The sequence below is a fragment of the Aquarana catesbeiana genome, linkage group LG12 (assembly GCF_042186555.1).
Source record: "Aquarana catesbeiana isolate 2022-GZ linkage group LG12, ASM4218655v1, whole genome shotgun sequence".
NCBI classification, from domain to species: domain Eukaryota; kingdom Metazoa; phylum Chordata; class Amphibia; order Anura; family Ranidae; genus Aquarana; species Aquarana catesbeiana.
The window spans coordinates 20,760,718-20,885,112 of NC_133335.1; the positions used below are offsets into that span (position 1 = coordinate 20,760,718).

Here is a 124,395-nt window from a genome sequence, read left to right on the forward strand (position 1 = left end):
ATACTGCTGAAGTAACATATACAATGAGGCTAGCCTGAAATTTTATATGCACCACATCCCAAATAACCGAAGACCGAAAAACACAAGAATACTTTTAAAGGGACTTTTTAGGTGCTACAGTGATCACCACAAATATCTTTCATAGCGCCATTCATTTTATTAATACAAAGTTATATTAAAGCGGACCTTCACCCTAATCATCATGTCGTGTTGCCCCTTGCCTCTTCCACGCTCCCTCTCTCACAACTAGGCATTATTATTATTTGTTAACTAATGTCATGCATTTGTGCTGCAAAGCCACACCCCTGACAACGTCATTGTGAGACAAAACGTGTTGGGTGGAGTCTGGCTTGACATCATCAAGTGTATCAGTCCCTGATAGGAGGACTGGGTCTTTGATTAAATTGGGCTGCAGCTGCATATAATATGCTGGTTCCTTGACGATTTAATTTGAGTCTTCTTCCTTCTTCCTTCTTCCTTCTTTCTTCTTCTTTCTTCTTTCTTTTTATAAAGCAGCATTTCTTGCCTAGGAGCATGCACAGATGGCTACCAGGGAAGTCCCAAAATTTTCCTCATCTTTGCACATACATGAAAAATCACCTGTGCATGTGTTGAAGGGCTGTGCCGGGACTCAAAGGCCAGGCACAGCCCTTTGGTGCATCTGCACATGAGCCATAATGAATGACGGCGTCAGAGGAGGGGGGGGGGGTGGAGCCATTACAGAGCGGAACCGAAGTTTCGCTTTGAGGAGGTTACATCCACGTGACCGATCAATAAAATGTTACGTAGTCACTACAACATTCTGTTCTCTGCTCCAACCTAAATCCAAAACAAAAGGTATGTCACCATCACCAGCACACAGAGGATCTCCAAAAAACGCTTTATTTGACGATCACATCATCACAGCTAAAAGAGCAAAGATATGGGGGCCAAGCAGGACACCTTCACGTGATTGTCAAATTAATCACTGGACCCTTTTTTCAGAGGTCCTTGGTATGCTGGTGAAATATCTTTTTTTTTTTTTTTTCTTTTTTTGTTTTGAGTGTTTCCAGTTTCCAGCTGATGGTCGCTACAGCACACACTTACCTGACAACCATTTGCCGGAATGTGTGCGAAGGGAATAGTTGTCTGACCCACCCCATTACCAGGTTACATGAACACACACATATACACGTTCCCCGTTTTATCCCTCATTTTGGTCTGATCTATATAGATGTATATAAAATGCACTTTTTATCTATCAAAAACTGTTTTCCAGCGCTAAACCTTCCATCTGATTTCTAAATTGCTGCATTTGTAAATTCCAAAAGCCAATATAAAGGAATAGTAGTGGTAAAAAAAAGCACTTGTGGGTTTAACCGATCGTGTTTTTTTTGTATAATTCTCCTTTAAGGGGGTGTGGCAGGGTGTGTGTCCTATGCCTGTATACTTTTGCTGATAGGTGTTCCTCATTCCCATCTCAAAAAGTTGGGAGGTATGTGTAATAGTGTTAAGTAGTTTGTGTTATCCATGTAAACTGATACATTCTGCTGGAGAGTTTGTGCCGTGAAAAACACGTGCTGCCTGGATTACCATTACCATGGGGTATAGGAAATTCCTCAAAATTCCTCACCTGAGGAATTTTGAGGAACTTCCTATACCCCACCTTAACAGAAACCTTGCAGGGAAACCTGTTATGAGTTAGTTACATGTGGTGTATATCTTGTCATACATTCATTTTAAAATATCTTTTGTATATTTTTTTTGAATACTGTTATAGAATAAAAATTTGTATCAGTACCAAGACAGTCCATTCAATTCCTTTGGGTGTTCATGTGTATTGGTCAGATTCGGCAACTGCCCTCACATGTCCACCTACCCTATCTTTATATGTCAGCTTGGATGATGGTACTTTTATACTGCATACTATCGAATACTATGTGAGGCCATACTCAACATTTAATTAGGGGAACTTCTAGGAGGAAAGTGTTACAACATTGAAATAAGATTATGATAAATATGAATTAGGACAATGAAAGGAGAAGTACAGCCAAAGCTCGATTGGTTGTACTTCTGTGGATCACAGGAGTGCAGTTCGTTCTGCACACCTGTGACCCAATTTCAGCTGACAGCGGGCTGAAGTCACAGGGCCAGTCCAGGCTCCGGCAAGATTGCGACAATGAAGTCAGGATCCGCCCACATACCTGTACCGGCCCCCAGCTCAGCCTCTCAGCAAGCCGCTGGCAGACGCTCCTGCCCCCTCCACAGCCCAGCGCTTCAGTGAGGGGGAGCAGGACAGGGAGCCCTGAGAACAGAGCGATTGGCAGTGTTTGATCGTTCGCTTCTGAGTGTTAGAGCTGTCGGGGGGACAGATGCAGCATTGGACCAATGCTTCATCCACCTAGGTAAGTATGATTCTGCAAAAAAAAAAAGTCCATACTTCTTTTTTAAAATTTATGGTAGGCTGTAGGGGCATTCTTATGCATGAGTTCATGTAAACTGGTTTTAGGTTGGAGCACATACCGAATGTTTTATTGTCTATGTAACATTTTATTGATTGGTCATGTGGATGTGACCTCCTTAAAAGCGACTAAAACTCTGCGTATTTTTTTTTATTAAAAGGACACCCAAGGCAGACCTACCTGTCAAACAGAGCCCTCTAGCTTTCACATGCTGGTCCTGGGTGCTTTCATCTTCGTCTGGTCCCCCTTACGGGTTCTGTCGGTTTGTTCGCTTGAATGGCCGGGCCGTGATGGCGTTACTCCTGTGCATGTGCACGGGAGTCGCATCATCACGGCACAGAGCGTCTGGCATAAATGTACAATGGGCCACGCATGCACGGCTCAGTGTATACTACAGCTGAGAGGCAGGGGGAAGCAGTTATGACAGAAGAGACCGATAGGGTTGCTTCTGTTAAAAAAAACCCACCTGTTTACAATTTTTTAAATTGAGAGTTTAAAACCACTTTAATAGAAGATTGCATCAATAAAACCAATGCTTTTATGCAAGAGATCTGTGGTCATTGTAGCACCTGAAAATTCCCATAAAAAAGTTTCTCATGCGTTTTCTATCCTGATGAAGTAGCTCATGGAGGGGGGGTCACTTTGGCGTTTTCCCCTAGGGCAGGGGTGTCAAACTCCATTTCATTGTGGGCCGCATCAGCAGTATGGTTGCCCTCAAAGGGCCAGTTGTATCTGGGGTGCACAACATACAGAGTTCAGGGGCATGCTATGTACAGAGTGCGGTTCCGGTGGTGCTGTATGCATAGAGTGCAAAGCTCAGGGGTGTGCTATGTACAGAGTGCAGGGTTCAGGAGTGTGTTACGTACAAAGTGCAGAGCTCAGGGGTGCGCTATGTAGAGAATGCAGGGCTTAGGGGTGCTCTACATATAGAGTGCAGGGTTCAGGAATGCAAAACTTACAGAGTGCAAAGCTCAGGGGTGTGCTATGTACAGAATGCAGCGTTCAGGAGTGTGTTACGTACAAAGTGCAGGGTTCAGGAGTGTGCTACGTACAAAGTGCAGGGTTCAGGAGTGTGCTACGTACAAAGTGCAGGGTTCTGGAGTGTGTTATGTACAGAGTGCAGGGTTCAGGAGTGTGTTATGTACAGAGTGCAGGGTTCAGGAGTGTGTTACGTACAAAGTGCAGGGTTCAGGAGTGTGTTACGTACAAAGTGCAGGGTTCAGGAGTGTGTTATGTACAGAGTGCAGGGTTCAGGAGTGTGTTACGTACAAAGTGCCTGGTTCAGGAGTGTGTTACGTACAGAGTGCATGGTTCAGGAGCGTGTAATGTACAAAGTGCAGGGTTCAGGAGTGTGTTATGTACAGAGTGCAGGGTTTAGGGGTGTGCTATGTACAGAGTTCAACCCCCCCCAATGCTTCAATACATCTCTACTCCTACGTTGCCCGACTTCCTATTACCTCCCTGTATAGGTGGCTTTGCCTTGCAGGGATATCGTTCTCTCTGAAGATCTGTCCCCGCCATGCCCCACCATGAGTGCATGCAGGGATCTGTTAATTCTGGGAGCCACTGAGAACAAAGGCTTCTGTGTTTTACAAGTGACAGTAGGGAGCGGGATCAGAGGATGAGAGTCGGAGGTGACAGATTAGAATTCTGCCACGTTCCGGCTGCAAAACTGGGTGAGAGGGCCACATGACAAGGCCTGGTGTGCCAATTTCAGTCCACGGGCCTTGCGTTTGATATATGTGCCCTAGGGTGTTAAAGGGCCATGTCCTGGTACTGGTTCAGACAACACATGTACAGGATTTTAGTGACAAGTGGTGGGCCCCATGACTTCTTGCCAATAATGTTGCACATACTCTTCAATCAGGTTACGGGTTGTAGACTGTCTGTATCCCAGTGGGGTTGCCACCCAGAACAAAATGTGCGCTTGCTTCTAATACATCTATTGAAATCTACAGAAGAACACCCAGTTCTGGGGTTTGTTGGTCTCCAGGGGGGTATCCTTTGATGTGCGCCGGCTTAGTGTTTATCATAAAGAATTTCATTACTGGAAATGGTGTCAGCCAAAAAATCAAGATGCAGTAGTGTACTAACTAAATAGCAATCTGATAAAGATTTATGCTCTCTAGAACCAAAAACCTAAGGCCTCGTTCACATCATCCAAGTGGCCGTGGTGTAGAAAGTATCTTTATGATAAACTAGAGGTTTGTGAATAGCTGTGGAGGGGAAGTCTGTGCAAAGTAATGGCAGGCTGACAGTAGCTGTCCGCTGGTGTAATTGGAAGTAATTGTGGAGGGAGAGATTACCTGCAGTTAGGGACAGATGGCCATCGCTCGACACAAGCTACTTGCATCCATCGGTAATCATCGCAGGTAATTGCTTCCTGGGCTCTCAGTCAGATTTTTGCAAGATACTTGCCATATCACTGCCAATTCAGCCGTGTGAATGAGGCCTTACTGGATGGCATTTAGTTAGCTAAAGTACCATCACAGGTAACATAAACAGTTGTCTTATTTTTTTTATTTAAAGCGGGGTTCCACCCAAATTTTGAACAATATCTGTATGTATTCTCTTCCTTGCCTAGATGCTGACATGCTTTAGCAGCTGCCAGTGATATCCACAAGAGAATCCGGCAGGCTGGTTGTACCCAAGTTGATCGGTCGATCAACTTGGTACATTCAGCCTGCCCATTAACGGTTTGAATCTCGGAGTTCTCCTCACTGAGCTCGGCAGAGTGTAGATTCAGCTCCCCGCACCCCTGCTTTCTGAAGCTCGGACAAGCTGTATAACTTCTGAACTTTCAAGGGCAGTAGAGATAAGAGGGCTGCAGCTAAACGGGTACAAACTTATTTGGAGGATTTGTTTGATCACCTGAGGCCAGTCCCTTCACTTGGTAAATGTACAGGTTTACAACCACTTTAAAATAACGTTTTCACCTTCCTTTTTTTTTTTCCACTGCTGCTGATCTTCTCTGGCATTTTTCAGCCACTCCTTGCACTCCTTTCAGCCATTGGCTGTACATTATATCATTATATCTCTGTGAACCATGCCTGCACACTGAGCTTTGCTTGTAGTGTTCACCAAGGGCCTCATGTGACAGGGTGAAAAAGCAGGAGCACAATCAGGACTCAGTTGTTACCTTATGACAGGAAGTGCCTAATCATGGCAGGTTCACCGGGTATTCTTTTAATAAAAGCTACAGAGTTTGAAAGATTGAGATTATGTGAGATGATTCTGTGAGAATTTAGTGATTGGGTTTATAACTTCTTTTATTCATAGCAATCCTGTACAGGTGTACGAGCTGTGTGTGCATCACAATGCTTTGTTGCTTGGATATTAAATTATGGGTATACAAAGCTATATCTCATATGCTGGGTCTTCTGTGGCCATAGTTAAAGCTATAGTCAAAATGTAAAATCCAATATATACATTTCCAAATTATTTTTTTTATTATTATTTGTAACCTACTCCTATTAATCTGAATAATCTTGAAGTTTCTAACCTTTGTGAAGATTTCCCACACTTCTTTGATCTCTGTGACACGTATTTACCATGCCCTGTGAGTAGGCACTGCTGTGTCACACATTTCAAAGAGCCTGTGTTTCATCAGATTTGGCAACCCTTCAGAATGTGTAACGGAAGTGACGTTCCGTCGCCGCCATCTTGCTACACCGCGCACTTCTCCATAGTAAGGATACACTGAGAGGGGGAAAAGCGGACATCTTGTTACACCCACCGGAGTTTTGCATTTTACACTTATGTTTAACAGTAAAGTGAGTTTATATAGTGAAATACAGCACTTAGAACTCCGTATGAATGTTTAGATGTTGAATTTTTAAAGCAGCAAACTTCTGTCAGATTAGCAAACCTGTGAGATCTGGAGGCTCGCCGCTGCTTTTGAAGTGGTTGTAAACCCATTACAACCACTTTAACCTACAGGTAAGCCTAGATTAAGGCTTATCTGTAGGTGCAAGAAATATCTCCCAGACCTACACGGTTTAGGAGATATTTGCAGGAATAGCAGCAGACAGCGTAGACCTCGGGCGCAGGCGCACTGAGCGTGCCGTTTCTAACGGCGCTCATTCCGTTAGTGGCGACACCAGAGTGCGGGAGTGACGTCATCACTGCTCCGGCCAGTCACAGCACCGGAGCAGTGATACCCGGAAGGCACGCCGAGCCAACGTGTCAGCGATGGAGGAGGTAAACGAGGGTTGCTTCCGGGGCTTCGATCTCAGGTAAGTAATTCATAATGAGCTAGTATGCTATGCATACTAGCTCATTATGCCTTTGTCCTTCAGTGTTTTTTTCTTTTTTTTAAAGAGAGGGTTTACTTCCTCTTTAAAATTCAACATCTAACCAGTCAGACTGAGTTCTAAGTAATGTATTTCACCGTATAAACTCACGTTACTGTTAAAAATAAGTATAAAAATGCAAAACTCTGGTGGGTGTAACAAGATATCCGCTTTCCCCCTTCTCAGTGTATCCTTACTATGGAGGAGTGCGGGGTGTAGCAAGATGGCGACAGAAAGTCACTTCCGTTACACATTTGACGGCTCGCCTAATCTGACGAAACACCTGTCTTCTGAACCACAGAGGTGCTGAAAGGAGGAGTCAGTACAGAAATCGCAACTTGTAGGGTGCAAGGTACCATGGGATATGTGGTCCTTAGAACTTGATGGCCAACAGGCAGACATAACTCACAACAGGAAAAAATATTTTTCACGTAAGCTTGTTTTGGGTTGTTTAAATCAACTATTGTTTATATTGCTGTTATAATGCTGATGTTATAAAATGAAAGTGTGCTGTATGCTGTGAGCTAAGATTTTCTTTTAGTCCTTGTTATGTAGAATTCATAGATTAGTCTAGTTTAGTTTCTACACTTAGATAGTTGTGTGTCAGCAGTCCAGAAGCACAGCATCTACTATGGCTTAAGCGCTTTATAGATTCTGAACTGAACGTTGGTTCTTCCTATAACATGTTCAGCAGTTTTCTGTTGGATAAACATTTTCTCAAGTCTATTGTTTTTTGTAAGATAATCATGGAATACAATGGGGGTTGATTTACTAAAAGTGGAGAGTGCAAAATCTGGTGTAGCTGTGCATGGTAGCCAATCAGCTTCTAATTCCAGCTTGTTCAATTAAAGTGATTGTAAAAGCAGAAAGTATTTTATCTTAATGCATTTTGTTCATTAACCACTTTCCGCCCAACACCGTCATATGACGTCCTGGACTTAGAGAGGGGATATCTGAATGATGGGTACATCTGCAGGCATCATTCAGATATCATCTTTTTTAGCTGACTATTCCCTGCACTGTAAAAACAATCATAGTGGCAATTCAGCCACTTGATCGTTTTTACAGGCAATGGGAGGGGATCCCCCCGCCCTCCGGTGCTTCTACCGGCTCGCCAGTGCGATTGGCAAGCCGGAAAAGAAATCCGCTGGCGGTGGAGGTTTACCATAGAGAATACCGGTGACCAGATGGTCCCTGGCAGTCTCTATGATCTTCGGAGGCCCGGGTGCAATGGTATGACTGGCAGTCCGGACTGGCAGTTGTACTCTTGAAAGGCCAAGATCCTTTTTTTTTTTTTTTTTTTTTTTTGATCTCTGGCTTTCCAGCCTAGAGGAGATATGTGGGGTCTTATAGACCCCACATGTCTCCATAAAGAGGACTTGTCATGCCCTGTTCCTATTACAAGGGATGTTTACATTACATTGTAATAGGATTAAAAGTGATAACAAATTTTTAAAGAGACAGTGTAAAAAAAAAATATTTTTTTTTAAAATGTTTATTCTTAAAGCGCCCCTATCCCGCGTGCTTGCACACAAAAGCGAATGCATACGTACGTTGCGCCCACATATGTAAACGGCGTTCAAACCACACATGTGAGGTATTGCCGTAAACGTTAGAGTGAGAGCAATAATTCGATCCCAAGACCTCCTCTGTAACTCTAAACATGTAACCTGTGAAAAATTTTTACGGGCCACCTATGGAGATTTTTAAGTACCGAAGTTTGACGCCATTCAACGAGTGTGCACAATTTTAAAGTGTGACATGTTAGGTATCTATTTACTCGGCATACCATCATCTTTCATATTATACAATACTAGTTGGGCTAACTACTGTTTTTTTGTTTTTTTTTGTTTTTTTTTTTAAATTCATGAAAATTAAAAAAAAAAAAAAAAAAAAAAAAGCGTTTGAAAAATTGCTCCGCAAATACAGCATGACATAAAAAGTTGCAGCGATTGACATTTTATTGTTTGTTATTTTAAACAATAAAAAAAATATGAGACTTTAGTATCCCTTTTAAGGCTCCATTCACACTTGCGCGACTTGTCATGCGACACATAAAGTTGCAGCCCATGTATTTCAATGGAAAGCCCTTCAAGTATAGGTAACTTAAAGTCGAGGTAACTTAAAGTCGCAGCGACTTAAAGATTCCTGCACTACTTTGTTGTGACTTGAGTGCCACAGACTACTATGTAAACCCTCAAATGTTGCATGAGAGTCACATCTTAATGTTATTAGTGTGACAGTTGTGCTACAGTCAAAGCCAAAGTCTCATCCCAAGTTGCAGATGAAATTGCACAACTTTGGAGCTGCACATGTGAATGCAGCCTTAAGCTTTGACAAAAAAGCCTGGAAACTGATTGGTTTCTATGCAGAGCTGCGGAAGATTTTGCACGCTCCAGTTTTAGTAAATTAATGTGTGTGTGTGTGGACTGATAACCTTTCCTCTGCTAGGTAACATGGTTTACATATTGTGGAGTATGTGTATTTTGTCCAAAGTTCATCTTTTTAGTAGAGAGATAATTATATTTTTTTTTTTGTGTTTAGAAAAAAGAAATTTGTTACAAAATGGTATACCACCTAGTATGGTCCTTTTAATCTGGCAAACAGTCTGCTATGAAGGACTGCCAGTAAGGATGCCATTCATAATTTTGACCCTTTGTAGGTTGCATCTTCTGCCTACCTATGCCATGGCTGGTATTTATTTTAGCTGCACTTTATGGGTCTCTACTCCTGGCACTAATACCCTCTGATTTGTCCTTCGTCTGAATGAGACCCTGTCCTCTCCAATATGACCACCAGAGCCTGCAGTAGTGGACGCTTCCATTCCATGGTGTCATTTATCTTTCTCTCTCTGGTGTCCAGTACTAACTGGTAGGTTGAGCAAATTCTCACACACAAGAATATTCTCACTTTTGTGTTGGCTATAATAAAAGATTGAATACATTCACAGGAAAAATTCAGACAAGGCACAAAAAAAAACCAGTACAATGGCATGTTATGTTCATTTCTATGTTTAGTGTGAGCTCTAGATGCCTGATGATGTACTGATCACCTTTGTTGAATTTAGATAGGGCTGCTTTTGGCTGTTGGTCTGCATTATCCCCTCTGCCAACCAGATCACAGTGATCCCTGCCTCCATGCTCAGTGGTCTATGGAGAGTTCTGAGTTAATGCATGGTTTGCATTCGCACTGAAGGAGACCATACTGGACCACAAGTGAACCATGCCTGGGACCACCTCTTCCAAGCGGTCCCTGGCACAGTACATGTAATGGTGATCTCGCACTATGCAAATGAACCTGATGTGTACTATGACAGTGTACTTCTTTTAATCACTCAGCCTGTGCAGGCTCAAATCTGTTTGTTGACATCATCCTATAATCTGTAAAGTGTCACTAGAGGTGGATGGACCCCATTGCAAAATAGGGAGCAGTGTCTATGATAGGTTAGTTATTCTTTACAAGCCAGCTTGATCAGACCCCACACCACCCTACTAGAGGATTTCATAGGCGTGCACACAGGGTGTGCCGGATGTGCCTGGGCACACCCTAATCACCCCATGCACATTAGCATTATCACTCTGTGTGCCAGCAGGAAGATAGGAAAGCACTCCCTCTTACCGGCTCTGCCATAAGAGTCTTTCACTGTGCCGGCAGGGAGATTAATGTGCCGGGGTCAAATATATGTAGACACACGTGTGTTTTTGAGCTTTAGGGTACACGCCCCCATGCAAAACGCTATGCACACCTATGATATCAATGCTGCACCAGCCTTGTACTGAGCAGCTGCAAGAGGTACTACTTTTCATAGCATGTTGTAGTTCTTTCCTATTACGGTCACTTTTCCTTTTAGAAAAGAATAGAAACTACAGTATTGTTGGTAAACAAAAGGAAATGTCAAATGAATAACAATCAGTATCATGTATTGCAGCTTTTAGATGTCTGTGAGTTTTTTTAAAAAATGTTTTACACACATGTTCTTCTGGACAAGCATGGGATCCTGGCCAAGATATGGATAGCAGCTCACTGGCATAAGAAATTGACCAAGAGTAATATATTTGAATGCAACCTTGAAATGGCCATCAAAAATATCCTGTCTGCAAAGGTACGTCCCCAGATACTTTTAATTTTTTTTTCGTTTTGGTGTTGTATGGCTGTGGAAATTAGCTGGGAATAGAATGTTAATGTCTTAAATATCTGTCTCGTAGACGGTGATGTCCTTGAGAATATCAGGACATTTACTTCTTGGAGTAGTGCGAGTATTCAACCGGAAGACAAAATATCTGCTGGCCGACTGCAATGAATCTCTGCTCAAAATGAAGCTAGCCTTCCGTCCAGGTATCTATAAAATGGGGTAGTTGTAAAGAACTTGATTTATATAAAACAGGTAAAGACTAACAACACCCTACAGGTCTGCAAGTCATTCGTAAATTGAATAATATGTTGCCTTTTTTTTCTATCCTGAGGAAAGCGGTAGTAAACTGCAACTAAAAAAAAAAGAAAAAATTGGGCCCCTGCAGGTAATGTCATATTGTGGTAGTATGCATCACATACTAGCACGTTATGACAGACTTGCCTTAAAAGGAAGCCCTCCAGCGGCACACTGTCACGGCTGCGCTAAAAATTCTCTCGAAGGACGGCATGCCGTCCATTGAAAGTGCAGTGCGCATGTGCCGGTGACGTCACCGGCTGTTACTAAAGAACATATCTTCTAAACAGTGTGCGTTTAGGAGATATTTACTGTACCTACAGGTAAGCCTTATTATAGGGCGCCTCCACAGGGAGATATTTTTACTATATTCAGCTCCTTTCCCTTCTTATGAAGCAATAGCAAAATTTACAGTGGACAGTTTTCATCCTGAAATGGCAGAAAACAAAGAAATAAAGGTTATACCACGATGCATAATATGTTGGTGATGTGTAATAAAGAGTAATATTATCCCCAAGACACATTTTTTCTTTCCACCTACCCACAACACCTTACCACAACTCTGAAAGTCTATACGAATTTCATAATAATTCATGGCCAGTTCTGCGTGTTTGTGCATTCTGGCCCCATTAAAATGTCGTCCCCCCCCCCCAGCATTCAACAATGGTTTTCACAGAATCAATGACATTAAACTGATGGAAGACTCCACAAGTTCCATAAAAGGTTCTGACTCAAAATGTCATACAACATGGTTTTACTGGATAAAATAAATCTCCACAGACTAGTATAACAACTTTCTTTAACCGCACTAAACTTTGGAGCCTCCCGTGCCAACTGTTCCCTGGATCACTACTCCTTACCTCCTTCCTTCCCTCCCTCTACCCACCTCATCCCGCTTTTTTTTTTTTTTTCAACCCCCACTAGCCCCACACCACTCCCTCCTTTCATCTCCATTAACCACTCCTGAAGAAAACACAGCAGCTCCCTCGAAACCATAACCGCCAATTGCCCCTGCTGTTGGTTCCCACCCTCCTAAAACTTTTTTATACTATGATAAAGAGTATCAAAGTTTTGGACATTTTAGTTGTTGTCTTCTATTATGTACCTTCTGCAATAGCTTTGCGAAGATGGACTCCTGAACCACAGCTACCGCCCTTATTGCCATGTGATAACCTCCTCCTTTAATAAAAACGTTATTGCCTGTGACAGACAGCCCCTGTTAGTTGTCGATGGGGTGTATCTGCCACATTTGAGTTTTGAGGTTCATAAGGTAAATGGGTGGCAGTGAGAGGTCTGTAGCAGGATGTGAGGGGTTAAGCACTGGTCATACCTTGCTCCTCACCTGGGGTATAATTTGTCTTCTCTGGGTTAATCCGGGTGGGTGCTGAGAAAAGAAGACAAGCAGGCTGTGAGGGCACATGTCTGCAGGACTGGAGCAGACCCAGTGAGGTCTATTTACTGGCCAGGAGGCTTGACATTTGTTTTTGGACTTTCCTACTTATGCGTGGGAATCCTTTTGTTTGCTGTACATGCTGACCAATAAACACCAGCGGGTAGCCCTTTAATCTTACATGTGGCTTGCATTACCTCTCTGAAAACTCTCCACTTGATATGGAACCTCACATGCCATAAACAGAGCCGACTGTCAAACATTATGCAACGAACAAAATATTAGCAAGTAAGAGAATTGCTCTCACAACATAATCAAAGTTACATGCAATAGGGATAGCAAATGGTCCCAGAGGACCTCAAAATCTCATAGAAACAAACACAGTCCATCTACCAATAAATTGACTGTGAGATCATAATAAGGTACCAATTGGGGTAGTTGGCAATTCAGCCTTAACCATTTCAGGCCCGGAAGATTTGGCTGCTCAGTGACCAGGCCATTTTTTGAAATACGGCACTGCGTTACTATTTGACAATTGTGCGGTCGTGCAACGTTGTACCCAAACAAAATTGATGTCCTTTATTCCCCACAAATAGAGCTTTCTTTTGGTGGTATTTGATCATCTCTGTGGTCTTTATTTTTTGCACTATAAACAAAAAAAGAGCGACAACTTTGATAAAAAAAAACAATATTTTGTACTTTTTTGCTATAATAAATATCCCCGATTTTTTTTTTTTTTTTGTTTTTTTTTTTTTTTTTTAAAAAGCCAATTTTTTCCTCAGTCTAGGCCGATATGTATTCTTCTACATATTTTTAGTAATAAAAATCGCAATAAGCGTATATTGATTGCTTTGCGCAAAAGTTACAGCATCTACAAAATAAGGGATAGATTTATGGCATTTTTATTATTACTATTTATTTTATTATTATTATTTTATTTTTTTTACTAGTAATGGCAGTGATCAGCGATTTTTATCGGGACTGCGACATTATGGCGGACAGATCGGACACTTTTGACACATTTTAGGGACCATTGGCATTTATACAGCGATCAGTGCTATAAAAATGCACTGATTACTGTGTAAATGTCACTGGCAGGGAAGGGCTTAACACTAGGGGGCGATGAAGGAGTTAACTGTGTTCCCTAGAGAGTGATTCTAACTGTGGGGGGGGGGTGGGACTGCCTGGGTGAGGAGAAGCATTCGTTGTTCATACTTAGTATGAACAACAGATCACTCTCCTCACCCCTGACAGCACGGAGATCTCTCTGTTTACATTGACAGATCTCCGTTCTGTCTCTGTGTGGAGCGATCGCGGGTGCCCAGTGGTCAATGCGACTGTCGGGCACACGCATCGGCGTGGCGCGCACGCGCCCCCTAGTGGTCAAAAGGCGAATCAAGGTACAGCTACGTCAGTTCGCCCAGGGGAGCCAACCTGCCACAGTACAACTGCGGCGGCTGGTCAGGAAGGGGTTAAAGAACATAACATCCTCTCACCATCATGTCCAAAGATTGGCCTGACGGCTGAACAAACATTCAAACAGACTAGAAGGATCAAAAAAACGTAGGAGGAGAAGGGTAAAAAAGGACGGTGGGAAGCACAAAAGACGAGACCAGAAAGAGAAAGCCAAGAAGGAAGAGAAAGGTAAGGTCTCGGGTCGATGTATCGAGAAATATCAAATTGCTGAAAGGAGGTTGTTAAAACGCGATGGATGTGCGGAAGGAATCCAAGGCTGCCAAACTCAGAGAAATTTATCATAGGTGTCTAAAAAAATAGCTGTCAGTTTCTCGCTGACCATAATATCATTCATACAGTGTTTTACTGCTTTAAAACTAAGAATTGGGGATTTCCAGGCCCTTTCTATGGTCAGTTTGGTCGCCATTTGTCGTTCTGGTCTAAGCAACTCCTCAATAGGTTTAAAGAGAAGAGCCCCATAAGAGTTCCTATTAACATTAGAATGAAAAAGAATGCGGAGAAGCGCGTAGATCTGGATCCATAGTCTGCTCTTCTTAGGGCAGGACCTCCAAAGACCACCTCCTTCCTTCTTATGCAGTGATTCAGTATTATTACATACTGTAATGTTATTGCTGTCTATGGAATATGGTCAATGCTCTGTTTTGAGCTCTTCTACTGCGTGCTAAATTAAATATAAAACAAAAGAGGGTAAAAAAAAGTAATATTGATAAAGGTGCATTTGGCTGGTATCATGTTGTGTCTGCTTTATTTCTAGAAATGTTAGATCTCTCCGATGGCAATCGGGAAGCTAAGTATGATGCCATCACTTTTCAAGAAGCGTTTTATGATTTTGATGATCAGCTGCCTGATTTAAAGTAAGTTTCAGAAGTTTTCCTTCTTTTTTTTTTTTTACTGTCACAGTACACACATACACATAGGGGTTGATTTACTAAAGGCATATAGATGTACATTCTGAGACTGCAGTTGCTTCAGAGCTTAAGAAATGTGAAGCTTCACTTTGCAAAGAATACCCAATCACATGCAAGTTAAAAAAAAATGCATTTTTTTCTTGCACCTGATTGGATGATGCAAATCAGCAGCACTTTGTCTCATTTACTAAGCTCTGGAGCAACTGCACTTGCATAGTGCAAAGTCTACTTTCCTTTAATTAATCAACCCCAGAGTGTTGTATTTATTTTAATAAAGTTGTCAGGAAATTTCATAGGCATGTATTGATTGTTGCCTAATATGGCTGATTGTGTCAGTTGCTTTTGTATTTGGGTACCTTCTGCTAATTGTTGTACTTTACTGGCCAGTTGTCCTTCATGTGAAGAGTAGTCTCACTCCAATGTCACCTGCTCAGTGTACAGACATACATATTGGTGCAATTGTGAATGTCTCTGCAACCCCCTGGTGCATAAAGCATGACCTTCTTAGTGCAGGTGGTATTTTAATGTCCATTACAAATTTAAAAGCAATTGATTTTATATGTGGACTTGCATGTAGAACCCGTTTTGGTAGCATAGATACTTCCTAGTATTTTTTTTTTTTCTTTTCTTTTCTTTCTTGAAGTTTAGAGCTTTGTGTTACAATATACACATAGTGGTTGAAGAATCTTTGTTCTGTACTGTATTTTTATAAAGTGATGAAAAATAAACAGCTAGCACAATCATGATATGACGGTGAGTCCAGCAAGTTGTGAAACATTTGTTGAATAAATATCAGCAGGTACATTCACATATTCTGCAGATATAAGTCAGTACACGATACACTTCAGTTTAAGATAAGTATTTTGCATTAAAAATCTAAAAATGGCAAAAAAAACAAATTTCAGTTAATGTAGCATGTATAAGCGATCCCTCCTAAATGGCCACTGAGCTATACAATCGCAACCGAGCAATCTAAGGGTTTGTGTGCACTGGACTCTGACTAGACACCTTTCTGCTGGCTTAGTGTTTAGATTGAAAACCATGTGTTCCATTACAAATAGAGAAAAAAAACCTAGTGGTAACGTTTAAATTTTATCAACATCTTTCTGCATGTGACAACAAATTGTTTAATAACATAGCCAGTGACCACTGAGTATGGCATTTCACTCAGATAGCAGCCTGGGTTGTTTATGATTTCAGTTCTGTATGTATTTCTGTCTTTTGTGTACCTTGCAGTACCATTGATGTGGTGGATCATTTCACATTGAACCAAAGCCGAGCAGAGGACATCACGATGAAAGAGGATATTAGCAAGCAACGTACTCAAGAAAGTTTTGGTAAGGAGTCTGTTATGTTATAAATAACAGACATGCCTGTTTTGTAATCCCCTGCTTTAGATTTATACAGGCAGGCTGTATTGGTAAAATGATTGGGAACACCTTTGTTAAAAAAAAAAAAAAATGATTGGGAACAATTGAAAGGCAGTGCTGCTTCAGAAACAGACAAAATGACTCAATGGGGGAGATTTATTAACAAGAAAAATAGAGAAGGACAGCCGCACTCTGATCTAATGCCTTTATTGATAAAACTTAGGCAGGCCATACATGGTCGAATTCCGAATTAGTTTTCTTTTCACAATCAGAAACTTTGAGTTTTTTGATCTGATGATGCCACCATTGATTTTTGAAATTCAACCAACCAAGCCTTCAATTTCACCTCATGGTGCTACAGAAAAGAATTTTCGTGGCCGGGAATCTTTTTTTTCTTTCTGGGAATTTTTCTTTTCTTGCACTTGTGTGCATTCTATTTTCTTTTACAATTCTCGCACGATTCTCCCATCATTGATTAGAAAATCGTTCGTTTTTCAAAAAATTCCCAACATGCCTAATTACTCAAATTTGATTACTGCACGAAAATTGGCTGTTGCGGCAGCCCACTAATGGAGCGAAATTCGAACGAAAAATTCTTCGATAAGATTTTCGAAAGAAAATTCTTTTGAAATTCGACCCGTGTATGGCCAGCTTTAGTCCATACACCAACAGAGGCGCAGGTACGGATGATAGCTGACGCGTTTTGCACCGTTAGCGGCGCTTAGTCATAGCTGTAGACCACTGACCCCAATCTATCTTTTATACACATAAATCACTAGTCACCTGACCAATTGTATCTAATCTAGATTGTAGTCAGGTGTGGTCCTCAAGTACTTTCACACACATGAAGTGGAGGAGTGGGCGTGGAGGCGATCAGAGTAGACAATATGTGGGTGGATTAACCCATGTAAGGGAGAAAATGGTAAATAAATAATAAATGAGGAGTTCAAATTCAAAACACTTCATGGCCCCAGGGTCCAATAAATAGGCTACAGCAGATCGCCCCCCCCCAACCCCCCCATACACTCCATAATACATGTAGGGTGCAGGGTGCCTTTACATCAATGTGTGACACACCATGCCCATGTATCCACTAAACATCCATTAAAACATTTAGTCAAATTTGAACATCAATGTGTACAAAAATCATAAATGTATCCTTAAAAATATGTGAAAATCTAAAAGTGTGTGTGTGTATACACACAAATACGTGTATGTGATTGACCACCACCAGGAGATGTCAAAACAAGACATCTCTCCCTGGTAGTGTGAAAAAAAAAAAACAAACAGACACACGCATATGCATACAGGCATATACAAGAACCCCTACATATCATGAGAAGGACTATATACAGGAGCACAACTAACTTTATTAAATTGAATTGAAACAAATTTGTCTCGAACAATGTAAGTGCAATTACAGGCCATATTGTCCCTCAATTTAGCTACGGATATTAGTTGGTGTCATAAATATTAGTATTGTAATCCTGAAAAATATATACGTATATTTTCAGTGTAATCCTAATATAGTGTTTTGGCAAAAAAGCAGGCATATAAGCCGACTCAGGCCATCCAAAAAATAGAATAAATCTAAATCCAGTAAGTCTATTTCTTAGGTTGAGGCACATTTGCAGTAAAGATTCTGACTTTATAAAGGAAGCTGAGGATATGAAAATCAGGTTTGAGGATCGGGGTTACCCTAAATCCACAATCTCCAGAGCTTTCAAGATTGCTGAGAGCACTCCCCGCTGTCAACTAATCTCGGATGGGGGCTCGACTAGAAGTAAAAATAGTAGAAACTTTTCCACCTGTGTTCTCAACACCCTATAGTGTGGAATTCCATAAAATTAGGAACATTGTCACTAGGTACCTTCCTGTTCTTTTTAATGACTCGATATATGCTCAGATTTTGACAGGTGGCATCAAAACGGTATCTCGCCGTGTTCCTACATTGGGAAGATATTTATTCCCTAGTTTATACACCAGCACTAGTTCAGTCTCTCATTGGTTGCAGTTCAAAGGCACCTTTTAGATGTGGGAGTAAAACATGTGCCTATTGTCCTTTTATAAAAAGGGGTGATGTTGTTTGTTCCGCTACCACTGGCAAAATATTCAAGATCCCTTCATTTATTAATTTTAACACAAAATTTTTCGCTTATTACCTGCAGTTCATGTAATATCCAAAACGTGGGATGGACTACTCGACGGCTGAGAGATCGCCTCTATGTTCATCTGCACGACATTGAAAAGAATCGCTTGACCAATGTCACTAGACATTGGATCGATGTGCATGACAAGTATGTTTCATGTTTAACCATACAGGAAATGGATAGGATCTTTACATCCATTGGAGGGGTGACAGAATCAGGACACTCTGTAAAAGAGAAGTGTTCTGGATATTTCACCTCAATACTAGCGGGGTTAAACTTTGAATGGGATGTATCCCATTTTTATGATTGAAAGCACGAGCTCTATTAGCATATGGGGTTTTACTTTCCCTTCATCTGCCAGTTCGTTAATCCGAGACTCGTTACAATTATCCGGTTTACTCTGGCCATTCATATCTCACATTTCGGTTCTGAAAGGTCTTTTTATAGTGGGCAACTATATACCTGCTTTTTTGCCACCACACTATATTAGGATTACACTGAAAATATGCATATATATTTTTCAGGATTACACTACTAATATTTATGACACCAATTAATATCCAGAGCTAAATGGAGAGACAATATGGCCTGTAATTGCATATCGTTCGAGACAAATTTGTTTCAATTCAATTTAATTTAATAAAGTTAGTTGTGCTCCTGTATATAGTCCTTCTCGTGATATGTAGGGGGTTCTTCTATATATGTGTATGCATATGCGTGTGTGTTTGTTTTTTTTTTTTTTTTTGTTTTTGTTTTTTGTTTTTTGTTTTTTTCACACTATCAGGGAGAGAGGTCTTGTTTTGACACCTCCTGGTGGTGGTCAATCACATACACGTATTTGTGTGTATACACACACACTTTTAGATTTTCACATATTTTTAAAGATACATTTATGACTTTGTGTACACATTGATGTTCAAATTTGACTAAATGTTTTAATGGATATTTAGTGGATACATGGGCATGGTGTGTTACACATTGATGTATCGGAGTGTGGCTGTCCTACTCTATTTTTCTTGTTATCATCTTTGCTGAGCCAGCACCCTTCATCTCCTGAAACACAAGGATGGTGTGAACACAGGGCTATCTCATTGAACTTTGGAGATTTACTAAAGCTGGAGGGTGCAAAATCTGGTGCAGCTCTGCATAGAACCCAGTCGGCTTCCAGGTTTTATTGTCAAAGCTCAATTGAACAAGCTGAAGTTAGAAACTGATTGGCTACCATGCACAGCTGTACCAGATTTTGCGGGGGGGGGGGGGGGGGGGGGGGGTAGTGCACTTTGTGTACCAATATGACGTAGGCAAATCTACTTAGGCTATCAAGAAGTTGTATTGAAAGCTGAATTTCAGACAAACATGTAAGTCCATACATAAACCAACATATACTGTAAGAATTTATGGATGTATCTTCCAAAGGGTTTGTATTTCTGTCTATCCAGTTCTGATATTTACAGAGCCCTATCACACAGCCAGCTGGGTGACCTGACTTTTCTATGCTGCAGTTATGCAATATGATTTGGTCACCTTTCTGCCATCAGCCTGTGATTGGACAGTGAAACAGTGGCAGATTGCTCTCTTCTATCATCAAAGTATATTTGCACGCAGACACCTAATTGGTTTCTAGTACTGCTCCACCCTCTCTCTGTCTGAATTCTGTTGTGCAGGAAACTACAAAAGGCTGATACTAAGTAAAATTCTCAGGAACTTGGTTGTATTTAAAAAATAAAATAAAATGTATTTCCTGGCACACTTATCAGCTAGCCAGCAAGAAACTGAAGTTAAAATTCAGTTAAAAACATTTTTTTTAATATGCAAAATTTGAAAATATATGTAAGAGCTTTAGGCCCCATCCACATCTGGTGATTTGGGATTGCAGGCAGAATCACAGCGATTCTGCCCACAATTCCAAATCACACTGCAATAGTGGCAAAACGTACCATGCTTATTTAAGGGTGCCATTCTTTTGGGCAACAAGCTTCACGTGATGCAGTTTCCCACGATTACCACGTGATTTATTGTGGCAAAACCGCACCACATTTGAGGTGTCATTAAAAATGAATGGCACCCAAACACACTTGGTGCATTTTGCCACTAGTGCAGTGAGATTTGGAATCATGGGCTAAATTGTGGCAATCCTGCCTGCGACCCAAAATTGCCAGAAGTGCCTAATCAAGGCAGGTAAATTAAGAACAGGTATGCCTGAGGGCAGCTCATTCCTCCCTAAAGGTGCAGGGACATCCCAGAAGCCCAGCAGAGAACAATGGCAGCTGAAGGCATCCAATGGGGATGATTTACTAAAATTAGAGAGTGCAAAATCTTGCGCAGCTGTGCTTAGTAGCCAATCAGCTTCTAACTTCATCTTGTTCAATTAAGCCTTGACAAAAAAATCCTGGAAGCTGATTGGTTTCTATGCAGAACTGCATCAGATTTTGCACTTTGCAGTTTTAGTAAATCAACCCCTATTTCTCCCTGCTCCAGTTTGAGCAATATACACAAAAATGGCATCTTCCCCATCTTATAACAAACTTTTAGAGTTGGGGGCACATGGAAGGGTTTTGCACGGAGCTAACAAAATAAAATACATTTCTCAGTATTTGTTGCTATATCCTAGATTGTAAGCTCTAACAAGCAGGGCCCTCTGATTCCTCTTGTATTTAATTGTATTGTAACTGTACTGTCTGCCCTCATGTTGTAAAGCGCTGTGCAAATTGTTGGCGCTATATAAATCCTGTATAATAATATTAATATATGCTCCAACATGGAGGCTGTCATGGGCTCTAAATATGATCCACATTTTGTTATATTAGTCTCCTTCTCGTTCCAGTGGGAATTTGGCTACAGTAAATAATTCCAGGTGTTTTTTTCCATACAGTATATGATTCTATACTTTCTATTTAACAGGAAACCTAGATCCACTGAGACAGGACATTACTATGGATAGCAGTTTTGAAGTAAGCAACAACAGTGTTCTGCCTGAGAGCAGTTTTGTGGGTGCGAATGATGATGGTGAAGGATTTTTTAATCAAGAATTCTTTGGAGATGAAGACACAGCTGCCAATTTTTTTGGTATGTTAGATCATTGAGTGTGTCTAGCTGTGTGGTTTCATTGATACATGTATAATATACAGCATTTTTCTGAACAACTAGAATCAAAAGATGACTCCGACATTGCTCTAGCCAATCTCCTGACACTTAAAAGGCCTGTTATATGGATTTATTACGCTGTTCATTGTGGTATCACTTGAAAGATCCACAAGTGCATAAAAAGTTAGGCCCGCAGTACAAAAGAAAGGGCTTAGACAGAGGGCCGATATGACAGACGTTAAAGGGGTTTGGGTCCAGGAAGGGAGTTGGCAGTTTTTAAAGAAAAGTAAGTGTTGTGGGACTTACCAGATTTGTGTTCAAGTTTTGGAGCAGGAGTGATCTCAAGGGAGTGGTCAGGAGATCCTCAGTCGTAAGGGAGCCAAATTAGTGAAAACTTTCCGCCCTCCCTCCCCTTTAATATTCTGTGCTGGTTGGTTCAGTTGTCACTTGAGTGGTCATTTCGGGATCTGTTGTGTCATAGCAGCTGGCAGGGTACAATGTCCTTATAGGTCAATATGGGGCACAAAATGTGCAGTGTAGGGACCTGTCTGAGGAACGGCTTCCGGTATTTGATATGGTGTACCTGCAACTTGTTGTCTCTGAGTTTGTGGTTTTGCGGCTGGAAGCTTACAGTTAAGGGATATAGGTACTACCTTAATTGAGCCCTACTGGGACCTTGGGGGCTCCATTCATTCTGTGTTATTGTTGACATGATATTTATACAATTTTGTTGATAAAAGGCTGCTATGGCCATTAAAATCCAAGTTGTTGTCATGTGTGGTTAATGATGGTGGTAAAAGGGGTAGAGTGATGGTCAAGCAGGTAGGTAACAAGCCATCTTTATTACCCTAGTCCTGTATGAAGAAACCCTAATGCCCCATACACACGGTCGGATTTTCCGATGGAAAATGTCCGATCGGAGCGTGTTGTCGGACATTCCAACTGTGTGTGGGCTCCATCGGACATTTTCCATTGGATTTTCCGACACACAAACTTTGAGAGCAGGATATAAAATTTTCCGACAACAAAATCCGTTGTCGGAAATTCCGATCGTGTGTACACAAATCCGACAAAGTGCCACGCATGCTCAGAATAAATAAAGAGATGAGAGCTATTGGCCACTGCCCCGTTTATAGTCCCGACGTACGTGTTTTACGTCACCGCGTTCAGAATGATCAGATTTTCCGACAACTTTGTGTGACCGTGTGTATGCAAGACAAGTTTGAGCCAACATCCGTCGGAAAAAATCCTAGGATTTTGTTGTCGGAATGTCCGAACAAAGTCCGACCGTGTGTACGGGGCATAAGTCCTCAAAATACTGGTGTAGAAATCGCACAGGAACAACGCACATTGCAGTACTGGAATGTGTGGCAGCTTAACACAAGCATGAAACATTACCTTAACGAACCTATAAACTATTATATGTTAGATCTTTCTATAGATTCAACTGCTAAAAGGAATTTTCCTTCAACAAAACCATGAGACCATGGCTGTTGTTTATATGTGACTCATTAGTGTACATTCTCTTCTTTTTTTCTTTTCTTTAGCTGACAGTCATTTGTTTGCAGAATACAATGGCCTGAATATAGATGTGAGTAAAGAGGTGACTATGCCACCCAGCTCGCCTGGCCAAGAGCAGCAGTTTGAGAGTGATCTTTCTGCACGTATGTATACGCAACCATTTGTTAGAGAGGTTATCCAACTTCAATGTAAATCTTACCCTTGAAGCCTCCTATTTTGTTAGCTGTGTTAAAGTATAGCTAAACACAATTACAAAAAGTTATTGTTTTCTGACTATATGTCTACACATATTTTTGTTTTGTGTACAGCAATTGTTTTATTGTGTATGGTTGTGTGTCTCTTGGGTATTGTACATCACCTTACACAATGTAAATACCTGTTAAGTATAGCACTAGAATAAAGTTAGTGCTGATCTGCTATACAGTGGGGATGGAAAGTATTCAGCCCCCCCTACATTTTTCACTCTTTGTTATATTGCAGCTATTTGCTAAAATTATTTAAGTTCATTTTTTTTCCTCATTAATGTACACACAGCACCCATTATTGACAGAAAAACACAGAATTGTTGACATTTTGGTCCTAAGTATTCAGACCCTTTGCTCAGTAGAAGCGCCCTTTTGATCTAAAACAGCCATGAGTCTTTTTGGGAAAGATGCAACAAGTTTTTTACACCTGGATTTGTGGATCCTCTGCCATTCCTCCTTGCAGATCCTCTCCAGTTCTGTCAGGTTGGATGGTAAAAGTTGGTGGACAGCCATATTTAGGTCTCTCCAGAGATGCTCAATTGAGTTTAAGTCAGGGCTCTGGCTGGGCCATTCAAGAACAGTCACGGAGTTGTTGTGAAGCCACTCCTTCATTATTTTAGCTGTGTGCTTAGGGTCATTGTCTTGTTGTTATGTAAACCTTCAGCCCAGTCTGAGGTCCTGAGCACTCTGGAGAAGGTTTTCGTCCAGGATATCCCTGTACTTGGCCGCATTCATCTTTCCCTTGATTGCAACCAGTCGTTCTTCCCTGCAGCTGAAAAACACCCCCACAGCTTGATGCTGCCACCACCATGCTTCACTGTTGGGACTGTATTGGACAAGTGATGAGCAGTGCCTGGTTTTCTCCACACATACCGCTTAGAATTAAGGCCAAAAAGTTCTATCTTTGTCTCATCAGACCAGAGAATCTTATTTCTCACCATATTGGAGTCCTTCAGCTGTTTTTTAGCAAACTCCATGTGGGCTTTCATGTGTCTTGCACTGAGGAGAGGCTTCCGTCAGGCCACTCTACCATAAAGCCCCTACTGGTGGAGGGCTGCAGTGATGGTTGACTTTCTACAACTTTCTCCCATCTCCTGACTGCATCTCTGGAGCTCAGCCACTGTGATCTTTGGGTTCTTCTTTACCTCTCTCACTAAGGCTCTTCTCCCCCGATAGCTCAGTTTGGCCGGACGGCCAGCTCTAGGAAGGGTTCTGGTCGTCCCAAACGTCTTCCATTTAAGGATTATGGAGGCCACTGTGCTCTTAGGAACCTTAAGTGCAGCAGAAATGTTTTTTGTACCCTTGGTCAGATCTGTGCCTTGCCACAATTCTGTCTCTGAGCTCTTCAGGCAGTTCCTTTGACCTCATGATTCTCATTTGCTCTGACATGCACTGTGAGCTGTAAGGTCTTATATAGACAGGTGTGTGGCTTTCCTAATCAAGTCCAATCAGTATAATCAACACAGCTGGACTCAAATGAAGGTGTAGAACCATCTCAAGGATGATCAGAAGAAATGGACAACACCTGAGTTAAATATATGAGTGTCACAGCAAAAGGTCTGAATACTTAGGACCATGTGATATTTCAGTTTTTCTTTTTTAATAAATCTGCCAAAATGTCAACAATTCTGTGTTTTTCTGTCAATATGGGGTGCTGTGTGTACATTAATGAGGAAAAAAATGAACTTAAATGATTTTAGCAAATGGCTGCAATATAACAAAGAGTGAAGAATTTAAGTAGCATGGATGAATTGTGGGACTCAGCCACAGTAAAAGGCCTTGGGCTTTAATGCAAATCAATTCAAGTGACATTGGATGACCTTGCCAGTAATCACAGGCCTTCTCACTAATAAACTTTTAGGCTGTGGAAGGTCAGTTATTAGCAGAGCAAGTGGTTATATATGATCAATACATGTCAGCAATTCAATAGATTCTGTGAAACTTGCTAAACCATGTGCTGCAGCCATGCAGTTTTTATAGCTATGGTTGTAGAAAATTAGTGCTAGCAACTCCTGTTTTTGAACCTTTTCTATCATTCACAGTGAAGCACGTGGTGGCACTTCGTCAAAAGACTTGACCCTTTAATTTTCTACATAGAAGAGTAAAGGATTTGCGCATTGACCACAGTTATTACTGAACAATAATTGCTGTGGTTAATGGTGCTTAGATGACCCACATCAGGACTAGAAGATACTGTATTTTCTCCCCTGTTCTTGGAGTTTTTTTTTTGCCAGGTCAATGGCCAACTATGTAAAAATAATCTTTGTTGTCCTGTTAAAACCGCTTTTTTGATTCACTGGTTACTTTCTCTGGTAGGGCAGCCCGTGCCTATTTCTAGTAATGTACATTGTTTTGTCCGCAGCTGATTTAGGTAACACAGACCCAGAAATGCCAACAGCTGATTTAGGTAACACAGAACTTGAAACCGCAACAGAAAATCCTGAAGCTGGAAATAGCAGCTCACTTCAGTCTGAAGTTAGCTTTGTACTGGAACCAGTGGACGTTACAGGTACTTAAAATATGGTTCTAACAAGTAGGCTATGTTAAATAGTATAGTACATATATAACCAAAAATTATATGGACACCCCTCCAAATAATAACATTTCAGGTGTTTCCAGTGAATGGTGCTGTTCTTGCTACAGCACACAGACAATTTAGACAATAGCATGACTGTGCCCCTGTGCACAAAACTCCATAAAGACATTGGTGAGTTTGGTGTGAATGTGGCCTGAACAGAGCCCTGACTTTTGCTGAACACCTTTGTGATAAATTGAAGGCCAATTGTAAGACCGGTTGTGAGTAGGTGCAGCAGGGTGTGACGGTAGAGTCCAGATAGAAAAACAGGAATTTATTGTAATGGAAAACCAGCAATACACAACATACCTAGCGGGAAGGCAACCCGACCGGGAGCACTCGCAACATGTAACAGCAATGTGACAGAGGATGGTAGTCTCATGTAAGCTGACAGCATCTGTCTCTAGGAGTGGAGTGAGACCTGGCCAGTCCATTCCCAAATGGGGAGATTTTGAGAAAAGATGGTGTGTCCCAGCACTTTCCCTTCTGCTCTGGAAACTTTCCCTGACACTAAGCACTGTCCCTGATAGATGGGTGACCTGTCCCCACTCTGACCACTCACAATTTCCATGCCAAACCTGGGAGCCAGGGTCTTAAACAGACTCTGCTGTACCCAAGATGGCCACCAAAGTTACATGGAGTGCCAGCATCCAATCGCATGCCGCCTCTCTGTGACCGAGCAAACCATAGCGGAACTAAGTTCCTCTCGACTTCCTGCTCCATCTGCATTGTCACTGTAGATGAGCGCCACCTGCAGTGGAGAAAATAGAGTGCACTTGCCTACAAGGTCTTCCTACACAAAATCAGTATCTGACCTCACAAATGCTCTTTTGTTTTAATGGGCAAAAAATTTCCACAGTCCAACTTCAAAGTCTTGTGGAAAGCCTTGTCAGAGGAGTGGACCTCTCTCACTGATCAAAAAGAAAGGGGGTGCCTCTTCCCCTGACCACCAATGTAGAAGGCATTACTCCACTGACCACCAATGACTGTGTTTTCTTTTTTACTCATCATTATCTTTTTATGTTTAATTTTGTGGTTGTTACTGAACTTACTGAAAATAAATATAACATATAGAGCAGGTGGTTACATAGTTGGTAAGGTTGAATAAAGACAACAGCCCATCCAATTCAATCTGTGTAGGTGTGTGTGTAGAAAAATAATTTCTCATATCCCCGTATATTGTTTTCGCTAAGATACACGTCCAAGAGTCTTTTAAAACTATCCATACTTCCTGCCAACACCACCGATTGTGGAAGAGAGTTCAACATCCTTACCACACTGACAGTGAAAAAACCCCTACACAGCTTGAGGTTAAACTGCTTCTCCCCCTGTCTCATTGTGCGGCCCGTGTCCTCCTACACTCCCAGAGACTGAAAAGTTTCATACTTACGCTGGAACCACCATTGAGATATTTGTAAATCGCTATCATATCTCCTCTCAAGCGTCTATTCTCGAGGGAGAATACATTTAGTGCTTGTAAGCATTCCTCATTATGTCCTTCAGTCCCCATATTGGGCCCTCCAGGGTCCTCCTCTACACTGTAAAGCGCTGCGCAAACTGTTGGCGCTATATAAATCCTGTATAATAATAATCACAATAATAATGTCACATTTTAATAACCTAATATGCGGCTCTCCCTGTCAGCGCGAACAGAGGAATGCCATTTACCGGAACTTCCTGGTTCAACACGATCAGTTGTGATTGGTCACAGCTGATCACGTGGTAAGGAGCCTCCGACAGAGGCTCCATACCTGATCGGAGATGCAGTGTGTCAGACTGCCCTGCGGGTGCACGCCGGCATGTTATTCTGCTGGACGTCATATGACGCCCAGTCAGGATAACAGATCCACCGCCCGGCCGTCATTCTGCTATAGGCCGGGTGGGAAGTGGTTAAAGTATAACTAAAGGCAAAACTTTTATTTTAGTTTTGGATAGAGTGGAGAGGGATTAGAACCCCTGCAGTCTGTGCTGCTTATTGCTGTCTGTGCCCCCATTAGGAAGATTCACCCTCTCTATTTGTCCTGTTTAACATTATCATTGAAAGTGAATGTAAAATAAAATTACAAATTGTGGATTGTCCCCAGAAATGTAATAAAGGGGACATGTTCCAATGGGGACACTAGTTCTGGCAACCCCAAGTAATTCCCTTGATTTGCAGGTGTTTCCTCTCACTTCCTGTTTGGCTATGGGACATGAAGTGAAGTTAAATCTCCCCAATGGGACAAAGATGGCAAAAACAAAAGGTTTTTATTAGCCAAATGTACATACATAGTATAGACAAATGCAAACAGGGTACAGTCTTAGTTGCAAATGTCAGTATATTATTGCCATTTAGGAGTCTATGAGTTTCTTACAACTAAAGATAATACATGTGTTAGTACAAATTGCTCCTTTTTTCTTTTTTTTTTATACCAGTTGCTATCGATAATTGTGATGTAAACTATCATCATCTTATAATGTATTAAAAGTAAAACAATAAATGATAAAACCTTGGAGGTGGATACCTCCTTAACCAATTGTGCTGTCATCTCCCCAGAACCCCAAAACTATGTTCTCCCACTTTCTTCTTACATTATATATAACTCTACCGTGGTATACAAAAATTCTATCTTAGATATCACTTGGTATAGTTTCCTTGGAGTTTATCCATCTTCCCTACACTTTATTGAATTTTTTTGCACTTCCCCTTGTTTCATAAGTCATTTTATACAGCATGATATTGGCATTAACTAGTTCTTTCCAAGCAGATAATGTAAGATGGTCCCTTTTTTATCCAGTTGAGGACAATTAGCTTCCTTACATAATAAAATAGTAGTCTCAGGAGCGTTCTCGTATTGTTACTTGTGACTTCATCTTTTATAATACCTAAGAGACCCAACAATGGGCTACATATGTTCGGGAGATCAAACGTATCTGCAAGAAATTGGGTTATCTGCGACCATAAGGGCCGTATCCTATTGCAGTCCCATACCATGTGCATAAAAGTACCATCTGCTGCTAAACATTTATGACGTGTGGGGTTGTCTCTTCTACCCATCCGATATAATCTGTGTGGGGTATAATACATTTGATGCAGGTAACTCAGTTGTATCAGTTTGTCCCTGGCAGAAATAACCATGGGCATATATGAAGTCAGAACTTCCTCCCATTGTGACTCTGTTAGTTCTGGAATTACAGCGGTCCACCTGTCTTATTTTCTTTTCCCTCGGGTGTTTTTTTTTCCATGAGTACAGTATAATATGTAGATATTTGTTTGGTATGATCAGGTGCAGCAAGGAGTGTTTCTAGTTTAGTGTTTTCTAGAAGTATTGGCCCCATCCCAAATTGAGCATGGGCTGCATTTCTCATCCCGGTGAATTGAAATGTTCAGGAATCGGGGACACCCAGCTCACTCTTCAGCTGCGCAAATGTCTTTAGTTCGCCATTGTCATACAATTGGTGCATGTACGTAAGGCCAAATTTGGCCCATCTATGTCCGTCCTCTAGGTGAAAAAATTCTTTCAATCCTCATAGGAGGTCGCCACAGCTGCCTCCACCGCAATTGCAGCATTGTTTAGCTGTGGAAACTGTCCAATCCAGGCGATTTACCCGGTTTAAAGGAGGAGATGGCATAATGTATTTCTTCTTGTGTAATGGGGTGTTCCAAAGTGGCGCTATCCCCCTGAGTCCAGAGAAGGGAGATTCGGGTTCTCCAAATAGGAGGACAGCTACTGATCTGTACGTCTTGGACTGGGACTGTTGGAGGGTTTCATAGAATTCCAAAAATGTGTTCAGAATATTTTGAGAGTCTCTCACCAAGTCTCCCCTTGGGTGTCTAAGTTGTAGTACAGAGGTTGGAGCATATATAGGTTTCGCTAGAAATGCTAGTAAGCGGCCACAAAAATAAACTTTACACAAGTTATAACCCTCTCTTGCTCTAATTAAAATGATAAAAAAAAGTTTTGCTTTAATCTTCCACTTAGACTGGAAACAGAGAGAAGCAGCAGGCTATGGTCACCAAAGGGATAAGCCAACCTGTGGAGGTTGCTTTACTAAGGAACAGGATTGAAAAGCAAAGGGAATTAACACTTTAAAGCCCCTGTAAAACACACCAAATATTATGTTATTAAAACGTGACATTATTATTGTTTTTATTATACAGGATTTATATAGCGCCAACAGTTTGCGCAGCGCTTTACAATGTAGAAGAGGACCCTGGAGGGCCCTGCTCCTGGAGCTTATCATTTAAAGGGAGAGGGAGGTGGTACAAAAGGTAATAGCTGCGGGGGGATGATTTGATGGGGGTGGGTCAAGTACAGTTGTTAGGTGGATATGGGATAGGCTCAATAAATGAGTTTTCAGGGATCACCTAAATGCAGACAGAGTAGGTGCTGACCAGACATTCTGGGGCAGGGAGTTCCAGAGGATGGGAGAGGCTCTGGAGAAGTCCTGGAGGCGAACATGGGAGGAGTTAACAAGGGAGCTAGAAAGCAGCAGGTCTTAGGAGGAGCGGAGACATTACAATAATACAACTAACATTCTAGTTGAATGGTTTCTAAAGATTTGTTTTTCTGTATTCAGAAATTGAAAAGAGGAAGAGAACAAGAAAAAAAAGGAATCTTATGGTGGATGATTTAAAACAGATCTCAAGCAACTCCTTCCGTCAGCAACTGGAAGACACGTCAGATACCCTGACCATCTCGGATATTGCTCCCCCCACACGCTGCATGATGGAGTGGAAGAAAACTGGAGGGGTTCCATGGCTGCTGTCCGAGCCGGCTCAGCCAATAATCAGCGCTGACCTTCAATTGGTAAGTTTGTAAGTCTGTAAAAATTGTAATTCCCCAACTGGGACTTCAGAGATCTCATCAAGAACGTTTTCATATTAGATTTCTTTAAAGCAGAGTTCCACTGTTTTTTTCAACTTGGAATCAATCCATTGCCTATCCTCATTTTTATTTAAAATGGCAAATCATTTTTTTGGGGGGGGTTAATACCTTTTTTTTCTATATTGTATGGAGCACTTCCGGCTTCGGACACCTAGGTGATGACATAACTAGGCAATTCCCATGAACTACTGGGATATGCAGCCAAGTCGCACTGACATGCAGCTTTGAAATTTGACATTCAAAGTCTGATTTGGTGTGACCGGGGGCTAAGAAAAACAAATGTTGCTGTTTTAATGGTAATGATGGACAGCATCCTATATATATTGTTTTACATTTGCCCATCGGTCCACTTTAATTTTTATAACAAACACATCACCGGAAAGTCAAAATTCCCATCTAAGAAATTTTTTTTTTTTTTTTTATAATATATAATGTTTCACTTTACTGCAGACTTTTGCATGTATACTAATATAATTCTGTTCAGCTGTTTACACAAAACCAGAGATCAGACTCTAGAAATAAGAAGCAGTCGGCTGCTACTAAAAAAGCACAAGAAACACCAGCAGAACCCGAAGTTGAAACACATCTGCAAGATCAAGAGGAACAGGGTAAGAATATTATGGACAATCTGCTTTATAGTGTCAGTGATGAATGTGCGGGTAGATTGGGTAGATGATTTCACTGTATCCTGCAGCAATGAGATTCAGATGGGTGCTGGACTCGGTTCTTAATGAAAGAATAATGTTTCTTGAATATCCGTTCCTCATCTGTAAGACATTGATTGCCTATTCTTTTAATCATTGCAGATCTACCACAGCTTGAGGCTGCTGCAGTGACAGATGTCAGCTCCAACTACACTGAAGAGCCCTCAGAAATGCCTGAATTGGCAAGCATTGACCAGACAGTTGACCAAGAGAGCAGCCTGGTACAAGAGGTGAGGAGAAATTATTTTGAATATTTGAGGTCCAAAGGAGAGGTTACCTATGTTTCACATTCAGCGTGTACATCTGAATTCAGTGTGTATCATCTGTTGAAGTACAGGGGGTTGGCTGTGTTACTAAGGCTGACCATATAAACGACCTGCTCTTTTTTTTTTGTGGTCAAATAAGTTTTCATTAAACCATTTTAGATATGACATTACATGTTACAGAATAAAAGAGGAAAATAGTAAAAACATTGGTCTCAAGGAGATTCTCAAAAAGAGAGTGAACAGTCAGATACAAATATTATCTGTACAGCTAAATAGGGTACAGATAGGCCTCTAGAACTCACAGGGAGGCCATGAATGTGAAGTACCAACGAGCTAAAAAAACTTATCAGTAGCTAATGTAAAAAGAAACAAAAAAGGGTTGAAAAAAAGGTGTGTGTGTGTGGGGGGGGGGGGGGGGGGGGGGGCGCGAATAGTTGTGAGGACATCACCTAAATAAGTAAGAAAAACACTAAAAAACGGTAAAAACCAAACGGCAAGTGGTCAAAAGACTGCTCCGCTCAAGGAAATTAGGGAGAGAAGTATTCAAAGACATAAGCACCAAGGGAAAAACAAAAAAAAAGGGAGGGGGGGGGCGAAAAGGGGTTAGATATTGAGTGAGGAGAGCTTGGAAATCGGAAAGATCGCTATAAGCTCGCCGACCTGCTTTTTTTTTTTTTTAACTGCTTTCCTTCTGCCCTAAAGCAGTTTTATTGCTACAGGGCGACAGCTGTATGCTGGGATGACATTTATTCCAGACTTCCATGTGCAGGGGGCACACGCACGTCGCCAGCGGGCACCCGCCGATCATCGGCAATACACAGATAAACAAGGCATATCTCAGTTCTGACAGGGGGAGAAGGAATGGATTCTGTGTTCCTATAAAGCAGGGACTAGAATCCATTACTTCCCCTAGTAAAAGCAGCACGCAGTTAACACACAAACACTGGCTAGGCACGCAGTTAACCCATTGATTGTCCGAGATGTTAACCTCTTCCCAGCCAGTGCCGGTAGTACAGTGGCAGTGCATATTTTTAGCACTGATCACTGTGTTAGTGTTACTGGTCCCCACAAAGTGTCAAAAGTGTCAGATTGCAGTCCCGCTATATACTGCCCCAGGAAGACGACAAATGACGAAACATATGTAGAGCGGGTCACTGGTCCAGGCAAAGTGTCAAAAGTGTCAGTTAGTGTTAGAATGTCGCAGTATCGCAGTCTCGCTGTAAGTCGCTGATTGTCGCCATTACTAGTATAAAAAAAAAACATAAATATATGACAGTTTGTGTATGATATAACGTTTACGTAAATCAATCAATATATGCTTATTGGGTTTTTTTTTACATTGTACGCGTTTTATAGCAGAAAGTAAAAAATATTGTTTTTTTTTTTTCCTCTAAATTGTCAGTCTTTTTTTTGTTTAAAGCCCAAAAAATAAAAAACAGAGGTGATCAAATACCATCAAAAGAAAGCTCTATTTGTGGGGAAAAAGGGACATAAATGTTGTTAAAGTAATGCAGTGCCGTATGACAAACAATGGCCTGGTCATGAATAGGGGTAAATCTTCCGGAGGTCAAGTGGTGAAAGTAATGAATGACAGCAAATACAGAACTACAAGTTATACATGGTTAGATTATAGACATATGAAACCATGCCAAACTTTTGTTATTCACCTTTTAAAATACATCTTCCTCATGCATATTTTGACACTTCCTATCCGTGTTGGGAGTCGAAATGCGGTCTCTTGCACCTCCCTATTGACCAGTAAAGCTGCTCAGCAGGATGCTAAGCCAATGAAAAGGCAGGTGCTGAAACATATAATGTTAGAGGGTACAAATGCCTGCTTCACATAGGGGGACCAGCTAACTAGTTGAACAGCAAGACAGGTATCCTTTTAAAAAAAAAATCTTGAATTTGCATTATTTGCTTATAATTATCACATCCCCAGGAGCCAACTGAGAGTACTGAAGACACCGATGAGCACCGATGGACCAAAAGGACACAGAAGATGCTAAACTTCTTAAAAGTAAGAATCAAATTTCATCAGATGAGTAAAAATGAATGTGTTATGTTTAAAGGTAAATTTTACCATTTGGCTGTAAAGTGTAGTTCCTGGGCTGAAGATAGCGCCAACCGATGTGACCCCTCCCCTGCTGCTGATAATTATCTGTTTTCCATGTGTAAAAATGTAGATTTGAGGCAGCTGGAGTTTTTTGAGTCTTTTTGTGCTGCACTGAAGCCTACAACAAGATATGTTTTAACAGAGAAGTATGTTTTTGTTTTTTGTTTTTTAGTTTCATACTTGCCTATGTGGTTGCAGCATCAGACCGATGCTGTATCTGTCCCCCTCTGTCTCTCTCTACACTGAGAACCCAGCCACCGAACATCGCCAATGGCTCGGTTTTCACAGATCCCTCAGAGGAGAGCTGCTGACTGTCAGTCAGCGTCTCTCCTCTCTGCTTCTCCATGCTCACTGGAGCACTGAGCCGTCTCAGCAGTTTGCTGAGACTGCATCAATCAAGGCAGCTGGCAGATCCAGACTTGGGAAGTCGGGATTATGCGCTGCCTCAACTGATAGCAGTGACGTCAGTGGAGAGCGGACTTCAGACTGTTCTCCGCTGAAAACGGGTCACAGGAGTGCAAAACGAATTACACTCCTGTGACCCAGAGGAGAAGCCAGCCTTAAAAGCTCAGGCTGGACTTCTCCTTTTAATTCAGGTCAAAACTGCATTGATCCAAAAAGGTTTAAGTATTGGACTACTTTCTGAAACATTTGGTAAGGACAGAGAGAATTGTCTCCATATGCGTTTCATACCTGTGTAATATGTGTTAAAATTACCACTTATGGTCTCTATCTGAAGCCCCTGTGACAAGGTGACAACGCAGGAGCACAAGTGAGAGACAAGTACACAGAATTTTAATATAATAATATAATGCAATAAAGTGCTGCCTGCTACTTCTGAGTGGTCTCACAAACTGTAGCCCAGGGCCAGATGTGGCCCTTTATTTGCCTTTATCCAGCCCTTGCAGCACTATTCACTATTGGGGTACAGTTCCTCCCCCTAATACCAAATATGGGGCACTGATTACTCCCACTGATGCAATAAAAAAATTCTATTCCCGCTGGCCAGATGTGGCCCTTTGTTTGTTTGCCTTTATCCAGCCCTTGCAGCACTATTCATCCCACTAATATAAGATACTGTTCTGACACAACAATGGAACATAATTCCTGCCACTGACACCAACAATGCCTGCCACTGACACCAAACATGGGGTACTATTCCTCCCAATGACACCAGCGATGGGGCACTATTCCTCCCGATGACACCAATGATGGGGCACTATTCCTCCCAATGACATCAACAATGGGGCACTATTCCTCCCCACTGACACCAACAAGCGGGCCACTATTCCTTTCACTGACTCCAACAATGGGGTACTATTCCCCCCCCTAATACCAAAGATGGGACACTATTTACTCCCACTGATGCAAGAAAAACATTTTTTATTTTTGCTGGCCGCAGTCCAGCCCCCCTAAAGTCTATAGGACAGTAAACTGGCTCTTTGTTTAGGAAGTTTGGAGACCCCTGATCTAGATGAAGGCAAACTCCAAGCCTGCAGATCTTTTCAATATTCATATGTGACTGCTAACAATCTGCCAGTATGTTGTCGTATTTGATTTTTTTCTTGCCTGATCTTCGGTTTCTTCCACAGAAAATGAACCAGTCTGGAATCAACTCATTTAGTTTGAATAAAATGTGTGAGAACAATAAGAAGAAGCAGGCATCTGCTAAGTTCTACAGCCTCTTGGTGCTAAAGAATCAGAATGCTGTCAGGATGGCACAGAACTCTCCGTATAGTGATATCATTGTCACCCCAGGCCCCAAATTCCACAGCCACTGACTTACTTTTCTGCAACCATATGCTTCATGGTTCCTAATATGCATGTTTTTGTTTTTTTTGTGGTCTTGTATGTTTTCAGTATTATTATTTAAATTAACATATATTTTATTGAACCCTCTGTAACACCGTAGAGTCGTTTTCATGTTATGTTTATGAAATTTCTTTAAAGTGTCTAAAAAGCAATGATTTAGTCTGAGTGTTTATTTTTTTATGTAATATTGTGGGTTAGGGGGTTGGGTATTGCAAAAATATAGTTTACCTAGTATTGGGCAAAAGTTGCCATCATCCCTTTATATTATATTAACATCTTGTATCTCCTCTTAGCGGGACTTTTCCAAGGCAACCAAAAATATTCAAACTCTTAATTGTATAAAAACATATATATTTTATTAGGACTACTTTTTAAAAAGATAACAATTAAATATTAACCACTTCGAAACCAGGCCTATTTCTGACATTTGTTGTTTAAAAGTTAAAATCGGTATTTTTTCCTTGATAATTACTTAGAACCCCCAAACATTAAATATATTTTTTAAGCAGAGACCCTAGAGAATGAAATGGCGCTTGTTGCCATATTTTATGTCACACTGTATTTGCGCAGCAGTCTTTTAAACGCAATTTTTCTGGAAAAAATACACTTTAATGACTTTAAAAAAAAAACTAAGCCGTGAAGTTAGCCTAATTTTTTTGTATAATGTAAAAGATGATGTTACGCTGAGTAAATAGATACCTAACATGTCATGCTTTAAAACTGCGCACACTCGTGGAATGAGGACAAAAACTATGGTACTTAAAATCTGCATAGGCGACACTTTAAAAAAATTTAACGGTTACCTGTTTAGAGTTACAGAGGAGGTCTTGCACTAGAATTATTGCTCTCGCTCTAACGATCATGGCGATACCTCACATGTGTGATTTGAGCTCTGTTTACATTTGTGGGCGCGTCTTGCGTATTCGTTTTCTTTGAAGCGAGCAAGGAGGGATGGAGCACTTTAACTATTTTTTTTTTACCTTATTGTTTATTTTTTCACTGTCCCTTTAAAAAAAAAAATAATTCTGATCACTTTTATTGCTGTCACAAGTAATGTAAACATCCCTTGTGAAAGTAATAGACAGTGACGGGTACTCTTTATGGATGGATCGGGGGTCTAAAAATTGCCAAACCCCTCCTCTGCACTCCAAAGTATTTAAAACACCAAGATCTGCGTTTTTTTTAATACTGACACTTTTTTTAAAAATGGTAATGTTGGCTGCTGAGTAATCCGGAAGTGACGTTGTGACGTTGCTTCTGGGTTTCTACATCAGAGGACCCGATCAAAGCTGAATCTGGCTTTGTCCGGGACTCCAGCCAGCCGGTGGACATGGTGGCTTGGGGCTCCCGGTGGGACGGGAGAACCGGGTGGAGTGGCAGGAGGGGGCGGGGGTGTCCCCTCCTGCTCTTTGTAATAACCGCAGAGCACACGCCTATGCTGAGACTTCAGCTTATCTATTCACCATAGACCAGTGTCATCGCTGAGAATACAACCTATCCATTCACTAGAGAGCAGTGTCATCACTGAAAATACAGCCTATCCATTCACTAGAGAGCAGTGTCATCACTGAGAATACAGCCTATCCATTCACAAGAGAGCGGTGTCATCACTGAGAATACAGCCTATCCATTCACCATAGACCAGTGTCATCACTGAGAATACAGCCTATTCATTCACCATAGACCAGTGTCATCACTGAGAATGCAGCCTATCCATTCACTAGAGACCAGTGACTTTGCTCAGAATGTATCCTATCCATTCACTAGAGACCGGTGACATCACTGAGAATACAGCCTATCCAATCACTAGAGACCAGTGACATCACTGAGAATACAGCCTATCCAATCACTAGAGACCAGTGACATCACTGAGAATACAGCCTATCCAATCACTAGAGACCAGTGACATCACTGAGAATACAGCCTATCCAATCACTAGAGAGCGGTGATATCACTGAGAATACAGCCTATCCAATCACTAGAGACCAGTGACATCACTGAGAATACAGCCTATCCAATCACTAGAGAGTGGTGACATCACTGAGAATACAGCCTATCCAATCACTAGAGACCAGTGACATCACTGAGAATACAGCCTATCCAATCACTAGAGAGTGGTGACATCACTGAGAATACAGCCTATCCAATCACTAGAGACCAGTGACATCACTGAGAATACAGCCTATCCATTTACTAGAGACCAGTGACATCACTGGGAATACAGCCTATCCATTCACTAGAGACCGGTGACATCACTGAGAATGCAGCCTATCTGTTTACTAGGGACCGGTGACATCACTGAGAATGCAGCCTATCCATTCACTAGAGACCAGTGACATCACTGAGAATGCAGCCTATCCATTCACTAGAGACCAGTGACATCACTGAGAATACAGCCTATCCATTCACTAGAGACCGGTGACATCCCTGAGAATACAGCCTATCCATTCACTAGAGACCGGTGACATCACTGAGAATACAGCTATCCAATCACTAGAGACCAGTGACATCACTGAGAATGCAGCCTATCCATTCACCAGAGACTGGTGACATCACTGAGAATGCAGCTTATCCATTCACTAGAGACCAGTGACTTTGCTCAGAATGTATCCTATCCATTCACTAGAGACCAGTGACATCACTGAGAATGCAGCCTATCCATTCACCAGAGACCAGTGACATCACTGAGAATACAGCCTATCCAATCACTAGAGAGCGGTGATATCACTGAGAATACAGCCTATCCAATCACTAGAGACCCAGTGACATCACTGAGAATACAGCCTATCCAATCACTAGAGACCAGTGACATCACTGAGAATACAGCCTATCCAATCACTAGAGACCAGTGACATCACTGAGAATACAGCCTATCCATTCACTAGAGACCGGTGACATCACTGAGAATGCAGCCTATCTGTTTACTAGAGACCGGTGACATCACTGAGAATGCAGCCTATCCATTCACTAGAAACCAGTGACATCACTGAGAATGCAGCCTATCCATTCACTAGAGACCAGTGACATCACTGAGAATACAGCCTATCCATTCACTAGAGACAAGTGACATCACTGAGAATACAGCCCATCCAATCACTAGAGACCAGTGACATCACTGAGAATGCAGCCTATCCATTCACCAGAGACTGGTGACATCACTGAGAATGCAGCTTATCCATTCACTAGAGACCAGTGACTTTGCTCAGAATGTATCCTATCCATTCACTAGAGACCAGTGACATCACTGAGAATACAGCCTATCCAATCACTAGAGACCAGTGACATCACTGAGAATACAGCCTATCCAGTCACTAGAGACCAGTGACATCACTGAGAATACAGCCTATCCAATCACTAGAGAGTGGTGACATCACTGAGAATAAAGCCTATCCATTCACTAGAGACCAGTGACATCACTGGGAATACAGCCTATCCATTCACTAGAGACCAGTGACATCACTGGGAATACAGCCTATCCATTCACTAGAGACCGGTGACATCACTGAGAATGCAGCCTATCCATTCACTAGAGACCAGTGACATCACTGAGAATAAAGCCTATCCCATTCACTAGAGACCAGTGACATCACTGGAATACAGCCTATCCATTCACTAGAGACCGGTGACATCACTGAGAATGCAGCCTATCCATTCACTAGAGACCGGTGACATCACTGAGAATACAGCCTATCCATTCACTAGAGACCAGTGACATCACTGAGAATACAGCCTATCCATTCACTAGAGACCAGTGACATCACTGAGAATACAGCCTATCCAATCACTAGAGACCAGTGACATCGCTGAGAATACAACCTATCCATTCACTAGAGACAGTGACATCACTGAGAATACAGCCTATCCAATCACTAGAGACCGGTGACATCACTTAGAATGCGGTTGAATCGTTTTATCCTTCGGGCAGCTGGGCTTCAGTTTTCTATGTGCATAGTGCCCTTCTCTCCTGTGGACGGCAGTGTGACCCTATGCTTATTATCACCAAGTTGTGTCCCTCAGTGGACTCCGGTGAGTACAAAAATCCTATTCTGTCACAAGATGAGAATTCTGTTACTTTTAAAAACGTTAAAAAAAAACAACAACAATCTTGTTTCCATTATTTCACAGAGGAAAAACCCCAATAGGAAGCATTTCCAAGGATCTGTGCCAAAACCAGATCCCGGATATTCATTAGGTTCTGTGTACCTACTATGTTTACTGCCAGCTCATACTCTCCCTAGCAAACATTACATATCTGTTATTAGCGATAATCTCTGGGACCTACAGTTGGGATTTTAGAAAGCAGTATTTGATTCTGACGTCTGTCTTGTATATGGCGAATCAGTAAGGCATTGCAATGATTAAAACCGATATTTGGGGGGGGGGGGGGGGGGGGGGGGGCTTTACTGATCGATTTAATTATGCACTGGCATCTTATTTAAAGCTTGCTGAATTGTCAGAGAGGTCTTCCCACAGTTTTTGTCATTGCCCTCCATTCATCCTGCAAAAATTCCAGTAACATGAAACAACCCCTACATAGTTCTTACTTTGCTGTTAAACTGCCCAAGAAATATAATATGCTGGTTGATGACTCCATGTTTTAGTTTATATCAAAAACCTGTAAAATACAAGTTTGCTACTCAGAGTGGTCTGATCTTGTGAGGAGAACTTCTTTTAAATTTTTTATTTCTTTAATCTTGGTTACAGTGGGATTAGACGTGGGAGTTGGAAAACTGGTATTTTTTTTTTTTTAAATGCTGTAATACTTTATGATGGACACCAGGTGGCACCATAACAGACTATGTATACAATCCTAAAGGTAATCTTATCCAAGAGAAACCTGCAGGCTGCCAGTGCTGTTGACATCAACAATTGCCCATTGCTTGGCTGTCATGCAGACCTGCTTGCTTCAATGCTTTGAGTCACTAACTCAGAAGTACACAGAGGTAAGACAAAAATGACATACACTTACCTTATATGTATACTTATTCTGGATCAGGAGTTCAGAGAGTATTGAAGCTAAAGGGTGTCGGGCAACTAGCATTGGCAGAGAGTTGTCTATATTGGCTTTTTTAAATGTATATTGGAATATTTTACTCATGTTTTTTAGAGTGGGATTGGAGCCCATTTTTGAGTGAGTTACTTGTTGGTACAGGCTGTGGCTATTGGGTATCGCATATATCACTCACTGGCCACTTTATTAGGTACACCTTGCTAGTACTGGGTTGGACCCCCTTTTGCCTTCATTCCTCACAGCATAGATTCAACAAGGTGTTGGAAACGTTGGATTTTGGTCCATGGTGACATGATAACATCACACGGTTACTGCAGATTTGTCAGCTGCACATCCATGATGCAAATTTCCCGTTCCACCACGTCCCAAAGGTGCTCTATTGGATGAGATGTGGTGAGTGTGGAGGACATTGGAGTACAGGGACCTCATTGTCCAGTGGTGAGATGATTGGAGCTTTGTGACATTATCCTGCTGGAAGGAGCCATCAGAAGATGGGGACACATAAAGGGATGGACATGGTCAGCAACAATACTCAGGTAGGCTGTGGTGTTTAAATCATGATCAACTGGTAGTAAGGGGCCCAAAGTGTGCCAAGAAAATATCCCCCCCACCATTACACCACCACCACCAGCCTGAACCGGTGATACAAGGCAGGATGGATCCATGCTTTCATATTATTTACACCAAATTCTGACCCCACCATCTGAATGTCACAGCTGAAATCCAGACTCATCAGACCAGGCAACGTTTTTCCAATCTTCTATTGTCCAATTTTGGTGACCTGTGCGAATTGTAGCCTCAGTTTCCTGTTCTTAGCTGACAGGAGTGGCACCTGGAGTGGTCTTTTGCTGCTGTAGCCCATCTGCTTCAAAGTTCGATGTGTTGTGCATTCAGAGATGGTATTCTGCATACCTTGGTAAGTGTTGTTTTTTTTTTTAGTTACTGTTGCGTTTCTATCATCTGGAACCAATAAAAAGTAGGAGGGTGGAAGTGGTGCTTTTCTGGGGTGGAGTGTTTTAAACCCCTGGCTTGTGAAGAATCCCTAAATCTATTGAGTGAATTTCTGATATAATAACTGTGCAAATGATACAAAAAACAAGCCAATAAATGTGCAAACCTATTATGCAAATGATCTGGGTAATTTATTGCAACAACCTAGTGCAGTGCTACTGGAATACAGATTTGCAAACAGTCCACCCAGTAATTAATATGTTCCTTATGTGCAAAAACCATAATCTAAAAACGACAATCTGATGTGATATTAAAAATATTTTTAAAAATCGTGCATAAAAACCAACATATTACACTTATAATGCCCTCTAGTGGAGTACTAGAGAAAGTGCTAGTGCGCTAAAAAGTCCATATATCATGACTAAAGTATAAAGCAACCAGCTGAAATAGGACCAAAGGTTTTCCTGTGTGCTACACAGTGGCAAATACTGTGAAGGCGTATTACCCCCTTGTGGGGTGAATGGTTCCGGTGAGTGCATTTCTTATGGGCCACCTTTTAAGAAGCGCCGAATACAGTTTTTTGAAGAGCACCTGTCACTTTATACTTTAGTCATGGTATATGGACTTTTTTAGCGCACTAGCACTTTCTCTAGTACTCCACTAGAGGGCATTATAAGTGTTTTATGTTGGTTTTTGATGCACAATTTGTATATATTTTTATTATCACATCAGATTGTCGTTTTTAGATTGTGGTTTTTGCACATAAGGAACATATTAATTACTGGGTGGACTGTTTGCAAATCTGTATTCCAGTAGCACTGCACTAGGTTGTTGCAATAATTACCCAGATCACTTGCATAATAAGTTTGCACATTTTATTGGCTTGGTTTTTGTATCATTTGCACAGTTATTATATCACAAACTCACTCAATAGTTTTAGGGATTCTTTTTTTTTTATAAATTCTTTATTTTTATTTTTACATGTATCAAAACATTATATAATCATATCAAATAAGGATTCATAGTGCACAACGCCACAGTTATATGTATGTTTCTTCACAAGCCAGGGGTTTAAAACACTCCACCCCAGAACAGCGCCACTTCCACCCTCCTACTTTATATTCATTCTGTTTCCACTTAGGTGGATATATTGGTAGAGGCTGCAGTTCTTCCTCATTGGTTTTTCTCCATAAGCGCGGGGATCTCATATATTCCCAAATATATTTTTACACATAATCTGGAACCAGTCTGCCCATTCTCCTCTGACATCAACAAGGCATTTTCCTCCACACAACTGCCGCTCACTGGATATTTTCTCTTTTTCAGACCATTCTCTGTAAACCCGAGAGATGGTTGTGTGTGAAAATCCCAGAAATATTCAGACCGCTGTCTGGCACCAACAACCATGCCATGTTCAAAGTCATTTAAGGAAGGGCCCAGTAGATGATATGTTTACCAACCCCTTCCCCTACTCTTCATCTTGAAACGTCCCCCTGTGTGCCCACAGCAGCTGCTGGCAGGAGAGGAGAGGAAGCTTGTGCTGGTCACATGAATTATAATGATCTATCATTTTGATAAGAGGATAAGTGGAGAGGAAGGAAGCTGCCAGTGCTTGCGGGGGGGGGGGGGGGAGGGGCGCACAGGGGGGCCTGGACAGTAGATAGAAGGAGCATATATGCTAGAACCAATCCCCCTTGCAGTGCAGCCGGAGGAGGAAAGAAGAGGAGAAGCTGGCGTTTGCAATAAGACAATACAGCCGGACCTCCTGTTCAACAGGTTCCCGGACCCCCCTTTTGAACTGATTTGGCCTGGGCCCAGTACAGAAGGGTTGGCTGTACTGCCTTATCAGCAGCCCTGCTACCGTCTGAAACTTTTCACACAGGTATGTTTTAATGCCAGAATCTGTTCCAGTAAAACTAATGGGTCAAATTCCAAAATGTACACTTGAAGTTCATCTAAACCTGAAAAATAAACTGTAATATATTGCAGTTTACAAGTCTTTAGATGTGTTGGCTGCATTTGTTTTCTTTTTTTTTTCTGGCTTTTTTTTCCCTTTTTATTTTTACCTTGATAACCATAGGTGTGCGCACAGGGTATGCCAGGTGTGCCTGGGCACACCCCAATCACCCTGTGCTGAGCAGATTCCCCCTGCTGCTTGGCTGCAGAGAAAGGGACTGGGGAATCACTGTCATCAGTCCCTTTCTTTGTCTCCAAATTAAGACAATAGGGGTCTGTTTAGACCCCTGTTTTTTAACCAAAGCCCCCCAATGGAGCTTCTAAATTGTAAAAAACAATAACAAAAAATACTGTAAAAAAAAAAAAAAAAAAAATTGTAAAAAAGTAATGAAAAATATATATAAAAAAATAAGCTACTGCTACCAATCTCTGCCCTACTTACATCGTCCACTGCTCTACCAACACTGTCCATTGCCCTACTGTGCTATATATATATATATATATATATATATATATATATATATATATATATATATATATATATATATATATATATATATTATGCAATAGGCTGCGCACGCCTATGTTGATAACATTGTTTGAGATTTCATTGTTGGCAATATCAACAGGTATTTTTATGTTCTTGCAGAAAATGTTCTTAGGCTGGAAAAACTAACACAGCCTTGACATCTAAGAATTTATAAGCTGCAAACACATTACCTTTACATTCTTGTGTTTAGATTTACTTTAATTTCTGCAACATGCCATACCACCAAATATAAAATCCTTTTATGCCATTACCTCAAGTGAACCCTATTTCATTGTATGCGATTCCTGCAATGAATTTCCTGAGAATCCCATGTTCTCTGATGGGGTTTTTAGAATCGATAATCCTTATATTTAGGTCAGTTACTGCTTCGTTGACTACAGGATTGTCACAGCTCTATCTGTTAAAGTGAAGCGCCAATGTGACCCTGAATGACTTTTTCTTTAAAATGACACTACTGTAAAAAAAGGCCGACAATTTTTTTTTTTTTTTTTAATTTATTTTTTCTGCTATAAAACATATCCAATACATTTTTTTAAAATCTCATTTCTTTCATTAAGGCCAATATGTATTCTGCTACATATTTTTGGTAAAAAAAGAAAAAAGCGTATATTGATTGGTTTGCGCAAAAGTCATAGCATCTACAAACTATGGGATATATATACTGGAATTTTTGTGTATATATAAAGTGACAGCGCTGTGAGCAATTCTATTGCAATTCAATGGATATCTAAACATAAACAATGTATCAACTGTGCATGTGAAACTGCTGTAAATATATATGTGAAAAATTACATAAAAATAATATTATTATCAACAATAAAGTGCTAAGCAAGCTAAATCATTATTTTTTTTTTTTATAATTCAATTTTTATTTTATTAAGATTCAGCCTAATGCCCCGTACACACGGTCGGATTTTCCGACGGAAAATGTGTGATAGGACCTTGTTGTCGGAAATTCCGACCATGTGTAGGCTCCATCACACATTTTCCATCGGATTTTCCGACACACAAAGTTTGAGAGCAGGATATAAAATTTTCCGACAACAAAATCTGTTGTCGGAAATTCCGATCGTGTGTACACAAATCCGACGGACAAAGTGCCACGCATGCTCAGAATAAATAAAGAGATGAAAGCTATTGGCCACTGCCCCGTTTATAGTCCCGACGTACGTGTATTACGTCACCGCGTTTAGAACGATCGGATTTTCCAACAACTTTGTGTGACCGTGTGTATGCAAGACAAGTTTGAGCCAACATCCGTCGGAAAAAATCCTAGGATTTTGTTGTCGGAATGTCCGAACAAAGTCCGACCGTGTGTACGGGGCATAACACTCAAATTAGGACAAAAACATGTGTCCATATATGACATTTGCATAATTTCAGAAATTCTATAACACATCTTAAAATATACAGTTCAAAGAAGAAAGAAAAACAAAAGAATAAAAAATAACATACAATATATTATAAAAGCTTGAATTTGCACCGACATCCCCCAATTAAGGAACCCAGCCTCCCCAACTATTCAGGTTCCTAGTATCTCCTAATTCGGCAACCAATCCCTAAATCAGTACAGAAAGTGGGGGTTGTATCTTCTTAAAGCTAAATCATTAATATACAGTATCTCACAAAAGTGAGTACAGCCCTCACATATTTGTAAATATTTTATTATATCTTATTATTTGACAACACTGAAGAAATGACACTTTGCTACAATGTAAAGTAGTGAGTGTACAGCTTGTATAACAGTGTAAATTTGCTGTCCCCTTAAAATAACTCAACACAGCCATTAACGTCTAAACCGCTGGCAACAAAAGTGAGTACACCCCTAAGTGAAAATGTCCAAATTGGGCCCAATTAGCCATTTTCCGTCCACAGTGTCATTTGACTCCTTAGAAGGTCTCAGGTGTTAATTGGGACTCTCTAATACTGGTCACCGGAAGTTTAACATGGAAAATGGCAAAGAACTCTCTGAGGATCTGACAAAAAAGAATTGTAGCTCTACATAAAGATGGCCTAGGCCAGTGATGGTGAACCTTGGCACTCCAGATGTTTTGCAACTACATTTCCCATGATGCTCTGGCACTCTGCAGTGTAGATGAGCATCATGGGAAATGTAGTTCCAAAACATCTGAGGTGCCAAGGTTCGCCATCACTGGCCTAGGCTATAAGAAGATTGCCAAGACCCTGAAACTGAGCTGCACCAAGACCATACAGAGGTATAACAGGACAGGTTCCTCTCAGAACAGGCCTCGCCATGGTCGACCAAAGAAGTTGAGTGCACGTGTTCAGCATCATATCCAGAGGTTGTCTTTGGGAAATAGATGTATGAGTGCTGCCAGCATTGCTGCAGAGGTTGAAGGAGTGGGGGTTCAGCCTGTCAGTGCTCAGACCATACTCCGCACACTGCATCACATTGGTCTGCATGGCTGTCGTCCCAGAAGGAAGCCTCTTCTAAAGATGATGCAAAAGTAAGCCCGCAAACAGTTTACTGAAGACAAGCAGACTAAGGACATGGATTACTGGAACCATGTCCTGTGGTCTGATGAGACCAAGATAAACTTATTTGGTTCAGATGGTGTCAAGCATGTGTGGCGGCAACCAGGTGAGGAGTACAAAGACAAGTGTGTCTTGCCTATAGTCAAGCATGGTGGTGGGAGTGTCATTGTCTGGGGCTGCAATAGGTGCTACCGGCACTGGGGAGCTACAGTTCATTGAAGGAACCATGAATGCCAACATGACATACTGAATCAGAGCATGATCCCCTCCCTTCGGAGACTGGGACACAGGGCAGTGTTCCAACATAACGACCCCAAGCACACCTTGCTAAAGAAGCTGAGGGTAAAGGTGATGGACTGGCCAAGCATGTCTCCAGACCTAAACCCTATTGAGCATCTGTGGGGCATCCTCAAACGGAAGGTGAAGGAGAGCAAGGTCTCTAACATCCACCAGCTCTGTGATGTCATCATGGAGGAGGGGAAGAGGACTCCAGTGGCAACCTGTGAAGCTCTGGTGAACTCCAAGCCCAAGAGGGTTAAGGCAGTGCTGGAAAATAATGGTGGCCACACAAAATATTGACACTTTGGGCCAAAATTGTACTCACTTTTGTTGCCAGCGTATTAGACATTAATGGCTGTGTGTTGAGTTATTTTGAGGGGACAGCAAATTTACACTGTTATACAAGCTGTACACTCACTACTTTACATTGTAGCAAAGTGTCATTTCTTCAGTGTTGTCACATGAAAAGATAGAATAAAATATTTACAAAAATGTGAGGGGTGTACTCACTTTTGTGAGATATTGTATACAATTATATAAATGGTAAATATAGTGTAGACTCCTTAAAAAAAAAAAATAAAAAAATGAAAAGTTATTAAGTGAACAAAATTCAGAAACTAGTCCCACAAATAAAGTCCTCTTTATCAAAGCAATAGATCAATATAATCCATGTGTCCAGCACAAGCTTCTTCAATCAAGTGAATCTTCTTCTATTGCTTCAAATGCACCTTCTGTGAAAAAATTTATGCCTAAAATGAACTCACCATATTGCAATGTCAGCAGCGCATTTTCTTTATAAACTAAACTCAGCAGGGACCATAGACGAACGATCACTCTCCAATGCTATAGACATCTCAGATCCTCAGAAGCTCAACATATAGAGGTGAGAGAAGAGAACCTCGCAGTGTAAGATCTTTTAAAAAAAACAGCTGAAAGTGTATTAAAAAATAGTGCACTCACATTCTAAAGTGTCTAACCCGACATCGATAAATAAGCATATGAATAAATCTAGTTCCTCCCAATTTTACCAATGCCACTAGCGGATACACATCCAACTGAGCTTGATAGTAGCACTGCAAACACCTGCCCTACTTACGTTTCGTCATTTATCGTCTTCCTGGGGCAGTATATAGCGGGACTGCATTCTGACACTTTTGACACTTTGTGGGGACCAGTGACACTAACACAGTGATCAGTGCTAAAAATATACACTGTCACTTTACTAATAACACTGGCTGGGAAGGGGTTAAACATCCAGGGCGGTTAAATGTGTCCCTAGCTAATGTTTTTGTGTACACAGTGTGCTGCTTTCACTAACGGATATGCTGGATTTTATTCCCTGCTTAGCAGGGAAACAAAATAGAACACATCCCTGCTGACAGGACAGAGCTCTGCTTTGTTTACATAGACAGAGCTCCATCCTGTGTGTCTCCTGGCCGATCATCCATTGGCCAGCACCTGCTGATCGGCTTTTGCTGTGTCTAATCACAGCAGAAGCGGCACGCCCCTACCCAGAAGTGCAGAATCAGGTATATATAGAACAAATACAGAATGGCCGCCCTTTAGCAGTATATCTGTCAGTGGTGGCCTGTCCATAAAGGGTGCATGGGCGCCGCCCCCCCATCCGTGCGTCCAGCCCCCTGATCTACATATAGGGCGCCGGACCATGGATTCCAATGGGGGAGGGAGTGTTTTTTTGAAGCATGTGGTTAGAGCCAGAGGCTCTAATAGGCTTCAAAAAAGGGTGGGCTCCCAGTTGTGTGAGATAGTGAATGAATATTTGCTATTTTCACACTCGGGGGTTGATTTACTTAAAGGCCAATAGACTGTGCACCTTGCAAAGTGCAGTTGCTCCAGAGCTTAGTAAATGAGGTAAAGCTTCACTTTACAAAGAGTACCCAATAACACGCAAGGAGAATAATAAAAAACTGCATTTTTGCTTGCACATGATTGGTTGATGAAAGTAAGCAGAGCTTCTGTTCATTTATTAACTGGAGCAATTGCTCTTGCAGTGTGGAACTGCACTTTGCAAAGTGCACAGTCTTTTTACCTTTAGTAAATCAACCCCTATATCTCCTCCCTGCCAATCAGGAAGCAGGTCTGAGACCTGTTTACAGATTGGCCAAAACGTCGGGCGATCTTATTGGACGCCTAACGCTTAGGAGGAAGAAGTGGAGACACACAGCGGAAGCCGATGGAGGAGCAGACACCGAAGCCGCTGCTTACACTTCTCCACCCGCCGTGATGGAGGGCACACCAGAGCCGCTGCTTGCACCTCGCCACCTGCCATGCTGCAGGAGCCACCAGAGCCGCTGCTCGCACCTCACCACCTGCCGTGCTGGAGGGGACAGCAGAGCCGCTGCTCACACCTCACCACCTGCCGTGCTGGAGGGGACACCAGAGCCGCTGCTCGCACCTCACCACCTGCCGTGCTGGAGGGGACAGCAGAGCCGCTGCTCACACCTCGCCACCTGCAGTGCTGGAGGGGACAGCAGAGCCGCTGCTCACACCTCGCCACCTGCAGTGCTGGAGGGGACAGCAGAGCCGCTGCTCACACCTCGCCACCTGCAGTGCTGGAGGGGACAGCAGAGCCGCTGCTCACACCACGCCACCTGCAGTGCTGGAGGGGACAGCAGAGCCGCTGCTCACACCTCACCACCTGCCGTGCTGGAGGGCACACCAGAGCCGCTGCTCGCACCTCACCACCTGCTGTGCTGGAGGGGACACCAGAACCGCTGCCCGCACCTCGCCACCTAGATGGGGCCTGCCCACTGTGCTGTAGGTGACACTGGAGTAGCTGCCTGCACCCCCCCCCCCACCTAGATGGGATAAGGACCAACCAGCAGACGGCCGCCCTGGTGGGGGGGGGGTGTTTACACCCCCCCCCCAAAAGAAAAACCGCCAGCCTCCACTGAAATCTGCTATAGTGCGGTCAGCAAGTGGCTTTAATGCATGTGTTGTAAAGCAAACACAATGCACGTGTCATAAAAAGCATTGTTATTTGATGAGGCTGCTCAGATCTCTGTGCTGCAGGTTAAAAAAATGAGGCATGTTCAATTTCTGTGCATTTTTATGCGCTGGGATGGCCAATAGAACAATGAACACATGTGTAAATGCATTTAACGCATAATAAAAGATGCATTAAAAAACTGACAAAAGCATACACAGATATATGTGACCCTGGCCTTAGCTGCACATAAAGTTGTGTACAGAGAATATTTATTTTTAGAGGTGACAGCTTCCAGCACATATCATTTAGTGTGATATTTTGTATTCACTTTTGAACAAACCTGATACATTTTGTGTGGAGTATTTGGAAGCATCCCAACCAGACTGTGTTTGTTTTTGTAATGATACTTCAGAATTAAGTGTGTTGAGTCATTGCAGATGTTTTGGGTCAATCTATCCAATCTATGTAAAAGACCTTCCCAACTCCTTCACTTATGTAGCACCCTCCTAGTTAGGCTGCTAGGATATTGGGTACATTTTGTCTTTTTTTGGCTTCTTTTGTAATCATTGGAGTAGTTGTTGAATTCTGTTGGCTGTTCTGGGTTTTGAAGGGTGCGAGTTTGATTGCTTTCCCCTGCCTTCCAGGAAGTGCTGGAACATAAGAGTGGAGCAATGTGCAGCATGAATATCTATGGTGCTGCAGCCAATCCCTGGGGAGGTGTGCCCAGAAGGTGGATGAGAAGCACATAAATAGTCTGAGCTCAGCTGTAGAACAGGGATTTTTCCACCTGTTCAGGTCCACCTCCCACTGTTCTGATGTTCACAGTTGCTGATCACAGAGGTCCTTGCTGTGGCAGAGCCGGGGGCCTACATCTGGAAGGGTATCAGACAGTGGCGTCGCTAGGAGGTGGCTTTTGGGGCTATAGCCCTGAATCTGGGGCCCATAGCCCAGAGTCTCTGCAGGGGTCCCCGGGGACCCTGATGTAAGGGGGGGCTCTCTGGGGACCCTGATGTAAGTGGGCGCCTCTCTGGGGATATATACACACACGTATATTACTGTATATGCATGTGTATGCCCGCCCAAGCATATGACTTTCTTTACTACGCTGCTATGGGCTCTATCTCCAGATCTTTTGTAGACCTAGCAAAGCACCTGGTATCGGACATCCTGAGACTTCACCTAAGGATTCCGTCTGCATAGCTTCACTGGAAGGCACCTGGAGGAAGCTGAATGGGCACAGCTGTTCCCCTGGCCACGTACTGCTTTGTTGTAGGATCCTAGTGACTAAGCACTATTGGGATTGCTGGGCCTTGTAGTTCCCCTCCTGATCGGTACATACCTACCAGTCCTCTCCAGTATTGTGGAAGGACTCTGAGCTAAGAAGTTCCTCTACTGAGAGGTACATACGGTAGTCTCCTCTGATTTCTTGTGGGAGGACTGTCCTTGAAAGCTGGGTCAGGTAATTCCCCTCTTGAGGAATACATGCCTCTGGCCTCTACTCATCTCTCACAGGAGGATTGTATGCTGAGCAGAACTGTTTCCTGAAGATTGCAACCTAGAGAGGAGCGTCCTCTTGTTGCGATAGTGTTTCTGGAATATGCCATACTACCCCACACCCCATCAAAGTTATTTAACAATAAAACCCCAAAAAGATGTCCCCTAGACTGCTTTCTGTGTCAGTGTGCCAGGACTGTGCGCTGTATGTTCTGGTAGCCCCTGCATTAGTGAGGCAAAACTCTGGTCATCATCATCATCTGTGCCGGAAGTGTACAGTGACTGTGGCTTTGACCATCATCAGCCAGCGGCCCTTTTGTGGGTAGCGCTAAACTGCTACTCTACCAAAAAGCTCAATATGGGTGAAATGCGTCAGCTGACGGAGTTCAGATGGTCCGTCTTGCACTATTGTTGGACCATTCATTAAACCTTTATGGCAATTAGTTTGGAATGCGCCTGTTTTTCCTCTTACTGGTACTAAAACCAAAGCACGTTTATTCGTTTTGGATGGGGTTGGGAAGGTTCGGAACCTTTGTGAGGTTTTTATTGCTATCTGCATTCCTGCTGGAGAGATTCACCGTTTTGATCACTGACAGACAGAAAGTGATGGAATATTCAAAATGGTCATAGAACAATAGATTAGGGATAGACTTTCAAAAAACAAACACCTGTTACTGTCACAACTCTCCAAGAGGGGAATTCTTCTCACTTGGAACTCAGTGCTTAAAGTGTTACTAAACCCATAACAGTAAAATTAGTCTGTATCTACAGTAAAGCATGATTGTTATACTCACTGTAGAACCTAAGGGGGTTAATCCTCCACATTGTGCAAAAAGGCTGCTTGATCCTGTCTTCCTTGATCCTCCCCTTCTTTCACTATCCCCAATCCATCTGCTGATAGAACAGAGCCCTAGGAGGAACTCTGCATATGCTCAGTTTGGTGCGTATTGCTAAAGAGTTTTTTTTTTTTCTTGGGAGGGTGCATGTGATCAGCACAGGACCAATCAGCACTGTACATACAGAGGGTCAGGGCTCCTGCAGCCTCATAGGACAATCAGAGGAGAATGAAAACTCCTCCTACAAGCTTTAATCAGACACTGATAGAAGTCACAAGACTGCTATATACTGCTGATGAGAAAAGGTATTTAGCAGTTTATATTTACTAAAATAATTGCATTTCCATTTTCTGTGTACTGTGGGAGACCAGATATAGTGAATGCAGGCTCCTGGGTTTAGTAACACTTTAACATTATCCAAGGTTCCTGTTGTGTCTCCTGGACAGAAAGTGAGGGGACATCTTCACGAAACAGCAAAAAAAGTAGAAACCTAACAGGCTTTTTAACAATTTCCCACTGTATCCAAAACAACAATAAATAACAAAAATAAAAAAAATAAATAGATTTGATATAGAGTTTAGGGAATGTTGGTGAGAGCACACCCAGAGACCCATAAATGTAACAACATGAAGTTTTTGTTTGCCACTCCCCCCCCCCCATACCAACCAGGCTGACTGTAAAAAGAAGATAATGCGCAGTGGCGGCTGGTGCCCAAAATTTTTAGGGGGGCGCAAACAAACTGAAAAATTCTGGAAAAAAAACATCAATTGCAGCCTCGCTGTGCCATTAATTGCAGCCACTGTGCCCATCAAACGCAGCTACTGTGCCCATCATATGCAACCACTGTGCTCATAAAATGCAGCCATTGTGTCCCATAAAATGCAGCCACTGTGCCCCATCACATGCAGCCACTGTGCCCATCACATGCAGCCACTGTGCCCCATAAAATGCAGCCACTGTGCCCCAACACATGCCGCCACTGTGCCCCAACACATGCCGCCACTGTGCCCATCACATGCCGCCATTGTGCCCATCACATGCCGCCACTGTGCCCATAAAATGCAGCCTCTGTGCCCATAAAATGCAGCCACTGTAACCCCCCTGCCCACTCGCCCGCTCGCTGTCTGACCGGCACTTACCCCATCTTGATGGCGGGTCAGGCGGCGGGTGTCGACGGCGAGCTGTGGGACATGCAGCGGGTCTGGCGACGGCTCCTGTGTCCTCCATGGTTCCCGTGCATCTCTTCTTCCTTTCCACTAGGCATCCAATAGGAATGCCTGTGACTTCAGCCAATCAGGTGACAGGTATTAGAACCGCACTTGCTGATTGGCGGAGAGGTGGTTCAGTGTTAGAAAAGCAAATATTCATTTTCTTTTCTAACACATCTGGGTGGGCTCTGAGCGCAATGCTCTGCGCTCCGAGTCCACCTTTGTTGAAGCCTATTAGAGCCTGTGGCTCTAATCAGGTGCTTAAAAAAAAACACCCCTGTAATTCAGGCGCCCGGTATCCGAAAAGGGGCCGGATGCCTGAATAGGGGGTGGCTACAGCGGCCATGGATAGATTCATGCTATGCATGAATCTATTTATTCTACCTATAGGGGGGTGGCGTGATAGAGGGGGCGGCGCCTGTGCGCCCTTAATGGACGGGCCATCACTGATAATGCGGGCAACCCAGGGAATCACATTAAAGTGTTCTTCTCCAAGAACTTGTTTCTAGTTCTCAGAGTTCCACTTAAAGGTAAGGAACAAATTGCCAACCTTTTTGCACAATATCAGACCATGGGTGCTTCATCTTTCTTTTTCTGTCTGTGAAGATGTACCTGTGATGGTTGGAAGGAGCAAATGTTGGATGGAAATGCAAAATGTATAATGTGTTGTCTGAGCGCTACAGTAATAGGACATCTGCTGAGGGAGGGTTCCTGGCCTGCAAAAAGATAGAAAGCCACCAGCGGAGGCCATAACAACATGGCCAACATGAAAGTTTGGTTTGTTGGTGCCTGTAGGTGGCAATAAGGCACCTAAAATAATAAAATTGTGCCACATCCCACAAAGTATATGGAATTTGCAATGTTTGGAAAGATGGACTTTAAAGGCACGTACCGTATATAGATTTTTTAACAAAATGAATTTATTAATATCCATATATATCACAATATCACAACACACATAGCCTTACACATAAAATTTGGACTACTTGTGGTTTCCCCAATATACGGACTAGATATCATTTCCTGTGTGACAATACTGAAGATGCGTCCACACGAGGGGATCCTCTTAGTTGGGGTTCCACTTGTTCACTTATAGATTAAAAACAGTTCTGCCCTACATGTTTTGCGACTATAACCATCGCTTCTTCAGGAGCTTGAATATTTTTGTGCCGTAGGTACCAGACAGCGAGACCCCACAAAACATCGCCAACGTCCCAGGATTAAATAAGAAAAAGAGAAACCCCCAAGCAGGGTGTGGAACTTTAAAAAGATAACAACAAAACCTGGGGAATGCCCAGGAAAAAAATCCAAGCCTACTTACCACCAGCTTGCAGACAACCAATTGACCTGTCTAACAGTATGCGTTAAAAACAGGGGTTCAGTCTGCACGCATTTGCAAACGCATGCGTAAGCCACAGAGCCACGTCACGGCACCCTGTAATCTGTGGTCCTAACACTAAAATTTGGGTGTCCCCACAGTGGAGGCACATGCATTCTAATGGATAAGTTAGGGCAGGTGGACTGAAGGGAGCCCACCCCTTCTTAAAGGTACAGGACACACCAAACACCCAGCAGGTAGCACAATGGCTTTAAAGGCAATGTACTACTAGATCACAAAATTGCATTAAAGCATGAATTTTATTACATCATTTAGGAGAGTATATGGTACAATTTAAAATTCTGATGAAGACTATAATGGCTGAATATATGTGAATGTATACAACATTGAACAGTATCTCCTTTTCAACCCAACGCGTTTTCAGGGATAGTTCAATCCTTTTATCGGGGGTAAATGTAGAGGAGGGAAGATGCAATTGTTTGTTCTGCAACAAGAAAAAATTTGATGCAGCTGTTTGCATAATAAAAGCCAAGTTCACATTTGCCACAAGGTGGAGGTAGAGCGTCGCCCCCCCCCCCTTTCCCCCGGGATGGGTCCTTGAATAACCCACGCTGAGGCGCCACAACGAGGCGCCCCAACAAGGTCAGCCACGTATGAGATGTGGTGGACCGGAAGTCAGGGAATATCGCTAAAAACTTGTATCGAGGAGGCAGCTCGATCAATAGAGGCAATAGTGCTGGCCTGCAAAAGGGAAATGTCACAGGACACAACCACCCTTATACAAAAGGTATACGTAGGTTTTTTTGTGTACGGATTTATGGCTGTATATACTATACGTTGTGTCTTGGTTGTAGCTCTGTTTTATATATTCACTGTCCAATCGTCAGATGTTTCCTTTCTAATTTGTAGCAGCTTGCATGTAGTATTTAACATCCAGGACTTCTCCAGGGGCATCGCTGCTGCATCCCCTTTGAATAAGCCATGCAGAGTGGTAAGTTAATGGTTTCGGTTGTCACAGCTCCTGGTGAGTGACATAAATAGCTGCAGGTGCTAAGTTCTTCATCATTCTGTGTATTCATGCTGAATCCTCCGGGGCTTGTCATATACTATAGTAGTCACGTCTTTTCCTTCAGGGATGTGATAAATATAAATAGCATTTATGGATGCCGAGCCATAGGGTTTCTAAGTGGCCCAAACTCCCTTAGTGATGCAAGTAAGTATTTTCCATGCAGGTCCACAGCAACGCCACAATAACATTGTCTCTGTACACCTCTTTAGACTGTATCTAAAACCAATTTTTGAAGGTTTGTCAATCCCATCAGTTTTTTGTTTTTTGCTGTCTGTGTGCCCTCAGAAAAGATTGACTTTCTCTGTTACAATAATTTTTATTGTTTTCAATAAAGAAGTATTACGTCTCTTGGTCCTACATCTATGTAGCATTATTATGCAAAATAGAAGTACCTCACAAATGCGCAATATATCAATAACATGGAAGACCATTGAGTGGATCTAAATTCCAAATAACGGGATTTGTGTATCAATGATTCGTCCACTTACAGCATCTCACAAAAGTGAGTACACCCCCTCACATTTCTGTAAATATTTTCTTCTATCTTTTCATGTGACAACACTGAAGAAATGACACTTTGTTACAATGTAAAGTAGTGAGTGTACAGCTTGTATAACGGTGTAAATTTGCTGTCCCCTCAAAATAACTCAACACACAGCCATTAATGTCTAAACCGCTGGCAACAAAAGTGAGTACACCCCTAAGTGAAAATGTCCAAATTGGGCCCAATTAGCCATTTTCCCTCCCCGGTGTCATGTGACTCATTAGTGTTACAAGGTCTGAATGGGGAGCAGGTGTGTTAAATTTGATGTTATCACTCTCACTCTCTCATACTGGTCACTGATAGTTCAACATGACATCTCATGGCAAAGAACTCGCTGAGAATCTGAAAAAAAAGAATTGTTGTTCTACATAAAGATGGCCTAGGCTATAAGAAGATTGCCAAGACCCTGAAACTGAGCTGCAGCACGGTGGCCAAGACCATACGGTGAATTAAAAGGACAGGTTCCACTCAGAACAGGCCTCGCCATGGTCGATCAAGAAGTTGAGTGCACGTGCTCAGCGTCATATCCAGAGGTTGTCTTTGGGAAATAGACGTATGAGTGCTGCCAGCATTGCTGCAGAGGTTGAAAGGGTGGGGAGGTCAGCCTGTCGGTGCTCAGACCATACGCCGCACACTGCATCAAATTGCTCTGCATGGCTGTAATCCTACAAGGAAGCCTCTTCTAAAGATGATGCACAAGAAAGCCCGCAAACAGTTTGCTGAAGACAAGCAGACTAAGAACATGGATTACTGGAACCATGTCCTGTGGTCTGATGAGACCAAGATAAATGTATTTGGTTCAGATGGTGTCAAGCGTGTGTGGCGGCAACCAGGTGAGGAGTAGAAAGACAAGTGTGTCTTGCCTACAGTCCAGCATGGTGGTGGGAGTGTCATGGTCTGGGACTGCATGAGTGCTGCCGGCACTGGGGAGCTACAGATCATTGAGGGAACCATGAATGCCAACATGTACTGTGACATACTGAAGCAGAGCATGACCCCTCCCTTCGGAGACTGGGCCGCAGGGCAGTATTCCAACATGATAATGACCCCAAACACACCTCCAAGACGACCACTGCCTTGCTAAAGAAGCTGAGGGTAAGGGTGATGGACTGGCCAAGCATGTCTCCAGACCTAAACCCTATTGAGCATCTGTGGAGCATCCTCAAATGGAAGGTGAAGGAGCGCAAGGTCTCTAACATCCACCAGCTCCGTGATGTCATCATGGAGGAGTGGAAGAGGACGAGTGGAAAATAATGGTGGCCACACAAAATATTGACACTTTGGGCCCAATTTGGACATTTTCACTTAGGGGTGTACTCACTTTTGTTGCCAGCGGTTTAGACATTAATGGCTGGGTGTTGAGTTATTTTGAGGGGACAGCAAATTTACACTGTTATACAAGCTGTACACTCACTACTTTACATTGTAGCAAAGTGTCATTTCTTCAGTGTTGTCACATGAAAAGATAGAAGAAAATGGCCCTTTAACAGGAATATTGTCAAAGAAAATTCTGTTCCAGCTATATTAACCTTTGGCCGCTCATAGGTAAACATTCGCTCTCTGTATTTGCCATGTGACCATTGTGATTGGGACTGAAAGTGATGGCAAAATCCCCAAAACATTAGTTGCCGCTGGAACAAGATTTGGGAGTAATCTTCCAAAGGGGACACTAGTTACAGTGACTATGGAGAGAATTTCTTTAGTGCCGGTTCACATAGGTGCGCTGTGCGATGTCGCATCTGATTTGCATCGCACTGCGATGTCCGTGCTATGCGATTTCAGCCATACAGATGATATGGCTGAATATGCATCGCATTCGGACCAAACTCGCACAGGACCCTTTTTTTGGTCCACACCAGAATCGGATCGCAGGGGGGTTCACACCCCCCTGCGATCCGATTCACGCCCGAACTGTCAGTTCGCAGTGCGATATGCGAGCTGAAATGGGGGTGACATTGTATTGACACTCCCAGCAGTTTGCATATGTGTAACAAAATAGTTAATAACTCATAATACCAAGTTCTTTGTAAAGCAATTATGAATATAGACCCGTACTACAATATGGCACCGTGAACTGCCGTGCGAGTCGGGTGCGATGTGGGAACGTGCAGTGGTTTCGCAGTGTTTCCTCGCATCACACCTAGGTAAACCGGCACTTAAAGCTGAACTCCAGCTTTTGATATACTTTACATAGTTCATTTGGGCCGTCCCTCACTAACATGTGAGGCCGCTGGATATGTGGTATAAACTGTATACAGCTAAGGCTACGTCAGGGTTGCCAACCGCCAGGAAATTTACTGACCGTTTGTAAAAATCTGTGATTTTTTTTTTACAACTGCCAGTAAATATCAGGGGCTGATAATTTCACGCTGTGTTGACTTTTTAAGTGTAAATCAAGCAAATGACTTTGTTATAGGTATTGTCAGTGTTTCCATATCATGTTTATACTGTTCAAATATTCACTGTGTTAATTTTCAATAGGAGTTCTGCAATTTCCCAGGTTGTCAGTAAAAAAAATGTTCTCCGCCAGTAAATTTTCCATGTTTTGCCAGTAAAAAAATGCTGCGGGAGGTTGGCAACCCTGGGCTACATACAGGATACCGCACTGTTTTCTGGGTTCGAGCTGAGACTTCCTGCCTCATAAGCGGAACACAGTAGAGCCTGTCTAAGTGGCGCTCAGCCATTCATAGAAAGCTTTCTATTCTACCAATGAATACAAAGCTTCCTCTGATTGGCTGAGTGAGAGTGGCGGCCTGATGATGTCACAGCCTCTGACTCAGCCAATCGGAGGAAGCTTTGTATTCATTGCTAGAATACATCACTTTCCCTGAATGGCTGAGCGCCGATCAGATCTCTGACTCTATTGGGTTCCGGGTATGAGACAGGAAGGTCTCGGCTCGCATCCGGAACACGGTGTGTATAGCCTCAGCAACATACAGTTTATACCACACATCCAGCGTCCTCACATGTTAGTAAGGGATGGGAAGATTGATTTACTAAAGGCAAATATACTTTGCACTGCAAGTGCATTTGCTCTAGACCTGAGGGGAAGCTCTGCTGATTTCTATCCTCCAATTATGTACAAGCAAAAATGCTGTTTTTTTTTTTTTTTTTTTTCCTTGCATGTGATTGAGTATTCTTTGCAAAGGGAAGCTTTATCTCATTTCCTAAGCTCTGGAGCAAGTGCACCTTCAGTGCACAGTATATTTGCCTTTAGTAAATTAACCTCATACTGTAGTTTGCTTGGGCCAGCTTGGCCCAAATGAACTATGTAAAGTGTATCAAAAGCTGCAGTTCAGCTTTAACTACCTGATTGTGTCTACAGGACAGGAAGGAAATCTCCCCAAATAGGACACAGACGGCAAAAAAAACATGATATGTTTTAACTCTTCCCTACAATTTCTTTTATCATATCAAATAAATACACCAGTACATTTGCACACCTCACAACTTTCTGAGATGGGCATGAGGGAAACCTATCAGCAAAAGCATTCAGGCATAGGACACACCCCCTGCCACGCCCCCTTAAGGGGGAATTGTACAAAAAAACAAGATTGGCTAAACCCACAAGTGTTTTTTTATCACTACTATTTACTATTGGCTTTTGGAATTTACAAATGCAGCAATTTAGAAATCAAATGAAAGGTTTAGTGCTGCAAAACGCTTTTTGATAGATAAGTAGTGCATTTTAAAAACATCTATCTAGATCAAACGAAAATGAGGGACAAATGAGGAGGACAGAGGGACAGTCCCTCGAAATCAGGGACAGTTGGGAGCTATGCATTTGAAATGTTGTTTAGGCAGAATTCCAACACCATAAATTATGTTTTGGGACGACAGGGATTTATGGTGCCCCTGGATGACGTGACCTATCACGAAACGCGTAGGGAGGAGCTGGACGACGCGCTGACGTCACCCCCAGTCTGTGAGCTGTGGGTTTGTCCGTGTGTGATCGGCCGACACCGCGGACTTTAGGCTTTATCACTGACGATCTATGTAAGTGTGTTTTTGATTTTTTATGGGAAATAAAGTTTGAAGGTTTTACACGATTGGAGCTTTCTGCTTTTTGTTACATGCCATGTTTACATCTGAACCGATCTGGTTTGTGTGACGATCTGAGGTACAGCCGCAGCAGCTCAGCACGGGAGATACACTTACCACTACAGCTGACATACCTTCCATGATCCTCTGTAATGGGGGATCGTCTAAGTCTGGTAAGAAGTAACCCCTTCTTTACTGGTGGTGGACTATCATCTTTCATCACACAACAGCTGAAGATTTTTTTTATGTGTGGACTATATACATTTATTTTTGCCTTTGCACCGGTGGACTATTTACAATTCATTGAGGAATTTTTTGTTTTTTTATTATTTGTCCTTCCAATGTAATATAATTTGATTTTAGGTACCATTATTAGTGATCACAGAGATCTATACTGCATTTTGAATTATTCATCTCACCAAATCGGTTAGGGATATATCATATTATTAATATAATATTAATATATTATTTAATAACCTTTATGGTTATTTAGTAGCGCGATTCAGGTGTTTTCCATTTGGTTATATACCAATTAACAAATTGCTGTTCAGTTATTGTACATAAATTTCTGGACGGTGCAGCTAAGTGGGTTGGAGGCAATCTTAAGAAGGCCTCTCCTTTTAGGTGCTCATGCTTGCCCTCACAAGCACCACAATGTGAGCTCTCTGTCCATTGGACAGTGCAGCTTACTAAACGAACATACAGAGCCTATGAGAGCGACTCTGCACCAAGTGATCACTGTGACCAATCCTAGTGATCACACAATATTGGTGTTGGCAGCTGCTTTCACTTTTATCTCACAGCTATAACTGTGCGAGATGAAAAGAAAGTTCTTAATTACAGCCAGCACACTGTGGAAAAAAAAAAAAAATCAACCAGTACCGGAATTATCAAAAATAATTATTGCGTGTATTGTTATTCAAATGCTGTTGTTATAAGATTGTTGTATCTGATGTAACCAGGGCTGCTTCTTACACTGCTCCATTGTGAAAACGCATATGCCTTTTTGGGGCGTTTTGATGTGTTTACGGGTTATTTTTTTGTTGCCTTATTCCCAGCATGCACCTGTAAAATATGGACATGTGACTCAAAAAAGTGCCAAGAACACAACCGCGGTGCATTTTTTGTGCGTGTTTGAGGCAGCAAGCAGGGCTTTTTTTTTAATGCAACTGAAACGCAACTGACTGGTTGGAATCGTTCCATAGGATTTAACAACTTGCGGACCGCCCCGCATATACTGCTGCAGGGCGGCCGCTCGGTGACAGATCATAGGTACGTGATCTGACGATTCCGGGTCTGGGGAACGCGCCGGCGGCGACTTGCTCCTGCTGTGATTGGAAACAGCGGGAGCCAATCTGTGGGTCCATCGGACGCGATGTCTGCCGAGACCCGCCGATCGTTCGGGAGACAGGCAGAACAGCAGTCTGTGATGGGAATATACTGATCCTGTGTTTCTGCTACAGAGGAACACAGATCTTTACCTTGTTCCAGCCAAAGCACCTCCCCCACATAGTTAGAAAGCACTCCAAGGGAACACATTTAACACTTTGATCGCCCCTGATGTTAACCCTTTCCCTGCCAGTGCCATTAGTACAGTGACAGTGCATATTTTTTAGCACTGATTACTGTATTTGTGTTACTGGTCCCCAAAAAGTGTCAGCTAGGTGTCCGAATTGTCCACCGCAATATCACAGTCCTGCTATAAGTCGCTGATCGCCGCCATTACTAGTAAAAAGAAATTATATAGCAGAATATGTAGCAGAATACATATTGGTCTAAATTGATGAAGAAATTGGATTTTTTACTGGATATGTTTTATAGCAGAAAGTAAAAAATATTGGGTTTTTTTTTTTTTTCAAAATTGTCAGTCGTTTTTTGTTTATAGCGCAAAAAAAAAAAAAATTAAAAATGGCAGAGGTGCTCAAATACCACCACAAGAAAGCTCTATTTCTGGGACAAATTGGACAAACATTTGATTTGGGTACAGCATCGCAGTTAAAGTAATGCATTTCCCTATCGCAAAAAATGGCCTGGTCATGAAGGGGGGGGGGGATAAACCTTTCCAAAACTGAAGTGGTTAAAGGGATACATTTTTCATGCATTTCTCTTCCGCTTTTTTTAACTAAAAAACTGATCAATGTGAATTGGGATCTGCTTGCTGTCTCTGTGTGTATGTGTTGGTATGTGGCCTTCTCTATCTATTGCCCTGTGCACAACCATGACATTATTTGTTGCTCCAGACTGTCTTACCTAAGTTTTATGTGTTGATCTTATCTTGGCCTCTGGCCTTTTGCTTTCCTGACTTTAGAAGCAAAAAGTCCACTTTGATTGTTAGGCATTCTTATAGTCACTCATGATTAATTAACGAACTTCAACCCCACCCTTATAACAGTATATATTTGAGCATCCTTAAGGGGTGAGCACATTGCAGGGGCTTCTTTCTCTAAGTGATTCTTTCTACAAGTGATATGCACTTCAATCTCTGCACTTCAGCGATTGCACGAAGCAAACAAATACAGCAATCTGCACTGGAAAGCACCTAACAGACTGCAGGTGACCCGTCTCTCTAATAAGCTCTCCTTCCGCTCTGTAACATGCACTCTCTACCACTGCTTCTGACACTCCTCTCCTCTCTCCTCAAACTCTCTTACCTTCACCCCCCCTCTCCACCTGCCTGCTTATACATATCACCCTGCCTTCTGTCTTCTCCCTACTACTGCTCCAACCAACTCTTGCTCATTCTACATCCATACACTGATAAAACCTCCAGTACTCTGAGACATGCCCCTTCACATAAATCACATTCCCACATTACCTCCCTCACCCTCCTGCTTCTCCTATTCTCTGGTGACATATCCCCAAACCCTGGGCCACCATCATCTGTCTTTGCCCATCGCTCCCATCCCCCTACACCCTCTGGCAGGAGCCGTAACCCACAGAACTTGGTCTCTATTCCTCTTTCCAAAACCAGCCCCCCCCTTTTCCTGTGCCCTGTGGAATGCACGTTCTGTCTGCAACAAACTCACCGCCCTTCACGACCTCTTTATCACAAATTCCTTTAACCTACTTGCCATTACTGAAACCTGGCTTCATGAATCGGACACTATTTCTCCTGCTTCCCTCTCCCATGGGGGCCTTCTCTGGACTCACTCCCCCAGACCAAGTGGACGGAAGGGAGGTGGAGTGGGAATCCTTCTAGCCCCATGCAGCACCTATCAGGTACTTCACCCACCTCCCTCTCTGACACTCTCCTCTTTTGAGGCACATTGCATTCGTCTATTCTCTCCCATTTCTCTAAGAATTGCTGTCATCTACCGGCCCCCTGGACTGGTATCAGCCTTTCTTGATGACTTCTCTGCCTGGCTACCCTACTTTCTCTCTGCTGAAATCCCCACAATCATTCTTGGGGACTTCAACATCCCTGTTAACACTAACACTACTATTACTTCTAAACTTCTCAGTCTCACCTCATCGCTTGACCTGAAGCAATGGATACAGGCTCCTACCCACTCCAACGGCAACACCCTTGACCTTGTCTTCTCCTATCTGTGCACTCCGTGCAACCTTTCCAACAATCCACTCCCACTCTCTGATCACCACCTTATTAGTTTTGCTCTCTCCTTGTCTTCCACCTCTTCTCCCTCCAACCGCTTAACGGTTACCCGTAGAAACCTTCGCCACCTCAACCCTTCTCTTCTCTACTCTGCTACTGATCACCTCTATGACAAAATCTCACCTCTGTCCTGCCCCAACCAAGCTACTTTCATCTACAACAGCTCACTGTCTTCCTCCCTTGACAAGCTTGCCCCTCTCACTACACGCAGAATTAGGCCCCGACTGCTACAACCCTGGAAAACAGATGACACCAGAAGTCCAAACGTAGCCGCGCTCTTGAGCGCCTGTGGCATAAGACTAAGACCCAGGAAGACTTCACACAATATAAATCTGCCCTCCTAAAATACTACTCCTGCCTTCACACTGCCAAACAGACCTACTTTATCACACTCATTAACACCTTCTCATCCAGTCCACGTCAACTCTTCTCTACCTTCAACACTCTACTCTGTCCTCCACTGCCTCCACCCACCAACACACTCACTGCCCAGGAGATTGCCAATCACTTCAAAACTAAGATTGATACAATTCATGAGGAGATCACCAATGCGCAAAAACCTCCCCCATGCAACACCCCATGTCCACAGATACAATCATTACTTCCCTCATTCAACCCTGTTACTATTACTGAGGTTGCTAAACTTTTATCTAGCACCCATCTAACCACTTGCCCCCTGGATCCTGTTCCTTCGCAAATGCTACGCTCACCCTCTGACTGGATTCTACACTCTCTAACTCACATTTTCAACCTCTCCCTCTCCTGTGGCATCTTCCCAAACTCTCTAAAACATGCACTAGTCATCCCCATTCTAAAAAAGCCCTCACTGGATCCCACCAATCTCAACAACTTACGTCCAATCTCCTTACTCTCCTTCTCCTCCAAACTTCTTGAAAGACTGGTCTACATTCGACTAAGCGACCATCTGACCATGAATAAACTTCTAGATCCCCTCCAGTCCGGTTTTCGCCCTCAACACTCCACGGAAACTGCTCTCCTTAAACTCTCAAATGACCTACTAATGGCTAAAGCCAATGGACACTATTCTGTACTACTTCTCCTGGATCTCTCTGCTGCCTTTGACACAGTGGACCATCCCCTCCTCCTCAAAAAACTCCACTCCTTTGGTCTCCGTGACTGTACTCTTCGCTGGTTCTCATCCTACCTATCACACCGCTCCTTCAGTGTCACTTACAACTCTACTTCCTCCTCTCCTCTTCCTTTTTCCGTTGGGGTCCCCCAAGGTTCTGTTCTTGGACCTCTCCTTTTCTCAATCTACACCACCTCCTTGGGTCAGTTGATTGCCTCCCATGGCTTTCAATATCATCTCTACGCTGATGACACCCAAATCTATCTCTCCACCCCCCAGCTCTCTCCATCTGTCTCCTCACGCATTACCAACTTACTAGCAGACATATCAGCCTGGATGTCACATCACTTCTTCAAACTCAACCTATCCAAAACCGAGCTCATGATATTTCCTCCCTCAGGTGCCACTTCCCCTGCTTTCCCTGTCAATATCAACGGCTCAACTATCAACCCATCTCCCCACGCCAAGGTCCTAGGTGTAATCCTGGACTCTGAACTAACCTTTCGACCCCACATTCTATCACTATCCAAAGCTTGCTGCCTCAATCTCCGCAACATCTCCAAGATACGCCCCTTCCTAACCAATGTCACCACAAAGCTTCTAATCCACTCCCTGGTCATCTCCCGCCTCGACTACTGCAACTCCCTCCTCATTGGTTTACCTCTAAATAGGCTATCCCCACTTCAGTCCATCATGAACGCTGCTGCCAGGCTCATCCACCACACAAACCGCTCAGCGTCTGCTACACCCCTCTGCCAATCCCTCCATTGGCTGCCACTCAATCACCGAATTAAATTCAAGATACTAACTATAACTTACAAAGCTATCCACAACCTGGCCCCCAGCTACATCTCTAACCTAGTCACAAAATACCAACCTAATCGTTCTCTTCGCTCCTCCCAAGACCTCCTGTTCTCAAACTCCCTGGTCACCTCATCCCATGCTCGCCTTCAGGACTTCTCCAGAGCCTCCCCCATCCTCTGGAATGCTCTACCCCAATCTGTCCGTTTTTCTCCTACTTTATCCACTTTCAGACGATCCCTGAAAACTCATCTCTTCAGAGAAGCCTATCTGGCCCCCACCTAACAACTGTACATTTATCTTCTCAATCAGCACATCACCCACAGTTATTACCTCTTGTATCTTTTGACCTTCCCTCTTAGATTGTAAGCTCTAAGGAGCAGGGCCCTCTGATTCCTACTGTATTAAAGTGTATTGTATTTGTACTGTCTACCCTCAAGTTGTAAAGCGCTACGTAAACTGTTGGCGCTATATAAATCCTGTATAATAATAATAATAATAATAATGTGAAAGGGCCCATAAATATGCCATCTGTCTATTAGATGGGGTTGTCACATATGTCTTGATGAAGAAGACCTGAGTGGCTGCTAAACATTGTCCTGTGGTGTGATCATCTGATGATATGAAAATTATGATGTGATGATCACATATATTATGAATGTTATTAATGGCGCCAGAAGGTCGTTATAGCAGTCACATCAGGGTGAAAGCTGGTATGGTAAATTAGTGAGTGTTAAAGCTGAAGTTGAGTTATGGCCATTTGTACATAGGTGCATTGGTCCAGCTTGGGCCAATGTAAGTATGTGTGTGTGCCATATGGGATCTGTGGAAGATGGAAGTACAATACAATGATCCCCACTAACTTCCAGGTCCCATGCTAAGAGGCTGCCCTGTGACATCACTGCCCTGCCTCCCCACCATGTCCATTCAGTAAAAGCCGTCACAGCCTTCTGGTACACATCACAGGTCCCAGGAGACTGCGGGACCCTTTTCACAAAGGGCAGTGCGGCTCGCGAACGTGCAGTAGGAGGTTTCCCTTACTTAAGATGTCGGCGCCTGCACCCCAAAACCAATTGAAGAATCGGCTTGGCTGAGGATGTTGTCGGATCCCTGGACAGGTAAGTGTCCCTATATTAACCCCTTGGCGCCGGGGCCTTCCGCCCTTTAAGGGGTTTAAGATGCCGGGAGGCGTGATGCAGTTTATGATCATGATCGTGATTGGCTGTCACGGTGGTCATATGATTGGAAATCTGCCGATCGCAAGCGTCGTTTTCCATTAGCCGACGGTAACTGGCAAGGCAATATTGCACACAAATATGCGGCCGCTCGGCGCCAAGGTCTAACTAAATTAAAAACTCTATTAAACCCAAAAGCAAACATTTATTATATTGCAGTTACCAATTCTTAGATGTGATGGCTGCATTAGCTTCCCGTTTTTAGGCTCTCTTTCCTTCCTTTATTTTCACCTGGTGATCTGGTCAGTAAGTCTGTTGTTTTTCAAAAGAACAAACTGTTCTGCAGATGTAGCAGTTACAGGGGCAAGACAAACCGCTTACCACTGAAAAGGTTGCTTACAGTTTTCAGCTTTTATTCATTGTAAACCTGTGCACCCTTAATGGACGGGGGCCGCCCCTGTGTGAAGGGAACTCTTCAGGTGTCAGCATACCAACACATTTTGGACAATTTCATGATCCCAACTTTGTGGGAACAGTTTGGGGATGGCCCCTTCCTGTTCCAACATGACTGAGCACCAGTGCACAAAGCAAGGCCCATAAAGACATGGATGAGTGAGTTTGGGGTGGAGGAAATTGACTGGCCTGCACAGAGTCCTGACCTCAACCCAATAGAACAACTTTGGGATGAATTAGAGTGGAGACTGCGAGCCAGGCCTTCTTGTCCAACATCAGTGCCTGACCTCACAAATGTTCTTCTGGAAGAATGATCAAACATTCCCATAGACACACTCCTAAACCTTGTGGACGGCCTTCCCAGAAGAGTTGAAGCTGTTATAGCTGCAAAGGGTGGACCAACCCAATATTGAAATCTACGGACTAAGACTGGGATGCCATTAAAGTTCATGGGTGCGTAAAGGCAGGCGTCCCAATATTTTTGGTAATATAGTGTCTTCATTTGGTCCAAGCTGGACCCATGGATCCTTAATAAACCTTTATAAAAATATCCATACCTAAACTTCAGCTTTAATATGAAGGAATTCATTGGCTGTTGGAGAGGCTGATCATGTCTGCACATCTCATGTCTATGGTGACCAGTGGCGGCCCGTCCATTAAGGCCACCCCCTCTCTCCAGCCACCCCCCCTCTGTGAATAATGTATAGATTCATGCATTGCATGAATCTATGCATGGCCGCCGCCACCCCCTATTCAGGCATCCGTCCCCTTTTCGGACGCCGCACACCTAAATTACAGCAGCAGGGGTGTGTTTTTGAAGCACCTGATTAGAGCCACAGGCTCTTAAAGGCTTAAAAAAAAATGAACCCGAAGCACAAAGCATTTCGCTCGAAGGTGTGTTATGTAATGAATATTCGCTTTTCTAACACTGAACCGCCTCTCTGCCAATCAGGGGGTCTGTTACCTGTCAACTGATTGGCAGAAAGGACAGGTGCTGCTATTGGACGCCTATCAGGAGGAGGGGAGGAGAAGCATGGAGGACACAGCTGTCTGACCCGCTGCAAGGTCCCACAGCTCACCGCCGTCACCCACTGCCTAACCCGCCACCGAGATAGGGTAAGTGCCTGTCAGATGGCGAGCAGGCGGGGGGGGGGTGGGTCACCGTGGCAACCGTTGATGGGCACAGTGGCAGCATTTAATGGGGCACAGTGGTGGCATATGATGGGGTGGCATTTGATGGGGCACAGTGGCGGTATTTGATGGCACAGTGGTGGCATTTGATGGGGCACAGTGGCAGCATTCAATGGGGCACAGTGGTGGCATATGATGGGGCAGCATTTGATGGGGCACAGTGGTGGCATATGATGGGGCAGCATTTGATGGGGCACAGTGGTGGCATATGATGGGGTGGCATTTGATGGGGCACAGTGGCGGCATTTGATGGGGCACAGTGGTGGCATTTGATGGTACAGGGGCAGCAATTGATGTTTTTTTTCCAGTATGTTTCCTTTTTTTTCACATTTTGAGCACCAGCCGCCACTGGATTGGTGACCACCAGATAAGGAAAGGAGGGCAATATGGGAATCCATGGGAAGCAGGATCTCCATACTGTGTGCAGTACACCGGGCTTCATAGACATCTACACACAGCACAATCCGATCTGCTGGACGACCTGAATCTTCCTTGCTCTGTGACTTTAAGTGAAAGTGAGATGACGCACAGACTCCGCCCCCCTCCCTCCCTGGTGTCCCCCATCCCTCTCCTCCCTCCCCCCCTCCCCAACAGACCGACCGACCGACCACTCCTCCTCCTCCTCCTCCTCCTCCTCCTCCTCCTCCTCCTCCTCCGCCGGCCGGAGCTGCGGCACCATCATGCAGAGCCCCGCAGGTGACACCGCCCGGGCCAGAGGGGACCCCGATTGGGGGTCGGGGGTGGGGTGCAGGGACTGGATGTGGGCGGAGGCATCCCCAGCTTTGTGTCTTCATATAGTCATTTTAAGCAAGTGATGTGGGTAGGTGTGTGTGCGGGATAGGGGCAGGTGGGTAAGTAGGTGTGTGCAGGTGATTATGGGTGGGTAGGTGTGTGCAGGATAGGTGCAGGTGGGTAAGTAGATAGGTAGGTGCAGGTGTTTGGTTTGTGTGTGTAGTGCAGGCTAGGGGCAGGTGGTTAAGTAGATAGGTAGGTAGATGTGTGCAGATGGGTAAGTAGTGAGTAGGTAGGTGCAGGTGATTGGTATGGGTGGGTAGGTGTGTGTACTGTAGGGTGGCATATGGTTAAGTTGGTGGTAGATCGGTGCCAGTGATTGGTATGAGGTGTGTGCGGATAGCTGAAGATTTGCAGTGCCCGGTGTGTCAGCAGATGATCGGTGTGGATACAATGTATCAATGTTTGACACTCTCACTTCCTCTGGATGTAGCGCTGCTATAGATCCCAATGTGATTTCCCGGCCTTACATGTATCTTTATCACTCTCAGTGTTTGTGGTCAGTGAATATTGGAGTTGGTCCGGTTCAGTTTTTGACAGGTTAATGAGATGGTAATGTAATTATGTAATCTGGGGTGGATGTCCTGACAGCTGTTTGCAGAAGTGTGTGTATATATATATATCGAGAGAGAGAGAGAGAGAGAGATAATGTGTGTGTATCTGTATATCTATATTGAGATAGATAGAGATTATTATTATTATATATATATATATATATATATATATATATATCTATCAATCACAACAGTATCTTCTTCACTATGTTATGCTGTTACAATTTGGAGTAATAGTTACACTTGGAGCATTTGTTTGCCTGATAAATCTGATCGATTATAAAGCTATAAAAAGAGCTGAAAAAAGGGGCATTTTTTTGGGTCAGTGTGCCAGTGGATAGTTTACTCCATTTGTAGATTGTTGTGACTAATGGTGCCCATACAGGAGGCGGAAAAAAATCTTTTGAATATCCTGTCATTTGGACAGTTTGTTCGTTTTATCGTCCAGTTAATGGGCACAAATAATCGAAAATTGGTTCTGTGATATTTTTAAAGCCCAAAAAAAAAATTAAAAAAAAATTGAAGGCAGTTTGGAAAACTTCCAAACGGACGATAAATCGAAAGGTTAATATGTTAATCGCCTGAGCGGTTTGCACTAAGTATATGTGGCAAAACGAACTGGGAAAAAAAAAATGGATACATTTACATCCATTGAATGATTTATTGATCAAAATTTGGTCATTGCATGATGGCAAAATCGTTTTCTCTCACAACTGTGTGTTTGTTTTTCTACCGCGTTCGAACGATTTTTTTTTTTTTGACAGGTGTATAGCTAGCATTTAGACCCCTTTCACATTGGAGACGCTGATAGCAGGGCACTTTTAACCCCAAAGAAGGGGTTAAAAGCTCCCGTGTTGCACCGCTTTCATTGCAATGGGCAGGGGCGTTTTGGGAGCCCTGTATACACCACTCCCAACTCACCCCAAAGATGCTGCTTGCAGGATTCATAATGTCCCGCAAGCAAAACCGCCCGGGTGTGAAAGTACCTATTACAGAGAATGGGAGGCGGTTTCCAGGCGCTATTTCTAGGGCTAAAATGCCTGAAAACTGCCTCAGTGTGAAAGGGGTCCAAGAACACATTGGGATTGATTTACTAAAACTGGAGAGTGCAAAATCTGGTGCAGCTGTGGGTGGTAGCCAATCGGCTTCTAACTTCAGCTTGTTCCATTAAGCTTTTAATGAGAGGGGAAACAAAAAAAGCCTGGTTTACACTGGAGCGTTTTAACATGCGATTTGACATGTCATATTGGTGGCAATTGCCGTCAGTGGCGCGGTCCTAATCGGTGCCACGCCGCATCTGCCGCGCTGCACTGATTTCAAAAAGTAGTTTCTGTACTACTTTTTGTGATTTCGGGCTGCAGTTTTTATTGACATCTGTGCAGAAACCTGCACAGATGTCTCTGAAATTGCGGCCAAAATCGTGCGAGATCAGCTGAACTTGCTGGGCTTCATTCCCGCAGCTCAGTGTGAACCCGGGCGGAAGGTGATTGGTTTCTATGCAGAGCTGCAACAGATTTTTCACTCTTCAGTTTTAGTAAATAGACCCCCCCCCCCCCCCATGCCTTTTTATTATGAAAGACCCCATTGATCAGGAGGGTCACCTTGCCTTATACATTGACCATCTCACTTTTCTGTTGGAGAAAGAGCCACTCTGATGTATAGACGTCTGTGATTTCTAGGGGCCCCTTGCCTGGTGTACCGGACCCTGTAGTGGTGGCACCCGGGCTGTGACACTGCTGTTTGCTTGCTTTAGGACTGCTTGCATTGCATTGACTGAGCTGACTTGGACATTGCACAGGGCCTAGCATTAAGGAGAGTCCTGCTTGTGTGATTGGAATATCCGTGGAGATCTATAGATATCTATGAACTGCCTTCAGATATTCTGATCACACAAGCAGCGCTGTGCCCTCTCCCTTCATCACGTACTCGTCATCCTCCATAACATAACCTTTGTATCCTGACTTGTGCTTTTCTCTATCAGTGCTCCTATCTCCTCCACTCCTCCGTGTGCGCTCTGCCATTCATCGCCTTCCCTCGGGGTGTTTTGCAGCAATGTGGCCGCCTGTTTCCGCGCATTGTGAAGGTCACACATCTGCAGCCGTACCATCGTCAGGATTTTCACTTTCCTGCCCGCAAGGTTGGGGGGCATCTGCTCTGTGTTGTGTTGGCAGCCTCACTGTGGTTTGATGTGTGGGTGGATCTCTTGGGTCCAGAACGCTGCAAATCTGTGCTGAGCAAGTCGTTGCTGCAGATTATATGCAGTTTTTTTTTTCTCTATCAAAAGGTACCCAAAATAGGATGCTGGGGCTGTGCTGATAGCAGACAAGCTGTGAATGCATGCAGGCCTATAGGACTAATACAGAAAGGCTGGCAGTTTTCTTACATCCACATTCTGCCCATATACTACAAGTGGATTTATGTTGTGATTTTTGGTGGTAAAGGGCGAGTCCTTCTGTGGATGTGGCTGGTGAAAGTTGTCAGGGCCCTCGGTGTGGGTGTTGTATGTCGCTTCCAGCTAGAAGTGGGTGGAGGAAATGAGAGGCTGAATGTGACACAGCTTGGAATCTTAATTCAGCATCATTCCTGTTGCCGGGGCAACCATGTGCGATGAGTGAAGGGCAGGATGCCCAAGTCAATGTATGACGACATTCTCTTTTCTCCCCAAACCCTAATCATGACTTGAGGCCTGCTGTGTGGGCATGCATTGTTCACATATAGCATCCTCCCGATTTACATCTGCTTACATTTCCCAGTTGCTTGTTATAGTGGTAAAAATATTCTGGCTTATTTCTATCTATAAAAGATCGCAGAATTGTTTAAACGTCGTTTTCAAAGCCCACAAATGCCTAGTATCCTCAGCGTATGTTTTCTAGAAATTCCTATTTTGAAGCCTCTGTAATGTCAATTTAAAAGCTAGCTAAAGGTGTTGTTTTTGTTTTTTGTTTTTGTTTTGTTTTGTTTTTTTTGTTTTTTTTTTTTTTTTTTTTTGTGTTTTTTTTTTTTTTTTTGTTTTTTTTTTAACATGTCATACTTGCCACCTCTGTGCAATTGGTTTTGCACAGAGTGGCCCTGATCCTCCTCTTCTGGGGTCCCTCGGTGGCGCTCCTGGCTCCTCCTCTTCTCGAGTGCCCCTTTGGAGAAGCGCTTCCGTGTCCTGCTGCTGCGTCCACTGACGCAGTCAGCCCCGCCCCCCGCGTCATTGGATTTGGTTGACAGCAGCAGGAACCAGTGGCTGCGCTGCTATCAATCTATCCAATCAGGACCCGAGACACCAGCTGGAGCTGGTGTGCCCGTCCCCATCGCTGAAAAGACCGGGTTCAGGTAAGTAAAAGGGGGGGGGGGGCGGCAGCTGCCTCACAGGAGGTTTTTCACCTTAATGCACCCTGAGGGTTTACAACCCCTTTAAAGCACTTTCAGCCCCGGAAGATTTGGCTGCTGAAAGGCCGGGTCATTTTTTGCGATTCAGCACTGCATCACTTTAACTGACAATTAAGCGATCGTGCGACGTTGCACCCAAACAAAATTGACGTCCTTTTTTTTTTTTTCTTCCACAAATAAAGCTTTCTTTTTTGTGGTATTTGATCATCTCTGCGGTTTTTATTCTTTGCGCTATAAACAAAGAAAGTGTAAATTTTGAAAAAAAACACAATATTTTGTACTTTTTGCTATAATAAATATCCCCGTTTTTTTTTTTTTTTTTTTTTTAAAAAGCTAATTCTTTTCTCAGTTTAGGCTGATATGTATTCTTCTACATATTTTTGGTATTAAAAATCGCCATAAGCGTATATTGATTGGTTTGTGCAAAAGATATAGCGTTTACAAAATAGGGGATAGATTTATAGCAATATTATTATTATTATTGTTATTATTATTATATATTTTTTTTTTGTTTTTTTTGCTAGTAATGGCGGTGATCTGCGATTTTTTTTTTTTTTTTTTTTTTTATCGGGACTGCAACATTATGGCAGACACATTGGCATTTATAAAGCGATCAGTGCTATGAAAATGCACTGATTACTGTAAAAATGTCACTGGCAGGGAAGGGGTTAACACTAGGGGGCGATCAAGGGGTTAACTGTGTTCTCTCTCTGTGTTCTAACTGAAGGGGGGAGGGGACTGTGCAGGGGAGATGACAGATAACTGTTCATACTTTGTATGAACAGACGATCAGTCACTTCTCCCCTCAGGGAACTGGGAACTGTGTATTTACACACACAGATTCCGGTTATCAGTGTGTCACGAGCGATCGCAGGAGCCTGGTGGTCTTCGTGACCGCCGGGCACTCGTGTCGGCTCCGGGGGCGAGCAGCTGGCACGCACGCCCCTAGTGGCCACAGGGCGAAGCAACGTTGCAAAACGTCGTTTCGCCCAGCCGTGCCATTCTGCCGCAGTAAAACTGCGGCGGCTGGTTGGCAAGTGGTTAAAGGATATCTAAAGGTGTTTTTTTTTTTTTTTTTTTCTTTTTTTTTTTCTTTTTTTTTTAAGCAAACATGTCATACTTGGCTCCTCTGCGCAGTTGGTTTTGCACAGAGTGGCCCCGATCCTCCTCTTCTCGGGTGCCCCTTTGGAGAGGCGTGCTCCCGTGTCCTGCTGCTGCATTCATTGACACAGACAGCCCCGCCTCCCACGTCATTGAATTTGATTGACAGCAGTGGGAGCCAATGGCTGTGCTGCTATCAATCTATCCAATCAGGACCCGAGACACCGGCTGGAGCGGGTGTGCTTGTCTCCGTCGCTTGAAAGACCGGGTTCAGGTAAGTAAAAGGGGGGGGGGGGCTCTGGGGGCAGCTGCATCACAGGAGGTTTTTCACCTTTAATGCATTCTGAGGGTTTACAACATGCTATCTACTATATGGAAATTCAATAAAAAATTATTTAAAGTTTAAAATAAATCAACCTGTTCACTTATTACGTGTGATAAGAAAAAAATATTTAATATGAATTATTATATAACATAAAAAATGTTCTACTTTTAGAATTAAAGTGGATGTAAACCCTCACATATACCCAGTGAAGTGAACAGCCTCAGATGATGCACAGAGATGAAATAAATCTCCCTACATAAGTTTTACATGAATATCTGCTGTCTTCAGCTTTATATACTGTTTAGAATGTGTACATCCTGTTAGGAAGAGAAGATTCAGATTCACCTGTGGGTGTGGATTCTTTTCATACACTGTGCGACAGCCGATTGGTGGAAAGGCACACACATAGGCAGAACTGTGCTGTGAATAGACAATCTCTCTTGTAATCTATTTATAGCACCCACCCTGACATACAATTCAGCCTGGTTTTATCATGTGTGAGAGAACTTGGCAGAAGTTATGCTGAGAACAGAAGAACGGAGCAGGAGAAAGCCATGGGACATAGTGCTTTTGGAGAGAGATAAGAAAACACTACAGATATATGTGCCCAGCTCAAATTTCATGAATGGGGTTTACATTTCTAGAAGTAGAGAAGAAGGTTGACCTGAAAGCAATAAGAAATCCTTGTATAGGACAGTCAGATAATATATTATAGCTTTTGTTGGGTAAAAAACTGGACAATCAGACATTGGATGTTGAGGAGCTACAAGGTCCAACATCAACACTAAATGATGTCTCCTGGTATTTGTAGTTCCCCAGCACTGGAGGTCTGCTGCTTTCACTTGCCAGGAGCTTTTAGTGAAATGAAATCAATAAGTGATGCAATCATTTCATAGCACTTTGATCAGCCAAGTGAGTGAATTACATGAAGTACCTCGCTGGGAGCTCCAGATTGTCTATTAGTAAATAATGGATCAGACTTCATTTATCAAAGTGCCCCAAACAGGAGCTGTCTGTAATGTTTTCATACCATAGATGTTGGTGTAACCGTTTTCTGGTTGGTGGCTTTAACAAGCGGTTCTTATGTTAGACATTGATAAATGAAACCTTTACGTTTACCAATCATGGAAATGTGTTATATTTAACCACTTCCATACCGGGCCTATTCTGGTACTCCTCCTACATGTAAAGATCATAATTTTTTTTGCTAGAAAATTACTCAGAATGCCCAAATATCTCTATTATCTCTATCATCTCTATCTCTATCATCTCTATCTCTATCATCTCTATCTCTATCATCTCTATCTCTATCTCTATCATCTCTATCTCTATCTCTATCATCTCTATCTCTATCATCTCTATCTCTATCTCTATCATCTCTATCTCTATCTCTATCATCTCTATCTCTATCTCTATCATCTCTATCTCTATCTCTATCATCTCTATCTCTATCTCTATCATCTCTATCTCTATCATCTCTATCTCTATCTCTATCATCTCTATCTCTATCTCTATCATCTCTATCTCTATCTCTATCATCTCTATCTCTATCATCTCTATCTCTATCATCTCTATCTCTATCATCTCTATCTCTATCATCTCTATCTCTATCATCTCTATCTCTATCATCTCTATCTCTATCATCTCTATCTCTATCATCTCTATCTCTATCATCTCTATCTCTATCATCTCTATCTCTATCATCTCTATCTCTATCATCTCTATCTCTATCATCTCTATCTCTATCATCTCTATCTCTATCATCTCTAATAGAGATAGATATATATATAGATAGATAATTTTTTTTTTTTTTTAGCAGACATCCTAGGGAATAAAATGGTGGTCATTGCAACTTTTTATCTCTCACAGTATTTGCGCAACAATTTTTCAAACGCATTTTTTTTGGAAAAAAAATTCATGATTAAAAAAAATAACAAAACGGTAAACTTAGCCCAATTCTTTTGCATAATGTGAAATTATGATGTTACGCCGAGTAAACAGATACCCAACATGTCACGCTTTAAAATTGCGCACACTCTTGGAATGACGCCAAACTTTGGTACTTAAAAATCTCCATAGGCGACGCTTTAAAATTTTTCTACAGGTTACATGCTTATGCCCCGTACACACGGTCGGATTTTCCGACGGAAAATGTGTGATAGGACCTTGTTGTCGGAAATTCCGACCGTGTGTAGGCTCCATCACACATTTTCCATCGGATTTTCCGACACACAAAGTTTGAGAGCAGGATATAAAATTTTCCGACAACAAAATCCGTTGGAAATTCCGATCGTGTGTACACAAATCCGACGGACAAAGTGCTACGCATGCTCAGAATAAATAAAGAGATGAAAGCTATTGGCCACTGCCCCGTTTATAGTCCCGACGTACGTGTTTTACGTCACCGCGTTTAGAAGGATCGGATTTTCCGACAACTTTGTGTGACCGTGTGTATGCAAGACAAGTTTGAGCCAACATCCGTCGGAAAAAATCCTAGGATTTTGTTGTCGGAATGTCCGAACAAAGTCCGACCGTGTGTACGGGACATTAGAGTTACAGAGGAGGTCTAGTGCTTTAAAACGCATGCGGCGATACCTCACATGTGGTTTGAACAGCATTTACATATGTGGGCGGGACTTGCGCGTGCATTCGCTTCTGAGCGCGAGCTACCGGGCACAGGGGCGTTTTAAATGATGTTTTTTTTTTTGTTTTTTTTTTATTTTACTTTATTTTATTTTTTTAATTTATTTTTACACTTTTTCTTTTACAATTTTTTTTGATCACTTTTATTCCTTTTACAAGGAATGTAAACATCCCTTGTAATATGAATAGTTTGACAGGTTCTCTTTATGGAGAGATGCGGGGTCAAAAGACCCCACATCCCTCCTCCAGGCTGGAAAACATGAGCTCGGGAAAAAAAAATCCACGATCTCATGCTTACCAGCCGCGATCGTGGCTTTGTTTACACCTGCGGCCTGGACGTGACGTCTTTACGTCGCGCCCGGGCCTCTGACGGTCATAGAGAAGACTGGTGACAATTTGGTCACCGGAAATCTCTATGGTCGTCATGCGGCCGATTCTTTCTCCGGGTCCTGGATGGCACGGGAGAGCCCGGAGAAGCACCGGATGGCGGCGCCTGTAAGAATGATCAAGTGGTGGAAACGCTGCTATGATCCTTCTTATGGTGCACAGAATCGCTGGCTAAAAACAAGGATATCTTGAATGATGCCTGTAGCTGCACCCATCATTCAGATACTCCCACTGGAAGTCAAAGACGTCGTATGACGTCTTTGAGCAGGAAGTGGTTAAACAGAATATAGCTGGATAGCTTTGTCGCCAAAAAATCATGGTGAAATCAATAGGTGTGCACCCCAAAGCTCAAACACGTGTGTGTGTGTGTGTGTGTGTATATATAATTTGTGTGTAAACAAACATTTTAAAATGTATTATAACCTGGATGGTGTCAGTAGTTTTTTGTTTAGATGTTTTATTATTCTATCTTTTTTATTTATTTATTTATTTATAAATATTCACAAAACGTTCATTCACAAAGTGAAGCATAGTAAACGGTTTACAAATGATATCTTGACTGGGGGGAATCTGCATTGACCGGGGTGCCTCATGCCTATGGTAAAATCCAGTTTCCAGTTTTGGTGTGTGTGTGAGATCAATTTGGGAAAAAAATTTGGGTGAGAAATAAACATTCACTTATTTAGAAATCTCGCACACGTGATGTTTTACCCCTTTCACCCTGGAGGTGTTTTTCAAGCACTTTAGCGCTAAAAATAGCACCTGAAAAAAGCCTCATCTGCAGTCCCCGTGTAAAGCCTGAGTGCTTTCACACCAGGGCGGTGCGCTTGCAGGACGTTCGAAAAAGTCTTGTCAGCAGCATCTTTTGGGGCGGTTTGCACCGCTTCTCCACCGCCCCTGCCCATTGGAATGCATGGGCAGCGCTGCTGAAAATCCTGCAAAGCGCTTTGGCGCCACATGGGCGCTTTTAACCCCTTTTTAATCGCTTCTAGGGGGTTAAAAGTGCCCCGCTCCCACTAAAACTAGCGGCTCTTTACCGCTACAGCCCCCACCGTGAAAGCGCTCTGATTTCACCTGTGACTGTACACGTGCTCACCACACTTTCTATATCGGTGATGGTGAACCTTGGCACCCCAGATGTTTTGGAACTACATTTCCCATGATGCTCAACCACACTGCAGAAAGCATGAGGATCATGGGAAATGTAGTACCAAAACATCTGGGGTGCCAAGGTTCACCATCACTGCTCTATATGGTTCCAGTGTATCTAAACCCAAGAACAAGAATGTAAACTTACCAGTCACTTTTTTTTTTCTTTTCTTTTCACCTGGTGATCCTGCTAGTAACCACATCACATCCGTGGTTCTAAACTCCTGTCCTCAGGATCCAATAACAGGCCAGGTTTGCAAGATAACTGAAATACATCACAGGTGATATCATTTGCTTCTCAGTGATTGCAGTATTCTAGTCTGCATCTCCCCAAGGTAATACTTCAAATCTGGCCTGTTAGGCTCGATTCACACCTATGCATGTTGCTTTTGAGCGTTTTTGGAGGTTTTTTTTTTCATGCTTGCCACGTTTTTGAGCAGCGTTTTTGCCGCGTTTTTGCCGCGTTTTTGCCGCGATTTGCGTTTTGCGTTTTTTTTTTTTTTCATTTTTTTTACAGTCTTAAAAAAAAATTACAAAAAAAAAAAAAAATTACAAAAAAAAAAAAAACGGCAAAAACGCACCAAAAACGCACCAAAAACGCATCAAAAACGCTGCAAAAACGGTGCACTTGCGTTTTTGATGCTTGTCCATTGAAAACCATTACATGCAAAACGCTGCTTTTTGCATGAAAAAAAGTCCCCGACCCTTTCCAAAAACGCAGAGATACAAAAAAGCATTGATGTGAACATGTTCCATAGGAACCCATGTTAAAAAATTCCCGTGCATTTCTGCAAAATGCAAAATGCATCAAAAAACGCGCTAGTGTGAATGGGGCCTTAGAAGGTCCTGAGGACAGGAATTGAGAACCACTGCTCTAGGGTGACAGTGGTCACTCGCTGTACTGAATCTGTGATTGAACATTGTTGCTACCCTAGGACAGTGGTCTTCACACTCCAACCCTTTGCTTGCCTTTTATCAGGCCCTTGGGACATTATTCCTCCCACTGACACCAATGATGGGGCACTATTCCTCCCACTGACACCAAAGATGGGACACAATTCCTCCCACTGACACCAGAGATGGGACATTATTCCTCCCACTGACACCAATGATGGGGCACTATTCCTCCCACTGACACCAAAGATGGGACACTATTCCTCCCACTGACACCAGAGATGGGACATTATTCCTCCCACTGACACCAAAGATGGGACATTATTCCTCCCACTGACACCAAAGATGGGACACAATTCCTCCCACTGACACCAAAGATGGGACACAATTCCTCCCACTGACACCAAAGATGGGACACTATTCCTCCCACTGACACCAAAGATGGGACACTATTCCTCCCACTGACACCAGAGATGGGATACTATTCCTCCCACTGACACCAAAGATGGGGCATTTATTCTTTTCACTGACACCTTTTTCTACTCCCGCAGGCCACAGTCTGTCCCCCCCCCCCCCCTGAGGTCCAAAGAGATGTAAACTGGCCCTTTGTTTAGAACGTTTTTGGAGACCCCCTGCCCTAGGACAACAAGTATGTTAGGACTACAGGACACCTCCTCATCTCCATAACATTGAAGGAAGGTATTTTATAGTTCACATACTAAACTGGCCAGGGCTAATTACTCTGCTGGAGATAAACCTACAGTGCACAAGAAATTGGGCTTATACTGGCTTTCTGTCAGAATCCATGGGTATTATTTGCAATTATTGCTTTAAATGGTTTACTTAACGGGCTAGAAAGTATCAAACAAGCAAAGTTCATTTTAAGGGTTTACGTACACTGAGGGCTGATTTACACTTACTGCATGGGTTGTGGGAATGCATGCAATGCTATTCATTTTGAATAGCACCCCAAGGCACTAAGACAACGCATGGCAATGCACAATGTATCATAAATGTTATATATCTGATACTCTACTCTACTTACTCTATGTTGGAAGCACATACATACTTTTTTCTTTTCCCTCTTCCTTTTTTTTTTTTTTTTTTTTTTAAGTAAATGGAAACGATAACTATTGTTGATTGTGCTGAGTTTGCGTTTTTTTTTTTTTTTTGCACAAAAAAATGATAGGCTGTTTTGCTGCATTTGAGGTGCTATAATCAATAAATGCACCACAAGCACAACATGCATTTTTTTTTTTTTTTAATAACAATATATATATAAATAAATATAAATATATATACATAATATATATTTTATATTTACTTTTTTTTTTTTTTTACATGTATTCTGCCATGTACAGCAAAAAGTTTTTGTATAAATTAGCTTTTTCTGCGAGCTCCTGGCAGAAGAATACGGAGTGGATGGAAGCATTTTAATATGCCTGCATGCAGCCTTAATGACCAGTGCACATGATCCGAAAATTGGATGACAGATAGTCCGTGGTTTTTTTTTTTTTCATGCCAATCGCATATCAAAAATGGAGAGTTTACTAAAGTTGTGAAAATTCTTGTAGAGCAGAATAAAAAAAGGAAAAAAAAGATGTCATGTGTTGTAGTGTATATCTATTGTATGTCCCATCAGGTAATAGATGGACTGTCGTGATCAGCTCTCGAAAGCTGTGATCCGAGTATCGCACGATCGGTTCGATTTGCTCGATTTTTCGGATTGTGTGTACCGGCCATTAGTCTCCAGTGTTTAGGTGCCCTACCAGCTGCCTGTCAGATCCTGAGAGGCTTCAAGCTGCTGTGGAAGGACAGTACACTTAGGGCACTTTTACACTGGCAGAGCCCGGGCGTCAGCAGTAAAGCACCGCTATTTTTAGCGGTGCATTACCATCGTTTTTGTGGCGCTTTCTGGCCGCTAGCAGAGTGTTTTTAATACCCGCTAACAGCCGAAAAAGGGTTAAAAGCGCTTCAAATCTGTGCGACTTCAAAGAAGTCCCTGCACTACTTTGGCCCGACTTTCATGCTGGTTGAGGTCTATAGACCTCAAGTTTAAACAGGCATTCCCTGAAATCGCTATAAAATCGCGTGACTTTCAAGTAGCCGCAGTGCGAAAGGGGGTAACATGCGTCCAAGGACGAATACCCTAAACATAAGCAGTCTGCATTCTGGGCATTCGTCCATGGGTGCATACCTCCCCCTAAACGTAAGTACTGATAGGTGTACCATCCAGCCACAGCAGCTACTAATTTTTCATGGAGTTTGCCAGGCTGCCAGCTGCAGGGGTGGACGGTGCACCTGTGCTCTTCATCCGAACCTAAAGCATTGGAGTCTCATTCTCATTGTAATTAGGCCTTAGATGTCGTTTTATTCAATATCTAACCATATAAACGCCTCTTCCCTGACAGCATTCAGAATATAGGGACCGCTGTGTTCTGTGTGAGAGAAGCGGTCGGTCTGCGGTGGTCCGTCGCACCCCCTGCACAATTACAGCTGCAGCTTTCCAAACAGCAATTCCTTCACACCCTGCTACATGGAGGGAAGTAGTTGTGACCATACAGGGGGCATGTCAGACTTCTGGAGATCGACTGCTTGTCAGGCAAGCCATAGGTGGATCGATTTTGTTTCCTTCTACCCAATGTGGAAGGAAAGAAAATTGGTTGAATTTCCCCTATCAACACAGTGCTGATTTGGGTAATCCCTCCCGCAGCACTATTGTATTCTGCTGGCGGTGGGGTGTGGGGAGCCTTCCCCGCCAGGAGAACACAATGTGTCCTGCCAGGGCTGCTGTTAGAAATTACGGGGCCCCATTAGAGCTTCACAATTATTTGTTAAAAAAAATCGTGATCTCGATTCAACCCCCCTGACGATCTCTATTGCAGAGGTTGCCGATTCTTTCATTTAACAAGTGGAGAGACTTATCTGCTCACTCAGCTGTCAAAAGAAAACATCAGGGCAGTTTGCCAAGTTTTTAACATGAAACATTGTAACTAACTCTGCCTTCTTAGGCCCCTTTCACACGATCGGACCGTTCAGGTCCGCCTGTCAGTTTTGACGGCGGACCTGAACGGGCGCTCCATGTTAACCTATGGAGCGACGGATGTCAGCGGAGACATGTCCGCTGACATCCGACCCCGTCCGATCCGCTAAAAGCAGACGGATGGCCCTATGTCCGGATCCGTCGCTATTGGATCGGGTGAGATCATCCAATCCCTCCATAGGCAGCAGCGGCACCTGACAAGCCCCTCCCCGCTCAGTGAGCAGAGAGGGACCTGTCATCTGCCGGCTCAGCGGGGATCAACGGACTGATCTCCCGCTGAGCCAGCGGACCGAGGCGGACTCCGCTTCCACGGAGTCCGCCTCGTGTGAATGAGGCCTTAGATCAAAGGGATAATCTTCTGTGTGTAAAGAAAAAATCCAGGCAGTCTGCCAAGTTTTTAACAACGTGTAAATGCAGGAAGTTTAACCAAGTCAGTCTTTTTCTGACACTTCTTTCTTAAGTTAAAATCAATATTTTTTGCTAGAAAATTACTTGGAACCCCCAAACATATATATTTTAGCAGAGACCCTAGGGAATGAAATGGCAATTGCTGCAATATTTTATGTCACACTGTATTTGCCCAGCGGTCTTTCAAATGCAATTTTTTTGGGAAAAAATACACTTCAATGAATAAAAAAACAAAAACAAAGTAAAGTTAGCCCAATTTTTTTTGTTTTTTTTGTTTTAATGTGAAAGATGATGTTACGCCGCGAGAATTGTGATCTATCTTCTAAGCAAAAAAATCGTGATTCTCATTTTAGCCAGAATCGTTCAGCTCTAGGCCCCATGCAGCCAAATAGACGCCCCCCCCAAATACTTTTTAATTTACTATGCTTCATTTGAATGAACACAGTGAGTGAGATGGGTACCGATCACTCGTGCTCATTCAAGAAAGGAAGGGGCTTGTAAATATAACATTTACTGGTCCCTTCTCCCGTTGTCCATCCTGAAGGATCCTATTGTGTACTTGCTGCTGCTGGCAGGAAAGAAGGCCACACTGCGGGGGGGGGGAGAGCACCACACGGGGCCTGAGTAGCAAGGGGGAACATATGGTGCAGAGTGAGGGTGATTGGTGCCGGGGGAGAGGGGGCAATTACTAGAATCGATCACCTGTATGGCTCTCTGCAGCAGCTGGAAGCCGGTGTGAGGAAGAGAAGAAGCCGGCTTTCAGCTTTGAATCACCTTCCCTGGCCAAATATGATTTACCCTGCTGCTGGCCTGGGCCCTTTACAGAAGGACTGGTGGTTCCCTCTTATCCACGGCCCTGATTACTGCTAGCAGCTATAGCCAGAGGCAGTAATTGCATGCTAAAAATCCAACAGGCTGGTTGTACCCAAGTTGATCCAATCCACCTGCCCATAGATGGATCAAATATTGGCTGAACGAGTCAAGATTCAAGTCATCTATGGCCGTCTATAAATGCACCGTATAGCAGTTCTTATCTTTAGCCTTATGCTGGGGAAGGGGTGTTTGTGATACTGGGACGTGATTTAAATAAATACATTAAATAAGACACCAGTTTATCTACAGCTAATGACGTGCAGTACTATGATAGCGGTACCAGTGCATCGCAATTGGTGCATCGCACTGTTAAAGCAAACCTTACGAAAATGTCCATAAGCTCTATTGGGAACAGTGCAGTGTTGTATTATATGCTGCACTGTGCTTTTTATATATTTTTATTTTTTTTCAGCGCACAGCACCTCAACATGGTGTGAAATGAATGGCCTGATAAAAGGGAACAAGCCTTCCATTAAGCCTGTTTGTAAATTCCTTTCTTAGAAATTAGAGTTAAGCCAAGGTGATCTTCCTGCTTTTTCTCAAAATATAATCTCCTCTATATATGAATACAGACGTGTCTGATCTACCAAACATCAAGTAATTCGTAGGCAGGAAGTGAATAGCCGGGTTCTCCTCAAGTTGGACATATGAGCATATTCATATTCAGGCAATATGAGAATTCCCTGATAAAAGATAATTGGTTGAATTTGCCAGATTCTTGATGTGTTTCTTTATCCTTTAGTAATAGCATTATGATTTATTAATCAGGATATAGTGTTGTGCGGAGCCCTTGCTGAGCTGCTGGAAGAACCAGTTGCAGCACTGATGGTGAAAGCTTGGAAGCTACAGATCTGAGCCTCATCCATGCAGTTCGGTTTTGTTTGGAATCTCTCCCTATTTTTAATTTTGCATTCAGTAAAGTTGTAGTTTTTAGTAAAATGTATTGTTTCTAGAAACAACTCAATTTAAATAATAATAAAAAAAATGTTCCCCTTAAAGTGGTAATAAAGTTAAAAGCTTAACTTTGTCCTACAGGTCAGCTTTTAAAAAATCCTTCCCTGTAGGTGCTTTTGAAACGGCCTGAACTTGCGCCATTTTCTAGATATTAACATTGGCTCAAGCTGATGAAGCCGATGACGTCACTGGCACATGTGCAGTACTGTCTTCATTCACAGAACACTGAGTGCGCCGTGAATGTATAGAGTGCAATGCGGCGATGGTGGCTTCCAAAGGTGGGAGTGAGGTCATTGCCGCCTGGCCATGCAAAGGGCCTGGAGAACACAAACCTGGAAGGAAGACTGGGTGAGGATGGAACCCCGTGAGCAGTGACAGCTCAGCGCTGGAGGACTCCTTTTTGAAAGGTAAGTCTGCCAAAATGCGGCGCATACTAGCACATTGTCATTTGCCTGCAGGGGGGCCATTTAAATGTAGTAGTATTATTCTTCTTATTATCATTATTATTTTATCCTGGATTATGTAAAACCTTTAATTCAAAGGTGTCAAACCCCATTTCATCACGGGCCGCATCAGCTGTATGTTTGCCTCAAAAGGCAGGTTGCATCTGGGGTGCGCTAGGTACAGGGTGCATGGTTCAGGGATGCGCTAGGTACAGGGTGCATGGTTCAGGGATGCGCTAGGTACAGGGTGCATGGTTCAGGGATGCGCTAGGTACAGGGTGCGTGGTTCAGGGGTGCGCTAGGCACAGGGTGCGTGGTTCAGGGATGCGCTAGGCACAGGGTGCGTGGTTCAGGGATGCGCTAGGCACAGGGTGCGTGGTTCAGGGATGCGCTAGGCACAGGGTGCGTGGTTCAGGGATGCGCTAGGCACAGGGTGCGTGGTTCAGGGGTGCGCTAGGCACAGGGTGCGTGGTTCAGGGATGCGCTAGGCACAGGGTGCGTGGTTCAGGGGTGCACTAGGCACAGGGTGCGTGGTTCAGGGGTGCACTAGGTACAGAGCGCAGGGTTCACGGGGTCAGGGTGCACTGGGTACAGAGTACAGGGTGTTTACAAATGACAGCAGGAGTGAGCTGGAGGTGACAGAATAGAGTTATGCCATGTTCTAGCTGTAAAACTCATTGAGGGCTACATGACAGGGCCTGATGGGCTGGATTCAGCCTGCAGGCTTTGCGTTTTGACATGTGCTTTTTTTTTTTTTTGTTTACATCCTTCCCTTTTTTTTTTTTTTTTTTTTTTTTTTTCAGTGCTGGTGATTGCTCACCTCCTCTTTTCAGCCACTTCTGTGTGCATACACTTGTAGTCTCTTTTTGAAAGCCCATGGGGCATAGTTGGGAGACGAGAACAGCGTCTGAACAGGGAGCTTCATGGGAGGATCACCAGAGATTATTTCAAAAGAAATTATGTTAAAAATGACTTGTGTGTTTGGTTTCAGAAATGCTCTCCTCCTTTTTTTTAGCCAGTCTATGCTGCAACTATTTTATTTCCTACTGTAGGAGGTGCTCTCTGCCGCCCTATTGTGTCCCCTTGCTGCAGTGCCCCAATGTCCGTCCCTGGAGGCAGGAGGCCATCTATTGGTTCGCGGAGGTAAGTCTGCCTTCTGCCTCATGTAAACTTTTTTTTATTTATTTTTTTCTCCAGTTGCTGTGCTTTTCAACATGTTGTTTGTTTTCCCATTTACAGGCGAGCTTCGCCTCCTGCCTCTATGAGGGACCCATATGGAACATCCTCTCTTAGCAGTAGCACCTCCGGCTCCTACAAAGGAAGTGATAGCAGTCCTTCTTCCAGGTACAGCAACTAATAATCTGAAACCATCTGACGGCTGATTTGTATTTTTTAAAAAGGGGCCTTCCAAATGGCATTAAAAAACTACACATAATCTATAAAAGTAAAAGCTAAATTGAAATCGGTTAATTTAGTCTGACTACTGGTAGGCGATATCGGACATCTTGGCGTTCTCCCATGGTACACCATCCAGGCAATGAATGCTAAATAATCTATCTAGGATAGGGGAACCCCCTTATAATGGCTTCAGCAGGTGGGCTGACTTGAGAACACAAATGTAGACCACCAAATCCCCAAAAACGATAAACTGGGTGTATGACGTGTGTTGGGGCAGAAATGATAATCCTAATGTGCTAGTTTTTGTCATTTTACGTTGCTAGTGAGTGTTTATTATTGATGGCCATTGCTGAGGACACACCCTGGATTTGGACTTTTAAAGCAGACCTAACAACCAATCAGATTGACGGTAGATAATGAGAACTGATATGTGACTCCTCCTCCTAGACAGGGGCGGACTAATAACTCATGGGGCCCCCGGGCAATAGGAGATTATGGGGCCCCCCAGGCAATCAGAGATTATGGGGCCACACAGTATACAATCACACAGTATACACAGACAGATGTTAAAAAAAACACAGATTTATACATACTGTCCCTGGTTTTACTGAGGCTGGCAACCCTGATGGGGCCCCCTAGTGGCCCAGGGCCCTCGGGCAGTGCCCAAGTGGCTCAATGGTCAGTCCGCCCCTGCTCCTAGATATCTCTTATCTTTTTTTTCCCCTGTAGTCGTCATACTGAACGTGAGCCTTATTGTCAGACCAGGAGCGTGGCAAAGTACAGGGAGCTGCAATAAAGTACTGAATAAGCATGTTCTCTGTGAAATCGCAGCATAGGCACATAGCGGGGAAGCGCTGGGACATCCAGATCTAATAACCTCTAATTGCTTAGTGAACCCAGCTTGCTTACTAGTCTGATTATCTGTACAGCAGGGAAGTGTTACTTTTATATATGTTTGATTAGTGAGAGTGCAGTAATCTGTCTTCATATTCTGTGTCTCTTTTGCTCCAGTTCAGAAATGTGCTGGGAAGGAAGAACTGCTTCGCACGGCTTCATCTTGTATACCATAAAATACCATTCGGCTTCAGTTTGGAAATGCTAAACAGAGAACCTAATGGGAGTGTTGATTGCCACTTTAAAGAAGCTGCTAGCAGGCTTCAGCACTTCTTGAAGCTTGTTGAAAGCCTGCTAGCAGCTTCTTTTGAGGCTGGATTCACACCTATGCATTTTTAGTGCTTTTTGCACCTTGTAGATTTGCACTACAGATCGTGTTCCATAGGAAACCATGTTTAATGGACTGTAGTGCAAAATGCAAAAAGCACTAAAACTGCCTAGGTGTGAGTCCAGCCTAAAGTGGTAATCGACACTCCCATTAGGATCCCATGTTCAGCATTTACAAACTGGAGTTGAAATAGTGCTTGAAAAGCTTCCTGAAAGATCTGCAAATGCTTTGTCAAAGCTTTCTGTTCACACCGCTCTTATACAAGCTGGATCCCATGTGAAACAGGCCGAAGTGGTCAAAATGAGTTTACTCCCCGTAGCACTGAATTTTTCAGGACATAACCATGTAGAAGGGAATTATGGATTTGGCAAACCAAGTGACAGTGTTAATCAGGACAGAGCTACACTATATTACCAAAAGTATTGTGACACCTGCCTCTACACGCACATGAACTTTAATGGTGTCTTAGTCAGTAGGGTTCAATATTGAGTTGGCCCACCCTTTGCAGCTATAACAACTTCAACTCTTCTGGGAAGGCTATCCACAAGGTTTAGGAGTGTGTCTATGGGAATGTTTGATCATTATTCCAAAAGCACATTTGTGAGGTCAGGCACTGATGTTGGAGGAGAAGGCCTGGCTCGCAGTCTCCGCTCAAATTCATCCCAAAGGTATTCTATCAGGTTGAGGTTAGGACTCTGTGCAGGCCAGTCAAGTTCCTCCACCCCAAACTCGCTCATCCATGTCTTTATGGACCTTGCTTTGTGCATGTTGGAACAGGAAGGGGCCGTCTCCAAACTGTTCCCACAAAGTTGGGAGCATGAAATTGTCCAAAATGTCTTGGTATGCTGACGTCTTGAGTTCCCTTCACTGGAACTAAGGGTTCAAGCCCAACCCCTGAAAAACAACCCCACACCATAATCCCCCCTCCACCAAATGATTTGGACTAAGACTGTGATGCTTTTAAAGTTCATGTAAAGGCAGGTGTCCCAATACTTTTGACAATATCCTGTATGTAGGATGGGGAAGTATTATAATACTAGAGTGACAGGAGGGGGGTTGCAGAGCCCTGTCCATTTATGTGAGGGTGGTAATGGTCTGAAGTTACTAAAAGCTCTACTTTGTGCTGATCTGAATGGACAGGCCACCATTCAAGGGGCAGAGATGAAAAGTTACTGAAAGGCCAACTTTAGCTTGAGCTTCAGTCAGCGACTTTTCCTAATCTAAAATGATATCATCTGTCTGTGGCAGGCAGTAGGTAGTGGTGATTCTTGTCCATCTTATACTGTTGCCTACAGAATTGAACACTGGCAAAAAAAAGAAAAAAAAAATGCAGGCCAGCCCAGCATAACCCCTCCTAGTCCTTGCATTCCTCAATTTTTTGTTTTTGTTTGCTAGTGTCCTAGGAGGATTGGTGTATTTTCTTTAGCTCTGCTAAGAGAAGTCTCTCTAACCCGCTTTACATTTTTCTTTCTTCTCCCTCCTTCTTTCTTCTCCCTCCTTCTTTCTTCTCCCTCCTTCTTTCTTCTCCCTCCTTCTTTCTTCTCCCTCCTTCTTTCTTCTCCCTCCTTCTTTCTTCTTTCTTCTCCCTCCTTCTTTCTTCTCCCTCCTTCTTTCTTCTTTCTTCTCCCTCCTTCTTTCTTCTCCCTCCTTCTTTCTTCTTTCTTCTCCCTCCTTCTTTCTTCTCCCTCCTTCTTTCTTCTCCCTCCTTCTTTCTTCTCCCTCCTTCTTTCTTCTCCCTCCTTCTTTCTTCTCCCTCCTTCTTTCTTCTTCTTTCTTCTTTCTTCTCCCTCCTTCTTTCTTCTCCCTCCTTCTTTCTTCTCCCTCCTTCTTTCTTCTCCCTCCTTCTTTCTTCTTCTTTCTTCTCCCTCCTTCTTTCTTCTTCTTCTTTCTTCTCCCTCCTTCTTTCTTCTCCTTCTTTCTTCTCCCTCCTTCTTCTTTCTTCTCCCTCCTTCTTCTTTCTTCTCCCTCCTTCTTTCTTCTTCTTCTTTCTTCTCCCTCCTTCTTCTTTCTTCTCCCTCCTTCTTTCTTCTTCTTCTTTCTTCTCCCTCCTTCTTTCTTCTTCTTCTTCTTTCTTCTCCCTCCTTCTTTCTTCTTCTTCTTTCTTCTCCCTCCTTCTTTCTTCTTCTTCTTCTTCTTTCTTCTCCCTCCTTCTTTCTTCTTCTTCTTCTTCTTTCTTCTCCCTCCTTCTTTCTTCTTCTTCTTCTTCTTCTTCTTTCTTCTCCCTCCTTCTTTCTTCTTTTCAGTCAGGATTCCTGCTTAGACTGCTTCAGTTGGACTCTACTTGGCAGATATGAAAATCGACCTTTCCTCCGCAGGACTTTGGCATGCTTGACCCTGTTGGTGATGGCATTGCAGGCAAGGCTGGGATGTGACCTTTTGGGCACTGAGCACTGCTTGTGGCGCTTTCCAGACATTGTGTACTGGTACGTTAGCCATGGAGCACCTTCCAGGTCCAGAGCCATGGCATTGCCTCGGCACTTGCTTTGTCTCTGAAGGACTCTCTTAAGTAAGCTTTTTAGGCTGAGAAATGGGAGCTACCTTGTTTGGATTACTGAGTCCCTCCGAATGTGTCACTTTTTGTCAGTTTCACAGCAGAGTTATTTGCTGGGTGCAGTGTCATGCGCATGCTCCGCACTCTTTCCCACCATAAAACGTTGAGGAAGCACATTCCCATTGCTCCTCATGCTTGCAGGGGATATGTGGAACTCTAATCCTCGGTCTGATCCTACTGGCGGCCTACAGTGGTCATCTTTGGTCACCTGACCATTATGCCTGAAGCCAAGCAGTTGAGTTCGGGAGTACCCTAGGCCTTGCTTTGTACCGTGAGCTAATTTATATGTCCAGCTTGCAGCACAACCTGTCTGATTGTAGACATGGGGTCTAGTTCTGTTGTTCCAGGTGTCTCCAGTTTACACACCACTGACAGTTCCAGAGGTGTGTACCTACTAATGTTGGCAGTGGCAGTCTTGAATTCTGTCCTCTGCTAGGGTGTCCTCGAGAGTCTTTCAGCTCAATTAGGCATGGCAGATGCTTGCAGACTCTGAGGCCTCAAGCGTGGTCCTCTGCTTTCCCCTGTTCGTTATCTGATCTGCCCGTGGCCTCCAAACCATTTGCCGCCAAGACGCTGTCTGCCACTAAGTCTCTCCAGTCTTTGACAGGTGGACCTGCCTCTGAGGAGTTGCAGTCTTTGTTTCCTATCGATGCAGTACACATCACTTTAAAACATGAGGATCAGTCTGTAGCCAATACCAGCGATATCCTCAGTCTAGGATACTTTTAAGTTCATAAGACTGCTCAGACCTCCCCAATGCACAGGCTTTGCAAGTGGAGGCTTGAAAACATCCTGCCAATAGGTTTGTATGTCCCAAATGTCCCTAGTCCTATATCCATTTGAGAAAGACATTGTTAAAAAGTGGGCTGCCCCTATTTGTAGATCCATTATTATGCTATTATTATGTTTTTTAACAAAGCTTCTACCATCCCAGTGGAGGATGCGTCTGCTTTTAGGACCCATCTCTGATCTCTCGGGCAGCTCCTGCGCTGTAACCTATTTTTACCATTACCCAGGGTGGATTTGATTTAAATCACTGGTAAAAAAAGGCTTGATTTAAATCAACTCAATTTAAATCATAATTTTTAAAAAGTAACTGTCATCTCTGTCCAGCAATTGCTTCTCCTCTGACCCGCTGTTGACTCACCGACAGTCCCATTCACTTTAATGGGATGGCTGGGGATGCGGCACAACAAGGTGAGGGACGTGGCAGCAGCACGTGAGTGGAAACCCGCTAACATTCTTGCTGGTAGTTAGAATCTATACTTGCAAACAAAATGAAGGTTTCCTATTTAGAAGAATAAGCTGTCAGGTTAGTAAAACGGCAATATCAAAACCGATTCAATCATACAGTTTGTAGTGTACATAGATTTGCAAAACAATAAGATAAAGGAATTTTCCTGAACTTTGTTTTATCTCATGGTTACTGTGAAATTGTGTGAATGCATCAATGCAGTGCATGTTATCTCAGCTTGCAGAGCTTGGATTCCTTGAATGAGTTTACCAAAAATGTAAATATTGAGGAATATACAGCCTCATGCTGCATAACTAAGCTCCATTTCATGCAGAATAAACTAAATTATTAATCTTAAAAAGGAAAACTATCTTTAGATAGATTTTTACTCCCAAAAGCATTTTATTAAAGTAAATTTGATTTAAAAAAAAAAAAAAAAATCGGTTATAGAAAAAAAAATATCCTATCTATCTATCTATCTATCTATCTATCTATCTATCTATCTATCTATCTATCTATCTATCTATCATATTTTTATCATTGATTTATATTCACCGTGCCATTACCTTGATCTGTCAAACTTCGACACTGACTGCTCTGGGGTTTTAAGAAATTATCTGATCACTATAGCAGTTAATTTCTGCCATTGAGCATTTAAAACTCTTATATGCGGCATTGAGCTACAGCGTGGATGTGTTTCTAGTCTACTGTCTCACTTCTAAACTGATAAACTTGCAGGGGAATGTTTGGCTAAAGTGTTTGGACTGTGGAGCCTGCAGCTAAAAATCTTTTCCTCCTGTATGACCTTCAAAGGTCCGCTCTGAATGCCCTCATCATGTATGCTACAGATGGCCAGAATACTAAAAAGACTTACCCCTTGCATGAGGTCAAGAAAAGTCATTTTCTGTACTCCCATGTGCTCAAACTCCCAGTCCAGAGCCAAGTCTGAGCCCAGTCTGCTTGTTCTCTATGATCTTATTTCAGAGACTGCTGGCTTCACATTCTTTGACCTTTGTCCATTGTCTCTTATGTGGCTCCCCTTGTCACTCCAGGAGATCTGAATTTGGTTCTCTCGGCACTCCAGCAACAGCTTTTTGAATGCATCAGGAAATTTCCACTCTTACAAGGTTGCATTTCTTGTGGCCATCGCCTGTGTGCAGTGAGATTGTAAGCTCAAGCAACAAACCAATAGCAGCGCCTGATCCCGCACTGCTATCTGTTTTTGGAAAGCTGCAAAAACAGATGGTATCTATCTCCTGGAACGCATTATGCTCTTAATCCAAGGTTCCACTGTACTTGAGTTTGTAAGCTGGTGACCTTAGGTTGTAAAGAACCCCTAGGGGCATACATGCAGGCTGGTGTTGAGACCCAGAGCTTTCTTCCTACCAAAGGTAGTCTCAGCCTTTCACCTCAAGTAGAATGTTCTTCTTCCTCCCCAAGTCTGGCTCCCTTTTTGACATCAAAGTGGAGGGATCATCTCATCTATATTGTCTGTCTGGATTTGGTAAATCTGATACAATTTTTCCATTTGATAATTTTTTAAATATTTTTTTTGATGTTGTAAATTAATGATTTGATCACTGTGATGAGCACATGGCCCCTCTGATTCATACTGATCTCCGACCAAGACATAGATAGGAAAGGGATCACATGGCCTCTATGGTAGGTTCATAGTGATATCTGACCAAGACATAGACAGGAAGGGATCACATGGCCCCTATGAGAGGTTCATAGTGATCTCAGACCAGGACATAAGCATGATCACATGTCCCCTATGGTAAGTTCATAGTGATCTCCGACCAGGACATAGCCGGGAAGGGATCATATGGCCCCTATGGTAGGTTCATTGTGATCTCTCTGACCAGGACATAGCCAGGATGGGATTACACGGCCCCTATGGTTACAGCATTTGTTTACACCTGGCTAAATCTTTTGTATAGAGAACATTGTATAAACCAATATGGGGTTGACACTTACCAGGTGAGGCAGCCATATTGTGAGATTGCATTGGCCGGGAATCGAACCTGGGTCAACTGCTTGAAAAGCAGCTATGCTCACCACTGCACCACCAATGCAAGGTAGCATGTCTTTGGAATGTGGGATGAAAAGGAATACCCAGAGGAAACCCACATAAGCACAGGAGAACATGCAAACTCAATGCAGACAGTGTCCTTGTCAGGATTTGAACCAAGGACCCCAGTGCTGCCAGGCTAACCCCTAAGCCTCTGTGCTGCCCATATGCTGCCTCTGTTCTCTAAGGCCTGTCCCCCGCTGAGCAGGGTAAATCTGTGATGTCCACTCAAAACGTTTAGGAGGTGAAGCGGCCATCTTGGGCGCACCGAATGGAGCCATTTTCCCTACCAGCATGTCTTTGGGCTGTAGAAGGAAACTCACACAAGCACAGGGAGAACATGCAGACTCCACGCAGACAGTGTCCTGGTCAGGATATGAACCAAACGCCCCAGTGCTGCAAGGCAGAAGTGCTAACTACTAAGCCTCTGTGCTGCCCGATCTTAAAGAAGAACTTCACCTATAAATGGAAGTTCCGCTTTTCTTCCGCTTCCTCCTTTGGCTTTAAATTTCCTAAAGGACCTGGAGATACAGGTCCATATTGTAGAGTTATGAATCTTTCATATTCTGTCCTGTAGGGGGAGTTTGTATGAACTGTTCTCATTCCACCAACCCTACAAATTAACTATCTATGCCTCCCCCATGTTCATTAAATTCTTCCTCTTCAATATACTATCCTGTAGGGGGAGACTTTATGAACGGTTTCCCATTCAACCCACCCAACCTATGAGGATCCATATTTCCCCTTCATTCTCCTTGGGTTACGATATTCTTAGGTGACCTAGAGATGCAGATCCTTTTTATAGAGTGACCTTGAGCTACAGAGTCCTTTCAGCTGTTGTAGGCCTCAGTGGTCACTTCGCCAATATTGGTGATGTCCTTCATGTGGAATGGGACAAATACATGTCCTCTGGTCTGGACAGAGAGGACATGAGCTAGCCACGGGTTTGACCTGAAATGTAGCCAGGACAACTAGCTTGAATGTGGAAGCCTGGCTCTGCATAGATGGTAGAAAGTCCATGATTGTCTGTGGAGCTGCCACCAGCTCCACTTACCGTGCCCAGGTCTGCTGGCCGGCCTCTGCTGTTTTTATAGGCCCCGGAATGGTGACCACTTGAATGGGGCACCAGCGCTACTTTTTTGACGCTCACCTAAAAGGTATTTCCACGTTTGCAGCCATATTGGGATGACACCTACTTTATATCTGTTACTTGTTTTCATTAACCGAGAAAAACGCCCCCCCCATGGATTTCAGTGCACTGCCCTATGCGCCACATGCGGGGCAAAGTAGCTCATGGCGCGTTCCACTTTGTTTTATTACCCACGCATTTTGCCACATTTGTTGTAAGAGTATCTTGCAGTCACTGCTTGTTTCAGATATCTATTGCCTTGTGCTTTGCTTGTATCTTTTCAGCTAGTTTGCAGTAAAGCAGGGAAGTGAAAAAATCCTGTTGAATATTTTTGCTTTTACTAAACAAGAATGTTGCATATACAAACTACCAACAATTATAAGATATACAAAGTTTCACAAACCTACACTTTATGCGAACTAGCTTTTCCTGCCAAATGAACTTTGGCAATAGTATGTATGCAGTTAAGTACACTAAAAATCATTTGGCTTCTGTTATATCTGGTCCACAGTTTCCTTCTTAAATAGTATTTCAGGTATTAAGCATTTGAAGGAAAGTCTGTTCTCTTGTGTAGCACTACCCCCGTGGGCGTTGCAAATGTCAGGGTCCCCCACTGCTGCACAGCAAGTCACTTAGCATTTTCAATGTGCATCCAGACACTGGAAAACGATCCTTGAGTTTTGTTGTTTTTATTGAGGGGATGATATTTTGGGTGGGTTTAGGGATTTATGGGATGCCCAACTTGACAACAGAAAATCCGGGGGCAACCCTATTTACAGCTCCTCCTCTTCTTCCTGCACCAAACTTGGTCCTTGTACAGCTCTGCTAAGTGCACTCCTTTTTGGAACTAACCATCTGTTACTCTGTTAGTTTAGCAAAAGCCCCGTACAAGCTAGGAAATCTTAGTCCCTTGAAAAGTAGCACATGTGGCGTGAACTGCATCTTGCAACACCTTCTGCTTCCCTGTAGACACTAATCTCAGTTCTACTGCTTGCAGAAATTCTAGGGCACCTAGCTGCCACCGGCCCACCTGGCTGTTTCTTCTTCATAGTCCTCCTGACTGACAGTCTGCACCAGTCCTACCCGACTGACACACTGGAGATTTCCCAGGGCAAGGTGGTTGGATGAAGACTTAGTACATCGCTGTCTTCAAGAGAGACCTGCTACAGCCGACAGTCTCCCCTTGTCCGTCCCTGCATTGTGCTGATCTACTCGCTCTCCTTGCTCCCCGCTGCCTCTCTGGAAGGTTCTCCTCAAACTGCCTTTGGTGGTAAAGCCTTCCAGGCCAGCCACCTGAGCTCAGGCCTGAGGTAAACCCCTCCCCAGCTGGGGTCCCTCATGGACCACCGAAAGACTCCCTCAGCACTGCTTCTCCATCTTCCACCCGACTCCCATCCCAGCATGCCCCATTCCTAATTAAAGGCTCCTTAGTCACCTGCCAGGCCCACTCCTGGGGATTGGCTAAGGGCCTTCAAATATTCAGAGCAGCCCCGCCTTACCTTCACCCAGTATATTCTAGAATGTTCTCCAACTTTCTAGATTCAGGGGGAGGCACCAGAGCTGTCTGTAGGAGTCATGCTGGCCTAACCTCTAATAACCCTGACCCAATTACAGACTCACGGGCTAGGCATGAGTCAAGAGTATAGTTTGCCTACGCTCATTCTAGTAGCACTCACTAGAGGGTGCTACACTTGTAATGTAAATTAAATGTCATCCCCAGATGAGGTCCCTCTTCCAGTTCGTGCTGCTGGCTTTTTTTTTTTTTTTAGAAAGTTTGCTACCCCTTCCTACGTGAGATTAAAGCTCTTCTGGCCATACTTTTCCTGTGGATCTCAGGAATGCACTTGGTGATCCAGATTCAGCTGACAGCGGGCTAAAATTTGCTGTCAGCCGACGTCACAGAGCCTTCTGAAGCAGGGATCCAGACAATGTCATGATCTGCCCAGATGTGCTGCTGAGAGCAAGGGCAGACCGGGCCCGGGGCAACTGCCCCCCCCCCCCCCCCGGCAGCTATGATGCCCCATAAAAGGGCCGCACCGCTTCTGCTGCAGACATGCCTAAAGGCTTCCTGGTGAGGAGTAAAAAATCCCTGCCGGTGTCCTACCGAGTGTGGGATGAGAACTGAGTGATCTTTGATCTCGGTGTAGAGGCATCAGGGGACAGCTGAATGATGCTGCAGCCATCTAGGTGCGAGTATAAAGGTGTGTGTGTGTGTGTGTGTGTGTGTGTGTGTGTGTGTGTGTTTTTGTTTTTGTTTATCTTCTCCCATCTTCTTAGAACAGTTTCTTTGAAGGAAAACATTTCCTAACTCCAAATCCTAGATGTCGCTATAGTATCATACATGCCATAAATCATATATGTCAAAAGGCAGGCAGTCTCTGATTCTCATGTCGGTTGTAATGCTGTTGGATGCCTGGAACGATGAGACTTTCTGTGTTCCTCAATGGATGAGAAAGATATTGGGGTTTTTGTGATTACCAGAAAATCATTTTCTTGGAGTCCATTGAGGGACACAAGTCCTACCTCTCTGTTTTTGATCATTCTGTTGGCACTGTTGTGCCACAAAACCTGAGGCATGCTGGGATTGGGAAGGGTTATGTTGGGCTGGCCCACAATTTATTTTTGTTTGCCAGTATCCGATCTTCCTGTAGGCAGCAGTGCAATCCATGGTATAAAATGTGCATCCTTCATTTTAATTTATTCCTGAGAGAGAGAAAGCTGTAGATTGGGTTGTGGAGCCTGAAGGGAGTTTCAGGAAATGCATCAGGCAATACAAAGATTCATGTCTTTGTTAAACTGTTTGATTTTTATATGGTCTTTCTTTTTTGTGTGTTTTTTTTTTTTTTTTTTTCTTCTTATGTAGGCGGTCAAATAAATACAGTCTGTGCAGTGAGAACCATGGAATCAAGCCTCCCACCCCAGAACAATATCTCACCCCCCTGCAGCAGAAAGAGGTCTGCATCCGTCACCTGAGGGCGAGACTGAGGGACATGCAGGAGGCAATACATGAGAGGTGAGATCAAATCTTGTAAATCCTACTAATGATTTTTCCATATACAGGTGGTAAGACGAGGGCGGGTTCGTCTTGGTTTTCTCTGTGCTCATAGTTGCTGAATGGCCCAGTGCTGTCTGTCACATAGGGATTGATTTGCTAAAACTGGAGAGAACAAAATCCTGTGAAGCTGTGCATAGCAGCCAATCCGCTTCTAACTTCAGCTTGCTCAATTAAGCTTTGACAAAAAACTTGGAAACTGATTGGCTTCTTTGCAGAGCTGCACCAGATTTTGCATGCTCCAGTAAATCAACCTCATAGGGACGGTTAGAGAGTCCTGAACCCTGTGTACGCTCTAACTTTAAGAACTGAGAACTTGCACAGGACTTTCTTTTCTTTCTCCTGATTGGAATATAAAAAAGTAGGGCATGGTGCATTAAAGTGTGTTGCCAATGCACCTTTTGAGGTTATTATTTATTTTTATATATAATGCCACGATCCTCACTGCATTAGCATTCACCCATAAATGAAAACCCTGGGAGTTGGACCTGTACTAAAGGATGGTAATGAGACTTATGGGAATCTTGGAAGCTGAAGTTATGTTGTAGGTAGAGAAGATCTAATCCATATGTCAGACAGCCCACTGTATTAGAAAACGTTTATTTCTGCTTCCCTGTGCTGCTCTTCAGCATCTATTAAATGTCTTCTTTTTAGTTACATAGTTGGTAAGGGAAAAAAAAAAGACACAAGTCCATAAAGTCCAACCTATGTGTGTGTGCACTTTTATATCAATATTACATTGTACATCCCTGTATGTTGTGGTGCTTATCTAATAGTTTGTTTTTAAATTATCAATGCTGAAACTACGGCTTGTAGAAGAGAATTCTACTTACCGCTCTTACCATAAAGAACCCTCTACACAGTTTCCGGTTAAATCGCTTTTCCTCTAATTTTAGTGAACGGCCACAAGTCTTTTTAAATACCCTTTTGCAGAAAAGTTTTATCCCATTTCTTGTAAAAAAAAAAAAAAGAAAAGTTTTATCCCTATTGTGGGGTCACCAGTACAGTATTTGTATATTGAAATCATATCCCCTCTCAAGCGTCTCTTCCCCAGAGAGAATAAGTTCAGAGCTCACAACCTTTCCTCATAACTAAGATCCTCCAGACCCTTTTATTAGCTTTGTTGCCCTTCTTTGTACTCGCTCCATTTCCAGTACATCCTTCCTGAGGACTGGTGCCCAGAACTGGATGCCATACTCCAGGTGCGGCCGGACCAGAGTCTTGTAGAGCGGCAGAATTATCGTTTTATCTCTGGAGTTAGTTCCCTTTTTTTAATGCATGTCAATATTCTATTGGCTTTGCTTTCAGCAGCTTGGCATTGCATGCCGTTGCTGAGCCTATCATCTACTAGGACCCCCAGGTCCTTTTCCATCCTAGATTCCCCCAGAGGTTCTCCACCTTAGCGAGTAGATTGCATTCATGTTTTTGCCACCTAAAATGCATTATTTTACTATATACCCTTACTAAGATTTAGTAACACTGCCCCTTTTTTGCAGTCCCTGCCCCAGATTTGTGTTCTGTGTTTTTGAACAAGCTCCCCTACTTTAGCATAAATTATGTAAATACAGCAAAGAAGGGATAGGGGGATTTTTGCGGTGCCAAGTACAGGAAAACACAGTTGACTTACTAAAAATAAAACATAATTTTATTGACGTAACATAGTTAAAAGGACATGCTGTTTTAAGGCAGTATAAAGATACAAACGTTTGGTGGTCAAAAGTATACAGGTGAATGATAAATCGCAGAAGGAAATATTGCACACTAGCCCGACATGTTTCGCTACTTTAGCTTCCTCAGGGGATGTGCAAGACATAAATTATGTAAGTGTGACCATTCCATCTTCTGTCAGGATGGACAATCGGTAGATCTGCCCCTGGCTATTGATCTATGAATATGTAGAGAATTATGATAAAATATGAGCAGTCATATGTAAAAAGTGAGCACAAATAGAATGTTTAATTTTTTTTTTTTTTTTTTTAATTTTGACTTGCTTTGATTTTCTTTTTTATATTGTGGTTTAGTCAGCTCATACTAATCCTGTGTTTTTTATTTTTTTCTTCTTTTCTTCCTCACCCAAACTTGTTCGGTGTGGTGTGTATTCAGAGACTCGGAGGTCGATGAGCTGCGCTCGCAGCTGAGCCGGATGCAAGAGGACTGGATAGAGGAAGAGTGCCATCGGGTGGAGGCGCAGTTGGCACTGAAGGCGGCGCAGAGGGAAATCCAGCAGCTCCGTGAGGTCATGGATGATGTCCGGGGACGGCTAGGAGAAAACGACACGGGGGTCCAGAAGTATTTTGCCGACATTACGTTGCAGAACCGTAAGCTGGAAAGTCTTCTGCAGAACATGGAGTTGGCGCAGGATGGAGTGCCGTGTGGGGCAGAAGGTGGAGGCTCCGCCGGGGACTCGCCTGCCCGCTCTCTCACCCGCAGCTCTACCTACACCAAACTCAGCGAGCCTCCCGTGGGAGATCGCCACTCTCAGGACACTGGGGATAGCGGGTACGCGGACAGCAGCGCTGTCTCTTCTGGCACAGAGTTCTACCTTGGTGAGGGACCTTTGTGTCTCGGTGTGCAACCACCCCCGCTGTGTGCTGAGGCTGCTGTTCAGGCCAGCAGCATGAGTGACTGTGCTGTTCAGACGGACGAAGCTGCGGGCACCCCTGAGCCAGACACCATCCTAGAGAAGCTCCTGCAGTCGCAGACGGCTGGCACCCCTACGTCCCAGGACCCCAAAGAGCCAGAAGCCTCCAATCCTGACTCAAGCTGTGTAGTGCTGGTCACTGACGGAGCCTCTGGGGCTGAGAGCGGGGAGGCGGAGGTGCCCGATGCCCCGATTAGTTACTGGAGTCGGCACTTTGTAGTGGACTTATTGGCTGTGCTGATCCCCGTGGTACCCACGGTGGCCTGGTTATGCCGCGCGGAGAGGCGCCAAGGACAGCCAGTGTATAACATCAGCTCCCTGATGCGTGGCTGCTGTACGGTCGCTTTGCATTCCATTCGCAGGATCAGCTGCCGCCCAGTCAGTGCCTCCACAAGCCAGCCCTAACTCTGGCTGCCCCCCCCCCTGGACCCTAAACCTTCGCAGTTTGATGACTCTGCCACCCCCTTTGTATCTTGCCTGTGAAACAGAGGGGTTAGAAGGGAGACTTATTTTGCCGAGGATAATCAGTGATCAGACTTTATGGAATGTATCTGAGTAATCGTGAAAACAAAAAAAAAACACAGCAAGCATCCTAAGATAAAGAGTCCAGTGTTGACTGAGGGGGGGAGGGGCTTTCACTGTCACGGCTGAGGGGGGCTATTGGGTTAATCTACTCAGATGCCAGTCCACATAGTTCATATTGTGCGATTGGTTGTGTCTGTTGTACATAACTTCTCGGTCCATTTATATAGTTGCTGCTGAGCACAGCCCAGACACAGGATGTGTTTGTACCCCATGTCACCTGACCACCTACACCTGTCTGTGTCTCTAGAGTGTGAACTATTCTATGTCACATGTACACACACACACATGCAATGCCACCTACTGTCATGTGTGCAGTTCCTGTGCCCGTGTACGCTTGCACACCGCAGTATCTGGTGGGGAGCTAAGGGAGCAATGCATTGCCATTGAATGTATTCTGTACATATATGTTGTGTGTGTATGCGTGGACCAGTGCTGTGTATATGTAGACGGGTGCATGCCACCTGCTGGACTGCACTCGTTCCAGGCCCGACTAATGTCACCTTGATGGTTCTTGTCCCTCGCTCTTACCCGTTTCCTAGCAATTTATTATTGCCTATTGACTTTGAGGGTCCCCCTTTTTTTCATTTGTTTTCTTGCTGCTGTTGGACCTTTTGTCCCCGGGTGTGACCTTGCTATGTGTGCCCCAGACCCCATTGTGCTTGTAGATGACATCAGACAGATATTTATTACATACCTCCTACCTCTGTACCATGGAGTGCATGTAGGCCCAACCACTCCTACCTCCCTTTATTGTGTTACTTTTTCCATGTTGTATCATTATTTAGGGGCCAGCACACGCCTTTTAAAACATTCCTAAATCTATTTGCCAAAGTTTAAGCTGGGAGGTTGAATACTAAAAAATTAAACTACTTTTTTTTTTTTTTTTCTTGCATATGGCTGACTTCCTGTCGGTAATCAGTATTGAAGTTGGTCAGTTTATGCAATCAGCTTATTATGACTGATCCCATAGAGCAGGGGTCTCCAAACTGTGTAAACAAAAGGGCTAGTTTATTGTCCTTCAGAATTTAGGGGGTGGGGGGCAGACAGTGGTGATTGCGACTAAAGGTCCCGACGTCAGTGGGTAAAAAATTACTTCCCATCGTTTTTCAGTGGGAGTAATTCTGCTCCATTAATGGTGTGAGTAGGAGGAATTGTGCTCCATCATTGATATCATTGGGCCCCATTGTTGGTGTCATTGAGAGAAATTGTGCCCCATCATTTGTGTCAGTAGGAGGAATTGGGCCCCATTGTTGGTGTCATTGAGAGAAATTGTGCCCCATCATTGATGTCATTGGGCCCCATTGTTGGTGTCATTGAGAGAAATTGTGCCCCATCATTGATGTCATTGGGCCCCATTGTTGGTGTCATTGAGAGAAATTGTGCCCCATCATTGATGTCATTGGGCCCCATTGTTGGTGTCATTGAGAGAAATTGTGCCCCATCATTGATGTCATTGGGCCCCATTGTTGGTGTCATTGAGAGAAATTGTGCCCCATCATTGATGTCAGTAGGAGGAATTGGGCCCCATTGTTGGTGTCATTGAGAGAAATTGTGCCCCATCATTGATGTCATTGGGCCCCATTGTTGGTGTCATTGAGAGAAATTGTGCCCCATCATTGATGTCAGTAGGAGGAATTGGGCCCCATTGTTGGTGTCATTGAGAGAAATTGTGCCCCATCATTGATGTCATTGGGCCCCATTGTTGGTGTCATTGAGAGAAATTGTGCTCCATCATTGCTGTCAATTAGAGGAATTGTGCTCCATAAATTGATGTCATTGTGCCCCGTGGTTGGTGTCCTCGGGAGTCATTTGTGCCCCGTGGTTGGTGTCCTCGGGAGTTATTTGTGCCCCGTGGTTGGTGTCCTCGGGAGTCATTTGTGCCCCGTGGTTGGTGTCCTCGGGAGTCATTTGTGCCCCGTGGTTGGTGTCCTCGGGAGTCATTTGTGCCCCGTGGTTGGTGTCCTCGGGAGTCATTTGTGCCCCGTGGTTGGTGTCCTCGGGAGTCATTTGTGCCCCGTGGTTGGTGTCCTCGGGAGTCATTTGTGCCCCGTGGTTGGTGTCCTCGGGAGTCATTTGTGCCCCGTGGTTGGTGTCCTCGGGAGTCATTTGTGCCCCGTGGTTGGTGTCCTCGGGAGTCATTTGTGCCCCGTGGTTGGTGTCCTCGGGAGTCATTGTGCCCCGTGGTTGGTGTCCTCGGGAGGAATTGTGCCCCGTTGTCGTTGGTGTCCTCGGGAGGAATTGTGCCCCATCGTGGTTGGTGTCCTCGGGAGGAATTGTGCCCCGTCTTGGTTAGTGTCCTCGGGAAGGAATTGTGCCCCATCACTGTTGGTGTGGATGAAATGGTGCCCCAAGGGCTGGATAAAAGCAAGTATAGGGCAGCAGTTTGGAGACCACTGCTGTAGAGCAATAGACACCCTGAAGCAAATACAGAAATTCGGTTTCTCATAGTTGTGAGTACTTTTAATACTATAGTGTTGCTGGTTCTTTCTAGAAAAAGTAAATGGCACGTTTAGGCTCATCGATTATTATTATTATTATTATTATTTTTTTTTTTAATGGAGAAACGAATGCTGATGTTTGTCACCAGATTACACATTCCTGCATTCTTTTGGCATGTCGCATGGTTTGGTTGCACAGACCCTGGCTCAATATTGAGACATGCTGCTAAGTCCCGCTTCCAACTGCATCACATGAGGACATTTGCCCCCTTTTTTTATTATCCCTCCTCAATCCTTCTGACATCCATTATACTCCTGGCACTTGGGGGGGGTGGTGCTCCCCTATGTGTTACCCCCATGCCCTGCTGGAGTCAGTGTCTGTGCAGGTCGCTTACATTGCAGTGTGTGTAATGCCCACTTGGAGGAGCTCTTTAGGGATTACCACAAACTCCACCGGGCAGCTCCACACTTCTTTTCGGCACTTCAAAACTTACTTTTTGCACTTGCCCGATTCTCCTTTTAGATTCCTGGGAGTCGGCGAACAGAATGGAAAACCTTTTACTTGGTCACTCGTCTCCCTGACACCGAGCTGTGTGGACAGGTAAATGTAGCTACTACTGGAATGAAGTCACTTATAAAGCTATAAATCTATATATATAGAGAGAGATATATCTATTTTTGATGTTGCTTGTCATTTGCTGTCTGTCCTGCTGAATGTATTAAACTGGCCTGAGCCACAGTCATGAGCCATATCTGATTTTCTAGTGGTCTCGCCTGTCCTGGTACACTGAGAGTTAATAGCAGGTGGCAATTTGAATTGAATTGTTTGTTGTAAATAAAAAGATCTCTGCTCCTGGGCCCACCAATCAAGAGAGCTGTGGTATCCTGTACTGTGCCATCTGCTGGTGAGATCTGGCATCACAGCTCTCTAGTTCAATTTAAATACCTTTTTAAAGTGACCCTGTCATCATAGAGTCACATTACAGAATAGGTCACCTGTATACTTACCTTTTCTGGAGGCCTGTGTATTGAAAATCTGCTACTTCTCATGTTGCTCAGCCATTGCTAATTTTCTACACATTTTCAGGTGTGTAGTATACTTGCCCCCCCTCGAGCTGCTGAGGTTCCTTCCATCAACTTGTATTCATTAATAAGGATGAGCTCCGGCGTTTTCGCACAGCCCATGTGCAGAGCCCTGCAGGAAGTCGGCGCTGCACTGATCACATTCGGTGAGACGTTTCCTGATCTCTGCAGCCGCGCATCGGGACAATGTCTCACTGCCTGTGATTAGCGCTGTGCAGTGCAACTTCCTGGTGGGCTCTGCTCGTGGGCTGTGCGAACACACCGGAACTCATACTTATTCATTAATGGTTGTACAAGCTGGTGGGCGGAACTATAGCAGTTGGCAGGGGGAGCAAGTATTTGACTCATCCAATGGTGGAATGCTTGCTGCGTCTGGGTAATGGAAATGTGGCAGATTTTGAATACATTGGCTGCTGGATAGTTAGAGTAACCCCACTTTTGTTGAGAGAAAAAAAAACATCCCCCTCTGGGTGATCCATGTACATTGCAAGGATTTTAACAAACTTTGTTGCAAATTCCAACTTTTTGTTGCTCTGACTAAATATGTTTCTCTGTGTCCATGTGGAAAGTGAATCTGTATGGGAGCAATTTTAGAATTATCAATCGGCCGCTGCACTTGCAGGGCTCTAAGTGGTTCACACTGGTACGACGCAACAGTCGTACCACTTTGGATCCGACTTTGCCTTGCGACTTGAAGTCTGACATGCGTCCGACTTCAATGAACAGGGATACGACTATGAAGTCATACTGCCACTGAAACAGCAGATATGTGAACCGGCTCCATAGAAAACCTGGTTTGGTTCACATGTCATGCGAATCAGATGTGGTTCAAAGCGCATCCAATTTGCATATATTGTGAACGGAGACTAATTAATATAGACCATTTCTTCTCTTATTGGTCTCCCATCTATATCTATCGATAGATAGATATAGATATAGATAGATAGAGATAGATATATATATATATAGATATAGATAGATAGAGATAGATATATAGATAGAGAGAGATATATAGATAGATAGATAGATAGATAGATAGAGAGAGATATATATATATATATATATATATATATATATATATATACACATACACACAAAAGCAGTCTATATATATATAATTTTCTGACTGCTTCTGTAGGCAGACTTATTTGTATGAAAAATTCTCCTATCTTTGCTTCATCCTTGAGGCAGCTTTAAATGTTCAGAAAAGGGGGATGTAATCTGCTCTTGTATTACATTCGATGTATAACAGTGTCTGTTTACTTCTGATGGGAATTTTAGATACACAAGTCCTTTTTCTAAAGTGTTCACATCAGACTTTATTTTACTTTTTTTCTTTATTAAAGTAATACAGTGTAACATAAGAAAACCTGTACCAGCACAGCGGTATAATAGGAGTACAGTAAGGCTTACAGAACACAACATAATTACAGATAAGAGTAACTGTCATTAATAAATAGTGAAGGCAGCACTCGGAGTGCTGAGCAGCAATACAATTTGTTACATAACCTGAAACTTGGTAAATTCACTGCAGTACAATATGCTTGTTGATCCAGCCTTCAACATACTTTCACTGTTCATGAATGACAGGTTCTCTTTAAAACATCACTACAAGTATATTGCACTTCCTCTAACAGTTTGGGTGCGATTCAAAAAAGGAAAATGGACATAAATATAAAAGGTCATAATTACTACATGGGTCATCTGCAACGTATGAAAACTGGATAGAGAAGCGATGCCTATTGATGACTATGGAGGTGAGTGTGTCACGGCGTGTCTGTTTTGGATTGCCCTGATCTGCCCGTATGTATGGAAACTGATCACCAGTTGCGGGTATTGATGATTTTTTTTTTTGGTCCATGTAGCATGCAAAGTGGTAAATGTAGATTCGGGTCTGTTCTCCTATATCTCATTCTGACCTTGTACATTAGACTAGGCTTTCCATACAGACAGATCCACTAGGATGGACATTTAAGCAGCAATATATAGGATGAGTGTATGCAGAGTCAAACAAGGGGAAATCACAGCTTCGTTTTTTTTCAGGAAGATGTACGCCATCAGATCTCCCCCACCAGGAGGAAAACAAAAGTGCATTGTAGAATTGTATTTCAACCCCACACCATAGAACAGTCTCTCAAAGGTGCACATTGCTGTGTCATCCGTGTACATGTCCTTGTTACACTTCTGGGATAGAGTGATCCATAGAGTTCTTCATGACACCAGATGACATTCTGCAAAAAAGAACAGAACCGTTATCAATGTCAGGGCTGTCTTTACCAATAACCCATTTTATCCCCTCTTCCTGCTTTTGCTTACAAGGCTTCCTAGAGGTGAGATGTGTGCAATATATTCAAACATGCTAGTAATAATAAAAAAAAAAAAAATCACTAATTTTACCTGCTGCTTAGTAGATATATATGACTTAGAGTGATTATAAAAGCAGAAGTTTTTTTTTTTTTTATCTTAATGCATTGTATCCTTTAGATAAGTTCACTTTTTCGAAAAAAAATAATACGCATTTTTTTGCAGGTAAAAAAAAAAAAAAGTTTATTCATTATGAGCCTGTAAAGCATTGCACCAGGGATCAGTAGATTGCTGGTGCAATGCAGGTCTCCAGCAGATCTGCCAGTGTATCTGCTTTCCCGTACGGCCAAACATATATACATTCTGAATGAGTGAAGCGGCCGGAGCCCCGCTCAGCCACGTGTTCCTTTTTTTTTTTTTTTTTTTTTTTTTTTTAATTGTGACAGCTAGTTGGGAGAAGAACCCCCACTAGCTTTCAGATCATGGATCGAGGAGGTGCGGGGGCTGGTCTGTTTGTAACATGTTGCACCCTGAATATGTGAATATGTTACGAAAGGTTAATCTTTACTTTAACCACTTGCCGCCCGCCATATAGCAAAATGACGGCGGCAAAGTGGTTTCAATATCCTGACCGGATGTCATGTGACATGATCAGGATGTTAAGCCGCTGCGCGCCCCCGGGGGCGCACATCGCGGCGATCGTTGTTGCGGTGTGTTATTCTGACACACCGCAACTCCGATCTAGGTAAAGAGTCTCTGACGGAGACTCTTTACCATGTGATCAGCCGTGTCCAATCACGGCTGATCACGATGTAAATAGGAAGAGCCGGTGATCGGCTTTTCCTCACTCGCGTCTGACAGACACGAGTAGAGGAGAGCCGATCGGCTGCTCTCCTGACAGGGGGGGGGTCTGTGCCTATTGTTTATCAGCACAGCCCCCCCTCGGATCCCACCCAGGACCACCAGGGAAGCTAAGCTGCCCAGAACCACCAGGATGGCCACCACACTGGACCACCAGATATGCCCCCCCCTAGACACCCAGGGAAATACTAATCTGTGCCCAGGCAGCTGCCAATCAATGCCCAGGCAGCTGCCAATCAGTGCCCACTCACAATGCCTACCACTGCCAGTGCCGCCTATCAGTGCCGCCCATAAGAACCCATCTTTGCAGCCTTTCAGTGCCCACCAGTGCCACCCATTAGTGCCCATCAGTGCTGCATATCAATGCCACCCATCAGTGCCCATTGTCAGTGCCCACTCATTAGTGCCGCTTTATCAGTGAAAGAGAAAACTTACTTATTTACAACATTTTTTAACAGAAACAAAAGCAAAACTTTTATCTTTTCCAAAATTTTCGGTCTTTTTTTTTATTTAGCAAAAAATAAAAACTGCAGAGGTGATCAAATACCACCAAAAGAAAGCTCTATTTGTGGGAAAAAAAATGATAAAAATGTAGTTTGGGTACAGTGTAGCATGACCGCGCAATTGTCATTCAAACTGCGACAGCACTGAAAGCTGGAAATTGGTCTGGGCAGGAAGGTGTATAAGTGCCCTGTATTGAAGTGGTTAAAGATAGATGGATGCCCTCTCTTTATAGAAGGATGACAGACATGTGATCTTACCTTTTTATAATGTGCTCAAATATAATAGCGGGGATCACCGTCACTGTTACACTGCGGCCACTCGATGCTAAAATGTCCACAATCTGACGATCCTATGGAAAGAAAACCAGACGCTTTAATGCTTGAGCTGTCATCATCCAGGGACAGTGTGGTGAACACCATTTAACACAAATTTTAACTTTTTGTCCTATCTGTTATGAATACACTGTCTTGGATGTTGGTACTACCTCTACATGTTATGACTACGTTTTTCCAGTATAAAATTATTTAGAATCCAAATTCCACTTTTCTGCCACATAACTTCATTGCCCTGCCTTACTTTATCAACTTTGTAATCTGATACTACAGTAAGTGTTTATTGAAGGACACAGGGGTGAAGGGGGCTGAGCCACGGGCACCATTTTTGGTTTGAGAGCACAACATTCGTTTTATGTGGCCTCTGGGGCCTTGACCCTTTGGGTCCTGACATTGGCTCTGGTTTCACAGACCCTAAATGAGTAGGCCAAGCTACTACACCAGGGGCTGACTACAGAGCAGGTCTTCCCCCACTTATGTTGAACTAGCAGTGCAACTAGTCCGGGGGCTCCAATACTTGTGCAACCCAGCCATGGACTCGTTCAAGTGGTCTCTGATATGACCACTTCCTCAGTGGTTTTACGGTGTCGCCGCTGGCTTAAGTGCTGGTTGGCTGACCAGACTTCCAAGAAGGTACTTACAGAAATGCCCTTCCTGAGTGTCCGCCTATTCACTACATTCTTACATTCGTGTTACCGAATCAAAATTTTGCAAAGATTTCCTGTAGATATGGCTAGTCTACCGAATCAAATGCCTTATGGGCATCCAGGGCTTAAACAGCCCAGGAGCCCATTGAGCCATGCATGTTGGTAAAGGGCCGTCATAGAGCAATTGAAGTAGATCTAGCGGAGATAAATCACGTCTGATCCGCTCCAATGACAGTAGTGATAACCGTATTCAATCTTTGGGCAAGTACTTTGGCTAAAAGTTTTATATCAGCGTTAATTAGGGAGATCAGCTGTTTGGGGACAAGGACAATTAGCGCCTCAGACAGAGAGCGGTAGTTGTCCTGTTTTCAGGGCATAGTTGTACACCCTGAGTAGATGTGGAATCAATAGTTCTCTATATTGCATATACCATTTCTATGGGGAATCCGTCCAACCCTGGCATCTTCTTTCTAGCAAATGACTGACTGGCATTTCCTATTTCATCGGTTGATAAAGGGGAATCTAGCGAATTTGGAAGTGAGACATCCTGCAAATAATAGTCTAGTTCCATGATAGTATAGTGCGCCCTAGTGGAATATAGAGTGAAGTAAAGCGTAACAAAAGCCTTCACAACTTCCTTTGTTTGTTCCATTATGCCCTCTAAGTTCTTTATTCTGGGGATGGTGCATGGCTGATAATCAGACCTGGACAGGTAAGCTAGGTGGCCACTGTTTTTGTCGCTGATTTTTTTTTTTTCTGAGTTTGTTCAAGTAGCACCTTGTCTAACTCCCTGGCCTTGTGTCGCCAGACAGTGTGTTTATCGGATGTAGGGGATGCGGAATAGGCCGCCTCCGCCACTCGAAGCTCCCCCTCCGCATCCACCAGCCTGCCCTATGGCTGCAGCAAATGAGCCGCGCATGGTAGCCTTGAAGGCCTCCCAGACCACAGGGTTGGACGCACTTTGTGCGTTAGTGGCCCAGTGGGACCGGATATCAGCTGTTCCCCGATCTGTGACAGCCTGGTCCGCTAGCCATAGCGGGCTCAGCCACCACCCGAAAAGAGGGTGATACTCCCAGAGCCAGGTATACCAACAGGGGAGAGAGTGGTCAGGCACCGCCCTAGGGAGGTATCTGACATCACTCACCATGCTGAGTAAATCTGGAGATAGCAGACCTAAATCAATATGTGACAGTGTACCATGAGAATCAGATTTACAGGAATATTCCTTCCCATCCGCATGTTTCCATCTCCAGGCCTCTACTAGGTCATATTGGGTCAGATAAGTGCCTAGGGAAGTGGGAGGAACAATAGAGGATCGACAACTATTGAAAGAATTCAAGGTCCGAATTATCTCCAGCTATCAAAGGGCCTTCTGCAATTGCTACGATCAAAGAGCTGTGGAGATGAGTTTCCTGCTGAAGGATCATATGTGCGTTGTGTCGTGCCAGGTACTCAAACATCAGTGAACGTTTAATCTTGGAGTTAAGCCCCCTAACATTCCATGAGACCACACGTAGTTTAGCCATAATCATACAACATATACCATAGAGAAGAATATTTCCTGTATTGCAGTGAGGCTAACCATATGTTATAAACCTGTGGCCCTGAACAATCATGAGTCACTGAAAATGCTGCATAGATGAGCAGGATTAGCAGTTCTCTAACAGCTGTAGACTGGATACCATGATGATTGATCCTGCCAAAAACCATGGAGGAAAAAAAGACACAAAAAATAATAGAAAAAGGAGGAACAGGTCAAAAACAAGGGAAACAAGTAAAACATTCCTAGCCCTCCCGGCCCCCAACCCCAAACACTTGGGAGCTTTGATCCCAAAAACAAAACCATAGAGCATGGGGGACATGCTGTAATCGACAAACCGTGGTGGGTGGCAATAGAGTTCGCAAAAGTTGGGCTCGATCTGTGCCCACAGGGTAGAGTATGGTAGGAAACCTGGGCCCTACAGGGTATGACATTTACCGCAGTAGCATAATATCAAGAAAATTATTGCGACTGTTATCCAGGGGTAGTCATGTCAGTGCAGTGGATGGCAGCAGAAGGTAATGGTTCATCAGGTACTCGGATGAGTGGGCGAGCGTTCTCTGTGAATAATAAGTCAGGAAGGAGGAGATTGCCGTTGCTGGTGTTGCTGATCAGGCGGTCCCAAGGTATCCACCCAGTGGGCTGCTTCATTCGGATCTGTGAAGAAGTAGGCATTTCCTTTTATGAATGATCCTCAACCGTGCAGGATAAGGCATGCTATAAGGTAGTTGGAGGTCTCGCAGTCTCCTATTGATGGCCAGGAAAGTAGCCCCCTGTTTCTGCGTAGCCACTGAGAAATCAGGGAAGATCGTAATCCCATTGCCATCGAAGGATATGTGGCCCTTTGTTCGGGCAGAACCGCTTCTCTGTCCCTGGAGTGTAGTAGTTTGATGAGCATGGCATGTGGCAGTGCCCAAATAGGTAAAGGGCATAGGGGAACTCTATGTGCTCGTTCTATGGCGAATAGTGGAGAGAAGGTCAAGGTGAACGTCAGCCACTGCTCCATGAAAGCCTCAGGGGCCATGCCCTCTGAACCCTCCGGAAAACCCAGAAAACACAGATTATTACGCCTAAGGCAGTCCTCCATATCTGTCAACTTATCAGTGGTATAGTCTCGGGTTTGGTGTAATTCTCTAACAGAGGCCTGTAAAGGACGGGTGTCATCCTCCAGATCACCTATGCATTGGTCCCTCTGTAGAGGAGGTTATGCACATCTTGTTTCAGGAAGGATAGATCTGATAGTCTATCAGAGTGGTAAAGGAAGCGTGGCTGAGCTGAATAGCCTCCATGATCTGTGTCAGCATGGTCAGTGTTGGGGGAGAGAGGAGCTGTGTCCTCAGAATGTGAGAGCAGCAGGGGATCATCAGGGCTAGAAGCAGGGGGGTTTTGTAACTCGCCCTTCCCTGGTTTGTGTTGCGCTGCTGCGGTTGAAGAGGAGGGCTTGCTGTGATCCCATGTGGTTCACACGGGGAGAGCAGCGGCGGGAATTGAGTCATATCCTCCAGCGTGGGGCCGTATTTAACCATCCTCTGATGTTCCCAGGAGTCTCAGGAGGGCAAGGAGGCTGGTGGGTTCCCACAGGAGAGATTGGGTCAGCAGGATTAAGTTAGGATAGGAGCGGGACAGACGGAGCTCAAGCAAGCTGCTTCCTCACATCCCGTTAGTTGGCCACACCCCCGCAGAGAGAGATCTTGACCTAGTGGAAAAGGGTTCTGGGGTCTCTGGACCTTCCCATCAGTCTATCCTGCCCGACCAAGGTGTGGGTGGTTAGTGGATTCGCCCCTCCTGTCCTTTTTTCAGTTGGTTGGGGAGTGATGGAGAACACTTCAGTCCAGGACTGCTGGTCTCTGGAGGAGTCCAACCTTCCTATCAATATTTTGGGACTTCAAGTGATCTGTCTCCCTGTTCCTCTTTTTGGATGGCATCCCTAGTCATCCAAACTGAGTGCAATCGGACAATGCCACAGCGGTGGCTCACATCATCCACCAGGGGGACCCAAAAAACTCAGCGACAGCCTTGGAAGTGGTTCGTGACCAGATCTGGTGGCTCCTTAGCAAAAGTACGTACTGATTTATGCGTTCCTGTTATTGAAGTTCCTTCTCTGATTGCTTCCACAGATGGTGCAGAAGGGCATTCTATTTATTCTGAAACCACTAGGATGGCCACGCAGGACTTGGTTCATGTATCTCATATGGCTGGTCGCAGGAGTGCCTTGATGTCTCCTGCTTTAGCCGCACCTTTTCTCTTGAGGTCTGATTTGCTACCCTTTCCCTGCCCTGGCCATTCTTTTTCAGCATGTCAATTGTCCGAGCCGGTGGCTCTTTCCTATAAGCTGCCCTTTTTAGTGTTGCATAAGGTCAAGGTGGCTCTTTGTCCCAGGTTGTCTTTCCCACCAAAGGTGGTTGTCGGCCTTTCACCTTAACAAAGACTGTCTTTCCTTCCTTGTGTGGAAACTCTTGCAGGTGGCAGTTTAAGTCCTGCCTGGAGTCAGTTCTTGTTTTTGTTGTAGGCCCACACAGGTTTGTCTTTCTGGCATCACATCCATGAGAAGTACAGCTGTGTCCCTCAATTCATGATGAGAAAAACAGGACTTTTTTTAATTTTACCTTTTTTTTTTTTTTTTTAATCTTTTTCATTAGAAAAAGTTCATTAGATGCAGCACCTGCCCGACCTTGTTTTGGCAGTTTCAGTGTTATCGCCCTACACCAACAGAGGGCCACCCCCTTAGGCAAGCTTTTAATTTAGGTTGCACCTAGTGTCCTGCTCTTGAAGGTAGCAACTTCAGACCCATCCATGAGCAGTACAGCTGTGTCCTTCAATGAGCTCAGGGACAACAATTTTACAGTGAATGCAAAAAATCCATTTTTTTAAAAAGCCAAATCCACCTTTTTGCTAAAGGTGGATTTGGCTCTGTTTGTATTGATGTACAGTACAGACTTTCAGTCAGAAAGCTGGAGGAAATATCAATGAACTCTGAATGGCATGGCTGTTCAAGCATCATCCACGCACACTGCATTGGTCTGCCTTTGAACACTGCTATCATTCAAGGAAAACAGCCCTGATCACCAAGGAACGTCCACTCTAGGGGAATGCTGCCACTTCACTAGTACAGAGGCACTCACCTGTCCAAGCTGTAGGCCCAAACTTTACCCGTCATGGTGGGTGCACTACACAGGGTCTTCGGGGAATCTGTGCCCTGGACCTGTAGAGCATCTATCCAGTAAGATCATCAGGTACTCTGTATCCTGGAGATCACTGAATCCCACACTGGCCAGCAGCATTACAGGCTTTACCCTGCATTTGCTTGTGGGCTCCAGGTAGAGTCTCTCTAGGACTACTGGCTGTGGTGACTTATCTGGATGAAGCCCTTGGTGGCACTTGCCCCAAGTATGAGACTAAAGCTCATGAAAGGAGATAAGAGAGAACCTCTGTAAGCCATGCATAACCTAAGGACATTTGCTAAAAACTGAAGCTTAGCTGGGAGGGATTATATCTAAAAATATATATGTATGTGTATATGTATGTATATGTGTGTATATGTATGTGTATATGTATGTGTGTATGTATGTATATATATATATATATGTGTGTGTGTGTGTGTGTGTGTGTGTGTGTGTGTGTGTGTATGTATATATGTATGTGTGTGTATATATATATATATATATAAATAATGTGTGTGTGTGTGTTATTGTTTTTTTTTTTCTCTTTGGGCCAGTGTCTATTTAATCTGAAGTTGGGAGCATAACCTGAGTATAGTCATGTAGTCCTGTGACGTGCACTTTAGAAAAACCATTCTGCTACCTAAATGTTCCCCCCATATGAGAGCTTGGCTTACCTTGAGTCCTATGACGTTCTGCCCATTGACCTCACACAGATAGTGGTTGATTAGCAGTCCATTTCTGGCAGCAGAGCTGTCCTTCACCAGTGATGAGATCTGTCCTTTCTTGACAATGAACCCGACTTGTCCTGCGCTGTCTTTCTGCAGCGTTACTGTGCGCTGGAATGGACTGTGAACAGAATACAGAAGTTTTACAATTAAATTGTTTACATCAAGTTCCACTGCAGAGACCTCCCTTAAGAATGAATTGATGTTTTGCCTAGTGACCAATTCCCCTTAAAATGAAACCTTTACACAGAGGATGACATTGCTGAGCTCTTCTTTTTGAGCTAATTGATGCCTGGCTGCTATATTGATCCTAATGCTTCAATTCCTTCTGACTCCCTGACAAATATGTAGATCAGTTCTGTCTTGTCTCTGACTTCACTTGCTGCATGCTTGTTTCAACTAAAATAATGAAGCGAGAGACAGCCAGGGAAATAACACACTGAGGAAAGGACATCGGTAGTAGCAGCCTTCATATGTACGCTATAGCAATATTGTGAGCTACTATTATTATGCTGTCTATTGAACATTTTCTCTTTACGGTATCTTATGTACACTTAAACTCCAATACAATTACTGAACAAGAGGAAAAAAAAGCCCAAGAAAGTTTCACTCCATGTAAAACCTATAATATCCACTTGAAATGTTCACCTTTTACATAAAAAAAATGTAAAGGTGAACTAACCCCACTCCCCTGCTGTACTTACCTCTGAGCTTGCCGAGCTGTTGGCACCCCCACAGCTGCTCCAGTGGCCTGGGGATTCAAAACCCCCCAATTCTTCTCCCTCTACTCTCTGCACTGCTTCTGGGACAGACCAGATCAATGCACGGTGATGACCAATCAGAATGGATCTGGTCCTTCTTGGAACTGCTGCACAGTGAAGAGGGAGACGAGTGGGGATTTCAAATCCCCAGAATGATGGAGCAGTTGTGGGGGTACTGACTGCTCTGAAACCCTAGAGGATAATACAGGAGGGTGGGGAGGGTTTGTCTGGTGTTTACCTTTTTTTTCATTTTTAAACTGCACATATATTTATAAGGAAACCCAGGACTTTGTTGGCAGTTTCAGTTCTCATGTTTTAAACTTGCATTTTTTTTCCCTCCCTTAATTAACCTCCTTCATGCCCACATGTAACGTGTGGCAGCAAATTCCACACGTGTCCACGAGTGGCAGAGATTTCTTTGCTGTCCCCACTAATGATTGGGAGCTGGCTACTGATCGCTGTGACATCCAATCGCAGCAGTCATTGGCCTGGTCCATCCCACCCCCCATGCATAAAGTACCTGTTAAAGGGATGGTGGGGCTGGATGGGAAATTGTTAAAGCACCTTAATATAGTAATGCTTCTAGTCATATGGGGCGTACACACGGTCGGACTTTTCGACTGGACTGGTCTGACGGTCGCCGACGGACCAAATCCAGCGGACAATCCGACCGTGTGTGGGCTTCACCGGACCTTCAGCGGCCTTTTCCAGTCGCAAATCTGACGGACTTTAGATTTGGAACATGCTTTAAATCTTTACGTCGTAACTTCGCCGGACCCAGAAATCCGCTCGTCTGTATGCTAGTCCGACGGACAAAGACCGACGCTAGGGCAGCTATTGCCTACTGGCTATCAACTTCCTTATTTTAGTCCGGTGTATGCCATCACGTACGAATCCGTCGGACTTTGGTGTGATCGTGTGTAGGCAAGTCCGTTCGTTAGAAAGTCCGTCGAAAGTCCGCTGGAAAGTCTGCCAGACCAGTCCGGTCGAATAGTCCGACCGTGTGTACACCTCATTAGAATATATTTATCTGTAAGAAGTATGTACATATCTCTCCGCTAGGGTGCAGTGTACTAATGTAATGTTGGCTAACCATCGGCTCTTGTCTCTGCTTCAAAATTCGAGGCCCAGCGTATTTGGCAGATATCAGAGATAGAAGTGCTATTCTGGACACCTGATGACAGAATGATGTACTTCTGTGGTCGAATAAGTGTTTATTGGCTAATAAAGTGGAATTTATGGTCTGTTTTGTATTAATAACAAATTAATGCCACCAGCTGTTGGGAAGATACAAGTGTGTAAACTGCTGATTGTTCTATCTCTGAGTATAAGGGGCTGTCAGGTGATAGTGTGGGGGGCTGCTCACATTCTATACAGGACCCTCGCGGCCCCAGGGGGCTCTCGCATTGCAGGTTATCCTTGGGAACTCACCGGTCTCGTACAATCATGCTGATTCGGTCCTGTCCGGCCTTTTTCAGCGCTTTGTGTGCCTTGTCAGTGCTCCATCCAGCGCAGTCTTGTTCATTGATTTGCAGAATCTGATCTCCAAACCGTAAACCGACCAGAGAGGCCGGAGAGTTAGCCTGAACCAGCTGGACAAATATTCCCTGGAAAGACACGACAAACAATTCCTAAGTATCTCTGCTGCCCAAAACTGGCCTTTCTTCCAATCACCCAAAGGTCTTCATCTATTTCAAATCCCCCCCCCCCCCCCCCCCCGCTCTCTGCATCTGAGTTCCCACGTTCTGGAGGAAAGTGCCTAAGGCTGGGTTCACACCATTGAGAATTGGATGCGGAATCCTGCATTCAATTCGCAATAGCAGGAGATTTTGGTCGGCTCTCTATGGAGCCGGTTCTCATATGCCTGCAGCGGGTCTGGTGCGTTTTGCATTTTTTGGTCCGCTTCAGACCAAAATTCAGGCTGAAATTGGACTTGAAATAGTGAACCAGCACGCGCCGGACCCCCCCCACCCCGCTGTGAGACGCATGCCGGAGCTGACAGAATCTGAATCATGGAAAACTAGTCAGCTTCTTTCTTTCATTTTCAAAGCTGAAGATAGAAAGCTGATTGGATATTATGCACCAGTTTTTTTGTTAATTTCCCTCCTTTAGTATTCATCATACAAAAATCTCATCCAATGAACTGGTTTGTTACGTTACAGATAAAGCAGTGGAATAGTGGAGACTTCATGACGGGGGTGGTAGAGCTGAGAACATAATCTGGCCATAGACGTTGCAAATTTTCTTTCTCCAACCACAGGTTGCAGGGAAGAAACTTGCACGATTACTCCATCAACAGACAGTATTGTCAGGGGAATCCCTCTTGCCAGGCCCTTGTCTTCTCCTGGCCAGGGGGTGGGGAGAAGCAAGCAAATCCAGCAGGCTGATTGCACCCAAGTTGATCAACTTGGTACGTTCAGCCTGCCCATTAATAGCCCTGCCCAGACGAGATTTGAACCACGTATATCCGGCCATAGGGATAAATTCTGAGAGAGGGAAAAAAAAAAAAAAAAACCTGCGGGATGATAAATACAGCCATGCACCCCCCCCCTTCAAAAAAATCTCATTTTTTGAGAAGCTCTCCTCGTGTGCTTACCTTGTCAACCGCTCGTAATCTCAGGCCCACCTTCCCTTTCTCGTCTTTGCATAATATCAGCTCCCGCATTCCATGTTTTATTTCGGCACGTCTCAGACCAACGTCATTACCAGTGACGGGGGCAATCAACCCGCCGGAGATGGTGTGGGGGACCGCCACTTCCTGCACAGAAAACAGACCTAAATGTCAGTGGAAACCTCAATGGACTTACTTAAACTGGGGGTGACTTTCGCAACATTTTCTATCAGAGGTAAAATGCATACAAATAAACATATTTTCTGCGAGTCTGAAAAAAGTCAGATGTGGAGGATTTTGGTGTGTACAAGGGGATAATCTAAACTTTTTTTTTTTTGTGCCCCCATTAGGGAGGTTTTTATTGCCATTTGTGCCCCCATTAGGGAGATTCACTCAATTTTGTCCTGTATATGTTGGATGGAGTATGGAATGATCAGACCTTCTATTGAGTTTTTATTGCTGTGTCCCCCATGAGGAGATTTCTTCTTTTTGTCACAGAAAGGAAGGGGGTACCCAAACCTTTACAGTTGTCACCCCAACAAGAGATGAGGGTACCTGTTCCAGTGGCAACTAAGAGAGGATTTCTCCTCACCTCATAGATTTTCTCTCACTTCCTGTTGTCTTCAGTGCTGTGAAATTTCCCCATTACTTCCCGTTATGCCTTCAGGACAGGAAGTGATGAGAAATCTCACCAATGGGACACAGGCCAAAAAAAAATAAAAATGTCTGGGGTTTTATCACTTTCCTACTCTCTCCAAAACCCTCAATTAAAAAAAAAAAAAAAAATATATGTGTAGGTTGCCTATGAAGATGCCAGCTTCCTACCTGTTCCTTTTGATTCCACACTGACCCCAGGACAAGTATGCAGATCACAATTTCTGACTACTTTTGACAAATTCCTTGCTCCACTTGTCTGTGGTCAGAGAATCCAAGAATCTCCATAAGGAAGTTGGCAATAGCTATGAACTTATGTCCTTTAGCTACAAAAGCTTGTTTCTTAATATAATTTCTCAGAAATGTAGTAATAGGCCAATCTGCCTTTAATAAAGTTAGAGCATTATCAGATTAGAACAGCACCCCCCCCCCCCCAGGGGCCGGATAACTTCATAAGAGGGTGATAATTTGCTCCTGTGTATGTTCTGTATAAGGAATAGTAGAATCTCCATACGTGTATGGGGCTCCCAGCATAATACTTTTACTGAACCAGAACCTTGAGTTTAAACTGTGGGTGGGCATTTTTCTTCCTGCACCCCCATATTTGTCATTGGGATCCTAAAGAAGTAGTTCCTGGTAAGCTGCAAGTTGATCCTAGTTGGAGCCTGTGCAACCAATCACCGGCACCGACATTAAATGAAGGGGTGCGTATCACATGTTCCTCTTTACCTATAGAACCCGGTATTATCTGCATTCCCAGGGGTGAATTCAGAGGCAGGGGAATTAAGAGAAGGTAAGTTCCATGTGCAGCAAAGGCGAGCATTAAAATACAACGGCAATAATGAGCATAGCACACTTATTAAATTGGCAATAGAATGATATACACTTTATTTTTTGCCCCTAAATAAGATTTTGACATAGCCTGCCCAATTTAAAGTACTGTATTTATCGGCATATAACACACACAGGCGTATAACACGCACCTTCCTTTTAGGAGGGAGGTTTCAGGAAAAAAAAAACGTAAATTTTAAATAAAAAACTTTGAAGCAAAATAAGGGTCAGTGCCCATCAATACAGCCTCACCATTGCCCATCTGAAGTCTGATCAATGCCCATCTGCAGCCTCACCTCAGATTACTGCTGCCTCGGAGGGGACAGGGAGGATGAGCGCCATCAGAATTTATACAGCGAGAATCTCCTGTTTAACAACTAAGCCACCGCCCACTGTCATATGACGGCAGGACGAGGCTTCTCTTGTTCTGGGCGGAAGTCATATGACGTGATCGCCCTCCCGAGGCACTAGGGGGCGCTGGTGCGCGTGTGCCCGCTGCGTCGCTCGGGACCCGGTGCGCGTGCCCGGCGGCCGCGATGTCCGCCGGGCACCCGCGATTGCCGGTTAACAGAGCAGGACCGTGGATCTGTGCATGTAAACACAGATCCACGTCCTGTCAGAGAGGAGAGGAGAGGAGACCGATGGCGTGTCCCTTGTACATAGGGACACCGATCGGTCACCTCCCCCAGTCAGTCCCCTCCCCCCACAGTTAGAATCACCTCCCTAGGTCAAACATTAACCCCTCGATCGCCCCCCTAGTGTTAACCCCTTCACTGCCAGTCACATTTACACAGTAATCAATGCATTTTTATAGCACGGATAGCTGTATAAATGTGAATGGTCCCAAAAATGTGTCAAAAGTGTCCGATATGTCCGCTGCAATATCGCAGTCACAATAAAAATTGCAGATCGCCGCCATTACTAGTAAAAAATAAATAAATGAATAAAAATGCTATAAATCTATCCCCTATTTTGTAGACGCTATAACTTTTGCGCAAACCAATCAATATACGCTTATCAAGATTTTTTTTTACCAAAAATATGTAGAAGAATACATATCGGCCTAAACTGAGGAAAAAATTTGTTTAAAAAAAAAAAAAAAAAATTGGATATTTATTATAGCAAAAAGTAAAAAATATTGTGTTTTTTCAAAATTATCCCTCTTCTTTTGTTTATAGCGCAATAAATAAAAACCACAGAGGTGATCAAATACCACCAAAAGAAAGCTCTACTTGTGGGGAAAAAAAATGATAAAAATGTCATTAGGGTGCAGTGTAACATGACAGCGCAATTGTCATTCAAAGTGAAACAGCGCTGAAAACTGAAAAATGGCTAGGGCAGGAAGGGGGTGAAAGTGCCCTGTATTGAGGTGGTTAAGAGGCGGCCTCTTTAATACAAAGTCCCGCCTCCTGGACCAGCTTCTATGATAGACAGAACACTGGTCCAATGCCGGCCCAGGAGACGGGACTTCCTATTACAGAGGCCGCTGAGTAAACAGGAGATTCTCGCTGTATGTAATCTGACGGCACTCGTGCCGGTTCCCTCCTAGGCAGCCCAAATTGCAGTATTGGCGTATAACACGCACACAACTATTTGCACCTGATTTTGAGGGTGAAAAAGTGTGTGTTATACGCCAATAAATACAGTATATGCACCATTAAAGTGTAACTAAAGGCAAAACTTTAGGGGTTAGAACCACTGTCAGGTTTTTTTTTATTGCTGTCTGTGCCCCCGTTAGGGAGAATCACCCCCTCTATTTGTCCTCTTTACCATTATCCCTAAGGCTGAAAGTAAAAGAAAATCACAAATTTTGGGTTGTCCCCCAAAAAAGTAATAGAGGGGAAATCGTCCAATGGGGACACTAGTTCTGGTGAAGGGTGGGGAGAGGGGTTGCAAGAGATTCCTTTAATTTGCGGGGATTTCCTCTCACTTCCTGTTTTGGCTATAGGACAGGAAGTGAAGGTGAGTCTCCCCGATGGGACACAGCAAAAACAAACACAAATCTGACAGCTTATAACCCCAGCCCCCTCCCCACTCTATCCAAATAAAAATAAAAAAGTTTTGCCTATAGTTCTACTTTAACTCTGTTCCTAAGATCAGTCAAACCTAGTCACCATCCAGGCTCCTGCGGAGGAACAAATGCAGGAAGTCCTCTTCTGTGTTCTACAAGTCCCAGCATTCAATGCACCAGAGGAAACGCTCTAAATCTGTTCACCCAGCCACCGGCTAGCCCATTAATGGATATGCTGGGGTGATTTGGCAGCATTCACGTGCTCAATATTCCACCTCCGTAGTGCTGAAATGAAGAGAGATCCGTCTGTCTCTGACACTGCACACTTAGGTAGAGGTGACAATACCCAGTAAACAAGCAGTATTTCGCTAATGCTTGCGTTTCAACCAATGAGCTGCCTTCTGTTTTTCCCGCCCACCTATTAGCGGATTAATCGAAACACAAACATCAATAAAATCTTGCTTGCTTACTGGATATTGCCTGCTCCACCTGAATATATTATAACAGAGACGGGTACATCACTCTTCTTTTCAGCATGGCTGAGGCCGATTGCTGATAAATCTCTTGAGCATGTATATTGGTAAAACTGATGCCTGTGATGAACAGGAGTTCCCACAGCTGCACTGAATGCTGGGACTAGAACAAAGTAAGTACTTCCTGTTCCTCCACAGGCACCCCAAATGGTCACTTAGTAGTGATGTCAGCGGACACTTTTTTTTTTTGTTGTTGTTGCTCATTTTAGTAATAAAAAATCTTTTTTACCACACAAATTATTACGTAAAATACAAAAGAATTTATGTTGCTGATTTTTGTGTGCTATTACAATATTTATTTTTAAAACAAAAGGTGGAATTATCCTTTAAAGTGAATCTATTTCTGAACCCTTCATGGACAAAGCATTGCCTCTGTTTTAAATGCTGAACATGCTCAAAATATAAGAGCTGTTAGACCCCCATACACACTGTTAGATTTTCTGCAGATTTTTGTCTTCAGATTTACCAAAACCATATAATATGAGGTCAAACCTTAAGAGTTTCAATTTGTATGCAATCAGGCAGGCCCTTGCACTACATGGTTTTGGTAAATCTGATGATCAAAAATCTGCAGAAAATCTAATAGTGTGTATGGGGCTTAAAGCCTCGTACAGACGCTGCGATTGTTGGCAGGGGATTGTCTGTTGACAGACTGTTGTCCTAAAATCTTACCGTTAGTACGCTCCTTTTAGACAATTGTTTTCCAATTTTCGGCCAACAAAATGTTGGATGACAGGCTAGTAAATTTTCGGTGAACGGCTCCACGTCTGATTTTCTGATGGTCAGTACACAAGTCCGTCACACAAAAGTCGAAAAGTACAAACACGCATGCTTGGAATCAATGCTCACCAAACACGAAATTAGCAGAAGGGGCCCAAAGGGTGGCGCTCAAGAGCTGAAATTCCTCGTAGTACATCACTACGTTCGTGTTGTCCGTACTGTTCGTATGCAAGACAAGATCCTGGCACACGCCCTTTTGACAAAAATCAGACGCTCAGTTGGCCAACATTTGGACCGTGTGTACGAGGCTTTAGGCTTGATTCGCACCTTTGCATTTTTAGTGCTTTTTTGCATTACAGAACGTGTTCTATAGGAAACCACTGGACTAAATGGACTGTAGTTCAAATCTGCAAAATGCAAAAAGCACTAAAAAATGCATGATTTGAACTACAGTCCATTTAACGTGGTTTCCTACGGAACTGTAATGCAAATCTGCAAAATGATGAATCGGGCCTTAGTGCTGGGCTGCTGCCCTAAATTCCAATCCCTCCGGCACCAAAGCTGTGCTATAGTAGGAAAACAACACGATGCGGGGTGGTGGTGGTGGTTCAGCCTGCTTGCCAATGAGACATGTGCTACTAATACTATAAAATAAAATAATAAAAAAAAAAAAATGTGTGTATATATATATATATATGTAAGTGCTGTTTTTTGGGCTGCCAAATATATCATTAAACTGAAATGAGAACCAACATGTTACAGACATTGCAATCATCATAGTCTTGGGTAGTTGGGACAATGAGAGGAGACAATCTTTGTTCAATCACAGGGATCTTCCTCAGAAGAATCTGATTTTGTCTATATGTGTGATATAAACACAACCAACTCTCAGTGTTAGAGATGGCCCAGTGGGTTAGTAGACTGACAATGTTTTCTTTAGTATCAAGGGTTCGAATCCCACGGCATAAACTTCAGTTTGTGGCTGAGAGTGAATGGACGCCATCAACCAGCACCACAGATTAAATATTAGGAGTCGCTCGTCAATTATTATATACTAAGTCTTGCTATTTAATGGGATGGCTGATGAACCCCCCCTGAGCCAGAACCTCGAGAAGAAAATATTCTAGAAATATTTTAAGTCCCATGTTTCACCAGTTCATT

General features: G+C 43.5%; 4 protein-coding genes and 1 non-coding gene across 8 annotated transcripts in view; 3 read left to right on the plus strand and 2 right to left on the minus strand.

Moving 5' to 3' along the window:
* The first annotated feature begins 10,691 nt into the window (after nucleotides 1-10,691).
* On the plus strand, nucleotides 10,692-21,536 carry LOC141114301 (double-strand-break repair protein rad21-like protein 1). Its single transcript, XM_073607905.1, has 5 exons — nucleotides 10,692-10,835; nucleotides 10,939-11,068; nucleotides 14,780-14,879; nucleotides 16,170-16,270; nucleotides 21,355-21,536. Exons 1-5 carry the CDS (start codon nucleotides 10,692-10,694, stop codon nucleotides 21,534-21,536), a joined length of 657 nt encoding a protein of 218 aa, XP_073464006.1.
* A 4,434-nt stretch (nucleotides 21,537-25,970) lies between these two features.
* LOC141114303 (double-strand-break repair protein rad21-like protein 1) lies at nucleotides 25,971-35,613 on the plus strand. Its single transcript, XM_073607908.1, has 7 exons — nucleotides 25,971-26,010; nucleotides 30,439-30,668; nucleotides 31,231-31,354; nucleotides 31,553-31,680; nucleotides 33,659-33,788; nucleotides 34,005-34,045; nucleotides 35,425-35,613. The coding sequence occupies exons 1-7, from the start codon at nucleotides 25,971-25,973 to the stop codon at nucleotides 35,611-35,613; spliced, it is 882 nt and encodes a 293-aa protein (XP_073464009.1).
* Nucleotides 35,614-40,479: 4,866 nt separating this feature from the next.
* SNPH (syntaphilin) lies at nucleotides 40,480-104,708 on the plus strand. 3 transcript variants are annotated; one of them, XM_073607355.1, is made up of 5 exons: nucleotides 40,480-40,587; nucleotides 86,688-86,778; nucleotides 86,875-86,979; nucleotides 98,104-98,253; nucleotides 100,396-104,708. In XM_073607355.1, exons 2-5 carry the CDS (start codon nucleotides 86,735-86,737, stop codon nucleotides 101,336-101,338), a joined length of 1,242 nt encoding a protein of 413 aa, XP_073463456.1. In that variant the 5' UTR covers nucleotides 40,480-40,587; nucleotides 86,688-86,734; the 3' UTR covers nucleotides 101,339-104,708. The 3 variants fall into 3 exon arrangements, with proteins under 3 accessions (XP_073463456.1, XP_073463455.1, XP_073463454.1); XM_073607354.1 differs by lacking the exon at nucleotides 40,480-40,587 and adding an exon at nucleotides 69,320-69,387; XM_073607353.1 differs by lacking the exon at nucleotides 40,480-40,587 and adding an exon at nucleotides 72,049-72,174.
* Nucleotides 94,044-94,115, minus strand: TRNAE-UUC (transfer RNA glutamic acid (anticodon UUC)). Its single transcript has one exon. It is a non-coding gene; the product is annotated as a tRNA-Glu (tRNA).
* A 1,624-nt stretch (nucleotides 104,709-106,332) lies between the features above and the next one.
* The window catches only part of SDCBP2 (syndecan binding protein 2), a 48,446-nt gene continuing 30,383 nt past the window's right edge, over nucleotides 106,333-124,395 (minus strand). Inside the window, exons 1-6 of one of the 2 annotated variants that reach the window (XM_073607358.1) lie at nucleotides 120,223-120,357; nucleotides 118,471-118,632; nucleotides 117,306-117,481; nucleotides 115,063-115,234; nucleotides 108,966-109,057; nucleotides 106,333-107,270 (exon numbers count right to left, since the gene is read on the minus strand). In XM_073607358.1, the coding sequence (XP_073463459.1) occupies nucleotides 107,216-107,270; nucleotides 108,966-109,057; nucleotides 115,063-115,234; nucleotides 117,306-117,481; nucleotides 118,471-118,632; nucleotides 120,223-120,225 (660 nt within the window). In that variant the 5' untranslated portion in view covers nucleotides 120,226-120,357 and the 3' untranslated portion in view covers nucleotides 106,333-107,215. Of the gene's footprint in view, nucleotides 107,271-108,965; nucleotides 109,058-115,062; nucleotides 115,235-117,305; nucleotides 117,482-118,470; nucleotides 118,633-120,222; nucleotides 120,358-124,395 lie in introns of those variants that run through there. The other variant, XM_073607357.1, reaches the window with a different exon arrangement.

Excerpts from the sequence above, each read along its gene's own strand:
- LOC141114301 (XM_073607905.1), top strand. The coding sequence starts at position 10,692 with ATGTTTTACACACATGTTCTTCTGGACAAGCATGGGATCCTGGCCAAG. Across the intron at positions 10,836-10,938 it reads AAAATATCCTGTCTGCAAAG|ACGGTGATGTCCTTGAGAAT; the intron begins GTACGTCCCCAG and ends TCTGTCTCGTAG. Across the intron at positions 14,880-16,169 it reads GATCAGCTGCCTGATTTAAA|TACCATTGATGTGGTGGATC; the intron begins GTAAGTTTCAGA and ends TGTACCTTGCAG.
- LOC141114303 (XM_073607908.1), top strand. The coding sequence starts at position 25,971 with ATGACTGTGCCCCTGTGCACAAAACTCCATAAAGACATTG. Across the intron at positions 31,355-31,552 it reads GCAAGATCAAGAGGAACAGG|ATCTACCACAGCTTGAGGCT; the intron begins GTAAGAATATTA and ends TAATCATTGCAG. Across the intron at positions 33,789-34,004 it reads TGAATGTGTTATGTTTAAAG|TTTCATACTTGCCTATGTGG; the intron begins GTAAATTTTACC and ends TTTGTTTTTTAG.
- SNPH (XM_073607353.1), top strand. The coding sequence starts at position 72,090 with ATGTGGCCGCCTGTTTCCGCGCATTGTGAAGGTCACACATCTGCAGCC. Across the intron at positions 86,779-86,874 it reads CCATCTATTGGTTCGCGGAG|GCGAGCTTCGCCTCCTGCCT; the intron begins GTAAGTCTGCCT and ends TCCCATTTACAG. Across the intron at positions 98,254-100,395 it reads CAGGAGGCAATACATGAGAG|AGACTCGGAGGTCGATGAGC; the intron begins GTGAGATCAAAT and ends GTGTGTATTCAG.